The 105993-nt window shown below is 51.6% G+C and overlaps 1 protein-coding gene across 1 annotated transcript; it reads right to left on the reverse strand.

Annotated features, from left to right (window-relative positions):
* Positions 1-7231: 7231 nt before the first annotated feature.
* On the reverse strand, positions 7232-83664 carry LRRC75A (leucine rich repeat containing 75A). Its single transcript, XM_054167002.1, has 4 exons — positions 83401-83664; positions 51401-51529; positions 26489-26601; positions 7232-8177 (listed from the first exon to the last, which is right to left on the reverse strand). The coding sequence occupies exons 1-4, from the start codon at positions 83662-83664 to the stop codon at positions 7592-7594; spliced, it is 1092 nt and encodes a 363-aa protein (XP_054022977.1). The 3' UTR covers positions 7232-7591.
* Between the last annotated feature and the right edge of the window lie 22329 nt (positions 83665-105993).

The following is a 105993-nucleotide window of genomic DNA, read 5'->3' on the forward strand; positions in this document are numbered from 1 at the left end:
ACCAAGCTGTTTTCTCTCTGTGTTTGCAGAAGAGAAGATCACAGCATCACCAAGGTTGGAACAGACCTCAAAGACCGAGTCCAACCTGTCACCACAGACCTCATGACTAGGCCATGGCACCAAGTGCCACATTCAGTCCCCTCTTGAACACCTCCAGGGATGGGGACTCCACCACCTCCCTGGGCAGCACATTCCAATGACAAATGACTCTCTCAGTGAAGATAGAAAATGCAAGCCCAATACTACCAGAAGGGACTGTAAAGAAAGCATCTCACATTCCATGTCACTCAGGAGTAATTGAGCCATGGGTTTGTGCACTTTCCTGCAAGAAGCTGGCACTCTATTCCTAAATACCTATCCTGTGGTGCCAAGCCTAGGATCCAGGGCTCCTCCTGTCCTTTCCAGTGAGCAAAGCCCTTGCAGTTCCATCCTTGTGAACAAATTCTTAATGTTTAAGGGTAAAGCACAGGCAAAGTGCATTGAGTAATTTCTTGCCCTAACAGCTTAGTCGTGGTGGCTGTCAAAGAAATAAGCTCAAAATCCCCATTTGATTCCCAGCAAGCACTTGGCTCAATATAAATCACACATTTGGGATGCATACCTCTCTTCTTTTTGCCCTTCCTTTACCAGGTAGCTCAGAGACATTGGTTATTGCAATGCCTGCAAAAGAAGGTAAGTTCCTTTATGAGCTCCACCATCTCAGCAGGTAGCAGAAGAGCAGTAGCTGCTATCTCCTGGGGGCCAGCTGCTCCTGCCTTTCTCTGTGATAAAGCTTCCTCCCAGAGACCTGTTGTCAATTAACTGGTGGTCCATCACGCAGCAGCTTTCCACTGAGTGGGCAATTAGTGGTGCAGTCAATGAAATCTACTCCCTTTAGCTGTGACCTCTGAAGGCTGAGCTGCCAAGCTGCTAAGTGAGCCTTGAAGGGGTTTTCCCCTCAGTGGTCTTACTAGTGCAGAGCACATAGTTTGCAGACCAAAATCTGTGGGATGTTCCCATCTGGTCTTCATGTTCTGTGGAGAAGTCACCCAGGACTCACTTTTGCTGGTCGTTAACTTTGAGTGCTTGGAGGAAGGTTGCTGCCCTGCCTGGGGCCAGTCCTACGGCAGCAGCTCCTGCAAGAGAGCTCTGATCCCGGCCAAGACCTGTAGCATTGCCATCAGCATCAAAACAAGATCCGTGTAATAACTATTATTATTAATTATGGTTGTAGTAAAAAGGACTTTATGATCTTTGAGGTCTCTCCCAACCTTGGTGAGTCTGTGTGAAATGGCACAGTTGGGTGCAATATTTGCTCATTGAAATGTGGGAGAGAATTGATGGGCTGGAAGGAAAAGGTGGCCTGATCCATCCATCCCTGCTCATGGGAGGCTGGTCCTCCCCCGTGCTCATCACTTGGCATCTTGCACTTTTTTCCTGTGCCTTGAAGCGTTTTGGCATTGGCTTTATCACTCCAGCAAGGAAAAACCATTCCAACCAGAACTGCACACGTCTGAGCTGCAATGTAATTTTGGTTCAGATCTCCTTGATCAGCAAGAGCTAAAGCCCCTCTGCTTCCTACCTGTGCTTGCTCAGTGTTTTGTATGCAAAACAGGTAGTCCTTGAGGGCTAATACTTAATTACTTTTCCAGATGCCACTATATGCTTTTCCCTCTATCAGCTGAGCTTGAACAGACTATTTCCTATCTCCAGGGCCAGTGTCAAACACACCAGCATGAACTGCCAATAAATAATGCAAGAGATTCCCCCAGCCAGGTCTTTTTCTTCTTCTAGTAAGAGGGAGAAAATGCCAGGCTGCAGGTAGCGTGGGAGCAGCTGGAAGTTTCAGCCTCCTGTGTTTTTGTGCAGATGTTTCTGCATCAGGAATAGTGTGGCCAGCAGGAGCAGGGAGGTCATTGTGCCCCTGTACTCGGCACTGGTTAGACCACACCTTGAGTCATGAGCCCCTCAAATTAAGAAGGATATTGAGAGACTTGAATGTGTCCAGAGAAGGGCAACGAGGGTGGTAAGAGGTCTTGAGCACAAGCCCTGTGAGGAGAGGCTGAGGGAGCTGGGGTTGCTTAGCCTGGAGAAGAGGAGGCTCAGGGGAGACCTTGTTGCTCTCTACAACTAGCTGAAGGGAGGTTGTAGCCAGGAGGGGGTTGGTCTCTTCTCCCAGGCAACCAGCACCAGAACAAGAGGACACAGTCTCAACCTATGCCAGGGGAAGTTCAGGCTTGAAGTGGGGAGAAAGTTCTTCCCAGACAGAGCAATTTGCCACTGGAATGAGCTGCCCAGGGAGGTGGTGGAGTCCCCATCCCTGGAGGTGTTCAAAAAAGGATTGGATGTGACACTTGAAGCCATAGTTTAGTTAGTCATGAGGTGTTTGGGATAGGTTGGACTTGATGATCTCTGAGGTCTTTTCCAACCTTACTGAGTCTGATTCTATGTTTTCTTTTAATCCCAGATCTTGTGGGTGAGCTTTGCCTGTGTCTCACCTTACTCCCTTTTGGTGTCTTTCACTGCAACCCCATCAGAATTACCTTCTCCCTGAAAAAAAACACATCCTCCAAACATCTTCCTTAGCTCCTGCTGGTTTCTTCTCTATTTAGCCAGCTGCAGCTGAAGCACTCACACAAAAGATGATTCTCCTCACAATAAGCAGGGTATTCAGTAGGTTTTGTTATGGTCTGGCTCACAGCCTTCACAATAACCCCACAGCTGTGGAGGGATGTTTTAGGTGGAAAAGGCCTGATTTTGTGTGTGGCCTGTCTCATGATTCTGGAAGGAGAGGCCCTGGAGTGTATGCAGGGTTGGTGTCTCTCTCTTCTGGACCTCATGAGGAAAAACTTTGTTTACTGGGATTTCCACTGAGATTCTGACATAGCTCTTCTCTGGGCAGCTTGGTGTGTTCCTGTTTTTGAGGGTTTGGTTGCATCTGCTCACTAAACATCTGCCATGACAAATGGAGAGATCCTGTCTTGGGCTCTGGGATACACTCTTTGGCTCCCCAAGCACTGCATTTTCCAGTTAATATGCTGGTGGAATACAGCCCCCATGCAGATAAAAATGCAACTGCCCCTGGAGCAAAGGAAGAGGGAGATCACTCTGGGATGCTTCCATTTGTGTACTGAAGAAGTTGAGAAGAGATTAAATCTGTTGCTCACCTAGGAACATTGCACTGGAGAGGTTAGGTTAGTTGTTTTTTCCCTTCCTCGTGACCATTAATGCACAAATGCTGCCAATAAGGTCAATTGGTTTCCTTGGCGGTAGCAGCTACTGCCTGCTCCCACTTAATGGAACATGGAGGTCTTTGTCTTTCTGAGGACATGAAGTGGTCCCTGCAGGGGTCAGGAGCCTCCTCTTCTCTTGCTCCTGAAAGGAGTTGTGCTGCACTGTAGGAAAGGGCTGAAAGAGCTGTGCCCCAATGCACAGCCAGTGGCAGTGCAAGAGCCCAGTGTTTTTATTGCCTGGGGCTGCCTCCTCCCCAGCTGTCCCCTTAGTCCCTTAGGTCACTTTTTGGCCTTTCCTCTGTGGTAGTTTTGGGTAGGTCAGAGCAGCAAGTAAAACTTTTGGCCAAAGTATTTTTGAGATTCTTGATGGCCTTAGCAGTGCCTTCTGATGCTTCTTCACTTTCTAGTGCAGGCTGAGCTTGAGGGTGGCTATCACTAGCCCAATCACTTCCCCACCGTGCCTCTGAACTACAGCCTCCTTATAAATGAATAATCCTCTTCAAAACCCAAACAAGGCTGGTGCAAACTCTACCAAGATAACCCAGCTGGGACAGGCCCTCTGGAGCGATGAGGCATCAGCCCTCTCTCCTGCCTCTCGTTGCTCGCCTCCTGGTTTGATTCCCCTTGGTGTGGGCTCTTCAATCTGTGCAGAATGATTTCCAATTACATTTTTGTTGCTGAAGGCATAAATCTTCTGCCACAGACTGGTTTCTTTCCTGCCCAGGCAGGGCTGTCTGATGCTGCTGGAGATAACTAACCAAACCAGGCGTGGATGTTTTATGGACTTCTTGGCTTTTTATGGTGGCCATTTCCTTTCTGCTTTGACAAGAAATGACCTGAGTCAACTTTAATATTCTCACAGCAGTGATTTATCAGTACTTGAATCCTCCTTCCAGGGCCATTTAAAAGCTTCTGACCTGAAGCAGCCTGGAGTAGCGTGGGGAACATTGATTATGTACAAAGTGAGCTCCAAGCTTGTTTTGATGCTGATGAGCTGGGAAGGGATGAAATCTCACACTGCTTACTCTGTACTGAGCCCACAGAACCCTCATCAGCCTGAAGTGCAATAAATGGCTAATTGACCTGATCCACACTGAGAGGAAGAGACTGATTAGCTACAGGCCTCTTAGGTTTATGATCCAGGGTCTGTCTCTACTACAGCTGTGGGTTGGGGTTTTGTTGGGGCTTTTTTTGCCTTTTTTCTATCAAAGTCAGTAAATTGGTGCATGCTTCATGAATGTATCATTAAAAAGCCCTTTCCAGTGATTTCACCTTCTCAGAAGGGCTAAGTCTTAGCTGGGCATAGAGATACTGGCACAGCCTGTTCTGCTCTGGTGAGGCAGAGCTAGCTCAAGTGGTGCAATGTCTGCATAGGGCTGAGGGTTAGGAGACTCTTTTGTCCTTTGCAATGTGGCCCTGGGTAATCACACAAGCATTTCACAGCAGAGGGGGACGACTGGGACAAGGTGCTTCTGATCCACAGCATATCTTGCAGCAACACAGGGGACAGAGCCTTGCATTTAGTCCTCTGCAGCCAAAAGTTGAGCTAATGGGCTGCTGGGAGCCCCTTGGAGAAAGAGGATGATAAATGCAAACTATCCCCTGGTTGATTGATGTGTTTCATAGCAGGTAGAAGCTCAGCTGGAGAGGAAATGTGGCAGGAGCAACCTCCTGGGTGGTTTGTGTCAGTGAGGGAATTGAGCATGCAAAGCATCAATAAGTGATGGAGCACTCTAAATGCAAAGTGCCAGACCGGGGGTTCAGACAGATGCTGCAGCCCAGGCTGGCTGCTTCCTGTGCAAATACTTCCCAGAAAATAAAATCCTTGCAAGAAGGAGCTTGTGATTTAAAGAATTTAAACAGACAGAGGGGCCTGAGCTGTGCACATGAAGGAGAGGAGCCCAGTGCTGAGTACTGCGCTACTGAGCAAACCATCTTCTGCCCTCTTACAGAAGGGGCAGCGTGTGCCTGTGGTGGGTGAAATAGTGGTGGTGGATTTGCTGCCTGTGTCTCATTGCCTGTCTTGGATGCATGCTGCCTGTCAGCCTTTCCATACAAACAAAACATGTGCCTCAGGCTCCATTCCACAGCCTGCCCCAGGCAAGGTGACTCCAAGTGTGGCATTCCTGGGGCAAAGTGCAAATTCTGTCAAGGATGGGCTGATGGCAAGGGATGCAGCTGAGGCCAAACTGCTGTATCACATCTTGCTGAACTTCTACCTCTGTTAATTGTACCTTCTTTGTGTTGTGGTACTGGTGGAAATAGCACCCAGGTGAGCTCCCAGGTTGTCCTAACTTGCAGGACTTAGGACAACCCTGCTCTCATGTCCTCTCCTCTGCCATGGTTTAGGTACCAGAACAAAGATCACATAGAGAGTCCTTGCTGCAAACAAAAAGCCATTTCCTTCAGTGCACTGAGACTGTTACACTGGAGATCAAAACCCTGAGGGGCAGCAAATTCTCAGCATTTCTTTTTCCCATGTTACTTTTGCACACATTTACAATTGAACAGATGCTTTGATGCTGCTTCTGTGTTCATTTTGTGCCCATCCTGCAGAATCCAGCCCCTGCACTGGGCTATTTCTTTCTCCAGCCAGCTACAGTGACCCTTTCTATAAAGCACTCTGGAGATCCCAGACCTCCTTTCTTCTCCAGTTGCAGGTTTGGGGGTTTCTTTGCTGGGGTGCTCTCTGCATTTCAACCTGTACAGAGGGAAAAAGATTCAGTGCTGGGTCTTTATTAAACATTGCCATTTTATTTGATTAAGGATAGCTCCTTCATTTCAAACAGGACAGCTGCTTCACTGCAAAGGTGTTGGGTGTTGGTTTTTTTTTCCTCATGCCTGTTGGAAAGAGTTAACATTAAAAAAAAGAAAGGAAAAAGACTTGGATACATGCAAATCATACTGAACTTTGCCAAGGGTATTAAAATGAGTAGCAGAGTTTCTTCTAGGTTACCTACTTGCGTACAGAGGAGAAATGACAACCAGCAGCGTGAAGCCTCTCTGGAAAAAGCTTCCTGGTGCTGTGATGTTAAATGAGCAGAGCCAAAGAGATAACCAAAACCTCTGCCTCTGCTTGCACCCAGAAGCAGCACAGCAGAGGGTCACCTCTGCCAGAGGGTCCCACAGGAAAGCAATGCTGTAGAGCTGCTCAGGGACGGGCTTTGAACAGCTAGGAAAGGGCTCCCTTAGCAAAGGGAGTCACCGCTGGTCCTTCGAATGTAAGGGAGAAGAGGTTTTCCCTTCAGGTTTGGGATCAAATCAAAGTCTGGTTCAAAAGCCAAAGTGCTCATTCCAGAGCTGCTGCTCTGGGATGCTCGAATTTGCCATCAAAAAGTCAAATCAAATCCAGGTCTCTTAGGAAAACACAAAGCAGTATTTCAGAAACAAAGCACTTCTGGTCCGGGAGGGATGGACACAGCCAAGTGACCCAGCAGCCTTCTGAGGCTTTCTATCCCCAGCTGGCTGTGTCCACCCAGCTCAGTGGCAGTGGTACAGGGATGAATCCCAGGATTATGTTTTCTTTTGTAAGCCTTCATCACTGTGATCTCTTTTGTCAGCAACAGCAATGAGCCTGAGCTGAGTCCTGCCTCCAGATTTCGCAGGTGGCTCTCCAAACTGGCCGGAATACCCTCAGCTTTGCTGGTGCAAGCTCCAGTTGCCACATGAAAAGCTCTGGAGTTACTACAGCAGCATGGCTGGTGGGAAACTGGAGTTTACATCTGAATAAATACTGGGCAGGCACACGTGTCAGCCAGATTTTGATAAGGCTGGAGAGTGAGAGCAACATCCAGGCACGCTGCAGGCTGGGATTTAGCTTCGCACTAGGAAAGCAAAGCTCTCCCTCCGGGCTGGCTCATGGTAGCAAGAGAGGCATCCCTGGCTGGTGTCTGATCAGACTGCTGTTGTGGCTCAGCTGATCAGCTACCCATCAGCAACTCCTGAAGTCAGCACTGGAAAGGATTGAAGGTGTACAGTCCTCCTTATGGTGACCACTGTCTGTCCACCCCACGTGTGGCAGCAGCTGGGGGCTGACTAGATCCAGAGCTAAGGAAATGGAGCTCTTCTCTGCAGAGCCTGAGCACCTTTCTTCTCTTGTGTGCTTTTCTGAGGGCCTCCATTACACCACCTTGGAGATACATTTCTGAGAGGTTATAAAGCACAGCACACCTGGCCAGCTTTTATAACACACAAGCATTGGATGTGATCACCTTGAGATGTTCTTTGACAAGAAGAAAGCTGACATTCACTGTAAGGGAGGAAGGCAGCAGTCTGGGCTCCCAAAGCATCCCATGCCGTGAATCGACCCTCTGCCAGGACCTCCAAGCGATGAGGTCTCCATTTGAAGTCAACCCGCCCAACAGCCACGGAGCCAGGCATCATGTCTGTGGTGTCACAGCACCCGGCTCTGAGCTGGGGACCTCCCCAGCCTTGTCTGTTCTGTCTGTCTGCTGCAAGTCTGTGTCGTCAGTCTCACCTGCTCCAGCTCGCAGGTCCTCCTGGCTCTCAGCCAGGCCGTCTTGGCTCTCCAAATCGCTTACCTGACCCTCACCAAACTCCAGAATGGTCGGCAGATTGCCTTGCTTGGGGCACCGCCTCTTTAGGCTGACCAAGAAGGGCTGTGGCAAGGAGAAGATGTCCACATTGTTGCCGAGGTCGATCCAGGTGACACTGGGGAACTTCTTGGGGTCCTTCAGGGTTTCGGTGAGGTCCCGTAGGATGGCTTTGGTGAGCCTGTTGCCGTTGAGGGAGAGGGTGGTGAGGTGTGGCAGCACGCAGAGGGCCGGCAGCAGCTGCAGCAGCATGTCGTCGGTCAGCTCCGTGAAGCACAGCTCCACCGTGTCGATGTGCTCCGAGCTGTGCTGCAGGTAGGAGGTGACTCGCTCCAAGTCCTTCAGCGTCAGCGGGATGCCTGACAAGTCCACCGTGTTGTCCTGAGGCTTCCCCATGAGCACAGCCTTCAAGCTGCAGGGGGAGAAAAGGAGAAAGGGGCATTAATGTCTGGGGGGGGAAATGTCTCTGCTTGGTGGCATCGCTTTGGGCTCCCTGGGCGCTCTCGGAGGGGGCAAGAATGTGAGTTGTTTAGGTAGGATGTTCAGCTGGAGCTAACCATCTCTCCTGTGGAGGCCAGGAGTGTGTCTGTGCAGTTAGGGGCAGAGAGACAGTTGGAAGCTGTCTGTCAGTGGCCAGAAACAAACAGTTTGAGGCAGGCTGTTGGTGGCCAGAAACAAGCAGTTTGAGAAGTCGAGTTGAGAGGCATCCCTGCCCCTGGTGAGATGGTTGGAGATGAGCTCTAAGGTCCCTTCCTATCTAAGCCATGCTGTGAAACAAACCGGTCAGAAAGTGCAGAGGTCTTTTCTATAACCTCTGCAAAACCCTGGAGTAGAGAAGTGATCTGGCTGCTTAGGAAGGTGCAAAAAATGATTAGATGGACAAGAATTGCTGGTGCTGGTGTAACCTTTCTCACACTGGTGATTGTGAGGCTGTCTGAGCAGGCGGACCCTTGTTTGTCCTCTCAGCGCTGCAAGCGAGAAACAGATCCCAAGACAGAACCAAGCCAGAATGACTTTAACCCAAGACAGCCAATGGAGGGTCAACACCTCCAGGGTTGAGTGATTTGATCCTGTACTTCCAGCATGGCAGACCTTTAATATGTCTTCAGTCTTGCTGCTGAGGAGATGAACACTGTGGAGAAAACCCTTAGATAAATAAATAAATTCTGACGATGGCCCTACAGAGGCTCATTAGCATGAGCTAGGCTGGAGCTTCACAGGTCACTTTCTCTTCTAAAGCAAATCAAAGAACACATCTACAATAGGACCTGTCAGCAGACTAGCACTGCTGAGGACTTTTGGCTAATGAATTATTCTGAGTGAATTAGGAGGTGGAAAGAGCCTCATGCATGCTAATTGCTCCTGTCAGCTCGGGGGAGCTCACTCACGGCTCATCTGCCGGGCTGGCACATGTGGGAGCCTCACGCCAGAGCAGCCAGCTGTGGAAACGCTTGTGCCTGAGCTGGGGGAGAGGCTCTGCTCAGCACTTGTGTAGTTTTTCTAGCTGAAGATGCAGGGCAGCACCAACGCTGCCTTGCTGAGCTGCTGAGCAAGCCCACCACCTCTGCTGTGCAGATGCTCAAGTGTGTCTCCTCCGGTGCCCACGCACTGTGGCTGCGATCGGTCTTGCACGGCACGGGGAGATGTTGTACAGCTGGTCCCGCAACACACTTCCCATGCTGTGAGCTGTTTTTCACTGCTGTGGTGGCACTTCTGTTAGTGGCAGGTTGTGGTTAGCTGGAGCCTCAAACACCACCTCCCCACCCCCCCTCCTCTCCTCCCCCCCAGTAATTTACCAAGATCTATTCTTATCCCTTTACATTTAACCTGGATGTGGGCAGAAAGACAGCTGTTAATGGGAAGTGCTTCTCTCTCCTGGGAATTTTGTTGGCAGCACTGGGAAAGAAACCAATCAAATAGTATCTTTATCATTTAAAATTGATATTCATATGTTGGCAGCTGCTTCTCTCCCATATGTACCACTGCCTCATTTTTCTTTCGAAGCAGCCCCAGTGAGTGAGGTGCAGTGAGGCTGAGGCCAGGGTTATGCCTCAGGAACAAGCTCTTTCCACCTGAAAAAAAAATAACCCTTAAATTACTTGTGTGTTGCAGTCTTTGAGCACCAAAGCTGGTGATGAAGGGCTCTGTGCTGTCAAACAAAGCAAACTGTATCCTTGTGAGTAAGTGACAGCCATTTAATAGCATGGGTAAAAGAAACATCCAGGGGTTGATCCTTGTTTTTTCCCCTGCATGGAGTGATGCTGCCTGCATCCCTTCATTTACCTTCTTGTGGGACTTCTGTTGTGGCTCTAATTCAGCAAAACCCTAAGAAGCTAACAAAGGGGACATGGGGATAACTTCAGGGCAGCTCTTTCACTATTGCTTCACATTTGTGTTTCCCCTTGGAGCATGCACACAATCCCTGCCAGCAAGTCGAAGAGAATTGCTCACTGAGGCTCTATCCTTTTCCCCTTAAGAGGGATTTAGCTGATACCTACTGAAACGGATTGATTATCTTGCACAAACATCCTTTTCACCCTGGTGCTGTGCAAAGACAGAGGAGATGTCCCAACCCCCTGGGGCAGTTCTGCCCTGTGCTTGTGCTGGGGGATGGCCCTTCCTACACTCCAGCTGTCCCTTGGGAAACAAACCAACCCCAACCATGATTTAATCAAAACAGTCCTGTGGCTATTTTGAGCCATCTCATGGAAATGAGGAGGATATTATGCTAACAAACAGCTGTAAAAACTTCTACCCCTGCCATAAAGTTGGCCACAGAATGGCCCCAAATCCCTGGAGGAAGATCTTAGCATTAAACAAATCCCTACAAGCTCTAGAGGAGGATCAGTGACACCCACTTGGTTTCACCCTCACATTCTCTGAGGATGTTCCATAGGGGGAGGCACAGATACTTCTCCCAGCTGGATTTGACCATGTGTAGCTACCAGGCACTAAACTCCTGCCAACACTTGGACACGATGCTGGTTTGTACACACTCATGCTAAACCAAAAGCTATTTTGCATGCTGTGAATCAGGCCAGAAAATGTTCCTATGGACACAAGCATTAATGTTGAGATCAAAGAGAATTAAAAGAAAGGGATTTCCTCTTGGTTTCCACTCCTGACTCTGAAGCACTGCACGAATCAGGACAAGAGCCACTGATGTCTCATGTAATAACAAGGGTAATTGGGCTGTTGAGCTTCTTCCTTGGAGGGCAAAGGAACAGCTCAAGAAAAATGAAGAGGAGGCAGCCCCACAGAGTGAAGAATTACAGTGAGAAATTCATATGATATCTCTGGTGAGAAAATCCTGTCAGCAACAGGAGCAATGAGTCATCATGGGGGGGAAAAAAAGTCTTGAGATAAAAGACTCGCCCTGAAATTCTGGTGGTATCACAGATAAGTATGAAATAGGTTCTTCAAAGTGCCCACTCCTGCTGCAAATGATGACAAAGAGTGGAACAGATAATTTGCCTGTGTGATGCTTGCAGCAATACCTCCTCTGTTCTTTGTTTACATGGCTTTCCTTCCCAAACCCCACTGAATTTGCTTTGGCTCCACACCAAGCTCCACAGGCCTGTTCCTCCTCTATTCCAGGCACAGAGCTTGGTAAGTGCAGGGGGGATTTGCTGATCTGATGGGAAGAGCAATCTCTCTGCACCCAAGAGCATCCTCTGCACCAGGAGAACTGACACAGGGCTTATGGCTTTGGCCATGCTGTGGTAGTGGAAGGACCACTGGCATCAGAATGCTCTTGGAGATCAATATCTCCTCCCCATCATGGTGAGAGAAAGCCAAGCATCTTTTATTTACATTTCTTTACTACATTACTCCATGCCTGTGTAATGTTTGCATGGATATGTTTTAAACTCTAGAAACCTGTGACACAAAGAAGTCATTTCTATTCCTGGATTGGTGCTGACCCTTTCCACCAGCAGCCTCCTTCATCTCAACCCCTTTGATGAAGAGCCCTCCACTAGAGAGCAGTGTCACCCAGCCCTTGGTGCCCAAAACAGATCAGGAGGGACACAGCCCACAAACTGCACCTTGCAGATGATTAGTTCCCACCTTGCAGGGGACAGGAAGCTGTCTAATCCCTGCTGTGGTGAAGGAGTGAGATGTCACTGTGCCTAGGATATCATACTTGTGGCACAGCCCTTGGCCCTTCTGCTGGGTATGTCACACAGGTGGAGCTATCTGAGAGCCTTGGACAGTTGTGTTCAGACTCTAAAGACCGAGAGAGGGCTCTAAACGCACCTAAACATCCTCATCTTCAAACTAATGTGCATGTGGAGGAAGGAATTGGATATTTTTGGGTGCAGCACCTCTCTGGGGAGAACAAGAGCATAGAGGAGAGGAGAAGGAGAGGAGAAGGAGAGGAGAAGGAGAGGAGAAGGAAAGGAAAGAATCTCTGTTTGGGGCTGGGTAGATTGATTTACTTTAATATCTCCCAGAATGTCTCCAATTTTACCCTAGAGAATCTTTCTGAGGAAAGGAAATAAAGGACAGAAATTGTGTTGAGCAATTTGGCAAGGTGGTGTTTAGTCCCTCTCTAAGGCTGATGTGCTTCCATCTTGTGCTAGCACAGAGGAGATGGGAAACCCAAGGCAATGAAGGTCTGGCAGCTTGGGCCGAAACTGCAGGTAGGGGCTGGGGCTTCTCACCATCTCTCATGGGCATATGAGGTGTGGAAAATGCAAAGGCTGCACTAATTTTGGAGGCTGAGGAGAAAAACATCAGTCAAGGAACTGAACACATCAAAGTTGTTCTTAAAATGAATGTAAATGGTGGGGAAAGGTGTGTGGAAACGTGCCATGGTTTTCTTTTCAGCCCAAACCACACAAACTCAAGACATTAACATTGGCCAAGTGGAAATCACAGATCCATTACACAGGAACTCAAGGAAAGTTCATGTGGATCCAAGTTCTGGGACTCTGGACTGCAAGAGCCAAGCTCCTATAGAAGCAGCTGCCCTTGGTGGATATCTGATGAAGTCCTACAATGGTAACCCCCTAAAGAATCTCCAGGGGTAAGGTTCAGACAAACAAAACCTCTGGGATGGGCCAAACCAGCTCCTTCTCATGGCCAGGCTCCAGCAGCAAAGTGTCCATCCCTGCAGCTTTCACCAGGCTTGCACCCACAAGATTCCTGCTGTGTCATAATTCCACGCCGTCTCTGTGGTGTTGACTAAAAGGCCCCAATTAAAGCTTTAAAAGCAACGAGCTTCTTGGAAATGGAAGTATTGTTATCCAAAGAAGCAACTTGATAAATGTCTCCAGCAGGGATAATTAAAGCAGGAGACCTGCTCTTGTTTGCATGCTGCACAGCCAGCTCCTCGTCACGGTGCTGGGCTTGAGGAGGCTGAAATCAAGTCCTCAGTGAAGTGATGGTCTCTTTGCTCTGCATGAAAACCACCACTTATGTGTTACATGCACAGGGAAATTTTTTCCCTCTCCAGCTTGTTTTTAATTTCCTGCTAAACAAAACACTAAAAATAAAGCAGTTGGGCCCCACCAGGATGCTTTGCTCTAATTCCAACTGCAGTTAACTCACTGGCTATGTAAATACCCTGCTGATGGAGTGCACCATCTCTCTGCCTCCCCCAAATGAAACGTGTTTATATCCTCCTTCTCATGACAAATTTCACTCTTAAGAAACCTGCATTTTCTCATCCAGAGAAGGGCAAGGAGGCTGGGGAGAGGCCTCAAGCATCAGCCCTACAAGGAGAGGCTGAGGGAGCTGGGGTTGTTTAGCCTGCAGAAGAGGAGGCTCAGGGGAGACCTTATTGCTCTCTACAACTACCTGAAGGGAGGTTGTAGCCAGGTGGGGGTTGGTCTCTTCTCCCAGGCAACCAGCACCAGAACAAGAGGACACAGTCTCAAGCTGCACCAGGGGAGGTTTAGACTGGAGGTGAGGAGAAAATTCTTCACAGAGAGAGTTGTTAGCAGTTGGAATGTGTTGCCCAGGGAGGTGGTGGAGTCCCCATGCCTGGAGGTGCTCGAGAGGGGATTGGATGTGGCACTTGGTGCTATGGTTTGGTAGTCATGAGGTCTTGGGTGACAGGTTGGACTCGATGATCTTTGAAGTCTCTTCCAACCTTATTGAGTCTATGATTCCTACAGAGAAACCATGCTGGAAGCTTTCCAATGAACCCTGCTCCAGCCTAATGAGGAACCACAGCTAACTCCCCACTAATAACAAGCATTTGCAGAAAAGGCAATTTGCACAAGTGCCAGCAGAAGGGGGGTGTGGGGGGACACACAAAAAGGCAACAAAACTACCAACAGCTTAAAAGAAAACAACATGTTGGGATTGTTGCTTCTGTAAATGACCTTCTGGAAGAGAGTCAGAGCAGAATAAGGAACTGTTCAAATTTGCCTTAAAGCAAACAATAGTTTGCAATCAAATAAACAATGGGTTTGTTACATTCTAACACAGGAGAAAAATAGCAGGGGGCAAAGAAAAGGTTTAAAAGACTCTTGGAAAAGGATTTTTGTCGTAGAATCATAGAATGGTTTGAGCTGAAACATCATCCAGTTGCAAACCCCCTGCCATGGGCAGGGACACCTCCCACTGGGCCAGGCTGCTCAAATCCAACCTGGTTTGAAACACTTCCAGGGATGAGGTGTCCACAGCTTCTCTGGGCAACCAGAGTCTTATTACCCTCATGGTGAAGAATTTCCTCCTGATGGCTAATCTAAATCTGCACTGCTGCTGTTTAAAACCATTGCCTCTTGTCCTACCCCCATGTACCCTTAAAAAAATTAAGGCTCTCCTGTAGCCCCCTTCAGGTGCTGGAAGGCCACTGGAAGGTCTCCCTGGAGCCTTCTCTTCTACAACTCCCTCAGCTTGCCCCTGTGTGAGAGATGTTCCAGCCCTCTGATCATCTTTGTGGCCCTCCTCTAGATTGAGTATATTAAAAATACTCAAGTAACCATTGGAAGAGCTGCTGACCCCCTGCCAGCTACCTGAAGGGAGGTTGTAGCCAGGAGGGGGTTGGCCTCTTGCCCCGGACAACCAACACCAGAACAAGAGGACACAGTCTCAAGCCACACCAGGAAAAGTTTAGGCTGGAGGTGAGGAGAAAGTTCTTCACAGAGAGAGTTGTTGGCCACTGGAATGTGCTGCCCAGGGAGGTGGTGGAGTCCCCATCCTTGGAGGTGTTCAGGAGGGGATTGGACATGGCACACCTTACTGATTCTATGACTAGAGAGAGAAGAAGCTGATGTGCTCTGGTTTGACTACAAAAAAAAGCCCTTTGATTTGGGCTGTAGTTCTCAGTGTCCAAAGGAAAGAGGCCACAGGAAGGGAAATCCCTAATAAAGTGCTCATGAAAACATACACCTTGCTGCCAATAAGTTAAAACCAGTTCCAAAGTGGTGAACTGAAAGGAAGAGAAGGAAAAAGGAAAGTGGTGTGGAGAGGAGGAAAGGCAGATGGTGAGGGATAGGAGACCCATGGGGGTGGGAAGAGCACAGCAAGGCAGGGCTGGCTGGGGCTCCAGCCCCTTCTGCAAAACTGGGAGGGCTGGGTGTGTGAAATCCTTCACTTCAGCCTCTCCCTTTGCTTTTTGTCACTGCTTTGTCTTACTGTTGCACGGAGGGATCCTGCCGGCAGGCTGGATGTGACCCCCATGTGGGGGGGTAGGGCATGGCTGCATCCTTGCTGTCCCCCTTGCCACGAATTTTAGAGGAAAACAAATGAGTTTTGACACATCTTGTCTATTTACAGATGAAAGGGGCTGTTGTTAATTATCTTCATCCCTTTCAGGCTCAGGGAGCTTTGGGGTGAGGGAAAGAGGCAGAGTCAAGCAAGGCAGCTAGAGGGGCATCAGCTCCAGTTTACTTCCGCACACCAAAAGCCTTTCCCAGCCCTTGAACCTGCCCCTGGTGCTGCAGACAACAACAAAAAGCCCAAGAGAAGGTTACAGAGAACTGCAGGTATCAAACCAAACCAGCTTTGGCTGAAGGCTTGAGGTCCATGCTTTGCAGAGGCCGTTTGGTGTTTCCTGTTCCTTGAAATAAGTTGAATTTCATTAATACAAAGGGGAAGAAGTCAGGATTTTTGCTGAGGGACTGGGGGAGGGGAGAGAAGCTTCAGAGCTGATTCTCCAGCCCAGTTTTCTCATCAGAAACCAGCCCAAAGAAGAAGAAAAAAAATCCCCCAACCCTTTCCCCACTGCTTTTCCTGCAATTAGGGAGTGATCAGCTGCCAAAGTGTGTGCCTGGGGCTTTGCTTTCCCTAAACTGTTTATTTTCTTGGAGCACAGATCACATTTGGAAGAGTTTAGGCAGGCAGAGGTCCTCTCTTGCCTGGGTTGCTCTGATGAGAGCCAGAGCACAAGAGGCAGCTGCCAGCCCAGCTCTTGGGGTCCCTGCATGTCCCTCACACTCTCTGGGGAGATGTTTTCTTCAGGGCTGAAAGCTGCTATCACCTCTTTGTTTCGCCCTTGCCCCCCAGTCCTTGGCACATCCTCCATTTCAAAGCAAGCTCCTGCCTTTCCTGCTGCCATCCTGACACTTCTGGTATGCAGTGATGAACCTCAAACCAGTCCTGGTGCTCCCATAGGTGGATCAAAGGGAAATGACTGACTTCTGTGACAGCCTGACTGCAGATACACTTCAAACAGCTGGATTTTGGGGGGGCACACATCACTTCCCCCACCCAGTGTGGGGGATGGACAAGCCTGCAATGGGATTGGTGTCCCCCAACCATGTGGAGGGACTCAGGAGCTTCCTCCAGCTCTCACTGGGGGCACAGCACAAAGGACACTCAAGCACTTATGTCAGGAGGAGCTGCACAGCGAGAAGGTCTCAGCTGCAAGAGGAACCCAAGGCCAGATGAAGGGGAGCTGGGCAAACTGAGACAGCCATGGTGAACTCCTTTCACTTGGCTTTTAATTGCAATGTGCACAACCATCAAGCCAGACAAAGCTCTGCTCTGTGTGATTTTCTATAACTAAGCATCCTGCTGGTCAAGAAACCCTTGCACTGTCCCCATCCTGCCTCCCTGCAAGGGCACATGGCGCCCAGGGAGGGATGAGAGAGATCCCAGGGGGCTAAGCACTGTCAAGCTAATGAGACTTGAGCGGTGTGTGACGGCTTCCCGGGGCCCTCCCAGCGCCGGGAGGTGCAATCTGCTTCCCATTAAGGCACGCAGGGCAGAATGGGTCCCGCTCAGCACAGCGGAACAGAGCAAGCATTGTAACCTCAGCTTTCATCGGATGAGGAATAACAGGATACAACCTGATCCGCTACTAATTCCCCGCTCGTGTCTTCAAAAGGGATGGGGTTTTGGGGGGGCTTTTTCATATTCTGTTCCAATGAGGAGATTTAATACCAGCCCTGCCTGCCTTGCTTTCTAAGCAGAGCAGAAAGTTGCTCCTCGGAGCAGGGGGATTGACCGTGCTTTATTTGCTTCCCATAGGATGCTTCCCATAGGATGCAAATAAAGGTTTCTCGTGGAGCTTTGCTACCCATTCACAATCCTATTTCATTTTAATAGATCCTTTCCACGAGCCCAGGGTCTGCAGAAAGCAGCTGCTGCCGCTTCTGGGGCTGCCAAAAGAGAAGAGCCAATGCCTAGTGTCATTTCTCACCCCGAGAAAACCTCCTCCCCCCAGCACTTTGACTGCTTCTGGCCGATTCTCCCCCCTGCTGATGCTGGGGATTTCAGCCTTCATTTCCTCCAGAGAGAGGAAAAATCAAGCTACTCCTGGGGGTGAAGCTGGCTGCCAAGACTGCCTTCCCAGCTGGGCAGAAGAGAGGAGTCATTTGATAGCTGCTCTGCACGGCACAAGAGCAGCACTGCCCGGTGCCCCCCCAGTCCCTGCGGCACTGCTCATTCTGCTGGACAAGCAGGAAAACCACAGAGAGCCTTCCCTGAAGTTTCCCTGGCTGGCTGTGCAACCTCCTTGCCTTTCTGCTCAAAGTCAGGCAGTTAGCAGTTGTATCAGTAAAACCACAAGCCAAGCACCCTCTCCCTGTCAGCTTTCCAGTGAAACCCTTTTATCCTTGTCTCTGTTTTCTGTACCCATCAGTGGTGAGGCTCCAAGCTGGCTGTCAGAGGGGAAGGAGCGATGCTGGCGAAGTCAGCCCAGCAACAAAGCTTCCCAAGGTCAGAATTTGCCTATAGTCAGGGAACACACATTTTATTTGCTTTCCCCCCAGGTCTCCAGCTCTCCATCTTCAGAAGAATGAGCCACATTTTAGTCCTCAGTGGCCAGCATGACTCAATAGCTGACTAACCCAGATGGGCTTCCCTCTTAGCCAAGATGCTGCTGAGGAGTAATCCTCAGGTGAGACTGAGCACACAGGGAGGCCAGCACACGAGGATGGCTTCCTTCCAAACCCCCCCTCCACAGCCTGGTGCTACCCATGGACAAGGGGAGGGTGAAACACCTGGAAGAGCATATTGCCACCCTGGGCTACACGTTGCTAGACAAAAGCAAGCAGTCCTGGGGCTGAATGTCCCATTTCTCAGGGACTGAGATGTGTCAAAACACAGGCTGCTGGGTGTCAGTGAGACAGGCAAACCCAAAGCTGAGAACTGAACACGGGCAGGGACTGCACTCTGTGGTTTGGTCTCTCTTTTCCTGAAGGTGCCAACCAGCCCCTTTTGAGATGCAAAAGATCCTTCTGTGCTTTCCTGAGCGCTGGCAGGATGCTTGGCCAGTGGCCAAAGGGGTTTTTTTTTCTCTACTCCATCAACTAAGGGACTACACCATGCCCAATGATGAAGTGTCAGACTGGAAGGGATGAGTCAAGCCTGTGTCTGGGTCACTCATGGGGTGAGCAGGGACCTCAGGGCTGGGCTCATGGGGGACAGATGGAAATGTCTGGTTATGAGCAACCAGAGCTGCATTAACTAGGCCTGAGCTGCAAGAGTCTGTCCAGGAAAGTTCCAGCCATGCAGGCTGCTGGCACACTTCAGCACAGCTCTGCTGGGTCCTGCACTTTGCTGCTCACATCTTCTCATGCAGGGCTCACAGCTTTCTGCAGCCCAACCCTCTCCACTCCTGGCAGCCCCACAGCAGCACACAAGAGAAAAGAAACAACCCAGCCCCAGCCCAAGTACCTCAGTGCCCCTTCAAAATGCTCGATGCCAGCACCCTTTGTGCTGATCACCTTGGTCCAGCCCTTCTCCTCCCCGTGGCAGCAAGGAGCAGTGGTGCCTCCAGTGCTTCTATCGCCGTCCTCCTTTGCACCACTATTTTAGATCGTTGCTTTCATTCAAAGAGAGCAGCAGCAAGCGTGGGAGGTGGAAACTCGACCTCAACAGCGAGTCAGAGCCCCGAGCCCAAGTGATGGATGAGCTCACTAAACACCTTCCTTTACCCCTGCTAACGATGCACCACGTGAAAGGGCTTGGGGAAAAAGAAATTTAAAAGGTTCTATCAAAGCTTCCCATGAAGCTTGAGCCTCCTAATTGGGAAATATAGCCAGAGGTGACAGCCACATTGAGGCTGGTTGGTAATGAGCTGGGCACTGCTGTGTGGAGGAGAGATGCTTTTCTTGCTTGGTGGCAGGAGAGAAGCCTGGGCCTGGGCAAGGAACCAAACTGCCCCTCACCAGCTGAAAAAAACCCCCCCACATAAAATAAGCAAGGCAGTAGCTGGTTTAGACAAGAGAAATAATCACAGGGTGATTGGAGGGCTTCCAAAGCCAGGAGGAAGCACAAGTGTGTGTGGCTTCATTATTTCACCAGCTGATTTAATAACAATTTCTGCTGGTTGACTCCCTGCTCCACCATCCAAGCTGGGAGGATGGATTTAAAGAATCTCTGCCATGTGTCAAAGGCAAATCTAATTTCCACTCCCCCCAGGAGCAGGGGAAGTGGAGGAGCAGTTGCTTAAAAAGAGAAATTAAGAAGATCACACTTTTCACAGTCAAAAGGCCTCTTCTAATCAAGCATGAGGCTAGAAAACATGTTCATGGGACTGCAAGCACCTAAAAATCAAAGAGGCAGGATGGATGCACAGCTTCATTTGCTTCTAACTGAGTTGGGCTGGCAAAGTTAATGTTGGGGGAGAGGGGGGAACTTCAACCCACCACTCCTCCACGGGGAGGAAAACCACTGGATTATCCCTTAGAGCAGTTGCAGGGAGGGAAGGAGGAGGTGGAGAGTGGCTGGAAATGGAGGCTTTAAATCCCAGGTAGTGTCTTTGACTACCTGAAGCTTTCAAACCCACGGCACAGCTTGAAGGGTGTGAGCAAGCTCAGAAAAGCCAGGCCACAGGAAGGGAGGTTTGCTGCTGCTGCTGCTATCACCTCATCCCAGCCCTGGGGGTTTTTTATCTGCTGCAGGATATTTTCTGGTGCTTCTGGCTGTCACTTCGTTTGCTCAATGAGGAAGCAACAAAAGCAATTCAAGCCTCTGCCAGGGTCAATATTCATCAGTGGGGGAAAGCAGTGGTACTCCCTCGTTTGGGTTAATTGTTTTAAGCAACCCAGACAGCTTGCAGAGGGCAACAAGCAGGTTGAGAGCTCACTTTACAGAGTGAGTCAATGGAAAAGCTTAAGCCCCTTCCAAGGTGACAGCTTGCCCCATGCCACGCACCCGGCTGCCGTTTCAGTGGCCATGCATTATTCACAGTTTAGCTCAAACAGCTTCAAAAGTAGGTCCTTGCTAACACCAGCTCCCCCTGAGCCAGCAAGGTGTGGCAGGGCTGGCCCAGCAGCTCTGCTGGCACACAGGAAGGAGCCACAGCCCGGCCTCGATGCCGTAGCTGTGAGGGATAACCTCTCCAAACAGCAAAACGAGAGCCGTGCAGAGGGGTCTGGAAACCACCTGCTCCCCCTGCACAGGTGAAGGGATTTGCAGCATCCCCCCAAAATCACAGCACCAGGCAGTACCTCAGGCTGGGTTTTGCTCCATGTGCTGGAAAGCACTTTGCTGCTCGTGGACAGCCACCTAACACAGGGCAGAATAAAGTCTCATTGACACAGGGGAGATCACCCACTCGTGGATCCCAAAGGGCTCCAGCTCACAAATTCTCTGCTCCTCTCCAGCTGCCAGCATGCCTGCTGTGCACACACACATGCACACAGATGAGATTCCAGTGAAGGGCCTGCAGAATTCTTGCTCCAGCCTCCTCCCACCACCAGCAGATTTGTGTTGGATGCTCTGAAGAGATTGTTTGTTGCAGGAGCTACAACTTCTCCTACTGCTCGCCCACGAGCTGTCGGCGGCAGAGGAGGATTTTCATCGACATTCATTCTCTTTCTGTTGTCAAAAGGAAGGGCACATTATTCATGCACTGGGCTTCCCCCTACCCTGGGGTTTGTTTTGGGGGTTTTTGTTGGCTTTTTTTTTTGCTTTACAAGGGCTCTGTAAAGAAATGCAAGCAGGCACTGCAAGCAAGTAGGCAAAAATCAGCATTCCTCCAGGACAGAAATGTTTTGTGCCCCTGATGAAATGAGCAGTGGGATGTGAAAAGATCATTCCTGCCAGCAAAATAAGGCTGCTTAACCTCATCACTAAATCCAAACACCCTTCTGTTTTAACAGGTCTCTGTACCTGGCTGTTGAGTGTGACAGAGAACATCCAGCCTGCAGCTAGGCATTGGTCAAGTGTTGGAACTGGCTGCCCAGGGAGGTGGTGGAGTCACTGTGTTCAAAAATCCTGTAGATGGGGCACTTTGGGACATGGTTTAGTGGGCATGGTCATGTGGGGTTGATGGTTGGACCTGAGAGGTCTTTTCCAACCAAAACAATTCTATGCTTTTACAAACATGGTGACTCCAGCACCTCCCTGGGCAGCCCCCTCCAACGCCTGACCACTCCTGCAGGAAAGAAGTTTCCCCTAACATCCAATCCAGACCTTTCTGGCACAAATTCAGGTCATTTCCTCTTGTCCTATTGCTTGTTCACTGGGAGAAGAGACTGACCCTCACCTCACTACAACCTGATGTAGAGAGGGAGAAGTTTTCCCCTCAGCATCTTCTTCTCCAGGGTACACAACTTCAGTTCCCTCGGCCACTCCTCATAAGACTTCTTCTCCAGACCCTTCATTGCCCTTTGCTGTCTTGGGCAAGTCTGCCAAACTTCCCCTATCTGAAAAAGAGGTTTTACCTGATGGAAAATGTGGAGTTACAACAGGAATAATCGATGCTCCTGCAGACACTGCCCACTGCTCAGCCCAGTGTGGGCCAGGCACCGCCTCTCCATCCCCTCCCTGCTGCATCCCTGACTCTTCACTATCGCTCCTGGGCACAGCAGCCACACAGGCAGCAAACAAAGGCAATGTCCTGGCCATGACTCTTCAGGGATGGCACAGACCCTGCAAGCCCACCTCCTCCCTCCCCACAGAGTGCACAAGCCCATGCTCCAAAGCAGTTCTGGACGCGGGGAGCTCTGATTGCCTGTTCTGCTTTCGTGATGCTGAAGGCCAGCACTTGGCAGCAGGAGGAGCAGGGAGATTCCAGGATCTAAGTCAACTCTTGCTAGCTAAACACTGGACTGCAATCACGTCCCTAGGCAGAGCCAGAGACCTACAAATTACTTTAGCAGGCTGGTTTCACCCTCCTGCTATTGGCTACCCTTCCAGGCAAAACATTGGGTTTTATCCTGGAAGTTTAATATAGCTATATGGGATTCAGAGGGAGGCACAGAGAGGGAGAGAGCAAGTGAGAGACAGACAGATTTCCACTATGCAAAAAAAAAATTAAATAATTTAAAATTAATAAGGTCATTTGGCAGAGGTTTGGGTGCTCCAGTGCCAGGCAGCAGGGGACAGCCAACGCTGAGAGTTTCTCCCTCAATTTGGCTCTTTCCAGGCACACTCTGACTGTGATGCCTGGGGTGAGATGGAAACAGAAAGCTCCCAGCCTCCCTCCCTGCCTGCACAGCAGGTTGCCTGCAGGTTGCCTGGCTGAAGCACAACCAACTGGAAAAATCACTTCCAGCTCAGCCAGGCACCTGTCCCCATCCTCCTGCTCTGGCTGCTCTGCTTCTGACCATCACCTGGCGCGAGCACAGCACTTGGGGAATGAAGAAAAGCCATTTCCCCTTGCAGCTATTTGCCACATTGCTGGTGAGGCTGATTGGCTTTGCTCAGTGCTTGGTCAAGCTGTGTCCATCTGTGGGGTCTCACACCTCATGCCAGTGAGAGCTCAGCAGAGGTACCAGGTGGGCCTGGATGGGCTGGTGCAGGAGGAACTGATCCACCCTACTGCTTGTGGCTGCCCCCACTGCCCAGTGGAAATGCCAACAGGCATTTAGAGAAGGGGGGGAAGCTATCTCACTAAAATTGGGACTGTGGGCATCTGAGGAGGCAATGCAATGACATCCAGGGGCCACCACCCCTGAGCAAGAAGAGAAGAGCATCCCACTAGTCTGAGACCCACTTGATCCCACAACTCTGGAAATGTTTTCATCAGAGAGAGGGATCAGCACTGCACTGACACATCCACCTCCTACAAATGCACTCCCCACCACTCCTGACTGGAGGGCTAACTGAGCTCCAGGTCCTTCCCAAACCCTTCCAGCATGTCTAACCCAGCTGCAAGGGACTGCACCAGGAGCATTGGGAGATGGTAGCAAGAGTGAGCCTGGAGGAATGATGCCTCCTAATGAAGCCCTGGCACGGAGGGCAGTGTGTGTGTATCTGCTCATTAAGAGTCAGTGTGCTAACGAGTGTGTCTCTGGCAAACAGGGCCCAGGAGCACAAAGCATCCCAAAGACAAAGAGTTCTAATTAGCAAAGTATTTTCCAGTAATTCTGCATCTCTGGACTGGGAGCTCCTCGTGATGGCTTCCACCAGCCCTGCCTTGTGCTGTAATCCCTAATTATCAATAGGGAACCAGGGACAAAGCTGAAATATCCACTGCAAGGTCTAGAATCACCATGCAGGAGACAAGGGGGCAGGTTTGCACATCCAAAGCACGGGGTCACATGCTTCCCAGGGCAGGATCCTCCAGGCAGCTTGCAACACAATCATAGAGCTGGAAGGGAACTTAAAGATCACCTAGTTCCAATCCCCCTGCCTATGGAGGGACACCTTCCACTAGATCAGGTTCCTCAAGGCCCCATCCAACCTGGTCATGAACTCTTCCAGGGAGGGGACACCCACAGCCTCCCTAGGCAACCTGTTCCACTGTCTCACCACCCTCACTGTAATTTTTTCCCCCCTAATTTCCAGTCTAAATCTCCCCTCTTCCAGCTCAAAGCCACTGCCCCTCATCTTATCACTACAAGCCCGTGTAAAAATTCCCTCCACAGCTTTCCTGCAGGTCCCATTTCAGGTACTGGAAGGCCACTATTAGGTCTCCCTGGAGCTAATCTAGGGGCTGACTCCGAATTGTCCTTTTCTAACCCCAAAGTTGCCTTGGAGGAAAGTCAGAAGACTTCTTCTCCAACGGGAAAGAAACAAAATGAAAACAAACAAAGAGATCAAAGAGGATGAAACGGCTTAAGGAAGCATTATTTGCCTGGTGGACATTACAAGGTTGGCACTGCAGGGAGAAGGAGATGAGGGAAAGGGAAATCCATCACCTCCCCCTCTGCAGCAGCCCTGGCAAATCCCATCCTACAAACCCTCGACGGGGCAGGGCCAGCAGCCTGCCTGTTCCCATCCCCTGGGGTCGCTGCTGTGTGGTCAGGGCTCGTTTATGGCCAAACCCTCACCCCTGCTACTCACACTGTGAAAAACCTCAGCTATGTCCCAGCTCTCCCAAGGAAAGGCAAACGCTGCAGCAGGCTGCGAGATGGAGCCTTGCAGATCTCTGGCACATGGCTGTGCTTGCACAGCCACTCCCAGTGGATAATTAAGGACAGGGGGCGGTAATTAAAGGCAGAACGGCACGAAGAGCTGCTTGAAGTTTGGGTTTTTTGCTGTTGTTTTGTTCACTTTCAAGAACTTCTTGTCTTTGGGGGCTGCAAAGAGCTCCCCACTGCAACATCGGAGCAGCTTCAATAATGCCCTGATGGGCTGGCAAGGGGTGTGCATTTCCTACTCTAATTAAGAAACACCCCCGAGGGTATTGGAGCTCAATGCTCCTTAAAAACCCTCCACACACAGAAGTGGAGTTACCACTGCCGTGGCACCGAGGTGCTCCTCCACTTTGGGGTCTCTGTGGATGACATGGTGCAAGGATCCTGAGCCAGATCTCCAGGAGACGTGGTCCTGATCCTGTTGGGCCATGCCACCCTCCATTCCCTTGTGTCTTGCAAGCTAAAGAGTAGATTTAGACTGGCTGCTAGGAACAAGCTCTTTACCATGAGGGTGGTGCAACACTGGAACAGGTTGCCGGAGGAGGTAGTTGAGGCACCACCCCTGGGAGAGGTTCAAGGTTAGGCTCAACAATGCTCTGGGCAGCCTGATCTAGTTGAGGATGCCCCTGCTGACTGCAGAGGGGGTTGGACTGGATGACTTTGGGAGGTCCCTTCCAACCCAGACCATCCTATGATTGTGTGACTGTGTCTGTTTTCCTCCTGGGTGTATTTTACTTCCCTCTTCCTCGCGTTTCAGGTCAAGGTTTTGGTTTTTCTCACTAGATTAATCTCCCCTATGGCTACAAACAACATCTACTACAACATCAACCAAAACTCTCTTGGGACCACGAGCCAGCACTTGGATCCTGATCCTGACTCTGCCAGATGGCAGCTTCTTTTGTATTTCTCACTTCCTTAAACACAATGAATAAAATATATATATATATAAAGCACAACCCCATGGACACCAAGGGCTCCTTTTCATTCCCATCAGCCTCACCTGTGGGTTCCTCAGCTCCTCAGATCCAAGGTGTTGGCAGCCAGGATGCTTTGCTGAGGACCCAGGCAAAGAGGGGACCAGGGTCATTCACTCCCATATTTCTACTCCAAATTTACTGTTTACTCCAGATCTTTATCCAAACAGTTCCCTTCATGCAAATGTGCTGCCAGCCGTGGTGTGCATGGTGCCACGTGCCTGTATGTTAATTGCCAGCTAATTAGGATGCCTCAGAGCAGTTTGTCTCCTGGTCTCCAAAGGCCAGCATGGGGGAGCTTGGAGGATGGATAGTTCAGGTTTTTCCAGCCTGGTCCCCCTGCCTGGGCACTACTGTGCTGCTCTGCAACTGGGATACACATTGGGAAAGGAAAATGGGAAAGGATGAAAACACCTCTGGGTGAGCAGGAAGCAAGCTGGGAACACAGCCACACATGGGGGGAAACACTGGAGAGAGAGGAGACAGCTAAGGATGCTGGAGGTTGGAGAGGGTCTTGTCCTCCCAGCTCCCCTGCAGCCCTGGCTAATGGTTTTACGCACTTTCCTTCACTGTGGTTGCTGCAGATGGGCAAGAGGCAGCTCCCACCAGCGCCCACGCTTGCACAGCATGGCCAAAAGCAGCATGCAAAGAGGCCCTTCCTGCCCCCCTGAGCCTGTGACTGGCACCAAGGATGCATGGACCAGGGAGGGGAGGGTAACCCAGCAGGGTGACAGTGGCTTCTGAAAGCTGACTCAGAATACAGAATTAACCAGGTTGGAAAAGCCCTTTGAGATCATCAAGTCCAACCTATCACCCAACAGTATCTAACCAAACCATGGCACTGGGTGCCTCATCCAGGCTCTTTTTAAACACTCCAGTGATGGTGACTCCACCACCACCCAGGGCAGCACATTCCAATGGCCAATCTCTCTTTCTGGGAAGAATTTCCTCCTAACATCCAGCCCAAACCTCCCCTGGAGCAGCCTGTGTCCTCTTCTTCCATCACAGGTTGCCTGGGAGAAGAGACCAGGACTCACCAGGACTGAGGCTTCCTCTTCATGATGCCCTGGCGTCTCCACTGCGAGTGGGGGCTGAGGTGGTAGGTGAGCTGCCGGCAGAGCTTCTCCATGGCCCCGAGGGAGTCTCCTTCCTGCAAAGACAAAAGAGGGACACCAGGTCAGGTGTGTCCAGTTCAGGGCCCCTCAGTTTAAGAAGGACATTGAGACACTTGAACGTGTCCAGAGAAGGGCAACGAGGCTGGGGAGAGGCCTCGAGCACAGCCCTGTGAGGAGAGGCTGAGGGAGCTGGGGTTGTTTAGCTTGGAGAAGAGGAGGCTCAGGGGAGACCTCATTGCTCTCTACAGCTACCTGAAGGGAAGCTGTAGCCAGGAGGGGGTTGGTCTCTTCTCCCAGGCAACCAGCACCAGAACAAGAGGACACAGTCTCAAGCTGTGCCAGGGGAGGTTTAGGCTCAAGGTGAGAAGAAAGTTCTTCCCAGAGAGAGTTGTTAGTCATTGGAATGTGCTGCCCAGGGAGGTGGTGGAGTCACTGTCCCTGGAGGTATTCAAAAGGGGATTGGATGCGGCACTTGGTGCCATGGTTTAGTAGTCATGAGGTCTGTGGTGACAGGTTGGACTTGATGATCTTTGAGGTCTTTTCCAACCTTATTGACTCTGTGATTGCCATCAGACCCACAGGATGCTCAGACCCCAGAGCAGCTCCCTGCTTGGCAAGTCATAAGGCACTATGCTAAAGCTGTGTAGGAAGGAGGAAAAAGAAACTCCACTGATGGTCAAGGTGCTTCCAGGATGGAGCATTTCACCAAAGGCCATCCTGTGCTGCACACCCATGGACATTGCTGCTGGAGCACGAAGGCAGGGGTGCACAAGTCCTGCCTGGATAAGGATGATGAGGTCCCTTCTTGGCTGCTGTGCTGGGTTTCAGGGGACACACGTGGCAGGGCCATCTCTTTGCAATTCAGGCAGCAGCAACCATGACCACTTGACACCAGACAGAAGCTCTCAGCCCTGAAGTTGATTAAAGAAACCAAGCTGCCCATCTGTGACCATCAGAACTGCCTTACAGAAGAGCAAACACACTCAGAGGCTCTGTGAGCTGATGGAGATCTTGGGACCAGCTCTTATCACAAACTCTCCAAAAAAATATTATTGCTAGGGGGGGAAAAAAAAACCCACCAAATCCACTTCCAAGAAGAAGAAGGATTTTGGTGGAGCCTGCTCAACTCTGATGAAAATTTCCACCCAAATGAAAAAGGGGCTGGGGGAAACTTCAGCTCTGAAAGGGTTTGAGTGTAGAGATTTTTGCTTCCTAAAAAGCACCACAGAAATATCAGCGTCTGGGCTCTTCGCTCCTGTTTCACTGCAAGAGCTTTAGACACTAAGGCATCCAATCATGTGCCCTGCCTGGCTTGCTCTCTGAAAGGTCACAAGCAGAGACCAACCTGACCTGAAGGATAATACTGATTAAAAAAGATCAATAAAACAAATCAAGATGTGGCAGTTTGTGGCCTGGTTTTATGAACCTGCTGCATCGTGCCACATCCCAGAGAAGACACAGAGACCAAAGAAGCCCTAGAAGAGGCAATCAGCCTGGGCTCAGCTCACCACTGCTCTTCACTCAGGCTGATTGCTCAGGGTTTTGCTGTGTGCTGGGATGAGCTGGGCAATGACCTGAGGAGGATGCTGCACCTTCTCTGCCTGGCCACCCAATTACTGCTGCCTTCACATCCTCCCTTCGTGCCCTGGCGGAGCTGTGAGCCGAGTGCTCTGGGCAGCCTAATTTATGCAACGCATTCTCCCACCTCAACTCCAAGGCAGCAGAGCAGGACTGGCCTTATAAAGATGTTATAAATATTGATTTAACCAAGGAGCAGAAGGGATGTTGACAAATCACCTCTGGGTGTGCAGGGAAATGATTACAGCATGTTTTCCCAGGGTGGAAACAAAATACAAAGCCACAAGCCCAGGACAGAAAGGGCATTTTTTTGCAGGTGGCAGGAGCAGAATTCACAGAGCAGAATCACAGAATCATTCAGGTTGGAAAAGACCTCTGAGGACAGCTGTCAATGCATCACCACCATGCTCACTAAACCATGCTCACTAAACCATGCCCTGAACTGCCATGTCTCCATGGGTCTTTTTTAACACCCCCAAGGAGGCTGACTCCACCACCTCCCTGCAGAGCCCATTCCAGGGTTTGAGAAACCTTTCAGTGAAGAAGTTTCTTCTAATACCCAATCCATTTCAGAGCCTTCATAAGACTCTGGTTTGGGTTTGGGCTCCTTGCTCCTGCACATTGCATTCCCATCACTATGCTTCACCAGCCCATGGGTGGTCCCTGCTTCAAGAACCCCCTGGTTTTAGGTCCCTCCTTAAACCTCTGTAATTCCTCCTGAGAGCCTTGCAGGAGGCTCCAGAGGAGCCCCAGGCTAGAAGAGCTGCCCTGGGTTGCACAGGACATGTGTGATGAGAAGGGATTTAGCTGATGTGGTGCCAAAGGCAGACTTCATCCCAGGAGCTAAACAAAGGCTTTGTCACTGTTTATGATCCAAGTCTATCAGGAAGCAATTGAGGCTGACACACACCCTGGTGGGACCCAGCCCAAGAGCTTGTTTGCAAACTGAGTCAGCTTAAAACTCAGCCCAGCTCACTCATCTCCCCCAAGCTCTAACCTCACTGCCCAGGAAGAGGCGAGAGCAGTGCCTGCAGGGCAGCCAGGAGTGCTGGGGTCAGTGTGTTACCCTGGCAGGATGCCAAGCACTATTCCCATGGGCTTCCCAGTGCCCTGCCAGCATCACACCCTGCTGCCAACCCTCCCTCTGATGCAGGGTAGCACTCCTGCTCTCCATCTAGCATAGAATCATTTAGCTTGGAAAAGACCTTTAAGATCATCAAGTCCAACCCTCAACCTAACACCACCATGGCCACTGAGCCACATGAACACCTCCAGGGATGGTGACTCCACCACCTCCCTGGGCAGCCTGTGCCTGACCATTCTTTCAGGAAATACAAGTTTCCTAATATCCAACCTAAGCCTCCCCTGGTACAACTTGAGGCCACTTCCTCTTGTTCTGTCACCTGATATTGGGGAGAAGAGACCAACCCCCACTTCACTCCAACCTCATTTCAGGGAGTTGTAGAGAGACAAGGTCTCCCTTCAGCCTCCTGTTCTCCAGATTAAACAATCCCACTTCCTTTAGCCACTCCTCATAAGACCTGCACTCTAGACTCTTCAGTAGCTTTGTTGTCCTTCTCTGGACGTCCTCCAGCACCTCAATGTCCTTCTTACCAGTGAGGCCCCAAAACTGAACCCAGTATTTGAGGTGTGATCTCACCAGTGCTGAGCACAGGGGCACAAATACTTCCCTGATTCCTGATGCAGGCCAGGATGCCATTGGCCTTCTTGGCCACCTGGGCACACTGCTGGCTCACATTCAGCCAGCTGTCAACCAGCACCTGCAGGTCTTTTTCTGATGGGCAGCTTCCAGCCACTCTGCCCCAAGCCTGTGGGGTTGGTGTGACCCAATGCAGGACCTGGCACTCAGCTTTGTAAAGCCTCATACAATTGACCTTGGCCCATTGATCCAGCCTGACCAGACCTCTCTGCAGAGCTTTCCTACCTTTTGAGCAAATCAACACTCCCACCCAATCTGCTGTCATCTCCACTTTCCTTTCTGCTCTGTACCATCAGCATCCACGGGCACGATGTAGGAGAAGACACAAATCCCCTGGCACAGGCAGATGCTGCTGCTGTCCTCCCTTGCTGCTTCCAGACATTCATCAAAAGCAAAGGTCCTTGTGCCCCACCTACATCAGTCTCTATCACATCAGTTATGGATGGCCAATACAAGGCTGGGGTTTTACTGTGGTCAGAGGGCACACGAGTGGCACAGCAGGCTCGCCTCAACACGCAGAGACCGAAACCCACAGCACTGGGTTTGGCAAACACAATGTGCCCTTTCCACAGAAGGGCCAATAATCAAGAGCAGGGCAAGGAGAGCTGACATTTTCACTGAGCTCACAGTCTTACCACCAGCACCAAACCACAGCAGCAATCATTCCTGAAGCATCTCACAGGGGTGAAGCTCCAGCAAAGGCATCACCAGCGACAGCGTGGAAGATCTGGTCCCTTCCAGCATCAGTCATGGTGCACATGCATGGAGAAGTGCATTTGTTACTCTGGTTTCCAAGCTCGGAGAGGAGAGCTTGGAGCATCTGAAGAGCATCTCAGGGTTGGGGAGATGAGACAGACCACACAGGGAGTTCAGGATGCTGCCAGGAAACAGCCTGTGCTGGAGAGCTGGGCTGTGCCCTTTCTCTTAGCACTACACTCAGAGGCCAGCTGATAAACGTTGGTAAGATGATGGTGATGAGCCCACAGCTGAGCTCCCTACACATCCATCAGCTACACATCTGGAAACATCTGTGAGTCTGTCAAACCTCTTGGTGTCATGGTCTTGCACAAACCTGTACAGATCCTGCAGCAAACAGGGAGAGAAAGCTGGGCAAAGCATGCTGCAAAACTGCCCCACTTGGGTACTGCTCAAAGCAAAGCCACTCTGCAAGGAGAGGGAAAGCTGCACAGCACACTCCCCTCTTCTCCTCCTTCTTGGTTGTTCAGCTGGAAAGCTGTGAGGAGAAGCACAAAGGTCAGCAAGGCTGACAGAGCTCACAAAGAGCAAGCCCAGGTGGAGCAAGCATGAGCTCAGAGAAGCAGTGTTTGGGCCAATATCTTGCCTTCCACTTGACTGTGTCCTCTTGAAGCTGGCAGAGACCCAGCAGAGTTCCTGGCCATCAGACATGATGCTGAGCACAGGATGGAGGGGGGGATGAGGGGAAAGTTGAGAGTCGAGATTCTTCCCTGCAAAGGGCCCCTTCCCCTGCTGTTCCTCCTCTGGCTTTGCCTGCCTCCAGCCTCAGGAGAAGGACAGGGCTGCTCGCTGCTGGGAGGAGCCTGGAGATGGATGAGATTTTAATCCCTTAACAGATTTCAGCTGGAACAAGGATTCGTGGCACATGCCCCAGCTGCAATCCACAACCAGCCCCTCGCCAGCAGGCTCTTGTTCAACTGCAACACGAGAGGGAACGGCACGAGCCAAGCCCTCTCTGTCCCCATGGCACAGGCTGGAGACCACCAGGCTCCTGACCCTGGCTCCAGCCCCAAAAGCAGAGCTCTGCATGAAGGGATGGAGCAATAGCACTTGAAACAGCAATCAGTTAAACTCCAGCCATAAAAGAGAGCTGTCAAAGGCTAGAAGCCAGGCTCACCCCCTCTGTGTCCTGCTAAACCCACCCTGGTTTCTGCAGGGGAACTTCCAGAAGGTCTCACCTGCAGCTTAGGAGAGAAACCACTCAGCCTCTGTCAGCCCCAGTTGTTGAGGCATCACCCAGCATCCGAGCACCACCTCTAACCACAGCTGAGCAATCCCTTGGACACGTTCCTGGGGGTAATTGGAAGCAGGGAGGTGACACCATGGGAAAGCAAACGTGGGATGAGCAGGACCATGGGTTGGGTTTTGTTTTCCTCTGGGGGATAAATAACCACAGCATCGCTGCCTGCCCTCCCTGCATCACCCCTGTGGCAACAACTCCCGGGCCGTGCAAATTCGCGCTCACAAAGGCAGTTTCAGGGCTGCTCCAGAAGCAGCAGCCAGAGAGCTCAGAGGAGGACGCAGGCAGCTGAAAGCCTTTGTGATAAAGACGTTGTTGCAAATTAATTTGTTTTCATTGAGAAATGAATCACCCACTCCTCCTCCCGCCGAATCCCCGGGGGTGTGCAGAGCCCCGGGGGCTTGCACCGGGGCCAAGCACGGAGTAAAATAGGCCAACGGAGATGATTAAAGAGCCCGGGGAGAGAGTTTCCTGCCGCAGCACAGCAGGGAATTGACCCAAATTAGAACAATTAGCCATTGTCCCCCGGCGGAGGAAGCAACAGGTTTTGTCTCCTGCTATTACACAGCCCCACATTCTGTCACTTGCAATCAAGCTCTGGGCAAACCAAACCCGAACCAAACACAGACCCGAAGGTGCTGTCCTGCAAGCTTACCGTGCCCAGAGTCCCACTCTGGCTGTCCTGATTCGGGGTTTTTACTTCATTTAAAATCAATATTGCCCTTCCCCCCCTTTTCTGTTCGCTTTAAACAACTTTCCAGCCTTGCAGCACCTCTTTCCAGCTGCTGCAGGATTTGCAGCTGCTGCTCTAACGCACAAAAGGCTCTGCCCGTGCACAAACTGGGGCAGGGGAACTGTGCTCACCCTGGGGCCACCGTTCCCTGCCTAGGCAGTGGGTGGTGTGGAGAGCCCTCAGCCAAGATGCTTGCTTCCCATGCAGTTCAGTGAATGGTGACCCTTAAAAAACATGACCTATTTCACACCCAGAAAATACAGAGAATGGTTGAGTCCCTTCCAAACCCTCCTCCTTGACTTGTCAGGAGTGATTAGCTGGGACCATGGGATGATAGTCAGGAATATTAAGGAAGAAAAACAAGTTGAGAGAAAGAACCCTGTGTTCACAATGGTAAACAGTCATTACACACTGCAAGATAAAATAGTGAGAGATGTTCCAGGAAGCCCTAGGAAAGGTCATCCTCAATGGCTTTGATGTGTCAGATCACTTATTGCAAATCAGCAGCAAGCAAGGGAGAGCAAATCCCCAGCAACCCATGGTGAGGTAAGGATGGGCTTTGGGGGTTGGAAAGGATGACAACAGAATGAAGAGGAAATGTTATGTCAGCACCATGAAATGGCCTCATGTGCAGAGCTTTCACATGCCAGGACATCCCTAACATGGGCCAAAGCTGCTGGGCCACAGGAGAACAAGCCACATGAGGAGATTGTTCAGCCTGGAGAAGAGGAGGCTCAGGGGAGACCTTGTTGCTGTCTACAACTACCTGAAGGGAGGCTATAGCCAGGAAGGGATTGGTCTCTTCTCCCAGGCAACCAGCACCAGAACAAGAGGACACAGTCTCAAGCTGCACCAGGGGAAGTTTAGGCTGGAGGTGAGGAGAAAGTTCTTCCCAGAAAGAGTTGTTAGCCATTGGAATGTGCTGCCCAGGAAGGTGGTGGAGTCCCCATCCCTGGAGGTGTTCAAGAGAGGATTGGACGTGGCACTTGGTGCCATGGTTTAGTAGTCATGAGGTCTGTGGTGACAGGTTGGACTTGATGATCTTTGAGGTTTCTTCCAACCTTACTGATTCTATGATTCTATGTTTAGTTTGGAGAAGAGGAGGATGAGGAGAGACCTTCTCACTCCCTACAATTCCCTGAAAGGAGGCTGCAGTGAAGTGAGCATTGGTTTCTTCTCCATAGTATCAAGTGACAGACCAAGAGGAAGTGGCCTCAAGTTGGACCAGGGAAGCTTTAGGTTGGATAGTAGGAAAAGTTTCTTTCCTGAAAGGGTGTACAGGCATTGGAACAGGCTGCCCAGGGAGGTGGTGGAGTCACCATCCCTGGAGGTGTCCAAAAACATCTAGACATGGCACTCTGGGACGTGGTTTAATGGCCTTGGGGGTGTTAGGAGGATGGTTGCACTTGACAACCTTGAAGATCTTTTCCAACTAAACCAACTCCATGGCCTCCAACTCCCTGCTAGGAAGGCAGCACCAGAAGGCAGAGGGACACACCTCAGGCAGTTAGTCAGTGAAAGCCACGTCCCCCACTCACCAGCCGTGAACCACCCCCCACCCCAGTCAATGCAGCAGCCAGGAGAAAGCTCTGGCTGCCCCAAACCCCACACCCAGCCACAGCAGAGGCCCCAGAAGGGCTTTCCCGAGCCACTGGCATCCTGCTCCCTGGCGCCAGGGCCCCGGGCTTTAATAGGAACCGAATTTACGATTCCTTCCCTTTTGATGTAGTCACGAGGAGCTGAAGTCATCTAATGGCTTTCTGCTTTTCTCCCCCCCCCCCCCCCCCCCCTTCTTTCTTCTCCTTTCCCCCCCCCATCCCCCCTTGCTTTCAAAGCATGGGGCTAAATTGCAGCCTATTGTTGCATGCTGACATCTGCGCTGCAGCCAGCCCCAGCAAGCCACTGCCAGACTTTCTCTTTTGAAGCCCTAATGGAGTTTTCTCCAGCCATTTGTCCTCCCTCTGTGAGACCAGGAGCTGAGGAGGTAGGAAAGGTTTTAAATCCACCATTGCCCTCTCACCCAAGGCCAAAGCAATCCCACACCCAGCTGGCAGCGAGTGGTCAGGGTGCTGTGAGATGGTTCCATCACAGGAGGCCTGGTAGTTGCTCCTAGCTTCAGGGTTGCTCCTGCAGGGCTCACTGCAACTGAGCTAATCCACTTGATCATTCCCCAGGTATGCAGCCATGGGGTCAGACACCAACCAAGCCTCCCCCTGCTCAAGGTTAAGGGCTGAGCAGAGACACTCTGATGGCTTTGGTAAGGGAAGGACATGCCCAAGAACTAATTCACATCACAAAGCAGCCAAGAAAAGACCAGCTGGTCCTGGAAGAGAAGGGAGGTCTCCTACATGAGAAGAGGCATTTGGTTTCTTAAAGGAAAAATGCCTCTTCTTTTTTGCCATGGGAAATTCAGATTTGGGGTTGGTGACCCCTCTGTCAGCACAGCTCCAGCAGTGAGTCCTTCCCAAGCTCTGCTTACGTCCAGCTATCCATGTAGCAGCGGGGGGGGGTTGAAAAGACAACAAAAACAAACCAGCTCCTGAATTCTCACTGTGGGAAGGGCCCATAGTGGTGGAGCTTGGTCTGTGGGGTGCAGGATTTGGGTCATGGACCTGGGAACAGCCAGTGAGACCCTTGCAGAGCTGTCAAATTACTATGTGTGGCCAACTCCTTTCCTTGGAGGCTCTCTGCTTGGGAGAGGAACATCTCCACCTTGGACAAATCTCTCACTTCTGTTCTGCAAGCTTCTGTTTTTACAATGCCCACTGTGGGTCCAGGGGAACTCACCAGGACAGTCAAAGCCCAGCATCAAATAAGGTCCTATGTCTTATTTCAAGTCTCTCAACACAGGGGTGTTTCCACAGCAAACTATCTCAAATATTAGGAAGTGGTTTGTGGGAAATTCTACTGAGAGGATGTTAAAAGATACACAGAAATAGAAATGCACAGGCACAGAAGCTGCACAAAACCAATGCAAGCCCTCCAAACAGCTCCAGATGCTCTTTGGATAAGGAACGTTGTCCATACTGGAAACCCTGCTCCCTTCCTTCTGGTTTGCTAGGGTAGAGGCTTTCCCAGCAAAAGTTGCCTCTTAAAGAAGGGCAGAGTTAAAAGCAACTGTCTGAAGAAGGTGTCCAGAGAAGGGCAACACAGCTGGGGAGGGGTTTGGAGCACAGCCCTGTGAAGAGAGGCTGAGGGAGCTGGGGTTGCTTAGCCTGGAGAAGAGGAGGCTCAGGGGAGACCTTCTTGCTCTCTACAACTACCTGAAGGGAGGTTGGAGCCAGGTGGGGGTTGGTCTCTTCTCCCAGGCAAGCAGCACCAGAACAAGAGGACACAGTCTCAAGCTGCGCCAGGGGAGGTTTAGGCTGGAGGTTAGGAAGAAGTTCTTCCCAGAAAGAGAGATTGGCCATTGGAATGTGCTGCCCAGGGAGGTGGTGGAGTCACCATCACTGGAGGTGTTTCAGAAGAGACTGGATGGGGCACTTGGTGCCATGGTTTAGTTGATTAGATGGTGTTGGGTGAGAAGTTGGACTTGATGATCTCCAAGGTCTTTTCCAACCTGGTTAATTCCACTCCACTGCATTCCACTCCACTCCACTCCATCATTAAGAAGCAAAGATAAAGATGCCTTTTTGTTGTTGTTTTGAGGAGGGGAAAGCCCAGTCTTCTATCCATTAATAAACTGCACTCTGATAGAAGATAGAACTTGCCATCCACCAGCAAACCCTTGGGACAGAAAAGAGCATTTTGGAGATCTTGCAAGCACTGAGAAGAGGAACCACTTTTTATCCACATTCCTGATCAGAAAACTCATCCCATGAGCTGGCAAAACCCAAACCATCCAGTACAGCTTCAAACCCCGTGCCCAGGCCTGCAGCAAACCAGGAATGCCAACCCCAGCTACGCCACAACATGCCCCCAGACTGGAGATGCTTTTGCATAAGACTTAATGAGGCTTGTGGTCATGATTAGCTGCAAGCCTTGCCCTCAGAGCACGTAGCCTAAGCAGCACTTCTGGTCTTCAGCACTTCATTGGAGAAGCTTGAGACACTGGCAGGAGCAGTGGCTGATGGTGTCCCTTAGCAGATGGCAGGTACTCCATGCCAGGGCAGACAGCATCAAGTCTGGCAGCAAGCATGGCAGAATTAACATTTTGTGGAGTTCTCACTGACAGGAGCATAAAACTCAATGAGGCAGAAAGTTGGCAACCAGTGCAAGCCATAAGTGGTCTCAATCTGGGGATTTCTGGGCAGGAGGTGCCCACAGGGATAACCAAGCTCTCAGGCTGAGGGTAACTGCCTGACTCACTGCCCCTTGCCATGCTCGTTGCAGCTGCTCTCCAGAAGGTCTCATTAACTCCTTGGTCCAAAAGGGGCAAGTGGCTTTGATCAGATTAACCAAATAGCCACTGAGTCTGACATGTGCATTGAATTCATGGTTCAAAAATACCCCAAGTCCTCTGCTTCCAGGCAGAGCTATCAACAGTGCAAACCCTCTCCCCAAGGCAGTCCAAACCACCAAGGGACAGGATCTTGCCATCAAATGCTGGTTCAGAGATGGGAGGGGATGCTGACCTCTCCAAAATGACCAGCAAGGGACTGGGCACCAGCAGAGTTAATTCTTCTACTCTCAGAGAGGGATTTGCTTGGTGCCATGGGTTAGTTGTTTGGGTGGTGTTGGATTGGTTGATGGGTTGGACGCGATGATCTTGAAGGTCTCTTCCAACCTGGTTTATTCTATGTATTCTATGCTCCTGTTCAACCCTTAACCAAAACCAGCCAGAGCAGTGCAGCTCTCCACTGGCCTGACACACCACAAAGCCACTCCCAAACCTGGGGAACCCATGGCTGAGCACATCTGCAACGTGAGGATGCTCCAGGCATCCTGGGACAGTCTGCTGAGTGGCCACTTAGGACAATCACAGTGTGCCAAGGACCTCAGCAATCAAACCCTGTGCTGTGAAGGAGCACAAGGGAGGAGCTGGCAAAGCTGCAGCAGTAGCAGAACACTGACAGAGGAAATGTGTAGAAACAAAGGAAAGGAATGTAAACCATTGTTTTGCAGCTCAGATACCTCTGTAGGCAGTGCTCAGCATCTGAAAGGCCAAAGGAAGATGCACTTGCTTCAGTGTTGACACACCAAAATGAAAGGCAGGGTTTATCAAGAGAGCCAGAAGGACAAGATGAATGGCAGCCCAGCAAGTCATTCAAAGGGATCCTGGAGTAATATTGCACTTGGACTTCAGAGAAGCAATTAAAGAAGGCAATAAAATCTGAGGTGGTAGATAGCCCCAAGGGGAAGGTGGTAAGATAAAGGGAAATTGCAAAAAAGAATATAAAAATCTTTTGTGAGAGCCACTGGAGGGTACCCAGCTCAGCTTCCCCTGCAGAGGAGAAAGGAGCAGCAGGCAAAAGGAGGCAGGGAATGGCAGAGAACCTGCAGGCTGCTTTGCAGCCTTGAGCTGCATTGCCCCACACTGCAATGCCCAATGCCACCACCTCCATCCTCAGGTGAGATGTGCACTGCAAAACTGTGACTGTGGAGCAGGCTTTTGTGCATCAGCCCCTCCAGCATGTGCTCCTGACATGCAGAGGAAGATCCTCAGCCAAAGCTACTGGACCCATTTCAGTGTCATAAATGCAGTGACTAATGGGAAGGCCATTTAGATGCCAGTGTTCCTTCCTGGAAGGGTCAGCTGGATCATCCTCTTAATGCCAAATGCATCTGTATCCTTCTGACAGACACAGGGACTTGTAATAACACAAAGCAAGTAGCTAAAAAACCCCAGCAGAGCCATTCATTACCCTGGAAACAGCTCAGCAAACAACCGAGCGGCGCGTTAATCGTTACAGCTGCTGCAGAGACACAGAAGCAGCCAAGGTGCTGCTCTGCCTGGGCTGCAAATGGGCAAGAGGGCTCAGAGGTCTGCTGGAGTCAGTGTGGTCACTGGGAGGTGGCACTGCCCTTCCTCCTGCACACACAGGATTGAAGGATGGCTTTCAGAGGCACACGGAGCCCCGGGGCAGCGGATCACCAGTGGGGTTCAGCCACTCCACATCACTCATTGTCATTGCCCAAGGGCAGTCTGCAGGCAAAGTTCCACAGGGTTTTGGCAGCAGTGCTGGCCCTCACCTACAGACCCCATGTGTCTGCTTGCCCAAGCCATGTCCTAAAGTGCCATGTCTAGGAGTATTTTGAACGCCTCCAGGGATGGTGACTCCACCACTGCCCTGGGCAGCCTGTTCCAATCCCTGACCACCCTCACAGGGAAGGATTTTTTCCTACTATCCAATCTAAACTCCCCTTGGTATAACTTGAGGCCGTTCCTCTTGTCCTACCACGCGTCACTTGGGAGAAGAGACCAACTCTCACCTCACTCCAGCCTCCTCCAGGGAGTTGTGGAGAGCAAAGAAGGTCTCCCCTCAGCCTCAAACGCAGAGCTGCTGGCTGTTGTTTGTACCCCTCAGCCCAGGGTTAAAGCAGAAGTAGATTATCTGATTATTTATGTCCCAGATGCAGGACAGCACGCAGAGATTTTCCCAGCCCAGCAAGTCTCCTCCAGAGCCTGTGCCTCAGCTGCACCACGCCAGGTCCCACGGGAAGCAAACCCCAGCCCAGGCTGTTATTGCCGCTGGAGGAGAGCAGGACTGTCCCTGGAATACCACTGCAAACATTTATGTCATTCCAGGGGGGCTCTCAGCCCCTTGCCACAACCCCTGGGAGCCTCATGACGTGCACAAGAGCCTGAGAAGGGGCAGCAGCGACCCCCTCACTTCAGCCCCTCAGTGGGCACAGGAAGGTGGATCCCAGGACAACCCTCAGAGCAACATCCACCTCCAGCTCATTAACCACCGTGAGGCCCTCATGGACACAAGAGACCTGGGGGGGGTTCTTTCACTTTTTTTTATCCCTTTTAACTTAAAGCAAAAGGTAGGAACCCAGTAAGGAAGCAGCAGCTTGGAGCAGCAGCTGTGCTCCAGCCAGGCTCTCCCAGCAACAGCTCCGGGACACAACGAGGCTGAAGGAGGCTGGGGGTCACTTCATCAGCTTTGGCTCCAACCAGATGCCAAACTATGACCACAGACACAAGAGCTGTTGTGGGGATTTCCTGGAAAGCTGGATGGAAAGCAGAAAAGCAAAAGTGACAGCAGAGTCAGGAGGATTAGCAAATCACCTAATGATTGCAGAACTCTTTGAAGATGGGAAGGGGGGCATAAAGCTCTTACCCAAATCCCCAGATATCCCAAACTGGGAGCTAATCACTTGCTGGGCTTTGGATAGAAATCACAGTCCCTGCCATCTGTGAAGAAAACTCCAGCTGATAACCTCCCTTTCTGCAGGGCTTCAGCTCTTTGCTTTTCTTTATCACTTTTTGCCTAACAGAGGCAGTGCAGCTCCATCCCCTCTGGAAGGGGCAATCACCTGGTGATTCCCAGGGGAAGGAGGACACATCCTCCACGTGGAGTGAACAGAGAGAGGGACTCCTACCTGAAGGGAGGTTGTAGCCAGGTGGGCGTTGGTCTCTTCTCCCAGGCAACCAGCACCAGAACAAGAGGACACAGTCTCAAGCTGCTCCAGGGGAAGTTTAGGCTGGATGTCAGGAAGAAGTTCTTCCCAGAAAGAGAGATTGGCCATTGGGATGTGCTGCCCAGGGAGGTGGTGGAGTCACCATCACTGGAGGTGTTTAGGAAGAGACTGGATGGGGTGCTTGGTGCCATGGTTTAGTTGATTAGATGGTGTTGGATGATAGGTTGGACTTGATGATCTCAAAGGTCTCTTCCAACCTGGTTAATTCTATTCTATTCTATTCTATCCTATTCTATTCTATCCTATTCTATCCTATCCTATTCTATCCTATTCTATTCTATCCTATTCTATTCTATCCTATTCTATTCTATTCTATTCTATTCTATTCTATTCTATTCTATTCTCTTTTCTCTCACCTCATCAGCACCCCACAGGATCCTGTCCCAATGCTGCTCACTGAGACATCTCTGTTAGGCTGAGTGAAAGCATCTCCCAGCCCTGGCACAGCCAAAGCCCCAAGGGGCTGCAGAGCTGCCCTGGCAGGGTGACTGTGCTGAGGGCTGCAAATCTCTATTGCCAGCAGACCTTTTGCTTGCTCAGTATGCACACCTGTGAATCAGGCTGGAAATCCTGGGTTGTTCAGTCTGGAGAAGAGTAGGCTCAGGGGAGACCTCGCTCTCTGCAACTACCTGAAAAGGAGTTTGGAGAAGTTTGGAGCAACTAACAAGTGATAGGGTGAGAGGAGAAGTCCTCAAATTGTGCCAAGAGAAGTTTAGGTTGGATACTAGGAAACATTTCTTCCCCCAAAGGGTTGTTAAGCCCTGGAGCAGGCTGCCTTGGGCAGGGGTGGAGTTCCCATCCCTGGAGAGATTTAAAACCCCTGTAGAGGTGGTGCTGGGGGATATGGCTTAGTGGGGACCTGGCAGTGCTGGGTTAATGGGTGGACTGAATCATCTTTTCCAACCTAAAAGATTCTAAAGCACCATGCAAGTGCCCAAGCCACTCAGCTCCCCCCCTCCAGCTGCACTGCAGGAGAGGTCCCCATCAAGCACTCCAGTGCTGGAGGTGAATAAGCAATGCTCCTCCTGTGCTTCCTTCCTTCGGGGTAAATTGGGTTCTGATTAAAAGCTAAATGAGCTGAGCTCAAACGTCAATTACCACCAGAAAACATCAATAAAAGATGCTGTTCCTGTTTAATGAAGTACCTGTTTCTTCCTCCCTCATTTCCCTTGGGGACACTTACTTGGCATTGTTTGGAGAGGCTGCAGAAAGCATGTGGCAGGGTGGAGACAGTCCCAGTTGCTCTGCTCAGGGTGGGAACCTGCCCTGGCACTGGCACTTAAGGAATATGCTCTTCACTTCTGAGGGTGCCAGAGCACTGGAGCAGGCTGCCCAGAGAGGTGGTGGAGTCTCCTCTGGAGAGATTCTAAACCCCACTGGATGCATTTCTGCACAACCTGATCTAGGCAAACCTGTGTTAGTGAGGGGGTTGGCCCAGATGATCTCCAGAGGTCCCTTCCTACCCCTACCATGCTGGGATTTTGTGATCCCTGTGCAATGACTCACAGAAGGGTCCATAGAAGAGAGTCCAAGTTAATCAGGATGACTACAGCCAAAACCACAGGAAGCAGCTTTTACCCCATGAGAAGCTCAGCAAAGTTGTCTGCATCCATGTGGCACCAGAGGCATCCAGGCACAAGCAAACTCTGCTGCCAGGAGCAAGACCAATGTGACACTAAACCTTGGGAGTGGTAACAAGCTGTGCAGACCAGGAGGGCTCCTCAGGACCTCAAGCACTTGTCTGCATTATCCAGCAGCATATTGTGCTGCTCACAAACCAGTCCACAAGCTTGGCACCTCCAGAGGAAGCAACTCAGCAACTGATTGCTTCAGTTTGTTCTTCCTTCTTCATCACAGTGTGCTTGGCAGCTGCTGAGCAGGGAGGGGATTGTCCTCTTGTACTCAGCTCTGGTGGTGCCACACCTCCAGTACTGTGCCCACTTTTGGGCACCTCAATACAAGAGAGATGTGGAGGTGCTGGAGCCAGTGCAGAGGAGGGTAAGGAAGCTGGGAAGGACCTGGAGAATAAATCTTGTGAGGAGCTACTGAACTGGGGTTGGTTAGTTTGGAGGGGAGGAGGCTGAGGGGAGACCTCATTGCGCTCTACAGCTACCTGAAAGGAGGTTGTGGAGAGGCTGGTGCTGGTCTCTTCTCACAGGTAATCAGTGGTAGAACAAGAGGGAATGGCCTCAAGCTGTGACTGGGTAGGTTTAGACTGGACATCAGGAAAAGTTTTTCACAGCAAGAGTGGTCAGGCATTGGAATAAGCTGCCCAGGGAGGTGGTTGAGTCACCAACCCTGGGTGTGTTTAAAGGTGGTTTGGATGTGGAGCTTGGGGACATGGTTTAGAGGTGACCCTTGTGGAGTAGGGTTCTGGGTTGGACTTGGTGACCCCGAGGGTCTTTTCTGTGATTCTGTGTTTCTGTGATTCTGTGAAGAGAGAAGGCCACCATGAAATATCTTTTCCTACTGCTGGTCCTTCCTCTCATCTTCTGGTCCAGTTCTGCCCCGTGCAGGATGCCCATCACCGACAACTGGCATCCCCCAAGATGCTCTCAACAGCTTGGCAGAAGGGAGGGAGGGAAGCTGTGCACATCAGCTGCTGGCTCGTGTGGCACCTGACATTTTGGAGGCATTGCAAAATCCATCTCCAAGCCAACAAAATCCACCCTGCAGCACTGAGGAGGGCTTGCAGATGGTGACGCAGCGGTTAGGAAAGGTCATCTGATTGTTATGGGAACTGAGCGAGGGGGCCTGGCAGTTCTGCCAGCTGCTGTTCAGGGTTTGGGGTTAAGCAACCCAAAAGAGAGAAAAAGATAAAAGTTTGACAAAAGTCATCCTGGTCACATTGGACTTCTCCTTTTTCTGCCTTTTTCTTTCCCTTTCTTTCCCCCTTGCTTTGCTCCCTTTTTCTTTCCCTTTCTTTCCCCCTTACTTTGCTCCCTTTTTCTTTCCCTTTCTTTCCCCCTTGCTTTGCTCCCCTTTGCTTTGCCTTTCTTTCCCCCTTGCTTTGCTCCCTTTTTCCTTCCCTTTCTTTCCCCCTTGCTTTGCTCCCTTTTTCTTTCCCTTTCTTTCCCCCTTGCTTTGCTCCCCTTTGCTTTGCCTTTCTTTCCCCCTTGCTTTGCTCCCTTTTTCTTTGCCTTTCTTTCCCCCTTGCTTTGCTCCCCTTTGCTTTGCCTTTCTTTCCCCCTTGCTTTGCTCCCTTTTTCTTTCCTTTTCTTTCCCTTTTCCTGAAAGGTCTCTTCCAACCTGGTCTGGTCTATTCTATTCTATTCTATTCTATTCTATTCTATTCTATTCTATTCTATTCTATTCTATTCTATTCTATTCTATTCTATTCTATTCTATTCTATTCTATTCTATTCTATTCTATTCTCTCTTCCTGCAAAGAAAAGATGAGCAGAGAGCAGGACAGACTGAGCCAGGAAAGAACCAGAGCTGTCATTAGTGAGGCCTGAGCTCTGCAGCCTGTTTCATACTGCAGGATATTTTAATGTATTGCAGATGCCTCCAACAGCCATACAGAGAGATCTTCACACTTGGAGCAAGACCAGCAGAAAAAATAACTAAAGGAGCTGTTAATAGAGAATACAAGAGACTTGAGCTGAATCCTCAGCATTCCCTTTGCTCTTACATCAGGTATTTGGGGAGCTAGAGGGCTTCCATTTATAAATCAGCTGCTTTTTATGATGCTTCTTCCAGCAAAGGACAAATAATGCTCTCACAGAGCTTTGCATTTGGACTCCAAGAGCTTTGCAAGGAGATGTGTGGGATGCATCCCAGAGCAGAAGGGAGACTGAGGGAAGCTGAGGGAGCTGGGATTGCTTAGCCTAGAGAAGAGGAGGCTTAGGGGAGACCTTACTGCTCTCTACAACTACCTGAAGGGAGGTTGTAGCCAGGTGGGGGTTGGTCTCTTCTCCCAGGCAACCAGCACCAGAACAAGAGGACACAGTCTCAAGCTGCACCAGGGGAAGTTTAAGCTGGAGGTGAGGAGAAAGTTCTTCACAGAGAGAGTTGTTAGCCGTTGGAATGTGCTGCCCAGGGAGGTGGTGGAGTCCCCATCCCTGGAGGTGTTCAAGAGGGGATTGGACATGGCACTTGGTGCCATGGTTTAGCCATGAGGTCTGTGGACAGGTTGGACTTGAGGTCTCTTCCAACCTTGGTGATTCTGTGATTCTGTAAGAAGCTACTCGAGGCTGACACCCAACAGCCAGTGCCTCAGCGTCCCTCAGTGTGTCATCACTTCATACCTATGATTTCAGCTGTAAAAATGAGCCTGATGTCAGAAACTTGGAATGATAATTTGAATTCAAGATCAAACAATAACCTTGGTGCTGGAGGAGCTGGATTATGTGCTTGGCTTGGGGATAAAGGCGCCGAGCTGCTGGTCACAGTATCCCAATTCAGCTCCTCCTGCATCAACTGAGTTCAGTAACAGAGTTTTAGCCACATCTCACAGCACACAAGATAGTGAAAAAGAGGGGGGGAAAAATGTTCATTTAAGCTTCCATCAGGAACAACACATTTTGAACATGCAGGGCATAACCCCCCAGCATCACTGGTAATTAACTCCTTATTCCCATGGGGATGAAGAAGGGTTAGGAATAGATTCTTTCATCCAGGCCACAGGAACCACTTTTGCTCTGGGTATTGCCTTGGTTGTGTGAGGGACAATTCACATACCCAACCCCATACTGCAAACCTGACAGATTTACAGCTCATGCAGGGTCAGGCACCCAAGCCAGGGATGCAGCTAAGCCTATATTTCTCAAGTGACACAGGAGGGAACAAGAAAATAGATCTTCATCTATCCAGAGCTACATGGGCAGAATCCATTTTGCTTCCCGTGCCAGCAGGTCACCTCTCCAGCTACACCAACTGCTTAGAATGCTCTCCCTGACTGACTGCTGTCAGCATGTACCTTGAAACACTGACTTTTGGTGAGGAAGCCAAGGACCATGCTATCTGTTGGACACAGCTTCCATGCTGAGATGTCTGCCCATATCTAGCACCCTACATGCAGACAGGGTTGCATTGCTCTCCTGTCCTAGTGGAGCTGCAGCCCAAGAGGTGCAGGCACCATCAAAAGGACGGACAGACTTTGGGACTGGGTTTTGCTAAGCTGCTCTGCCAGCCCTTCCACAACCACCAGCTGGCAGGAAAGCCTTCCTCCACAGAAAGCAGCAGGATGGGGATCTGCAAAGCCAAAATCTCACTTTGGATTTACTCCAGCCTTCAGGGACTGGGGGAGCTTCCATGGTGTATCTCCAGCATGGTAAGAGCTGGTGCAATCAAACCCCTCAAGGTCACAAGGGATGAAAGCAGCTTGAGCCCAAGGCTTCACTTTCTCCTGTCCCCCAGCTCCCCCTCAGCTTTTATCCCATGTTCAACAAGTTCTCAAAGCAGAGGAAAGCCTGACTCACTGCCTATCACAGTCATCAGTCATCCATACATGTGGCTTTGGTCTGTGGAAAAAGGAACCAGTTGAATTTTCCAAGAGTTTATGGCCAGCCCTTGCTGCTGGCAGAAAGAGCTGTGAATTTCTGACGGGGGCCCTTTGCTCCTCATGCCTTTGTGTTTGCAGCTCCTTTGCCTGGAACAGCTCCTGCTGGCAATCTGAGCAGCTGCAGGAACCATACAGGGCATCAGAGCAGCTCTGACCCACGCCTCACAGCTTTGCTAAAGCATTTTGTCCCCTTTCCCTGCTCGTGGGACAGCCCTGGACGTGCAGACATCACCTATAGGGCTGAGAGCATCACCAGCACCAACTATCTCCTTCCCCTGGCACTGTGGTTTGGAAAAAGGTGGTTGCAGGCTGTCCCTGGAGCTGAGCCACTTTCCAAGGAGCTTGCCTGGCACCTTTCCACAGGGCTGGGGTTGGAGAGAGGCAGGAAGATAAAAGACTATCCCAAGGTCATGGCCATGGGGAAGAAAACACTTGTTCAAATCTCTTTGATCCTGTGCAAACACCTCTTGAACTGACACTGGAAAACTTGCTGTACAACAACAGAGTTTCTTGAAGAGCAAAACTGCCTCTTGTAAGGCCATAACAAACCCCAAAGGCTTCCAAGAGCTGCCCAAGCTGATAAACACCAAGTGTAACATCTACAGCCACCACTCCACACAACCTTCACGTGCAACAGCAGCGCTGGTTTGCTCTGAAAGCTTCCCCCACCACAAAGCAGCCCAGCAAGGCACAGCCAGAGCTGGGTGGTTGCTCTTGCACAGCTCCATCAGGGTTTCTTGTACACCCCAGCCCCTCAAGGAAGGGCTACTCATGACACCCAGATTCAGCTGGACTATATGCATAGAATGGCCTAGGCTGGGAGGGAGCTCAGAGATCATCTACTCCACCCCCCTCTGCCATGGGCAGGGACACCTCTCAGCTAGACCTGGTTGCCCAAGCCCCATCCAATCTGGCCTTAAATACCTCCAGAGAGGAGGCATCCACAACCACTCTGTGCAACCTGTTCCAGAGTCTCACCACCCTTGTACTGAAGAACTGAAGTCTAAACCTGCTCTCCCTCAGCTTCAAACCATTCCCCCTTGCCCTATTGCTAGACACTCTTATGAAAAGTGCTTCTCCAGCCTTCCTGTAGGCTCCTTTCAGGTATTAGAAGGCAGCTCTAAGGTCCCCCTGGAGTCTTCTCTCCAGGCTGAACAAGCCCAGCTCCCTCAGCCTGTCCTCAGCCCTTGGATCATCCTTGTGGTCATGCTCTGGACTCACTCCAACAGCTCTGTGTCCTTCTTGTGATGGACATACATTATGTTTGTCAGTAGGGATGGGACCAACCCCAAAGCCTGACATCCACATGATCTGGAAAAGAGCTTTCATTTGTCCCCTTCAGCAAAAGTCACCTGAACACAAGGGCCCTGGGGAAGGTGTTTAAGCCCAGGCTGGATGAGGCTCTGGCCAGCCTGATCTAATGTGGGGTGTCCATGGCAGGGGGGTTGGAAGGAGATGATCCTTGTGGTCCCTTCCAACCCTGACTGATTCTATGATGCTATGAAGTTGGGATCTCAGTGGTGTCTGGAGGGACACAAACCAGCCTGTGCATGACATACCCTGACATCCAGACAGAAACTCTCCCAGGCAGCTTCCACACTTGGGCTCATTCAAAGCACTTCAGGCACCTCCAGCACAAGCTCAGCTTTTTGCCTTGCTGCTGGTTTGCATCTCCTCACTGGAATAAGCTCCCTCTCAACAGAGCTGAGCCACAGCCACCTTGGAGAAGTCCACACCAACTTTTTTTCCCCCCTGACCACACAGATCAGGATGTGTTTACCCAGAGCTTGGAAAAACGAATCAACTTTTATTTTAGCTCACAGGAGAGACCAAGGGGTCACTTTTAAGCTGGGGGTGATATAAATAGAGACTGAATGAAAGGGAAAAAAAAGCCACTTACAGAAAGCCAAGGAAGTGCTTTCTCCAGGAGGGAGGAGGAGAGTGAGACTCCACAGCCCCTGAGACACATATTTCATAGAGCAGGTTAGCAGGGACCAGAGTCCAAGTCAGTCCCATTCTGCAGCCCCATCTGTCCCACCTTCATCTGGACACAGGCAGGTTCACAGCTCCCTCAGCCTGCCTAGCCATGTGTACTCCTGCCATGGAATGCAAGGGCAGAGCTTCAGCAGGCAGAGCAAAAGCCAGAAGTTCTGCAGTGCTCCTGACCCTGAGCTCTCTCCTGCTCCAGGACATCACTGCCAAGTCTCTGTCAAAGAACCAGCAGGGAGGGAGAGAGGTCTGAAGGGAAAGAGGAATGGATGCTGGAAAATAATCCAGGTGTCTAAGACATGCAGGTTGTTAGGGACATAAAGAAAATCAGTGTCTCAGAAAACCACCACCAGACACTGGGCTGAAGTTACTTCTCATTCAGCATCCTGAACTGTCAAAGAACCCAAGAGAGTTTAGAGCACAGCTGGTGGCACCAAACCCTAAGCAAGGCTAAGTTGTGGGCCAGGAGCTGCAGCACAGACCTGCTGCTGTTGGACTTGTCACCTGTGCAGTCCCTGCTTTCCTCTCCCAGGCAGCACCTAGCAATCTCCCAGGGGTGCTCCAGGGCTTAGCAAGTGCCTGCAAGCCCCCAAGGTTCCCTGATGGAGCGTGGCAGGGCATGGTGGCATTTTCTTTGCTGTAGCAACACAGCTGTCACCACCCTCAGGGGAGCACTTGCCACCTGCCAGCATCCACCAGCACAGGCTTGGGTGGGATCACTGGCCCAGAGATGCCTTCCCTCGCTCCAGCACCAAAGCAACTGCATGGTGTGGCACAAACCTCAAGCTGTGCAAAGGAAAGGGAGAGGGCCAAATGTACCCAGTGAGCAGCATCTCATCCAGAAGAGCCTCAGTGCTGCAGTTCAATATCTGAAGGTTGAGGAGGGACTGTTCAGAAGGGCCTGGGGTGATAGGACGAGGGGCAATGGTTTGGAACTGGAGCAGCGCCCACAAGAAGCAGCAGTGAATGAATCTATCCCTTCAGACGCTCTAAGAGGAAATTAAAGACCAATCATTAGCAGCAAATACAGGAGAGGGATACCTCTGGGTTCCAGCCTGAAGCCCTGCCCCACCACACCTGGCACATTACACCTGTGGATGGTTCCTTTCCAGTAAGTGCTTAAAAATGCCACGTGCAGACCGAAAGGAGCTGTGATGAGGGAAGACCTCAGCAGCAGAAAGGAGGACAGATGAGCTTGCTCTGATGCTGCTGTCTTCAGGAGGGATAAAAACACCCCAACCATAGAATCACAGAATCAATAAGGTTGGAAAAGACCTCAAAGGTCATCAAGGCCAACCTTTCACCCAACACCTCATGACTACTGAACCATGGCACCAAGTGCCATGTCCAGTCCTCTCTTGAACACCTCCAGTGATGGCAACTCTACCACCTCCCTGGGCAGCACATTCCAATGGCTAACATCTCTCTCTGTGAAGAACTTTCTCCTCACCTCAAGTCTAAACTTCCCCTGGTGCACCTTGAGACTGTGTCCTCTTGTTCTGGTGCTGGTTGCCTGGGGGGAAGAGACCAACCCCCTCCTGGCTACAACCTCCCTTCAGGTAGTTGTAGAGAGCAATAAGGTCTCAACCAACCAATCCTCCTCCCAACAAAATGCAAGGACATATGCCTGGGGCATTTGCCCCCCTCTCCCTCACTCCAGGCTACATCAGTGTCCCAAGTGTTACATGCTGCAGCAAACCTGGCCAGCTGATGCCATGGCACTGCTCCAGGCAGCTCTTTCCCAAGGACAAAAAAAGCTTGGGAAAGGTTTGGAGGACAAGGAAGGAGAGTGCTGGGAGGTGGTGGTTCCTGGTGGTCCTCAAACAGAGCCCTATCACATCTGCAAGCATGACCAGAGCCAAACACAGGTTATGGGGGTGGAAGGGCTGCCTTTGAGCTCAAAGGTAGATTATTGGTTCCAGACAGCAAGTTCAGGGAAGCCACACAGCTCCCACACTCCCAGGGAAGCTGTTACAATGAAGACATCCCACCAGGAAGCTTTTCCACACCCTCCTTTGGGCTTGCTGGAAAACATCACTCAGCCTCTTAGTACAACTCACACCATTTATTTTGAGTAACTGTAGCTCCTGACAAGCAGTGTGCAGGGGAGAAGGAAAACACAGCCATGACAGATGAGCCTCCAGCTCCCCAGCCACACACCAGACAAGATGAAACATAGACAGAAATGTCTCTTCAGGAGGAAGCCCAATCCTAGGACTGTCAAGGGGAGTTGAAGGAGCACCTACAGCTCCTGCTCAGCCTGCAGCTTGCACAGTGCTTTGCAGAAGAAAGCTTAGCACCTCTGAGAGGTGCAGATCTGAAATGTTTGCAACCAATTCATCTTCAGTGCATGACATCCATGACTGCAGTGCCAGGGCACATCATGCCAATTGGGCAGAGCTCTGCAGTCCTCCCAGCACAAGCAGGGAACAGGTAGTCCTCCTGCAGCACAGGAAGACTAAGAGATCAAAACTCCCCAGAGCTCTGATGCCTCCTACATCTCCTACAAAGGCTGTCTGGTAGCTTTTGCTCTTCCCTCTTATCCCTCTTCCTCCTTATCCGGGGTGGTTTTGAGAGCTCAGACATTTCACACCTTCCTAAGCCTGTGCTGCTCTGTGGATCTGATCCCAACAACATTCCTTACTTAAAAGCAAGCCTAGGAAAAGAAACCTTAATTAACCAAACTGCCAGGGGCCATCAAGCAGACACATTTCCCATGGAAGGCAGGAAGCCAGGCTGGGATTTTAAAAGCCCTTATGCTGCTACAGCCACCATGGGGCTGTGCTCACAGAGAAACCTGCTCCTGCCAGAGCCCAAACAGCAGCCCACGGAGGAAACCCAGCCTTGAAGGCACAGCCAAGGACTCTCTTGTCATCTGGGGTCATGACAAACATCACACAGGGGTGAGAAATGGTTTGTCATCCTTGTGAGGCAGAAAGGGTTCGTGGTGGGGGGAGGCCTTCAACACAGAAAGCAGAAACAATTCTAAACCAAAGTGCTAACAGCCAAAGTTCTACCATGAGAATCATAGAATCAATAAGGTTGGAAAAGACCTCAGAGATCATCAAGTCCAACCTGTCACCCAACACCTCATGACTAACTAAACCATGGCACCAAGTGTGACATCCAATCCCTATTTGAACGCCTCCAGAGACAGGGACTCCACCACCTCCCTGGGCAGCACATCCCAATGGCCAATTACTCTTTCTGGGAAGAACTTTCTCCTCACCTCCAGCCTAAACCTCCCCTGGCACAGCTTGAGACTGTGTCCTCTTGTTCTGGTGCTGGTTGTCTGGGAGAAGAGACCAACCCCTTCCTGGCTACAACCTCCCTTCAGGTAGTTGCAGAGAGCAAGAAGGTCTCCCCTGAGCCTCCTCTTCTCCAGGCTAAGCAACCCCAGCTCCCTCAGCCTCTCCTCCAAGGGCTGTGCTCCAGGCCTCTCCCCAGCCACGCTGCCCTTCTCTGGACACATCCAACCTCAAATATTCAGGTCATTGTAGAGAGCAATAAGGTGAAGGTCACTTGACCAGCTGGAAAACCCAACACTGTGCAATCAACTCATCGTCTCCAGGCAGGTCGGCGTGGTCCAAAGACACGCAAGCACGGCAGTAATCAGGAGGCTTTTTCCCTGGCGCTCAAGAAGAGACCCCACTGTCCCAAGAAAGCAGTGCCCCAGGCCAGCAGAGGTGTGGAGATGAGTGCTGGGAGCAGAGCAGGGTACGTACCGGTTTGGGGCAGTGGATGTACCTAGCAAGGCTGATGATCAAGTCGTGAGTGATTGGGTCCACCAGGTTGCGAAAGCTGGCGTAGCGGTAGAGGACATCATCCAGAGAGGTCGACTCCATCCCTAAGTCCTGCAGAAAACAGGAGGGGAAAAGCAGCATTAGATGTGCTACAGGAGCCAGTGGCAGCATGGCTCTTGCAATTAGAACCATAGAATTGTCAGGGTTGGAAGGGACCTCAAGGATCATCCAGTTCCAAGCCCCCCCTGCCGTGGGCAGGGACACCTCACACTACAGCAGGTTGCTCACAGCCACATCCAGTATGGCCTTAAAAGCCTCCAGGGATGAGGCTTCCACCACCTCCTTGTGCCAGTGTCTCACCACCCTCATGGGGAAGAAGTCCTTCCCAACATCCAATCTGAATCTACCCACTTCTAGTTTTGCTCCATCCCCCTCAAGTCCTATCACTCCCTGACACCCTCAAAAGTCCCTCCCCAGCTTTCTTGTAGCCCCCTTGAGATACTGGAAAGCTACAACAAGGTCTCCTCAGAGCCTTCTCTTCTCCAGACTCAATTACCTCATGTTGGTGGCTCTCATGAGGAAGCCAAGAAGAGAGTGATCCCCCCCCCCCACTCAACAGAAGCAAGGGACACAGGACCCTGGGGAAAGCTGCACTCCTGTGCTGTGTCTGCTCTGCAAAGGGCTGTTTGGGCTGCAGGATGAATGCCCTCCTGTCACACACAAGCCATAAATCTACTGAGCAAACAGAGATGATTCCAGAGAACAGGACAGCCTGAACAGCATGAAACTGGAACTGGAGACTAAATATAGCATAGATGTGCTTGGGGTCTGCTGTGCGCAGGGAGGAAAGAATGAGCCTAAAATTGCAGGAATGGAAGCAGGAGGATAAGCTGGGGGGGAGCTGGGAAGAGCAAAGCACTGGGCTAGACAGCCTGGGGAAGGGGTGGAGGCTCTGCCATTGGAGACTGGACAGAGATGTGTCAGCAACAGGTCAGATCGAGCTGATCCTGCCCTAGGGATGGCTCAGACCTCCCCAGGTCCCCTCCAAGAGTCTTTTCTATGGTTTGCAGTCCTTAGACATAATAATGAGAGGAATTTTGGCAGGGAACTGCTCACTCTATGAAATGCATTCACACACAGGGACGAGGAGGGGGAGGGCTGGATGGAGTGCTCTCCTGCTGCTGCAGATATTTCATCCTCACCATGTTTTGTTCCTCAGCAGCAGCCGACCAGGGGACAGGCCAGCAGTGCTCTCAGATGAATGCATGCTGCAGCAAGGTCCATCAGCCACTCCAGAGCCAGCCCATCAAGGGGGTGTGCCTCACCAGAGCTCCAAGGAAAGCTGGCTCATTTTCCAGCTCTGCTTTCCTGGGTGAGTTTGAGCAAGCCACTTCCCTTTTACCTTTTTACTTTGGACAGGAATAAGATGCTTGCATTTCTCTTCAAAGCTCTGCTTTCACTTGGGAAGAGCGGAGGCCAGAAGCAGCCTCCTCTGCACTGGGCATAGGTGGGATTTAGCAAAAGGAAGGGAAGATTAGGATAGGATAGGATAGGGAAGGATAGGATAGGGAAGGATAGGATAGGGAAGGATAGGATAGGGAAGGATAGGATAGGGAAGGATAGGATAGGGAAGGATAGGATAGGGAAGGATAGGATAGGGAAGGATAGGATAGGATTAACCAGGTTGGAAAAGACCTTAGAGATCATCGAGTCCAACCCATCACCCAACACCATCTAATCAACTCACCCATGGCACCAAGCACCCCATCCAGTCTCTTCCTAAACACCTCCAGTGATGGTGACTCCACCACCTCCCTGGGCAGCACATCCCACTGTCCAATCTCTCTTTCTATGAAGAACTTCTTCCTAACATCCATCCTAAACCTCCCCTGGCACAGCTTGAGACTGTGTCCTCTTAAGAGGGGATTGGATGTGGCACTTGGTGCCATGGTTTAGTCATCATGAGGTGTTGGGTGAGAGGTTGGACTTGATGATCTCTGAGGTCTTTTCCAACCTTATTGATTCTATGACCTTCAGGTCTTCTCCAACCAGGTGAGTCTATGACTCCTGTGTTAAAAAGCTCTTTGAAGGAAGAGGAGAAGGAGAGGGATGGACAGTGTGGCTGTTTCAGATTGGATGGTAGGAAGCAGTTCCTCACCATGAGGGTGGTGAGACACTGGCACAGGTTGCCCAGGGAGGTGGTAGAAGCCTCATCCCTGAAGGTTTTTGCAGCCAGGCTGGATGTGGCTCTGGGCAACCTGCTGTAGTGTGAGGTGTCCCTGCCCATTCTACAGCTCACACCACAAAGAGGTGGCAAGGCAGCGCTCTGCTTGCCTTGTTCTTTTCAGGGCCATCACCACAGCACTGCCTGAGCTACCTCCAGCTTTGCAAGGAAGCTGTTTGGTAAAAAGACAAACTAAAGGAGCTGAGGCAGTTAAAACCCTCAGATGTGTGAGGCTGCTCTCCCTTGCTGGGAGCACTGAGAAAAAGCCCCAAAACAACAAATCCAAGCAGCCACAAAGCCCAGCTGGGCAATGCACCCACTGATTGCAAGCATGCCTGGGTAGAAAAATAAAGAGGCTGAACCAATTTATGATCTATCCCACGGCTGCTGCCAAGTCAGCCCTTAAGAAAAACAGAGCCCAGGAATTAATCTCAGCATTGAGATCCAGAGTGAAGATGAGGGTGTGCCCTGTGCTCCCCAGGAACAGCACTGTGATGGCCAAACCAGCCCACCAAAGCTGCTCCAGCATGGAGGCTGGAAAAATTCATTCCTCTCATAGAATCACAGAATCAACCAGGCTGGAAGAGACCTCAGAGATCATCTAACCTGCCACCCAACACCTCATGACTACTAAACCATGGCTCCAAGTGCCACATCCAATCCCCTCTTGAACACCTCCAGGGATGGGGACTCCACCACCTCCCTGGGCAGCACATTCCAATGGCAAATTACTCTTGGGAAGAACTTTCTCCTCACCTCCAGCCTAAACTTCCCCTGGCACATCTTGAAACTGTGTCCTCTTGTTCTGGTGCTGGTTGCCTGGGAGAAGAGACCAACCCCCTCCTGGCTACAACCTCCCTTCAGGTAGTTGTAGAGAGCAAGAAGGTCTCCCCTGAGCCTCCTCCTCTCCAGGCTAAGCAACCCCAGCTCCCTCAGCCTCTCCTCACAGGGCTGTGCTCCAGACCTTTCCCCAGCCTTGTTGCCCTTCTCTGGACACCTTCAAGTGTCTCAATGTCCTTCTTAAACTGAGGAGCCCAGAACTGGACACAGTTCTTCGTTCAAGGCTCTCCTCCTCCTCGTGTATTTTGGCACCACGTGGATCCATGGTGACTGTGCAGAAATGGGGAGGTTCAGCAGCTCCTCTGCAAGGGAAACACTAAAAGGAGAAATAGAAGTTGTGTAGATTGTGTAGAGCAGGGAGAACCCTGAAGGAAACTCAGGGAGAGAATCATAGAATGGAAGGGGTTGGAAGGGACCTCTGGAGGTCATCTAATCACAGGATGGTAGGGTTTGGAATGGACCTCTGGAGATCACCTAGTCCAACCCCCCTGCCAAAGCAGGATCACCTGGGGCAGGCCACACAGGAAGATGCCCAGGTGAAAGTCTCTAGAGAAGGAGAAACACTCCTCCTAGAAGTGGGTTGGATGTTACCTCCCCAGTCTGGTGGAGCTCTATATTAGGATTAAGCAAACATCAGGTGAGAACTGGATGTGGCCCATGGTCAGATGGCATCGCTGGCAAGCACCACACCACCACAAGAGCTGATTTTGAGGCTTGGTAGAAGTTATCCCAACACAGAGCTCCTGCCACACTGAGATCTTGTAGAATAGACCAGAATAGACCAGAATAGACCAGAATAGACCAGAATAGACCAGAATAGAGTAGAATAGAGTAGAATAGAGTAGAATAGAGTAGAATAGACCAGAATAGAGTAGAATAGACCAGAATAGAGTAGAATAGACCAGAATAGAGTAGAATAGACCAGACCAGGTTGGAAGAGACCTTAAAGATCTTTGAGGCTCAAACCAGGCTTAGCATCTTGCCACTTTCCTTCAAGCCATCTCAACACTCTGACAATTTTCTCCTGAGCTAAAATGAAAATACAGAACCACTAAAGCAGAGACTTTTTCTCCCCCTCTCTCCTGGGAGAGCTTACATTTTTCTCCCAGAGTCTTCCCCCTCCTCCCTCCTGGTACACATTCTTTTGCATGCACAGATGTCTTTCTCAGCTGCTCCCTAAATCTCTCTGCCACACCAGCATTGTCTCTTCTCCACCACATGTAATATTTTAAAGCCACTCAAGGCTGAAACTTGTTCAAGGCCAAGTGATGAGCTCATCTGCAGTTTAATAACTTAACACCAGGCCATGCTGTCAGCAGCAAATCACCAATCAAGAGCCCTGGAGGCAACGCCCAGCATCTGGCTCCAGTCACTTGGGGGATTTTCCAGCATGTGCCCTTTTTCCCAAGGGATCTTTACCTGCAGAGCAAGTGCAGCTCTCACCAAAGGTTGGGGAATATGGGTTCTAAATGACAGTGTTTTAGTGTGAAGAGAAGACAACCTTATTGCTTTCTACAGGCACCTGAAAGGAGGTTGGAGTGAGGTGGGTGTTGGTCTCTTCTCTCAAGCAACCAGCGATAGGATGAGAGGAGATGGCCTCAGGTTGCACCAGGGGAGGTTTAGGTTGGATATTAGAATCATAGAATCAATAAGGTTGGAAGAGACCTCAGAGATCATCAAGTCCAACCTGTCACCCAAGACCTCATGACTACTAGACCATGACACCAAGTGCCACGTCCAATCCCCTCTTGAACACCTCCAGGGATGGGGACTCCACCACCTCCCTGGGCAGCACATTCCAATGATGAACAGCTCTCTTGGTGAAGAACTTTCTCCTCACCTTCAGCCTAGACTTCCCTTGACACAGCTTGAGACTGTGTCCTCTTGTTCTGGTGCTGCTTGCCTGGGAGAAGAGACCAACCCCCTCCTGGCTACAACCTCCCTTCAGGGAGTTGCAGAGAGCAAGAAGGTCTCCCCTGAGCCTCCTCTTCTCCAGGCTAAGCAACCCCAGCTCCCTCAGCCTCTCCTAACGGGGCTGTGCTAGAGAATTCTCCCCAGCCTCCTTGCCCTTCTCTGGACACCTTCAAGAGTGTCAATGTCCTTCTTAAATTGAGGGGCCCAGGAAAGAAATGCTTTCCTTCAAGAGTGGTCAGGCATTTGACAGGCTGCCCAGGGAGGTGGTGGAGTCACCACCCCTGGAAGTGTTCAAAATATATGTGGACATGAGGCTTGGGGACATGGTTTAGAGAGCAAGGTGGTGGCGGCTTGGTGGCTGGACTTAGAGGGCTTTTCCTCTAAGAGGCTTTTCATAGCCCTGATGAGTCTATGATAATATTTCTGAGCCAGGCAGGACGATGGCTTTCTTGGTACAGGCTGCAGTTGTGCTCTTCTAGTGAGCAGCCTAAACCCTGCACCATGCTAAGATGGTCAGGGAAGGTTTGTGTGGTCCATGTCCTACCTGTGTGGTAGAAGGGGAACATCTCTGCATCCCTGTGGCCCTGGGGAAGAAGCTGCTGACCCTGACATTGGGCAGCTCCCTGGCACCTGAGCTGCTGCCCCTGAGTCTGTTCCAGCAATGTGTGCCCCTCACTGAGCACATCTCTGCCAGGCAGGACTAAGGAGTAGGGAGAGAGGATCACTTTGGGGCCGAGCAGAAAAGCAAGAGTCTTGCTCAATTCATTTTGCTGTCTCTCATGACCTTCCTGCAATTCATCTGATTTGTTTCCAGCTTTAGGAGGCCAAGGGAAAGCCAAACCACTCATTAATCCTCAGGGATGGCTCACCCACTGGAAGGAAAGCTTCCTGCCACCAACTAGGCTGTGTTCAGCCTCTGTATGAGGAGGCTTCTGCAAGCGTGGCAAGGAAAAAAGAAAGAACAAGGAGGGGAGGGGAGGGGGAAGAAAGAAAATAAAACAAACCCACACAAAACCCCAAACAAACCCAGAAACAAACCCAGAAACCAACCCCACCAAGCCCAAACAAACACCACAACACACACAGCCCCTAAACGACAACAACAACAACAAACCTTCAAAGGAACGAGAAATTTACTTCCAAGAAGGCCAGCAGAAGATCATGATGTCTTCCTCCCATGGCAGCAGCAATGGAAAAATTCCCAGCCACAGCCAAGAAAGGCATAAGAGAACTCAACTATTTTGGAGAAACACCAAGCCAGGTGACAGCCAAGGCACAGTCAGCCCTGCTGCCCAGCAGGGCAGATGCTGTGCTCGATGCTTTCCTCCACCTGGGTCCCTTCTGCAAGCAGCAACCACACAAATGTCCCTTCCACCTCAAAACCAACCCAAACTAAAGCACAGAATCATAGAATTGTTAGGGCTGGAAGGGACCTCAAGGATCATGCAGTTCCAACCCCCCTGCCATGGGCAGGGACATGTTATCAGGTTGCTCACAGCCACATCCAGCCTGGCCTTAAAAACCTCCAGGGGTGAGGCTTCCACCACCTCCCTGGGCAACCTGTGTCACCACCCTCATGGGGAAGAAGTCCTTCCTAACATCCAATCTGAATCTACCCATTTCTAGTTTTGCTCCATCCCCCCCAGTCCTATCACTCCCTGTCACCCTAAAAACTCCTTCCCCAGCTTTCTTGTAGACCCTTTCAGATACTGGAAGGCCACAATTAGGTCTCCTCAGAGCCTTCTCTTCTCCAGACTGCACAACCCCAACTCCCTCAGTCTATCTTCATAGCAGAGCAGCTCCAGCCCTCTGCTCATCCTCATGGCCCTTCTCTGGGCACCTTCCAGCACCTCCAGACCCTTCCTGTAATAGAAGCTCCAGAACTGGATGCAGTAGCCCAGGTGGGGTCTCACCAGGGCGGTGTAGAGGGGGAGAATCACCTCCCTGGATCTCAAGTAAGAGCTTCCCCAGGCCAACACTACCCAAGCAATGTCATTTTCCCAGTGAAAAATAAATGTGAGGCACCTGGGAGCTGCACCCCCAGCACACCTTTCCCTAGTACCAGGTAAATCAACTCGTTATTCCCCTTCTCTCAGAAAGAAAATGCTGCAGCACAGCAGCAGCTCACAGTTGAGCAAGCAGCTTTTGAAGCTCCAAGTTGTGTTTCCATGAGATGCAGCATCATGTAATAGTCCCCTCTGCTGCAAGGAGCCATAAACAACAGCAGCCAGGCCCATTTGCCCTTATTAAGCTATTTATCACTGCAAATTGAACTGCAATTAGAAGGAAATTCAGCAGGTCCACACGAGAAGTCTCATGATAAAGCAGGTTATGCTGGTTGCTGCTTTCATTAACACAGAGCAAATACAGTTACTGGCTGCCCAAATGAGGTTACTCTGCAAAACATCCCCCCCCCTCCCCCCAAGCTCCTGCAACCACAGCTGCTCATAGCTGCTGGTTTAGCCAGCATCTCTTCCAAAACTCTTCCTTATCTCCACTAATAGCCAGGGCAGGGCAATGAATTTCCAAGCAGAGATGCTGGCATTATCAGCACGGGTTCGGGCACGAAGGAAGGGAAGGATTAATATTGTGTGCAATCAATCATCTGCAGCCACTTAGCTGGGTAAATAAATAAATAAAGGCAGGAGGTGAGCATTAGCCGTGTGGTAAGGTCAGCTCAGAGAGACAGGCATGTGAGATGTGACTCACCAGTGAGCACAGTGTGGGCTGCTCAAAGGCTAGGGGTCCTTTTGGCTGATGGGGGAAGGTGTTTAGCTGCTCAGACTCCGTGCTTTGTGAAGTCCCTCCTTCCTCCCCCCGCCCCCTTGAAAACAAGCAAACAAAATATCCCTTTTGCCTTTGATCCTTAGGCTGCTCGACTCCATCCCAAATCCCCCAGTGTCTGGTTGGCTGCTGAGGTTAGGCAGCCACTGTAAAGCCTGGGTATTGATGGATCTGCCAGCTGTAATTGGCCACGGCTGGCCACAGCATCCAGAGTCAGCCTCCACCTGCTTTGCACATGATGAGCCCTCCAGCCTTTGCTTCACAGCTCATAACTTTGGTTCTGCTTTACTTTCCTATGAGATAAGCCCAAGCAGTGTGGGAGTGCACTGCTGGGAAGATTATCTGCCTGGTGCATTTATTACAGCCCAGCAGCTCTGGTCATCCACACACAACCCTCATAAACCATGTGTTTATACTTTGTGAGAGACATGCTATAAACAGCTTTGTTCTTAACTGGCTGTCCTAAGAAAAGAAAGCTGAAATAGAATCATACCATCAGAATTGTCAGGGTTGGAAGGGACCTCAAGGATCATCCAGTTCCAACCCCGCTGCCATGGGCAGGGACACCTCACACTACAGCAGGTTGCCCAGAGCCACATCCAGCCTGGCTGCAAAAACCTTCAGGGATGAGGCTTCTACCACCTCCCTGGGCAACCTGTGCCAGTGTCTCACCACCCTCATGGTGAGGAACTGCTTCCTACCATCCAATCTGAAATAGCCACACTGTCCATCCCTCTCCTTCTCCTCTTCCTTCAAAGAGCTTTTTAACACAGGAGTCATAGACTCACCTGGTTGGAGAAGACCTGAAGGTCATAGAATCAATAAGGTTGGAAAAGACCTCAGAGATCATCAAATCCAACCTCTCACCCAACACCTCACGATGACTAAACCATGGCTTCAAGTATCACATCCAGTCCCCTTTTGAACACCTCCAGGGACAGTAACTCCACCACCTCCCTAGGCAGCACATTCCAATGGCCAACAACTCTTTCTGTGAAGAACCTTCTCCTCACCTCCAGCCTAAACCTCCCCTGGCACAGCTTGAGACTGTGTCGTCTGAAGATCATCAAGTCCAACTATAACCCAACATCCCTCTGTACACAACCAATTTCAAGGGTTGAGAGAGGAGCAAAGCACCTGAAAGGTAATGATTGAAACAGATTTGGGGGGGGGAAAGCAGACCTCAGCAACGCAAAGGTGCCCAAGGTTGCACCTTTGAAGAGGGCAGGCAGCATTCGGCAGCCGCCTGTGCCTGGGCTGTAACCAGCCAGCCAGCGGTGGGACCACCACATCTGGATGGGGCATGGGAGAATGCAGCCTGGGAACCTCCAAACAAACCAGCAACTGCTACTGCAGATTCCTGGGTCTAATCCACAAGAATGATGCAAACCCAGAGTTTAACTATGTGGGGTGCTTTCTGTTCAACAGCGTTAATATTGGCTTGGGACCAACAACTGCTCATTGAACCCTCCAGCGAGGGTACGGTTAGAGAGTCGATGGGCAGAAGTAAACATTTCCCTGGCAGGCTGACTCAAATAACAAATGGTGGCAGTTTGAACCCCTTCCAGGAGGCTGGAATTATAGAAACTCAGAGAGATGGATTAATGGGCAGGGATATGATGCCTCCATCCAGATCACAAACAACTGCACAGAAGAGCTCTGCAGAAGAGCACGTTGTGGCTATTTTAACCTGTGAGGCAAATGCAAACTCCCCAGCTGGAGTCTGACCAGACCACAGCTAACAGGAAAGTGCCTGTGGACATTTAATGAGAACAGACAGCCTCAGCTACCCATCCCACCTTGATTAACAGAGCCAGTGGGATCCCAGTATAAAAAATACCTTGGAAACTCTAGCTGGGGAAGGTGACTTCAGGACTTGCTTTGAACAATTCAAACAATTTAGATCCATTCCCTGCCTTTAACACAAATGTTTGTCTTAAGCTCACAAAACATTATTCAGGCATCTCCTCTAAACCAGTGGGAGCTGCCTGCATCCCAGTTTCCCATCTAACACAGAGCATCAGTCTGGGGCCATCACTCCAGCTGGGGCTCCAGCCCCAAGCCAGGACCCTGCTGGCCACACAGAGCCTGCACCAGATGGCTTCTGGTAGGACTTGTCATTTCTTCCTCCTGCTCCCTAGATGGATGGGTGACAGCAACCACCTCCCAGCAGACTCAGCCCTCAGGTACAAGAGCCTCTTATGCTCTGCACCAAAACCCTCCCTAGGAGAGTGATCCCCCAAGGTCTTCTTCCTGCAAAGGAAAGATGGGGGCACAAAAAGCTGCAGGTCTAAGGGCAAGATGTGGAGGAGGCTGCAAGCAAACACACAGGTCTCTCCAGTTTGCCAGCAGCTGAGTGCAAACCCTGAAGGGCCACTCTGACAGCCCCCTCACCTCCTGCTAGCCAACTCCACCCAGAGCCCACCACATTACATGGCTAAAATCCAGAGAAAAAGGTTAATGCATCAGCCCTGCACACCAGCTACCCTATTAACTCTGCTCTTGCTGCTGGGACTCCTATTAACAACTCTGCAGTGAAGCATTAAAAGGAAATATGACAAACTTAATCAAGCATCTGCCATTTCTATCCTCTTGTGGCTGCTAAAAGAGCTTGCTGGAGCAACCCAGCTGCCAACTGGTGTGTCCAAACCACAGGTCAGAAGCAGAAGTTTAATTTGTCATTCCTTTTGCTCTGTGACTGGTACCTTTCACTACTAAAGGCAGCAGGGAGTCTGACCCCAGCATGGGTCAGTGGCTGATCCCCCAGGGTGAAGGCTGCACACCAGCCCCCAGCCTTGACCTAGAGGACACAGTCTCAAGCTGCACCAGGGGAAGTTTAGGCTTGAGGTGAGGAGAAAGTTCTTCACTGAGAGAGTTGTTAGGCACTGGAATGTGCTGCCCAGGGAGGTGGTGGAGTCCCCATCCCTGGAGGTGTTCAAGAGGGGATTGGATGTGGTACTTGGTGCCGTGGTTTAGCCATGAGGTCTGTGGTGACAGGTTGGACTTGGTGATCTTTGAGGTCTCTTCCAGCCTTGGTGATTCTGTGACCACACTGTGCTGCTGGCTGCCAGCTCCTAACTGCACCTCTGCTCCTGCCACATCACATATGAAAAACCTCTGGGGTTTTTTTTGCCTTGCAAAAGCTTCCAAAATCTCTGTCAGAAAATGGACTTTCAGGACAGGGAGCATCTCGTCTCCCATCAGGTAAGGATGCAGACTTGTCACCTAAGCTCAGTCTCCTGTCAATTCCTATGAAGATGGTGATTCATCCCACTCTAAGACAGCTGGGCTGAGTCAGTCTCTGAATGTGGCTGTCACTACCAGTTACCTGCCAAGAAAAGCCCCTCTAATTAGCTTATCCTAGACAATGTTTAGGCAACTGGAGCAGGAAAATCCCCCTTGTGCTGTTCTCACCTTTGTTTTCCAGCACAGCGAGCGCAGAGCTCTGCATGGCTTTCCTACCAGCTCCTCCAGCCAAAGAACAGCCCCATCTGTTCTGCAGCTGATCATCAATCAATACTAGTTATATCTGTACATTTTGCTTTAGGCCCCCACTGGGTTTTTGGAGGTAGCTGGGACCTCAAACAACTTTTGTCCTTGGGATGTGCCAGTAGAAGCCTTATGTGGGATGAAAGCTTTTCTTTATGCCTCCCTCTTTGCTCACCTGCACTAAAGACACACACACACAGGTCTTTCTCACAGGTAGCTACAGGAATTAAAAGGGGAAGGGCTTTCCAAAGAGAAGATGACTGTCAGATGAGGAGGAATCACTCATCTTCATCATTTCCACTGCCTGCGAGAGACCGCCCCGGGGGCTGGGCGTACAGCAGGTGACTGATTCCTGCTGCAGGAGCAGCAAGCACAGCCCCACACCTCTGCCTGTTTGCAACTGCAGATGCTACACACACACACACACACACACACACACTGCAGCTGATCAGAGTTTTGGAGCACCACCGAGTCTGCAAGCCCTTGGTGCAGCCTGCTCCTTATCCCCACCTGCTCATGCTGCTTTTCATTGCCAGCAACAAGCCAGCCCCCCTGCAAATCTCTCTGCTAAGGAGGGAGTCAAAGAATCTTAACTCAGGTGGCTCCACCTTAGTAGTAAATCCAGCAGGCAGCAGTGCTGGCTGGCATCCAGCCTTGCACCTCTCCATCCTTCCCCAGGTAGCTCTGTGGGCCAGCCACCCTCATTAAACGATGGCAAAGGGGCAAAAGTCTCAAAGGTAATTAAGGTCCATTAAGTTTGGGGGAATCAGTGTCAAGGGAAGGAAGGGATCCCAGTAAGAAAAGGACCAGAACTTGGCTGTGGGAGACCCTTTATGGCAGCAAGTGGCTGGACAGGAGGACAGATGAGCTGCAGCTGGGCCAGAGGGTTCACAGCTGCCATGAGGGTTGCACAGCTGGGATCTCAAGGAGGACACAGGGAGATGCTGCATTTTCCTAGAACTGAGGACTGTCAGATATGATGGACAACCAAGAGGAGCCTTAAGGAAAGCCAGTCTCACCCTGTCCTGCACTGGGGACCATCCTCTTTTCTCACAGAAAAGGCAAGAGAAGGGGAGTCCTCACCTCCAACTCCTCCCTGCTCTGACCCAGGCACTCTCTCCAAGTTGCCCTCACTTCACAGTTTCCCACAACAGGGCACGAGCTGCCTGGCTCTGGCATTCATTCTGTCAGAGCAGCCTCTGGCTAGCAGGCAAGCAGGATTTATGCTCTTGGCTCATTTGAGTCCCATCTCCTATTTCCAGCAGCTGCCACCGCTCAAGATTTCAGGAGGGGGTCAGTGCAGTGCTTCTGATGTCCAATGGCCTAACCCTGCCCGTGGGGTCAAAAGTCCCCACTGAGCACAGAGCAATCAGCTGTCCCAGGAGCAGCTGATCCCAAACCAGCCAAGGGCAGGAGGAACTGCAAGTCATGGCTGAAAAAAAAAATCCCATTTGCTTTCCTGCCCATTCCAAATGCTGCTTTCTGAGGGTGTCTCTTCCTTTCCTCAGCCAGGGAGAGCTGTTACAATCACAGGATGGAAGAAGCAGCTCCATCATTTCGAGGGATGATTCAGGTCTGTGCTAGCAGTGCTGCCAAAAATGCTGGGCTGGGGATTACCCACACTGTCTGATACAGGGGGGAGGTTGTTTTGCTGCACAGCTCTGCCAGGCAGTGAGCACACAGACAGCACTCCCACATCATCCCCAAGCACTTGACACTCCCAGGCACACCACGTTGAGCCTGCAGCGTTGACAATGATGTCACTGCATCGCCAGGAAGCCTCCTGGACCCCCCTCTACCACCCAAAAGAAATCAATCCCTTCCTGCACACAGAATAAGAGCTTGCAATCCAATAACTGCCACCTAAAACCTGGTTTCACTCTCCAAGCCCTGGGTTGATTATTATTGCATTAGCTATGGAGGGCTGTATTGTCACTGCTCAATGAATGCTAAGATCTGCTTCAAAGGGACTCAGTTTTGGTGGTGGAAGCCTATGCAAATGGTTTGAGAGTTGCTTTGGGATCCTTCAAAGCAGACAGATGCTAGAGTAAAACCTAAGACCTTATTGATACAGGCATTAGTAGAAAAAAACAAGTGGGGATGGTTCCTCGATACAGCTCCCTTCTAGGGGAGGTGATCCAAGAGAAGTAATTTAAGACACCTTTGAAAAAGAGAGACAGGCAACTGACTCTTGAAACTGGCTGCCAAGGAATGATGGGAATAGAATCATAGAATGTTGCAAAAAGGTCATTTACATTAACAAATTGAAGCTGATCCCAATAAGAACGCCTTGAGCCTTTCACTGGGGGCTGGGGGTGTGTGCCATTTATACCACTGCAGGAGCCTGTGTGAGAGGAACAATCCTGATCCACAACTGCTCTTCTAGAGTTTGCTGAGTCTTCTTCTCTGGAGACTTTGAAAACTTGCCTGGGCATGTTCCTGTGCAACCTGCTCCAGGAGAACCTGGTTTAGCAGGGAGGTTCAACCAGATGATCCCCAGGGATTCCTTCCAACCCCTACCATTCCGTGAGTCTCCCCTCTGCCTTGGTTTGCAGGCACATGGGGGTTTGAAATTCAGGTGGAGCTTTGGGTTTATACCAGCAAGTAGAGTGGTGTTGCTCTTTGAAGCTACCTTGCTGCACCTACTACAAGAATATCACTGCTAGAAGACATGGGTTAGAGATCTTGCACCATAAAACCTTAGAGGGAGCAAGATACAGGCAGAATTGAGCTCAGAGTAAGCAATGGGAGTATAGAGGTGAACAGGAAGGACCACGAGGGTGAGCAGAGGGCTGGAGCACTTCTATGGAGACAGACTGAGAGAGTTGGGGCTGTTCAATCTGGAGAGGAGAAGGCTCTGAGGAGACCTTCTTGTGGCCTTCCAGTATCTGAAGGGGGCTACAAGAAAGCTGGGGAGGGACTTTTGAGGGTGTCAGGGAGTGATAGGACTGGGAGGAATGGAGCAAAACTAGAAATGAGTAGATTCAGATTGGATGTTAGGAAGAAGTTCTTCACCATGAGGGTGGTGCCACACTGGCAGAGGTTGCCCAGGGAGGTGGTAGAAGCCTCATCCCTGGAGGTTTTTAAGGCCAGGCTGGATGTGGCTGTGAGCAACCTGCTGTAGTGCGAGGTGTCCCTGCTCACGGCACGGGGCTTGGAACTGGATGATCCTTGAGGTCCCTTCCAATTCTATTATTCTATGACACAGGAAACAAACCTCCCTACCCCTTTTTTTTGCATGAAGACTCACTCTGAGTTATCAACAGCCTGTTACAGACCAAGCAGAAAGCCTCTTTCTACGCTTTGTACCTCCTCGAGAGTTAAAAGAGGCTTCCAGCAAAGGAGCAAAACAAACCAATCCCACAGCACCAAACTCATTTTCTTACTTAAGACAGAGCAATGGGAACAGAATTCAAATAAAGGTGTCCACAGCTTCTAACAGCTTGCCCAGCCAGCCAGCACCACACAAGTAATTAACGTGGACAAGATGAATTTCAATTCCTTCATTTGCAAATCCAGCATGACAGTTAATCTCCAGCACGGCCAAAGTCCATCAATAACAGCAGATGCATGTAAGGGGATTCAAAGCAATGGTAAATCAATACAGAACACACACTTGGAGGCTGGAATAATCTATGCTTTGCATAATAATCACATCAACTGTAATGCTGTGGGTTTATGTGGAGCCATATTCAAGAGCAGCCCAGGCCACCCTAATGAGCTCGCTGGGGTTTGTTCCCTCGCGGCGGGATGCAGCCAGCAGCAGGAATACCTGGCAAGAAACCCAGAAGGACGTGTGCACAGAGTGGCTGCAGCAAGGAGAAGAAATCATGGGAGGGTGCTGTTGAACTCCAGAGAGCTGGCACTCTCCCAGCTTCACCCAAAGAAAAGAGGAAAAGGAGGACGGGGGAGAGAGGGGCAAAGGAGGACGGGGGAGAGAGGGGCAAAGGAGGAGAAAAAGGATCTATTATGTGCCATCAGTGTCCCTGTGATTGTGATGCAAAAGGCTGAATGGAGATGCACAGGCAGGGTTGGCTACCTTCCAACCTGTTCCCAAAAGGGGCAGGGGTTGCCTGAGCAGCACACAGGGAGGAGACAAACTCCCCAGCAAGCCCATTTTGTGAATTTTGGAGTCTGCAGCCCCTTCCTCTCCAGGCACCACCAGCAGCAGTTCCATTGAACACCTACCACCTGTGATACACACAGATACCCACAGCACCAAGCCAGCAACCATCCCATTGCAGTGGTGCCCTGTGTTGGGACAGGAAGCGTAAGATAGAACTCACCAAGTCCAACCTAAACAAAAGGAAGAACTTTCTTACTCTGAGGGTGCTGCAGCACTGGAGGGTGGTGGAGGCTCCTGCTCTGGACATCCATCTGAACACACTCCTGTGCAAGCTGAACTAGGCAAACCTGGTTTAGCAGGGGGATTGCAGGAGGCATCTTCAAAGGTCCCTTCCAAGCCCTACCCTTCTGTGACTCTGTGATTTGCAAACATCTTCAGTCGGGAGGCCACAGCTCTGCTCTCCTCCCTCCTCCTTCGGGATATCTTTGCTCATGCTTGCCAAGGCAGAAAACCACTTAAATACCTGATTAACTATAAGCACATGTTTAAGTCCCACTGAAGCCAAAGGGTTTTGATTAGCAGAGCACTTAATACAGGTTTATGCTAGGCACAGCTCCATTCCTCCGCTGCGCTCTCCACCCCAGTCCCTCCACAGCAGCACAGGGTACACAAACCGAGAAGTGCTGGCCAGGACACACCACAAATATCAGCTCTCCAGAGGCAAATGCAGCTCAAGTGATCAGTGGAAGAGCATTCTGCCCAAAATCAGGCAATGAGATCCCAGGAGATGCAGGCAATTTGCTGGCAGGGCTGGTCTGAGGAGCTCTCTGCCCTTCGAGAGCCAAGCCGCCAGCAAACATTTCCAGTAAGTGTCGTTAAGATCCCCCTCTTCATTTCACCACACAGCTCTGCAGAAAGCCTTGAGGGTAGTGGCTGCTGGCCTCTCTCCTCTGAGCCCCAGAGGCTGGCTGGGATGCGATAGATTAACCCACACGTGGCCAGAGAGCCCCCGCTCTGGGCCAAGAGGAGAAATTCAGCCCAGGTGTCTTTGGGGTGCTGAATGGACTCAGAAAACAAGCTTTCTGCTGAGCTCCATGCCTCTTGCCCTGTTTGTAGGCTCTGGGTCCTCTCCAAAGGGGGAGGAGTCCTCTCTGGACCCCCAAACCCACGGCAGCACACAAAGCCAGGTGGGCTGGGAGGGTAGGGGGGAGAAGCAAGCACATCCCTCACTCCTGCCTGCCCAGGAGCTGCCCACTGTTGGGACAGGCAGCAGCACGTCTTGTTCAGCGCTAAGAGGTGTCAAAGTCCCAACTAAGAGGTCTCAAAGTCCCCACCTCACCCTGTTTCTGCTTTGTTTGACAAGGCAGGGCCATTAAGCTGCTCTTGCTGATGTTCCACTTCCCAGGGAAGATGCCAGCAGTGTGCACCAAACGAACCCTGGGCAGCCAAGACCTTTGTCCAGGCAGCTTCTGCGAAGGGAATTCAGCACATGCTGGACCTGTGCTGGTGCAATGCCCAGCAGGTGATAGCAGCCCACGAGCTGACACTTGTGTGTGGCAATAACCACACCTTGAAGCCACCTCACAGGAGATGGCTTCAGCAGAAACCTGCTGCTTCCACTGCTGAGTCACACCTCAGCTCCTTCACTTCTACTCACAGTGATGCAGAGTGCACTGCAGGCTTTTGCTTCTCCTCTTCCCAACCTGACTAGGGGTTTCCTTCCCCCCAGAGGCTTCTACCCAACCTCCACTGTTTGAGTCCAAGATGAGGACCACCAGGACCAGCAGTTAGACCCAGTAACGAGGCAGGAGACAGCTCTGGAAGAGGTTTAGAGACTCTAAACCCTGTGTCAGCTGCTGTTCCATGGTTGCACACCCATGGGAGCACCTCTGAGCTCCGTGCCCTGGCACTGAGGATAGAAACCTGGACTTGCACAGTTGGTCCTGACAAGTTCAATGTGGCACAGAGGCCCCAATGGCTCTAGGCTGCTATCAGTACATGCTGCTGGCTTTTCCCTCATTCATCCTACTGTAGATCCTTCCCCCTCCAGCAATTCCTTGCATCCTTTTGAATTTCACCCACTACACCTGGCTGTTGACCTCCAAGCACTGCCACCAGCTCCTGCAGAGTCCAACAGACCCTCTGGGGCAGGTGACCCCATGGCTCAGGCTGGGCTTTGCTTGTTCACTACAAGCAGCCAACTTCTGGAGCGGTTTTTGTGCCCGGGAAACTCGCCGATGGGTTCTGCCCGAGCCAGCTGCAGGCACAGCCAACGCCTCCCCTTACACAAACTTTGGAGGAACAGCAGCAAAGCACCCAGCAAGGAAAGCCTCTGTCTCCATGCCCTGGGTTAATGCCTTATTTCCTTATAATGCGATGCCAGGAAGCATCCCCAGCCAGGAGCAGAGGCCTGAAATGCCAGCGGTAACAGAGTCCCCTGCTAATCCTTCGTCCTCCTCCGCGGGTGGTTGGGCATTCCTGGGAAACCTAAACCAGACCCCACGAAATGCTGTGGCCAGAGAGTGTTTCCACAGGTGCTAGAACAAAGACTTTGGCTTGAAACTCCCACCACAGCTCTGGCATTACGAGCCAGGAACATTTATTTTCCTACTTCAAAATAGCCAACGTTAATGTTTTTGACCACTGCTTTCCCCTGGAGTTCAGAGCAGAGCGAGAAGCGGCCTTCAGGACACGGCACCAGCTTCTTCATCTCACTCTCCACATACAACCACAGGGCTGAATAATCACTGAAACCTGATGCAAGACAACGAGCTGAGCAAGAGCAAAGCCAGGATGAGCTCATTGCGCAGCCCCATTCACCAGCGAGCTGAGCTTTCCCTTCCCTGCTACAGTCCCACGGAGACATCCACAACCCTGGGCTGAAATTCCTCAGTTGGCCATGAAACAGCTGATTTCAATAGCAAGGCAGCACTGAGACATGACTAATGCAGTCACTGGTTTTCAAGTGTGGAAGCAACTGGTGAACCAGACACCTACAGCCTTACACCCAAAAAAGATGCAGGGAAACCACAGCGCTCGCAGTGGGTTGGGTTGGCATTTAACACATGGTAACCCCAAAAGGGCCTTGGGACTTTCTTTCCTCCCAGAAACACCAGCAATTGGTTGCTTGAAGGAGAGACTCCTTTTGCAAGGCATTAAACAAGAAGGGGGGAAAAAAACCCCAACCCTTGTTTCTCTCAGAAAATGCCACAAGCTGGTCTGAAATCACCACTGCCAAGTAAACAGGTTGGAAAACCTACTTCTGAGGGCTGGCAGGATGTTGGGCAGACTCAGGAGGGGTTGTCACACTCTTATGTCTTTACTGATTCTGTGATATGCCTCAGGGATGGGTCAGGCAGAGATGAAGCAACCAGCGACGGAGCTTGGGCAGCATTTGGGTCCCACCAGGACGCCGCACGGTGACGCTCGGCAGCAAGACCTCAGTGGAGGCAGCGGAGAGAACTGAGCTAAAGCTGCAGGACTGGCACTTTATTCCCACCTTCTGGACTATTTCAGACTTCCACATTTTTGCTCCTGCAGTGTCTCCTCTGAAGGAAGAGCACAGCAGCAAGCACCAGTGCTTCTAGAGAGCACAGCTGATGTACACAGCATGGCAGCACTAGAAGAGAATGTTTTTAATGGCTTGCAGGAGAGGTCTTGAGCTTATTCAGTTTCTTTCTTCAGAGCAGCTGATGGGCAAGAGATGAAAGCATCCAAAGCAAAGGTTTCTTAGCCCATTTCAGGGAGTTAAGCTCATTGGAGAACTGCTGCACATCTGCTGGAACAGGGATGGAGGAGTTCACCAGAGCCAGACCTTGCGCTGATGCAGACAGACTGACCCTGTCACCCGCACCGTGCCAAATTCTCCACCCTCCTTCTCTGGAGGGCAAGAGGGTGGGAAGGAAAACAGAGGGAAGACCACCCAGCCCCAAGCCATGCATGCACCCTGGATGGACTGGAGTTTTGTACTCAGAAAGCAGATGTTGTGCACATAGAGTCCAAAGACACCTTTTCCCCCTGCTAAAGCCAAATCAGTGAAATAACTCAGCTGAGCACTCGAAGCATGCCTCACACAGGAAGCCTGGGGGTGATGGAAAGTGCTTGAAGACTTAAACCACAGAATGCATTGGGTTGGAAGGGACCTTTAAAGGTCATCTAGTCCAACCCCCCTGCAGTAGGCAGTGACATCCCCAACCAGATCAGGCTGCTCAGAGCCTCATCAAGCCTGACCTTGATGGGGCCTCCACCACCTCCCTGGGCAACCTGTTCTAGTGTCTCACAGCAACTTCCCTGTCTGGCACCAGGCTCCTCTGAGGATCCAGCTTGGCAGGAGCCTCCAAAGTGGGGGTGAGTTCTGGCAGGTACAAGGATGGGATCCTCCCAGATCACTCAGTCTCTTCCAAGAATCCCAACGGCAAAGGCGTTTGGCTCAGCAAAGAGACTACCGAGAGCCCAACCTTGCTGAGGAAGAATGAAGGGAAGGGCTGCACAAGGATACCATCCAATGACATGAAAACTCAATTAATGCTGCTTTAAACATTAAATACTTCGACTTTCCAACATTCATTTCAAACAAGCAATTTCAGGCGACGCCAACCCCAGGTCATGCTTCAATATTGAATAGCTTCTGTTAGCCCAGGTGAGGAGGACACACCGGCTGCCGAAGCTCTGAGGAAAGTCACTGGTGAAAACACAACCAGAAGAGACTGGAGAGCAAACAAAGCTTTTAGGGGGGAGTCTGGCTCACAAGGACAAAGAAAACATCTTGAGTTCAGTTAATTCACAGGATCACAGGATGTTAGGGGTTGGAAGGGTTTGGAAGGATACTCATTCTGAGTACCAAGATCATTGAGTCCAATCCCTCTGCCAGAGCAGGACCATAGAATCCAGTACAGGTGGCACAGGAAGGCATCCAGATGGGTCTTGAAAGTCTCCAGAGAATGAGACTCCACAATCCCTCTGGAAAGCCTGTTCCAGTGCTCTGTGACCCTCATAGTGAAGAAGTTCCTCCTCATGTTGAGGTGGAACCTCCTGTGCTGGAGTTTCTAACCATGACCCCTTGTCCTATCCCAGGGTGCAACTGAGCAGAGCCTGTCCCCTGCCTCTGTCCCCTGCCTCTTGGCCCCCAGCCCTCAGATATTGATATACATTTATCAAATCCCCTCTCAGTCTTCTCTTCTCCAGACTAAGCTCACCTGGTCCAGCTTAACATCTCAAGTCAATGACCAAATCAAGGCTATGATGGAGAAATTCATGTTCTCCACTCTGCAGGTGAAACTGCAACCCAGGAGGCCAAGATCACTAAGGGTGGTGACCAGAGGTGTAATTCATTATGTGCAATTAATACTCTAGCTAATGAATCACCTACCTCTGAATGTAAAATGTCTTTTGATATATTAGGTATGTCTGCCCTACCTAACCAGAGCATCTGGGGTTATTAACTGAGCAAACAACTTGCCAATAGCTGTTTGCTGCACTGCAAGCTTTCCATTTCATCTGTAGCTTGAGTCAGAAATACCCCCAAAAAGGAAAAGAAATCAATCATGTAACCCCCAAATTCACCATTTCCCACCAGAATAAAACCATGCACAATTCACCACCCAGCCAACCAGCTGCCCAAATAAACACACACACCCCCCAGATCCACCAAGGCTCCTTGCTCAGAAGGGGAAGTATCTGATTACACCAAAGCAGAAGCAGCTTTTCACAACCAAACAGGAAAGCAGCCTCTTTCTTACAGAATGACCTCCAAAGAAACAAACCCAAAGCTGCTTAAAGCAAGGTTCCCTCCTTGCTGACTTAGGCTGTGGTCACCACCATGGATTTAGGTCATCCAAACTCACATCTTAAATTGCTTCACACTGTCTGCCTTCACCTAGGAAGCCCACAGCAGCCATCAGAAGTGAGATTTCCCTCCCCCCCCCCCCCCCAAATCTCATCTTCTGCCACTCCTGGAGCAGACACAGCTGTCACCAAATAGATGGTAGATATGGAAATGTATAAAGGGATGCCAGGATGAACCAAGGCTTTGCTAGCTCTGGTTATGTGCCACCATGGGTCAACAGAGAGCTTCAGAGAAGGGACCACTAAGGATGTTTGCACAGGTTTGAGTCCTGCTTCTGCAGATAGCTGGTGAAGGGTTTGGAGCACAGCCCTGTCAGGAGAGGCTGAGGGAGCTGGGGTTGCTTAGCCTGGAGAGGAGGAGGCTCAGGGCAGACCTTACTGCTCTCTACAAGTAGCTGAAGGGAGGTTGTAGCCAGGTGGGGGTTGGTCTCTTCTCCCAGGCAGCCAGCACCAGAACAAGAGGACACAGTCTCAAGCTGCACCAGGGGAGGTTTAGGCTGGATGTTAGGAAGAAGTGCTTCACAGAAAGAGAAACTGGCCATTGGAATGATTGGAATGTGCTGCCCAGGGAGGTGGTGGAGTCACCATCACTGGAGTGCTTAGGAAGAGACTGGATGGGGTGCTTGGTGCCATGGTTTAGCTGATTAGATGGTGTTGGGTGATAGGTTGGACTTGATGATCTCAGAGGTCTCTTCCAACCTGGTTAATTCTATTCTATTCTATTCACTACACTAATGTCAGTGTGCTCAGGCTGGACCAGGGCCTAGGGCCTATTCAACATGAGCAGAACATCTGGCAGATGCTGTGGTGGGTACAATGCAGCACTCATGCATGGGAGTTGGGTCTCTGCCCCAATGTGCTCTTTGAGGTTTGAAGCTCTCAAGTCCAACATCAGGCTCTCACTCTGACATCTGCTATCTCAAGGGACTCCTCCAACCTCCTACTTTTCATTTACCACTTGAAGTCGGGGTTCCATGGTCAGAGAGATGGTACTGCTCCCCAGCATGGAGCTTTGTGGGACCAACTCTGCAGGCAGGGTAAGAATGAGGAGAGAAGTGTCCCAGTAAAATTCCTCAGCACATCTCCAGCTACAACAACCATTTCCCACCGTAGGCTGCAAAACGCCGAGGGCACGTCTGCTCTCCTTCCTCAGCAGATTTTGCTTGCCCCTGCTGGGATTTAATTGTTGTGCCAAAAAGATCTGCCTGGCCTTGGGGAGGACGGGGGCGAAGGAACAGCTCTGCAGAACAAGTCAGTAATTAATTGCTCACCAGCTCCCAGCCATCCCCCGAGGGGGCTCAGCTTAAGCATCCCCCAGAGAGAGAGGAGAAGCAGCTCTGCGAGCACTTCCCAGCCGCCGGACCAGGGGTTCCCAGGCACAGATTTGCTGAGAGCCCTCTGTCCTTTGCTCCCACAAACACAAGGAGTCTCTGCCTTTGCTGCCTGCGAGAGATGGAGATATGAGAACTGTTAAAGGTGTTTTGGCCTCCTGTTTTCTGAGCTCGTCATGCTGAGGAGGAGGAAAGGAGAGAGAGCACTCGCTTGCCTTGGTGTCCTTCACAGGACAGCACTTCACCTCCTGTGTAACTGAAGGTCCTGTCCTTGGGGGGTGCCACAGCTATCTCCTGGCTGGGTGAAGGCAAGGTCTGCACCCTGTGGTGGCTCACTTTTTCTAACCAGGCATAATTTTCCTTTCCCAGCTAGCATTCACCTTCTCATTTTTCTGTAGCTAAAGGCAAAGCAAGCAGCTGAGAAACCCAGACCACACTTCCTCACCCCCCAGAGAAACTCACACACCCAATCCCCTGCACTTGAGGCTTCTGCTCAGAGTGCAGCCTGGTTGGTTCAGCTCTCCTTTAATTAGTTATCACCCATTTCAACTCCATTACTGTTAGAAGCTTAAGGCCAGCACCTCAGAAGGAATCTCTTGTGCAACACGAGAATGCAATCCCCTGCCCCTTGTGAGCACACCCACAAACGTTGCAAAACCTCGAGGGGACAGGCAGGCACAGCAGGGCCAGTGGGTAGCAGGAGCAAGTCTGCAGTGAAGTAGCCCTGGAAATGCTGCTGCTCTTTCCTAGGAGCCAACCTCAAATACAAAGAGGACATTAAAGGACTGAAAGCAGCAGCCCAGTCCTGTGGGCAGCAGACGCCAAGGAAACCCTCCATGGCCCAACAAGGATGCTGAAGGAAGGCTGATGGAAGTCATGCATGGAGAAGAGGAGATGCAGAGGAGACTAAGGGGAGGCCTCATTGTCCTCTACAGCTACCTGAAAGAAGAGGGCAGAGGGGGGGAGGGCAGTGGGGGGGGGGGAGGGCAGTGAGGTGGACTCATCTCCCAAGTAACCAGTGATAGAAGGAGAGAAAATATCTCAAGTTGTGCCAAGGGAGGTTGAGGTTGGATATTGGGAAAAAAACCCTGTCTTTACTGGAAGTGGTCAAGCTTTGGAACAGGCTGTCCAGGGAGGTGGAGTCACCACCCCTGGAGATGTTCATAAATGTGTAGAGATGATGCTTTGGAACATGTTTTAGCAGGCATGGTGGTGTTGGCTTGGCAGTTGGACTTGATGACCTTAGAGGTCTTTTGCAGCCTAAACCTCTATTCTAATGACTCTAAAACCTCACAGCATCTCACAAAGAAGTTCCTTCACTGCTATCAAACCTGCTCTGTTGTGGCAGGAAATCCAGGCCTTCAGGAAGATATAACAGAAAGAACCTCTAAGGAATGAGATCTCCATCGAGACACCCAGAGGCACAAGGAAGGAGGCAGCCCCCTCCTGTCAGCCCTGGTGCATGTCCAGGGCTCTCCCTCAAGCCAGCAATGCCAAGCATTCAAACCCTCACACAAAGAAATTGTCACTGCCTCGAAAAGACAGAAATTCCAAGAGGGAAAAGAGTCTTGAGAAGACCAAACAGCTCCAAGCAGTTCCTGCTCTCCAAGCAGCGAGGCCAGAGCCAGCAGGAACTGGAGCTAGATCTTTCTGCTCAGAGAGGAATGGAAAGGACAATTTGCTTTTGCATTTAGAGGCAAGATTCAATTTACCATTCACTGGTCTTCTCTCCAAAACTTGGAGCAGAAGGAGGCTGAGCTACTCAAAAGGGAATTAGGCATTAAATCACATTAGGCTTTTGGCTGGGACCTGCAAAAGAAGTTAACTGCTTTAAAAAACAAAACCAACCACGACCCAAGTTCAATGCTAAAAACATCCTGCAGCTCTTCCTACAAGAAAGGCACTGCTATTAGGATGAATACATCTCCCTCCCCTAAGAGGAGGCCATGGTCACCAACCCTCCCAACACAAGGAATATTCTTGTTGAGCTACAGCTATCAAGAAGCTACAATATGTTGATTTTTCAAGTGCATCTCCCCATATCCACACCCCCCCAAGATGCCCTGCAGGCCCCAGCACAGCGCAGGTCCCAGCACTGGGACCTTCAAGGAGGTGTCTCCCAGCAGAGCCTTCACAGCCATGTGCTGGCAAGAGAGAGAAGACATCCTCAGACACAGGGTTTTAGGGGTTTTTTACAGTTTGAAGTAAGATAAAAAGGAAATAAACAAGGTGCATGCCAGCCTGTCTGAGGGCTGGAGCCCCAAACTGCCAGCTTTTCACATCAGATGTGAAAGCAGCAGCAGCCTGAGGGGTGGGGGAAGGCTCTTTCCTGCTATTATATAAACAGATGAAGTGCTGAACAGGGGCTGGTTTGCCAGCTGCAACCATTAACCTCTTCCAGCTTGGAGATGCTCCAGGGAGGGCACAGGCAGGACCTCTTCCCCCATTCAGAAGCAGCCAGCTGCCTGCTGCCCCAGCCTAGCCTAACCCAGCCCAGCCCTGCAGGTCAAGAGGAAGGAAACCAAGGCCTGACCCAGCAATTCCATCTCTGACCCTTTGAGAAGAGGCAGTCCCATGCTGCATCCCCTCCCAGATCCCAAGCTATGACACATAGGGGAGCCACCACCTCCCCAGGCGTGCAGCCCTCAGAGCCAGCAGCACTTCCAGAGAGGCTGAGCTGGGGATCCTTGGAAAACAGGACACAGCAGGAGCTCACTCAGGATGTGCTCCTCAGGTGCAAGTGGATATAGGAGTGTGGAATCTCCCCCCCTGTTCAGGCTCCCTCACCACCATCTCTGCAGCAAGCAGAGCCTGCCTGGGTGTGCTGCGTGTGCTGCATTAATGCATCCACTAGCAGCACTGATTTCTTATGCATGTGATTCCCCAACCCCAGCAGGGACATCCCTGCTAGAAGGGAAAATCCTCTCTGCTCCATGCCAGCAGCACAGTCAGCATCACTGCTGCAGGGGAAGGCTCCAGGGAGTGAGCCCACGCTGCTGAGCACAAACCACCTCTGCCCCCCTGCTGCTGCCTGACCTCCCCCCTCCCCTCCCCTCCCTTTCTGCATCTCAGCACCCCCCAAAGAGACATTTTCCTTCAGAAGAGCAGCAGCAGCAGCCACCACTTTCCAGGGGGTTAATTAAAACCAGTCTGCTCAGATGCCAAGCAGAGACCAGGGTGTATCCACCTGCAAATACCACAGGAGAAGGAAAAATAAGAGTGGAAGGAGCTGGGATGGGAAGCAACTGGAGGAATGATTCTGCAAGAGAACAGCTTCCAGCAGGGCAGAGTTAGGAAGCATGGCAAAGAGATCAGAGACCCCACTTGGGGTAGAACACCCCTACTGCCAGGCTCAGCCATTTGCTGCCAGTGCCTCCAGCAGTCTAAGGGTTAAAAAGAATTGTGGGGAGCACTGGTGGTTTCATCAGCAACCCAGAGCAGAGGAAATGAACACAAATCCCAAAGCCACCCCACTGAGCTGGCAGGCTGGGTTACCCAACTTCCACTGTGTGCTGCAGCCCTGCTCCCCATCCCTGGGCACTCCTGCTCACCAGAGCATTGGTGCTGCAAACCTCCCCACCCCTGTCCTCCTGCTCACAGGCTGGCAGGAGCTGAGAAACCCCAGCCTTGCTCATCAAGCTGGTCCTAGCTCTCAGGAGGAAGGACTAGACATGCACTGGCATGACTGAAATGATGCTGAAGGTCCTCCAGGGACCACAGGATGGTCTCCATGGGGATGATGCCCCACAGCTGGTGTGCATGGAGCCAAGAGCAAGCTCAGAGCGGCACAGTCCAGCTACAAGGCACCCTGCAGGCTGTGGCTGAGCTGCCTCATGTTGACCAGACCACAGCACACCCCAAGGTCTGCTCTAGATGTCCACAAGCACGTCAAACCACATGGCTGAGGAGAGACATTGGAGCAGCTTTGACATCAGCAGGGGCTGAAGCATAAGCTTCGAGGCTGGTGCAAAGCCAGAGGCCAGCATCCTTCAGGGAGGCAGCTTGAATCTGAGGCAAAACAGCTCCAAAACCCATCCCCTTCACCCCGAGGAGCTGCAATCATCACCAGCTTGCCTGCCAGCACGTCCATCCTGATGGAGAACCACCACACAACAGCATCTCTGTCTCTTAAGTGTAGTCTGGGGAAATAACTAACCCTAAAAGCACTCCTGACCCTTGGGTGTGCGTGGTGAAGGTGCACATCGTGCAACACACAGAGTGTCACACACAGCCCAGGCTGGTTGTGGGCCATGAAGTGCTTCAGGAGCTTTTTCTGAGCACACAAAGTTACACTGAGGGGCTGCTCAGAAGTAGCAGGGATTTCATCCCCAGCCCAGCAGAGGGGATGTCAGGACATGCTGTGCCTTGCTCCCCACAACCACTGGCTGCAAAACTCCAGGGTGAGCTTCAGATGGGGCTGAGGAACACCTGCAGCCATGGCAGGGATAGCTCTGGGGGACAGACCATGAGGATCACAGGCAAAGGGACGCTGCAGGTGCAAGGTCTGCACAGCTTGGTGGCCCCCAGAGCGCATCTGCCCCCCTGCTCCTGCTTGTAAATCAGAGTTACCACGGTGTCTTTGCCTGTTTGAGGCCCTGACCCTTCCCTCCCCATCAGCACCCAGACCAGGCATGAGCAGAGAAGCCACTTGACGAGTCGTGCAGCTTGGCCGCACCTTGGACCTTGCCACCTGGCTTCTGGCCACCTCCAGCTCCTGCAGGTTTTATTACAATTGCCCTCTTAGTCCTTTCATTTCTTCTTTTAATTCCTGGAACTGCTGCCCAGGTGATACCCAGAGCTGTCAGATGCCTACTTCTCTTCCTCCTCCTGCTCCCCCCACCTCCCCCCAGCCCAGCTCCTCCAGAGCAGCAGCTACAGCCCAGCAAAGCCTCCACGTCAGGCCATAACCAATGGCAAATTCTTCCAGTGAAACGTAATGTGCTGGGAAGTGCTTCACCATTTCACTTGGGAAAACGATCTGTTTGGCAGCAGAGAGGAGAAAAACATGCTTTGTTTTACAAATCCTCTCCCCAGCAGGAGAGGCACTCCCAGAATTTAATATACTGACAGTGCTTGGCTGCTTTAACCACTGAAACTCAAGAGTGCACACACACACACACACAGAGTAAAAATCAAAGTGGTGTGCTCCAGAACATCAAAATCTGCCCTGTTCTTCTTCTCACTTCTCCCAAGGAACTACTGATGGAGCAAGAGGCTGTCCAGGTAGGTGGTGAACTCACCATCCCTGGAGGTGTTTAAAAGATGTGGTACTTAGGGATATGGCTTAGTAGTGGAGTTGGTAGAATAGGGGTAATGGTTGGGGCCTGATGATGTTGAAGGTCCTTTCCAACCACAATGATTCTGTGATTCAGCAGCTGGTGGTATCAGACACAGCAGTTCCTCAGCACAGAGGAGCTGCAGCCCTCCCACTCGTGATAGCTGGCACGGATGGAGTGCAGGGTCTGAGAGCGAACTCCCAGGTTTCTCCAAGTGCTGGACACCCTTAATTCATTCACTTTCACCCTCTCTTAGGGTGAGACTCTGCAGCAGCTCCTTGCAGGAAAGCAGGGATGCTGCCCATGAGTAACTCTAGGAAGCCACTTCACAGCAGAGAAACTGGATTCAAAGTCATCCAGTGCAAGAATTGGACCCAGGAAGGGCAGCTGGCTCCATCCAGGTGACAAGGGCTTTGTCCATCATTAAAGCCCCACCAGGGCTTTGAGCTGGGAGAGAATACTAGGAAAAAGTTCTTTGTAGTAAGGGTGGTGAGGCACTGCACAGGTTGCCCAGGGAGGCTGTGGATGCCCTCTCCCTGGAGGTGTTCAAGGCCAGGATGGGTGAAGCCTTCAGCAACCTGATCTGGGGGAAAGTGTCCCTGCCCATGGCAGAGGGGCCAGACCTAACTGATCTTTAAGGTCCCTTCCAACCCAAACCATTCTATGATTGTATGACAAGCAGCTCCTCACGAGCCCAAACCCCAGCCTCAATCACACATGAAGTATTTCAGTGCATTTCCACTTATCCTCCAAGGCATTTCCCTGCCAGAAGCATCCCGTGTGGAGCACTGCTGAGGACGGCTCGCAAGAAAACAGACCTCATGCAAAGGGAGCAGCGGATGGCACCTCCTGGAGAGGGGATCTGAATTCTGCAGTGGGAGGTTTGGGCTCCAGGCTGTTGACAGAGCACAAAGAAAAAGCTAAAGAACCTGCTGTGAACTTGGGCTGGCTGTGCCAGAGGAGCACATACCCTTCCAAACAGTCGCTGCCAGCCCCAGCGCACAGTAATAACTTAAGTGTTACTTTGAGGCCAGGCAGTGGGATCAAATTGCCTCTGCACCGGAGACCACTTCTGACCTCTCTGGGGAGCAGTCTCAAAGCAAAGAAGTCTGTCTGCTGCTCACCTTTTATATCTTTTTAAAAGCACTCTCTGTCTTAGCACTTTCGGAGTTGTTTGCAGCCTCCAAGCGTCCTTGGACGCACTAATTAATCCTCCTGAGAGCTGGTAAAGAAAACAGCATTGCTCCCCACTTCCCCACTCCCATTTCAGAGCTGGGGGGGCAGCAGGATGGATAAATTTGGTGACATACAGAAAGCCACTCTGGACCCTGGTGCCAGTGGTGGGGCTGGAAGGGTAAAACCTGCCCTAGCATGATCTTTCAAATCTGGTTTTGCTGGCCCCTCCTTTGGCTCAAACACAGCTTTGTGGAAGAGGGGAAGCCCCCTAAACCTCATCATGCAGTGGGTAGGTCAGGCAGGATTTTATGTCAAGGAAAGCTCTGAAGCTGGCCGGTCTCAGGTCTGGACCCAAGCTTATCTTGCTCAGACAAAAACAATGGAGCACGTCCAAAGGCTGTCACCTACCCCATCACTAGCACGCTGGGCTGGCTTCAAAGCTTGGTGAAGTCAGTGGAAAGGTTCCCAGTGACCTAAATGTCTGGGATTTGCAAAAAAACACAAAGTCTAAATGCAACTGAGAGCTGGGCACTAGGTCAGCAGGTTTGCTCAAACACCTGGTGTTGCAGCAACACCACGCGTTGCACGAGCGACTACAGGGAGCAGCCCACACCACAGCCCCTCTGCGGTGGTCACGGTGTAAACAACTCATGGGAAAAGGCTCTGCCCCACCAGGCTCATCCATCCCTCTCTGCTGGAGGAAGCTCATCCTTTCTCCTGTATCTTCACTTTCAGGCTCTGATGCATCAGGAGCTCAGCTCTCAAAGACTTCCATCACCTCACAGCCACAGCTCCTTGGGAGCAAACCGAGCATCCCTCGCAGCCACCGATGCAGCCCTAAACCACCACCTTCCCAAAGCCAGCCCGTGGAGAACCACAGCAAGTGGGATTTGTTCAGGGGGGCATCCCACATTCACTACTCAGAGGCAAGGAATAATAGAGCCTCATTAAAAATGTGCTTGGAGTCTATTATAGTATCTAGGACAAAGTGTTCCCTATTTTGACACTCTAAGATATATTTTATCAGCGCAAGCTCTTCAGAAACGGTCCCTCCACAAAGACTTATCTGACTGGAACAGGTTCCTTGCTTCCCCCAGCATTTCAAAGTTGATTTCTAGCTTTCCCCTCCTCCCCCCCCATTTCAGATGCTGGGATGTTCTCACAGCCAGATCTGTCATTAGGGCAGCCACTGTGACACAGCCCAGCTCCCTGACACCAGAGTGCGTGGCCAGCCCACAGGGAAGGAGAGGATGGTCCAGAGCACTGCTGCTAAAAGGCACTATCTGAAACCAGAGAGAACTTGGAGCAACTCACAGCACTTCAGTGGGACCAAGATGTATTTGGGGGTGGGGAGCATTTGAGATAAACACCTTCTAAAATTAGCACCTGCCTTCCTTGCCAGCTCCAGCGGGCTGTGGGAGCAGCGATAAAGCTTTGGCATGGCTGAGAGGGTGCAAAATTCAGGCACAGATCTGCTGCCCAACACACAGCCACTTCTGCTCTGCAGGGGGTTTCCTGGCCATGTGTTTGACCCACATGGTAGCACAGATCCCACATGGAGAGGTCATTGTCCCAAGGAGTTGGACTCCCAGGGAGGGGGCACACACATCAGAAAACCAAACAAACCAACACCTTATCTCAGTGTTGGATGAAAGTGGCAAGGGCTTTCTGGCAAGGAACACAAACACAGATGGAACTGTTCAGATTTCTCACCTGGACTGCTCCAAACCCACTCCTGAGTCACACAAACTGGGTGGGCAGAAGGGCCCTGGCTCATGGGGTAAATGGCAGAGTGCCTCTGGGTGGGCTGAAGGGGTCACAGGGACATGCCCCTAACAACACATTCACTTTGCTAAGTGTTCACAGGACCAGGAATTCGGGGGGGGGGGGGGGGGAGGGGAAGAAAAAAGCAAGAAGAAAACCATCAGACTCTGGAGCAGCTGTGATTTCACGTGGACAGACTGACACCAAGCACATCTACAGAGCAAGAAAGCAGCTCCCGATGCCCAGGGAAGATCTGAGCAACTTTTCCCCAGGTGGTAGAACTGGTTACGGCGGAGAACAGGCAAGCTCGAAGATGGGGCTGTCTGCATGGAAAACCTGCTGGTTTTCAAAGCCCTGTGTGCCCCAGAGCCCTGAAAGTGCCCAGCACCTCACTCTTCTGTCACACAAAATCACAGAACTACCTAGACTGGAAAAGATCATCAAGTCCAATCATTAGCCTAATAGTGACAACTCCTCAGCTGGAGCATATCCCTCAGCACTACATCTACAACCACTCTTAAATACCTTCAGGGGTGGGGGTTTGGCCGCTTCCCTGGGCAAGCCCTTCACCATCTGCCAGCAGAAAAGGTTAAATGGTAATTTTCTGGGTGCAGAGCAGTGCTCCTCAGCTCATGCCCAGCTCAAACAGCCCTTAGAGGGAAAAGGTCTCATGCTGCAGGCGACTAACTCTGCGCTCCCTCGCAGCGTCTCGCAGGCTCCTTCCTAGGAGCTCCAGTCAAGACCAGCAGAACTCCACCAAGTGATTTGTGTGCCAAGAAGAGCAAGATAAAAAAGCAGCGCTGCCAACTCTTGGTATTTCTGAGCCGGGAAGAAAAGAGCTGATCCTCCAAAGCTGCCAGCTCCAATTGCCTCAGCGCTTTTACAGAGCTGCTTTAAAAGCCCAAACTTTTGGAAAGTTGAGTGGGAACCTCCTTGAGTGGGCTGTGCGAGCTGCAAACCCCGGAGCTATCAGCACAAGCCATGAAGGGAAGGAGAAAAATGCACCCGGCAGGGTTCCTCGCTGCAGACAATGCAAAGCATCTCCCCGGGGTTATTTTCCCATCTCCAGCACCATGACCACCCTGCAGCTCCTCAGCCGCTGCCCCAAAATTACGCCACGCCAAGCCAGAGCCACACAACCGAAGCATGCCTCCCATTCACTCATTTCCCAGCAGGCTTTCAAAACTCGGACGCGTTGGGCTCCTAGATTGTCTTTCCCTCACCCAAAGAAGGCAGCCCCCCACCCCCCCCAGGAGAAAGCCGCCCATCCTCACCTGCCGCAGGTGCTTCAGCAGCTCGGTGGCCTCCTCCTGCTTCCCCTGCTTCACCAGCACCAACATGTCCTGGATCATGCAGATCCGCCGGTGGTAAGGGGGCAAGCTGCTGCCACCACCCTTCCCAAACTTCTCGCCGGACTTCACCACGAGGGAGGCGAGGAAGTCTCCCCTTTCCCTGGGGGGGACTTTCTTGCGGTGGTGAGCCTGAGGGCTCTCGCCAGCGCTGCCCGGCTGGCAGCCCTTGGTCTGCTTGGTACCCATGGCGTGTGGACTCGGCTCCTGCAGCCCTGGGGCTGCATGCAAGGGGAGAGTGGCTTGGGGCTGGAAGGCACGGAAAGAGGGGCACAAGGGGGCTGGGGTTGAACAAGGGGATGCACAAGGGGATGGAGGGGATGCACGAGGGATTTGGGAGTGCACAGGGGGATGCACAAAAGGGTGGAGGGGGGATGCGCAGAGGGACGCACAAGGGGTTGGGGGAAGATGCAAGAAGGGTTCAGAGGATGGACAAGGAATTCAAGGGATCCGGGATGGGGTTCGGTGGTCCCGGGATCCTAGCAGGGGTGCCGGTGCTCGGCGGCGGGTCCGCTCCGCTCCTGCAGGCGGAGGAGAGAAGGGCAGCGCCCGGCCAGAAGAAGCCGCGCCGGGCCCCCTCCGCCCTGCTCCATCTCTGTGGGGAGGCAAGAAGCCGGGATCTGAGAAGCTCCTTCTCCCGGTTCCCTTCCCGGGCGGCGGTGGCGGCAGCGGCGGAGCGATGAAAGAGGCAGTGCTCAGCGCTGCAAAGCGGCGGCGGCTCCGAGCAGCCTTCGCCTCCTCCTCCTCCTCCTCCCGGCGCCGAAGGGGATCCCCTGGGGATGGGATGACGGCCGGGTGGGAGGGCAAGGGGGTGGCCACAATTTGGGGCAACTGTTGCACGGCAAGGGCGGTGGCGGGGACTCCCCGAGGAGGCGGCGCGGCGCGGCTCGGCTCGGCTCAGCACGGGTGTGGGGTGCATACAACGGGGAGAGACGGGGGAGGGCCGGGGGCGGGCACCGTGCACCGAGGCAGGGCTTGCGAAGGAAGCTGGAGCCGGCTGGGGCTCTTCCTTCCTCCGCCGCCTTGTCTAGTCCTGCAGGGCTGGGGATTGCACCGGGGGGAGGAGGTTGCATCGGCGGGGGACGGGGGGGGGGCTGGTAGTGGAAGGGTTGCAACGAAGCTGGTAGGGGAAGGATTGCACCGGGGCGGGGGAAAGCAGCGGCTCTCGGTGCAGGCTGCGTGGGGCATCCCCGCTGGTGGTTCCCGGGGAGGAGCACCAAGGGGTTTTCCCCTCTCTGTTTTCACCCCAAGGGACCTCCAGGTTCTTGGCCGTGCGTGTCCCTTACAGGGCTATGTTCTGACCCGGGAGACACACCCCTGCAGCCCTGCCCGCCCTTTCAGGTCCTCCCCTGAAGCCATCCTCGGGCAGGGACCGATGCGGGACTCCCAGCTCCGTGTCCGGGGTCACACCAAACGGTGGCTGCTCTTGCACCTTCTGGCCTCCTCCCTCGCCTTCAATCCCTTCAGCAACTGCTCCAGTGCTCAGTTGGAAGTCACCGTTTGTGCCTTGCCATCCCCTGCTCCAGCCAAAGCCACCCCTACTCCATCCTCATCCAGCGCTTGCCACTACCCCTTGCTCACACGGCTCCCTCCAGCAGCTCCCCATCCTGTATTCACAGAATCCTTTTGGCTGGAAACAGCCTTGAAGACCACCAAGTCCAACCAGCTTTCAACTTGACCAAGTCTGGTGCTAAACCATGTCCCTCAGCACCATGAATCATTCCTTATCTTCCAGGCATTCTGCTGGCAGGACTTGGAGCACTGGCTCACCGCAGGTCAGCTAAGAGAACGCACTAGGCAGTGTGCTCCTGAGCTCACCCCAGCCCCCATGGCTGCAGGAGCAACACAAGGCCAGTTTGCTCACACCAAGAAGCACCAGTGGGATGTGGGATGTGCACCAATGGGATGTGCAGCCTGGTCTGGAGAGAGAAACCACTCGAGAAAGCATACTGTTTTCACTAGGACAGGACTGATCTCCTAAGATGATAACAAGTTAAACATCTTGTTTCTACAGGCACATGCAGCTCCAAATGAAGCCCATCACTGATTTTTCTCTGCTTTACAAGAGGCTCTTTGTGCCAAGCCCCAGAAGATGGAGCAGCCTTGTCAGCACAGGTTGCAGGACTGACCATGCCAGGAAGATGTGGACATCTCTCCACCCTTCCAGCTCCATTCATGGGAGACCACCATATGGAGAGAATGGGCCACACATTCCCACTTGGACTGAAGTTACAAACCCCCTTCCTTCTCCACTTGCCACAGAGGAGCACAGGAGAGCTCAGCCTCAGGGAGCCCATCTGGGCAGAGCAGCATCCTGGCTAAGGAGGTGGCTTTGCTCAGCAACCATAGCCCTGAGTAAACAAATAAACCTCAACCTTTACACTTGTGACACTCCTGTCAGCAGGGCAGAGAGTTCATGGACTGCTCCTGAGCTGCTATTTATAGCACATGGGACAAAGCCAGCAGAAAAAAAAGCAGACAAGAGTGGGGGGTGTGCTCCTGTTACACCAGCACAAAGCAAACACCCAGCAATGCCAGGTTGGAGGCACCAGGTTCATGGTCCCCATGAGCAGGTGCCAAAGGCACTGTGACCACTCTGGGCACCACCTCCAACCTCAGCACTGGTGGCTCAGTGGTGCAAGACATGCAGATCATAGAATCATAGACTCAGAAAATGGTTAGGGTTGGAAAGCACCTCTGGAGAACATCTAGTACAGCCTCACTGATAATGTGGGGTCATCCACAGCAGCTTGCCCAGGGTCACATCCAGACTGGCTTTGAAAGTCTCCAGAGTAGGAGACTCCACAACCTCTTTGGGCAGCCTGGTCCAGTGCTCTGTCAGCCTCAAAGAAAAGAAGTCTGCCCTCAAGTTCAAGTGAAACATCCTGTGTTCCAGTTTGTACCCATTGCCCCTTGTCCTGCCCACCACTGAGAAGAGCCCAGCCCCATCCTCTTGACCTCCATCCTTTAGCTATTTCTATACATCCCTCAGTGCTACTCCACATCCTGGAGCATCATTCATTTCTACACCCTCATCAGGCTCTCAGCCAGCTGCAGAACCCAGCCTCACTGCATCTCTCACACACAATTTTCCATTCTCTCTCAAAACACCAAAAAAACTCGACCCAAGTACTTGAGCGCTGGGAACCAGGTCGACCTCTCAGCTTTCCATGGGCTGGAGCTTGCTCTGCAGCTTTCCAACTGGTGAAATATTCTGCTAAAGTCATTAGTGGATCCACAGCCAATGGTGCAGATGTGTGCAAACTGAAAATTAGTAGCTGTTTGTCTGAGGGAGTTTGCTCTGCTTTGTGTGTGTGTGTTTTAACTCTGGTTTTGCTCTTTGTGATGTCAGATACTAAGGGTGTGCCTGAAAAGTCCACTGCTTGTAAAAGGAAGTAACTTCAGACTGTGAGAGCACGAAGGAAAAAGGTTTCTCCTCTTCCACAGAGATGGGGAAAGAAAAATGTTTCTTCTCTCCCACAAACCTCAGGTTTTAGGAATGTTCTCACTTCCACATCAAAAAGAAACTAAAGCTTCTTGATCCGTTCTGCAGAAGCTGAGGAACATCCAGACCACACCAGCCAACAAGCTGAGGAAATAAGCTGGCATGCAGGGGATCACAGAATCAATAAGGTTGGAAGAGACCTCAGAGATCATCAGGTCCAACCTGTCACCCAACACCTCATGACTACTAAACCATGGCTCCAAGTGCCACATCCAATCCCTTTTTGAACACCTCCAGGGATGGGGACTCCACCACCTCCCTGGGCAGCACATCCCAATGGCCAATCTCTCTCTCTGTGAAGAACTTTCTCCTCGCCTCCAGCCTAAACTTCCCCTGACACAGCTTGAGACTGTGTCCTCTTGTTCTGGTGCTGCTTGCCTGGGAGAAGAGACCAACCCCCACCTGGCTACAACCTCTCTTCAGGTAGCTGTAGAGAGCAAGAAGGTCTCCCCTGAGCCTCCTTTTCTCCAGGCTAAGCAATCCCAGCTCCCTCCTCAGCCTCTCCTCACAGGGCTGTGCTCCAGACCTCTCTCCAGCCTTGTTGCCCTTCTCTGGACACATCCAATATCAAATACCTGAAAACAGAGACCTTCACCCTCAGTTCCCTGACATCCCAGCTGTGGGTGCCCACCACCTCTTTGCACACATGTACACCACATACATTTGGGTTCAGATCAGTCATGGACACAACAACTTCCCAGTTCCCTGAAGGACTGAGTGGTTCCACTGGAGCACTGCAATCTCTTTGCACTTCTCTCTTGCCAGCCCATTTGTGCTGTCCTTTGCCACATGCTTCTTACAGTGCTGCAGCTAACTCCTTTGTCCATGTACTGCCAGGTTTAAATGGGGGAGATTCATTTCACAGCCTGCCTAAGGTAGAAAATCCCTTTCTGATCCCAGGTTCTGCTCAAGACTTCCATCCACAGGAAAATTCACTCTGGGCAAGTACAGACCAACATGGGCTATTTCCAAGAGGGTTATTGCCCCAAACACTTCTAGAGCTCCATAAATGGCTGTTTTGCAAGGCATCCCCAGCATCACTTCTGTGTTTGAGAGCCCCCATGCTCCATCTGAAACACCCAGCCACAGGAGTTTGATTTCTCCCTCACCTGACAGGTCTTAGAACCACAGGATCTATTCAGGTGGAAAAAGCCTTTAAGATCATTGAGCCCAACCAGCTCTACCAAGTCAGGTGTTAAGCCATGGCCATCAGCACCACATCTCTGCACCTTTTAAACACCACCACCTTCCTGGGGAGCCTGTTCCAGTATTTGAGAACCTTTTCAGTGAAGAAGTTTCTTCTAATACCCAACCTAAACCTCCCCTGGTGCAACTTGAGGCCATTTCCTCTTGTCCTATCACTTGTTACTAGGGAGAAGAGACCAACAAACACTCTGATGTCCAGTGATAGGACAAGGGGCAGTGGGTGCAAGCTGGAGCAGAGGAGGTGCCACATAGACATCACTGTGAGGATGACAAAGCCCTGGAGCAGGATGCCCAGAGAGGTTGTGGAGTCTCCTTCTCTGGGGACATCCAAAATCCACCTGGATGTGTTCCTGTGTGACCTGCTCTAGGTGATCCTGCACTAGCAGGGGGGTGGGGCTGAGTGACCTTCTGAGGTCTCTTCCATCCCCTAGCATTCTGTGATTCCTGGCTCCCACCTCCTTTCAAGTAGCTGTAGAGAGCAAGAAGGTCTCCCCTGAACCTCCTGGCTAAACAAGCCCAGTTCCCCCAGCTGTTCTACCACCCAGATCCTGGCAGGACTGAACAGCACCACAGCAACTGCAAGCCCTTGGAGCATCCCCCAGCTCCTCTGCATCTGTCCCTTCCCCAAACACTCAGGGAGCTCAAACCAGAGCCTGAGTTGGGACCTGCTGCTTCTCACCCAGCTCTTGTTTGGAAGGCAGTGCAGGGCTTGCTGATTCTTCTGGAGAGGGCTGGAATGATCAGGATTAATTTTAAATGTCAGCATCAGGCTCAGGTTAGTGCTGCTCACTATGTGGAAAGGACTAAGCTGCCTACAAGAAATATCACTTTCAAGATGGCATTTAAAGGAGGCTCAGAGTTAATGTGATTTGTTGGTTGTTTTTTTTTTCCCCTCCCTGCCTTAAAAAAGACCCCCCCAAAAAATAAAAGACAACAGAACAAAACAAGACAGCCTTGCTGTGAGAAAACAGCACCAAAGCCAGCCAGGAGAGCAGCCAGGCTCTGCAGACAGTCTCTGGGGAAGAAGGGCAAATTGAAAAATAGGATTTTCAAAGAACAAAAGGCTATCCCACATCCTAAGCTTGATTCAATTCAGCTTTGACAAGGCACAGCAGTGAGGCAGGGTTGAAGGGCCTGGTGAAAGGCAGCAAGATGCAACTGCAGATGAGCTGAAGCCCAGGATAAACAGGGCAACAGAATGATGAGGAGTGTTGCATGTACTGAGAGTACTGTGTCCAGTTCTGGGCCCCTCACTTTAAGAAGGACATTGAGACTCTTGAAGGTGTCCAGAGAAGGGCAAGGAGGCTGGGGAGAGGCCTTGAGCACAGCCCTGTGGGGAGAGGCTGAGGGAGCTGGGGTTGCTTAGCCTGGAGAAGAGGAGGCTCAGGGGAGACCTTCTTGCTCTCTACAACTACCTGAAGGGAGGTTGTAGCCAGGTGGGGGTTAGTCTCTTCTCCCAGGCAAGCAGCACCAGAACAAGAGGACACAGTCTCAAGCTGTGCCAGGGGAAGTTTAGGCTGGAGGTGAGGAGAAATTTCTTCCCAGAGAGGGTTGTTAGCCATTGGAATGTGCTGCCCAGGGAGGTGGTGGAGTCCCCATCCCTGGAGGTGTTCAAGAGGGGATTGGATGTGGCACTTGGTTTAGTCATGAGGGCTGAGGTGACAGGTTGGACTTTATGATCTTTGAGGTCTCCTCCAACCTTGGTGATTCTGTGAGATGTTTTTAAGGAGAAAGGAAAGAATCTCCTGTAGAAGCATTTATATTCCCCCCAGGCAATGGATGAAGTCTTTCTGTATTCACCTTTGAATTGATTCTCTGCAAAGGCAAAGTGCAAAGGGTAGAAAAAACCCCCAACAACATAAAATCCCTGTCTTCACCTCCCAAAGCCAGGGAGAACACAACCTGAGGAGCCAGACAAATATCACTGCAATAGAGAAGGAAGAATCTTCCTCCTGCTCTTCCTGGCTGCTTGAAGTCTGTCCTGAGCTCTGGTGCCTGTTTTCAGCATAGTCCAGGGGGGATGGTTTGAGAAGGGCCAGGGAAAGGAGAGATCTGTTCTTTGAGCCTGGGCACCAAGGTGAGAAAAGTTACTACAGGCAGGAGCCCAGAGCTGCCCAAAGCCCCAAAGCACAGTGTAGAAAGCTTCTCAATTATTCATTTGCTACATCTCCTCCTTGCACTAAAGCAGCTGCACCTACACATGTCTTTAGAAGAAAGAATCAGCACTCAAACCAAACCTTAGACTCCCTCCAAGGAATCCTGCTGTGACAGAAGGAAAGTGCTTTGTATATGCAACACCCTTGGCCAAACCATTTCACCTCCAGATGCCCTATTCCCCCCCTCATGAAACCAGGCTTGCTGAGGGGCCACCAAAACCTGCCATCACCCTGTCATGCCTCCAACAGCTCCTGCCTCTCCTCCACCACCCTGGGAAGGCTCAAGAGGTGCCCCTCCAGTGCTCACTTGTGGGGTCTTTCACACCAGGAAAGGCAATGTTCATCTCTCAGAGACTGCAGGAGAGGGTTGGAGGCTTCACAGAATCATTTTGGTGGGAAAAGGCTTTTAAGATCATCGAGTCCAAGCCTTATCTAACTCTATCAAGTCTGGCACTAAGGCACATCAGTGGGATTTGTGGTAATTCCCACTGGAGTCTCTAATGACATCAAGAGGAGACCCCCCAAAGCATCTCCTTGCAGCAGGCTGAGTGGCCCAGCTCCTTGGAAGTGTTCACTCTGGATGTTAATGATGGCTCATCACTGGGGTTGGGCAAGCTGCTCACCCCAGGGGCTTGCAGGAGAGTGAGGGCTGCTCCATCAGCCTCTCCACTTGCTCCCCCTGGGGCTGCTCTCCTGGCCACTGTGTTTAATTGGTTGGGTTTTTTTTTTGGGGGTGGCAGAGAGAGGGGTTGTGTAGTTCAGTTGGGTTTGCCACTGGCAAATACTCAATTGTTTATCACAGTGAGAAGAGAAGGGCAACAAAGCTGGGGAGGGGTTTGGAGCACAGCCCTGTGAGGAGAGGCTGAGGGAGCTGGGGTTGCTTAGCCTGGAGAAGAGGAGGCTCAGGGGAGACCTTATTGCTGTCTACAGCTACCTGAAGGGAGGGTGTAGCCAGGAAGGGGTTGGTCTCTTCTCCCAGGCAAGCAGCACAAGAGGACACCAAGCTGCACCAGGGGAAGTTTAGGCTGCTTGTTAGGAAGAAGTTTTTCCCAGAAAGAGAGACTGGCCATTGGAATGTGCTGCCCAGGGAGGTGGTGGAGTCACCATCCCTGGAGGTGTTTAAGAAGAGACTGGATGGGGCACTTGGTGCCATGGTTTAGTTGATTAGATGGTGTTGGGTGAGAGGTTGGACTTGATGATCTCCAAGGTCTTTTCCAACCTGGTTAATTCTAAGAGTAGAAAAATACCTGTTAGAAGCCAGAAGCATTTCCTCAACAAAAAGGGATGGTCTGGGAGGATGATGGAGCCTTCTGCACCAAAACTGATCCCTCTGGAGCAGAGGGGAGCCGGGACAACCCACCTGCCCACCACCACGCTTAGTTATCAAACACGCTCAGGGATTGCTGTCAACAGACACTTCCACACTATCTGGATTGAGGTGCTTTCCCCCAACCACCACCTCCAGTGCCACCTCTCTCTCCTCTCAGATTTCCCATGCACAATATGTCCAGGCTCAAACCCTTAACCCCTGAGCAAACACAGAAATACTTCAGCTGCCGGAAGCAATTCATCTTCCCTTCACGCGATGGCTCCTGCTGCTGCTTCTTTATTTCCCCCCCTCCTCAACAACAAGCTGGATGCTGTGTTTATAAAACCAAAAGGCTGTTTACACACTGTCCAAAAGTTGTTTAGCAAAGAGGTTAAAGCTGCCAAATATTTTCCTGGAGTCATCTTGAAAACAACCCTTTGCTGTCCCTCTAAGGAGGATTATAAAGGCTCAGACAATTTTCTGCGTGTTGGTCTGCAGGGAATATGATTGAGAGGCTTCAGCAGAGGGGAAAACAAACCCAAGTCAGTGAGCACTTTTAGAGGGGATGATCCTTTTGTGCTCTGAGGAAAAAGGCTAATTCAAATGTGGATTTGGGAGCCAAACCTCTGGGAGCATTCTCCTGAATTTTTCCAGCCCCTTGCTGCAGTCACCTCCCCTCCTGTGCCCTGGTAGAGCCATAGAATTGTTAGGGTTGGAAGGGACCTCAAGGCTCAGCCAGTTCCAACCCCCCTGCCATGGGCAGGGACACCTCACACTACATCAGGCTGCTCAGAGCCACATCCAGCCTGGCCTTAAAAACCTCCAGGAATGAGGCTTCCACCACCTCCCTGAGCCACCTGTTCCAGTGTCTCACCACCCTCATGGGGAATAATTTCTTCCTGACATCCAATCTGGTAGCTGGTGCCAAACAAGATATGAACACTCAGCAGTGCTGGAGGGGTTAATCCGCCACCAGCCCAGCTCGGAGCAGTAGCAGGGATGGAGAGGGCAAAGAGCTGTAGCAGGTGAATCACTGGGAAGAGGGAAAGTCCACCTAGACCAGCCCGATCTGAGGGTCCCAGCCCGATCTGAGGGTCCCAGCCCTCCTGCAGGAGCTGGCCGCTCCTCACTGTTTCTGCAGCGAGGGAGAAGTGAGCACAGCAGCAAGCTGGAGCCAACAGCCACGAGTCAGCCTGACTCACGCTCCTGAGAGCTTCCAAACACTTCCCAGCATCCAGCCCTAACTTGAAAATGAATGTTTTGGAGGGCCTGAGCCCGTCCATCCCCGCAAGAGCCCAGCTCTGAGCGTGTTTGGCCCTGGGAAGAGAGGTCATCAGTAATCACAGGAGCTTATGGAGCCCGGGCTGCACATGCCGGCAGCGCTGGATGAAGCCCTCAGGATCTCTGCTAATTTCTGCTTGGGATTAACACCCTGAGGGTGGAGCTGGCCTGGGGTGATGGATGTGTGCTGCTGTGAGCACCATGCCGAGGTGGCTTCTGGGGACAAGTGGGGCCACAAGAACACAAGCTGAGCTCCCTGGCCCATTTCACACGGCAGGCGTTGCCTTTCCAGCCAGTGCTGCCCATTGCCTTTGGCTTCAAAAGGTGAAGCTCTACAAGCACCAACACCTGCACCCTCGGGTGCCTCCAGGTTCCTCCATCCCCCTTTTCCTGCTCCCTGACCTCATCATCTCCTGCCCCAGGACCCTGAGTTCAGCACCGAAGACCAAGTTGCTGCTGCTTGGCAGCCTCACACCTGTAACACTGCAGCACCAGGTGCGGGGCAATCAGAATAGAGACCACCAAGATCAAATCCAGCCTCTGACTTACCACCACTGTGGCCACGAAATGATGGCAGCCTGGCTACCTTCACCAGCATGCACAATACATTTCCAGCTGAGCATTTTCCTTAGGGTAGGAACAAAATAACCTCTGTCCACAGGAGCTATTGGGGGCCGAGCTGGGGGTGTGGAGCTGGAGCCAGGGAGTTGTTTATCAGAAACAAACTGGTGCAAATCCTATTTGTGCAAAGCAGCTTAAACCCTCTTGTCCTGAGTCTTTTCACTTTGCCTGCTGCAGGGGTTGGGCAATTTGCTGAGGAGGGTCAAGGAGAAGCAAACGTGCAGCCTCAGCACCCAAGCGTTGCCTCTCAAGCAGGTGAGCAAATGTGCAGGATTCAAGCCATACAGAAATTATAATTTCTAGGCTCTGCTACCTGCTGCTAAATGGAGCCTGGAAGGGAAATAAATGCAGATGGGAGGGGGAGGGTGACAAGTAAATCCTCATCGTTTCATCTCTCTTCTGGATCGTGTTCATTCATTGACTGGATGTGTCCTCAGCAGGCTGTGCTGTCCCCGTGGGCTTTAGCTGGGGGGTAGGAACTCTTTTCAGGGCATTCAAAAGGGCAGAAAACTTAGGCTTAAACTCAGTTGTGAGGAGCAAGCTCCACCATACACACAGCACAACAGCCTAGTGCTAGCTTAATTGCAAAATCAAGTTTTACCCTCCTCATTTTAACTTTGTTATGAGGAAAAGAATTATGTTCTCTGTAGAGGAGTGGCCTGGAATGGTTGTCCAAGCAGGAGTAAAACCTCCCCAGCACGGTCTGCACCAAGATCTGAACGTTCCCAAAGTCTAAGGTGATGCTGTGACCCAGCTTGGGCACCTTTGCCAGCCACAAAACTGAAAAGCCCCTTCTTTGGAGAAGGAATAAGTGAAGCCTTTTGTGTTTTCACTTCAAATCTCTCCAAACTGACCTAAATCCAAGACTTCCTGGTCACAGGGAGACTTAAATCACAAGTTCCTGTCCAGCCTGGAGTAAAAAGTTGGTTATTTGAAAAAATAATGGTAATCAAATCAGGTTTTGTTGGCTCATGCAAGGAAAACATTCTGGCAAGGACTAATTTTCCTGTCTGTTCACTGTGACCAAGTGAGTAGAAGGCAGGCAGCTGGCATCACCCTCACACCCTCTTTCTCTTTAATAAAGCCTCCTGCCTTCATCCTCTCCCAAAGGGAGGGTCCCTGGCTTGGCTGGGCTCCAGGGGTGACCTCAGGACAATGCTTCCTTCCCAGCTGACCTGAGAAGCTACCTGCCTGGCAGTGCAGGGATAGACCTTGCTGGGAAGCCTCATCCATGAGATAAAAAAAGCAACAAAGAATAGCTTGCATCAGGCAGCACAGCAGCAGCAAGATTCAATTTAGCTCCACTGAAATAATCAAAGGGTTTGGGGTCTTTTCAGCACAGCACAGTAATAATGTGAGTCAGGCTGACCTGATCCAGCATGATCAGTGCCCCCCTGGCAAAAAAAAACATGAGCATGTTTAACAGGGAATTGGCAGAGCAGCCCTGAGTGCTCCTGGGGTCATGGTCCCCCATCCCCTCCCCAGCACAGCAGGGGTGCAGAGCAGCCAAGGGCTTTGCAAAGCCAAGCCTGGGTTTAGATTATATCAAAAGGATTTATTCAGGCATTAAAATCCCCAGTGCTCCCCAGGTCTAGTTCCCAAGCACATCCCCAGGTACCAGCCCTAATTCCCAGCCAAGCTGCAGCTGCCCAGGATCCCCCTCCCCCAGCAGCGCAGCAGTGGGTACAGCTCAGATTTTAACCATGGTGGTCAGCATTCCCTTTCTTCCTCTGGTCACCCCAAAAGGGTCAGAAGAATTGATGGAATCAAGGAGCTTTCTCTCTTAAAAACTGGCAGGGAGGCCCAGACCCAGGTGCTCAGCCACTGGAGCTTGCTCAGCTCCAGCTCCTGAGTTGTCCATGTCCCACAGCCCCACTCACTGCCAGGCAATTAATTACCAGCACCATATTGAGAGGCCAGCCAAACCCTTTGTATGAAATACTTGTTTCCTGGGAAGAGGGGGAGGGAAGATGCAGCTTAAAACATTCATGGGGATGCCTAAATAATCCAAACCAGATGGAAAATGTGTTCATAAAAGGAAGCTGTTAAATAGCAAACAACTGTGGGGGAATGCAGAGGGGCAGCACAGCCTCACACTGCAGGTGATACCCAGTCCCATGAAAGGCAAAATCTGCTCCTCCCAGCTTTTGTTTTTAACAGCACAAAACAGGATCATCTTCTTCATCATGGCAAGTGGAGGGGGAACAAGAAAAGAACAGCACAAAGCATCTGATGAAGGAAAGAGAAGGAAAGAAGCTGCAGCTTTCCTAAGGAAAAAAAGAGAAACTGGGGAGAGAAGCAGAGGATGCAGGTGGACAGCTCTCTGCCCTCACAGATTGGAGCATCAAAGGTTCTGGGCCCTTTATAAAGGAAAGGAGAGCTGTGCAGAGGAGCCACAGCCCAAAATTCGGACCTGAGATCCGTGTGGAATTTAGAAGCAGTGCTGGGAAGCGTGGATCTCCTTTCCCTTACTGTAGGGCTCCTGCCATGGCATTGCCCAGCATCCCAGCGACACCATGTGCCAGGGGAAGGCAGCCAGGAGAGAACCCTGGGATTAGAGCATTGCTAAATGCAGCCACTGGGCCTAATCTCGGAGCAGCTGGAAGCAACAGGCACCATCACTTAGCAAAATCAGCAGGAAAACCTCTCGCAGGGATCAGCCACCAACAGGTCTGACCTTCAGCCTGCCTCTGCAGAGCCTCAACACCGAGGCTCCAAACCCCTGTCCAGCACGGGAGCTCTCACCACACTGCCCCACAGTGGCCTTCTTAGGGCTCTCTATCATCAACCCAACAATAACAGCATCACTTCACAGCTCCTCAGCAACCCGGAGCCTCTGCTGTTAGCAGAGAGGTGAGAGCAGCCAGGATGCTGCAAAGCTCTTGCCTTGGGACCATCAGTTCAGACACTCCACGATTCTTTTGTGTTCTTTGAGCACAAATTAACCCAAAAGCCATTGGAAAAAAAATACTAAAGATTCAGCAAAGAGCAGACAAAGCTCATGCAAGTGCCAGATGGTAGCAGGCCTCTTCCCTGCTTAGTCTTCTCAGCCCTAATCTAGATAAAAGCCTTCACTTCTTGAGCAAAGAGCTTATTTTCCACAGTAAGAAGATGAGGGTGTTAGAGCTTGAAGAGCCAGGGGAGTGCTGCTATTTAGAGGAGGTGAGGAAGCATCTCCAGACCCAACAGTTTCCAGCCTTGCACTAAGTGTTCCCAACCTCCCCCTTCTTTGGAAGTGAGAGGGAATCAGTAGATGAGGTGGGACAGCCTACATCCCCATCAGGAAAGAAGAGCCAAAGCTCTTCAGAGTCACTTCAGCTGGCTGTGCCCATGGCTCAGGGCCCTGAAATAACAATTTTGCCCATGTGTGTTCCCATTCCCAGCTGTTTTAGGCCCAGCTTTGTAAGGCTGTTCAGGCTCCCAAATGCCAGAGTAAGCAAATCTCTGGGGGAGCACCAAGTATGTGTCTCTCTGAATCACTCTGAACACCATTTGCAGAGGATAGAGCCTGGATTTCCACATGACACCTTCAGAAAGGAACCTGTGCTTGGACATACTGCCCTAGGGACACTTCTGGCCTTGGGAGGTCACCCCATGGATGGGCAACAGACACAGAATCACAGAAGGCTAGGGGCTGGAAGGGACCTCAAAAGATCATCCAGTCCAACCCCCCTGCCAGAGCAGGGTCACCCAGAGCAGGTCAGACTGGAAGGCACCCAGACACCAGGTTTCTCCATGCTGTTGTGTGGGAATGCCCTGGCCATGAACAGGAGGAAAATCTCAGGAAAGCACAGGGAGACCTCCACTCTCAGGCACCTTCTAGCCCTTGCTATCAAGAGAGCTGTCACACACAAGCAGGCACATTCCTGCTGCTGGGGACAGGCATGAAGCCGAGGGTCTGGCAGCTGCAAGTAAGGGATGAGCAGATGGACACGGTGAGCTGGATCCTGGTGGGGATAAGGGAAAGTTGTGGGCCTGAAAGTCTTAAAAGGCACGAGAAGAAAGAGAAATCAACTCAAAATGCTGCAGCTCTCCCTCTCACTACAACATTCAGCAGGAGTGCTTTGAATTCCTGCAGAGAGGGCTCTGAACATCTGCTTCGGGATTCAAGCCGCAGCACAGGGAGCACCAGCAGCGTTAACCTGGGGCGCAGCAGGAAGCACCAAGCTCTGCCCTTCTTCCTGGCCGCGCCGGCGAGGCTGGCAGACCTTGCCACCCCCCTGCAATCCTCCCAAAACGCCACCTCTCGTCTAACGAACACCGGCAGGAGATGCGAGACTGCCACCTACGCCTCCAGCAGCCTCACGCCCACGCTCCTCCCTGCTGCCAGCATCGATCTCGTCCCAGTCCAGGGCTCTTTCAATCTTCTCAAGCATCAGGACAGAGAGGATTTGTCCTTGTTTTATCCCTGTTTTGCAGAGGAGGACACTAAGCAAGAGGCAGATTGGAGCAGAAGCAGGAGGAGGTGGTCTCCAGAAATCAAAGCCGGGGTGTCCCTCCGATTCACCCGCGGTCGTATCTCAGCCAGGACAGCAGAGCTGATTCTTTATTTGCTGTTCAAACCCCTAACCTGCAGAGGTCCAGCCACGCTCCTTGCTCAAGCCTGCTTTCTCTTAACACCCCCCTCGCTCTGTAAAGCATTTCCTGACCAGAAACAGCAGTCTCCCATTCTTCGTGAGCAGCGGTTTGTCTCGCCACAATTTTTATTGTGCATCATGAATTTTAATGGAAACCCACACAAAGCCCAGTCCTGAGGCAGAGAGGCAGCGAGACAGGAGAGCTCTGTGTGAGGACAGAAGTGCTACAGTTGTAGTGAATGGTTGTGGTGGGTGAGGGAGAGCCCAATGGAGCCACTTCCACCCGTGGAGAGCGTGGAGCTGCCTACAACTTAGGAATCGTCCCCGCCGGCTCCTGCCTCACAGCAGTGTCCTGGCTTTGGGGCTGTGTCAGCATTTTTTCCCAGCTGTGACAGCTTTCCAAAACACCCCAACCCCCCCCAAAAAGGAACCACTGAACTTGGCTGTTCCCATCTGACCTGCAGTACTTCCCTCTCCATCTCTCCATCCATCCGCAAGCAGGAGACAACCGCCTGCCCCAGCAGCTCTCCCTGCTGTTAACAGCACCCCTAGGTAGAGGTCAAAAAAGCCCCAAACACAGACCCCCTCCCCCCCAAACCAACCCAGAGACAGCAAAGAGAGGTGTTTTTTTTTTGGCTGAAATGATCTTTCTGGCTCTGCTGAGGAGCTTCTTCTCCATTGTCACTTTGGTAGCAAATCAATCACTCAGTCACTCACTTGATTTTACACCAGCCTCAAAAATGCTCCCTGCCCCCCTACAGCTGCTTGCAGACAACTCAGATCCCTTCCTTCCCACATGGGGTGGGTCAGTGATTCACCCTCTGGTTTCAGCACCTCTGGAAGCTCAAGGAATTCAATTAAACTCCTCTAGCAGATCTCTGGCATCATCTCCTGGCAGGTTAAACCAACCAACCAAAGCAACCGACCCAAACACTTTCATCTGCCAGAAGGAAAAGCAGCTCCTACTAAAGCTCGGCAAGGAGAAGCTTGGGTGAGGAGATGGATGGGCAGTTGGTTCCATGGAGGGTTTCCCACTTCCAGAAATGAGCTCACTCACAGGCATGCCAAAGGTTGCAGGCTTATTGGCAGCTTTCTCCAAGAGCAAAACCTCAGAGACTTGTGGCTGGCAGTGACCTATCCAGGGGAAGTGAGCAGAAGAATACACAGGGCACCCTCTCTGCATGGAGAGGGCAAGGGGGAGGGATGTTTCCCCAAATCTCTTGGCAGCAGGGTACCATCTGGTTTTGCAATCAATGGCACACTTATGGACAAAGCCATGTGTCATGTGAAGCAAGGCTGGGAGGAGGAGGAGGAGGAGGAGGCAGCAACATTACTAAGAAACCCCAGAAGAGACAAACCCCACCAGAGACCTCTCCAACAGGCAGCTGCTGCCTCCCCGGGGCTGTCCCACACAGCTACAGCAGCTCCTGGAGACACCACGCTCCCAATGACATCAACATCTGCAGGCTGCTCTCAGGAACTTCTAGCCACAAATAGCATACACACTGTGCTGTCCTCAAGAGCCACAAGCTTTTGGCCCTCCTGAGGTCACACCACAGGATTCACGTGGAGACCACTCCTAGCAGCTCCTGCTGAATTTGCCTCCTTCACACCACAGCAGAGCCATCCCAGCGCTGAAAGCTCCTACAGGCCATGCCTGGAGACAAAGGGAGATCCTCTTTGCTTTTGAGGATCCTCTGAGAGAGGCTCTCAGTGGAAACTACGCTGCCATCCTGCCCTGAGTGTGGCAGCAAACAGAAATCTGGAGGCACAAGGGTGTCTGGCTGGGTCTCACCAGCACGTGAGCCAAGCAGCAGCTCTCAAGACTCCGAGGTTTCTGACCTGCAGGTCGATGCACATCATGCCCCTACCAGTCAAATGAGTTATAAGCCATGTGTGGAAGGATTCAGCTTCACCCTAACTGTTGGTCTCAGCAAGATTCTGTTGCCCATGGTCTTAAACACCAGCCCTCTTCATAGGCAGCAGCTTCTGAACTTAAGCAAACTTGTTCCCACCCCAGCCTTGCTCCCATCCCAATGGCTAATGCCTGGTTAAAGACCACTCAGCTCTGATCTGATGGTTGAGATATTCATGGCAACTAGATCAGAACAGCACCAGAAGGCCTCGAGGGACTCAAGGCTTGCCAGACTGCAGCAGAGGTGCCAGCAGCAGACTACAGGTAACAGGAGAAGCCTCTCACCCTCAGCACAGGGCTATGAGCACCCTCCCTGCACAATGTCCTCCCCTTCTCCCAAGAAGCATCACCAGCTCCTCTCCATCCTCTCCTGGTGTGGTAGCCTGGACCTCATTACTGACCAGCTGTCAGTTTTAGCTGAAGTTTAGCTCTGCCTGCTGCTGGGAGGCCACAAACAAGTCGAGAGGCGAGCTGGATGCTGCTGTAGCTGGCACATCAACCCGAGCTGTATTGTTCAGTGCATGCTCACACTGAGCCCTTCATCCTTCAGGAGATCTGCTCAGATCCCAGTTCTCAGCAGTGGGGAAATGCTTCTCTCAGTTCTGACTTTGTCAGGGTGACCATTCCAGGGGGCCATTATCTTCTCCAGTGCATTCAGCTACCCCAGCTCAGCAAAAGCCAGCAACTCCTGGCAGTGCTGGGCTCCAGCAAGCCCTGGACACCAGGGAACAACTTCCTGCAGGCAGTCAGCTCAAACACAGCAGCTTTCAGGCTGCTCTAATTGACACCAGGATCCATGCTGGCCTCCAGCTGTGCCTGGGCTTTGAGAAGATGATGGCCACCTTGTGTGCCTGGGACAGCTTCCTTCCCTGCCACAGTCCCTTGTTTGTTTTATGCATGTACAGTCTTGCCTGGGCAACAGCTTGGTGGAAAGAGCTTTTCTGCTGAAACCCTGCTTTGTGCTGCTCTGTGTCCCTTCTGCACACAGACTGCTAGGAAGACAGTAACCCCCCTAGAAATGCTGCAGTGACACCAGGCAAACCATGGTGCTCTGGTGATGGCAGAGCATCCTCATGGGAGTGACATGCACAGGGCAGGCAACCTGCTCTATGTGAACCTGCTCTGAGAGTAGGGGTTTGAACTAGATGATCTCCAGAGGTTCCTTCCAACCTCAGGGAAGCAGCCTACCTTGGCACTGCTGCTCTTCATGCTCAGGCAGGAGACAGATGCAGTCCCCAGCTCTCCACAGAAGGAGACTCCACTGCCTCTCTGGGCAGCCTGCTCCAGGGTTCCAGCAGCCTCACACCAAAGTAGTTTTCCCTTAAGTTCAGGTGAAACCTCCAGGGTTCCAGTGTCTGTACCCACTATCCCTTATCCAGTCACTGAGCAACACTAAGAAGAGCCCAGCCTCATGGAGGCTCATGGCCTCCACATTTTAGCTATTGATCAGCACTGAAAAGATTCCCTCTCAGCCTGCTCTTCTCCAGGCTAAAGAGCCCCAGGTCCCTGAGCCCAGCTCTCCGGGTGTCTCACACCCCAGGTTCTCCCGGGACAACCACTCCCAGCCCCACACAGCCGCCGGCTCTGCCCAGCTCTTCAAACAAGTCCCATTCCCGGCCCAGCAAAGCGGGATCAAGGCTGAGCTCCTGCCACCATCTAGTGGCGTTCCACCGGGAGAGCCAAGCCTCCCAACGGCAGCATCGCCTCGGCTCCGCCCGGGAACCCCCAGCCCATCGCCCTCAGCCTCCAGCAAAGCCCCCGCTGGGCTGCAGCCCTCTTCCCCAGCTCACGGTTGTCACTTCGCCTTGGCACGGTAAATCCGGAGCGTCAGACTTCTTGTCGTGAGGCAGAGCAGCTCTCGGGTTCTCGTTGCTTCCAGGCTCACTCGGCTCACCTGCAATAACTTTAAGCTGCTGATTGCAAAAGCAATTAAGGACTCCGAGGCGCTGGGGTGATTGGCTGAAGGACCCCAGGTGGTGTCTTCTGCAATCCCTTCAGAGGCAGGGAAGCCTTGCACCGAGAGGAGCAAACACAGCTGATGATCGTTTGGCTCAGGGGCTGGGGCCACAGGTGGAGTTTTGGTTTCTCTGATGATGGCAACATGGTGCTGGGCACAAAGAGAGCTCAGCTATCTCAAAAGGGGAGAAGGATCCAGTGCGTGAGCTGGTGAGGGTCATGGATAGGGCTTTTAAACTGGTTTTGGGCTCCCCAGCTCAGGAGGGACAGGGATCTACTGGAGACAGTCCAAAGGAGAGCTACCAGGATGATGAAGGCACTGGAGCACTGCCCTGTGGGGAGAGGCTGAGAGCCCTGGGGCTGGTTAAGCCTGGAGAAGGCTGAGAGGGGATTTACTAAATGTTTATCAATATCTGAGGGCTGGGGGCCAAGAGGCAGGGGACAGGCTCTGCTCAGTTGCACCCTGGGATAGGACAAGGGATGATGGATATAAACTACAGCACGGAAGGTTCCACCTCAACATGAGGAGGAACTTCTTCACTGTGAGGGTCACAGAGCGCTGGAACAGGCTGCCCAGAGAGGTTGTGGAGTCTCCTTGCCTGGAGCCTTTCAAAACCCACCTGGATGCTTTCCTGTGCCACCTGTGCTGGATTCTTATGGCCCTGCTCTGGCAGGGGGCTGGACTTGATGATCTTCAGAGGTCCCTCCCAACCCCTAACAGCCACAGAGGAACTTTTGTGTGTACCACTTCCCAGGGGTCTCCTAGGACAGCTGTGGGGCTCAAAAAGCAGGAGCTTGCAGGCACTGGGCTAGCTGGGTACAGCAGACAAAGAAGTCACAAACAGGAGTTTCCACCTTCAGCTACACATTTATTTCCTCCCTCTGCCAGGCAATTCAGCACTGGCAAAGTTTTGATTAGGGCGGGAGGGGAGAGCAAAGGAAGATTTACAACCCCCCCAGCGGAGCAGCTGCCAGCACCCTCATTCCTGTGACCTTTTGAGGGCAACATTTCTTTGGAAGCCTCTGCTTTGAAAAGGGGGTGGCTGAAGCAGAAGGAAAGGAGCTGCTGGGAGAGGACAGCTGCTGCTGCTCCTCATTTTCAGCGATACTTCCATGTAATACCAAAATATTTGGCACAAAGAGGCCGATTAGAGACATGCCATCACTGCTGGCAGATGGTGAGGCTCAGCCCAAGCTGCAGCAGCCTCCTAACGTTGGCTGTAATCTGATTGCAAACACAGCCCCTGCACTTTTTTTTCCAGCTGAGCAAGCTTTACATAATAATAATTACTATTATTTTTTTTTTCATTGCCCTTCTTTTAGTTTGTTAACAAACATCATCACACTGAGCAAACATCCTGATGACAGCCTCAGCAAACCAATCCCTCCCGCTCCCTGTGCCCTCCCAACCTTCCTTCCAGCACCTGGCAATAGCAGCACGATTTATTACACCACCACCACTGGTGGCACCTGCTCAGAACACCTCAGCTGAAGCTGCTCATATCATCAAGAGTAAGGAGAGAGCTTTGAAAGAACCCCTGGTGAGGCCCCATCTGGAGTCCCAGGTCTAGTTCTGGGCTCTCCAAGAGACAGGGAACTAATAGAGTCCAGCAGAGGCTTGAGAAGATGCTGAGGAGCCTTGGAGCATCTCGGTGAGGAGGAAAGGCTTAGAGCCCTGGGGCTGTTTAGCCTGGAGAAGAGCAGCCTGGGGGGGGGGGGGGGGATCTGCTCTGTGCTCATCAATATTTAAAGGGCAGATGCCAAGAGGATGGGGCCAGACTCTTCTCAGTGTGGTCTCTTCTTCCAGGCAACCAGCACCAGAACAAGAGGACAGAGTCTCAAGCTGCACCAGGGGAAGTTTAGACTCGAGGTGAGGAGAAAGTTCTTCACAGAGAGTTGCTGGCCATGTGCTGCCCAGGGAGGTGGTGGAGTCCCCATCCCTGGAGGTGTTCAAGAGAGGATTGGACGTGGCACTTCTCGAGGCCTCTCCCCAGCCTCGTTGCCCTGCTCTGGACACATTCAAGAGTCTGAGCTGCAGTGAGCTGCACATTGTGCCTCTCACCCTACTCACACAAAGGCCCTGAGCAGAGCTCATAGGTCAGTCCCATCCCATCTTGTTTAGTGCCCTAGGGAGCAAGGAGCCTGAGGATTTGAGTGCAAGAGGGGATTGGACGTGGCACTTGGTACCATGGTCCAGTGGTCATGAGGTGTTGGGTGACAGGTTGGACTTGATGATCTCTGAGGTCTTTCCCAACCTTATTGATTCCATGATTCTATGATTCAGTGGTGCCCCATGACAGGACAAGGGGCAACAAGCACAGACTGAAACCCAGGAAGTTCCATCACAACCCAAGGATGAACTTTGCTGTGAGGGTGACAAGAGCACTGGAGCAGGCCACCTGGAGAGGTTGTGGAGTCTTTCTCTGGAGAGATTCAAAACCCACCTGGATGTTAATCCTGAGCAACCTGCTGTGGGGGACCCTGCTTCAGCAGGTGGTTGGACTGGATGATCTGCAGAGGTGCCTTCCAACCCCTGCTATGAAACATGGCACAAAACTACAGCCAAACCTTCCCTACATGAGAGGAAATACTGCAGGCAGCAGGCTGCTCACTTCTGCTTTAGAGCAAACTGAACCTGCTCAGATGTTGAGCTGCCAAAGTACTTTCTCCTCGGTGAGAACTCACCAGAGATCCTCCTGCAAGTTTACCCCAGTGCAAAAGCTGTGGCACCAGGAGTTCTTCAAGGAAGTTGCATGTCTATAAACCTCATTGAACAAAGCTGTGCACTTGCCAAACAGTGGCTGCTGGAGCTATGAAAGGGAGTTTGTTTAACAGAAAACAAGTGGCTACGTGTCCCAGCTGCCTTTCCCTTCCTCTTTGCTGGCCAAGGGACAGAACTCAGGGGAAGCCAAAGGTGTGACAGCTTTGCTCTAACTAAGGTAGTGCCAGACTTGACTCAAAGCTGAGCCCACTCAACCCAGGGCATCAGTGCTCATCCAGGGCAGACAATTCAGGTTTCCTACAGCCACACCCAAGGGGCTGTGTAAAAATATTCTGTCAATACAACTCCTCCAGCCTGAGTCCCCAGGAAAATTCTGTCACAGATCTGCTTTTGAACAATGCTCCCATTTGCCAGCAGATTTGAACAGGCACCATTTGGATGCTTTGAAGTGCTCCCCAGAGAAGCAAGGCAGGCTGACCTCCTTGCACTTGTCAAACACACTCTGCCTGCCCTTTTAACAGCAAAACAAAAAGTCTTTCCCCTGCTCTCTGGAGCACCCAGAAGGTGCAGGTGCAACTTGTTCCAGCTGAACAGTAACTGGAGCTGGAATTTAACAGGTTACATTATCTTCATTTCAAGAGCCACGCAGATCTGGCCCCCAACCATCTCCAGGCACCTTGCAAGCATTCTGAAACACTCAGCAGCTGGCCTGGGTTCAGCTGAGTTACACGGCACTTGGAGTAGTGGGGAGGCAGCAGAAGGTATCAGCACAGCAACCCCAGGCAGTGCTACAGGCTGGGGTCAGAGTAGCTGGAGAGCAGCAGGCAGAAAGGGACCTGGGGGTACTGGTTGATAGTAGGCTGAACATGAGCCTGCAGGGTGCCCAGGTGGCCAAGAAGGCCAATGGCATCCTGGCCTCTATCAGGAACAGTGTGGCCAGCAGGAGCAGGGAGGTCATTCTGCCCCTGTACTCAGCACTGGTTAGGCCACACCTTGAGTCCTGAGTCCAGTTCTGGGCCCCTCAGTTTAGGAAAGATGTTGAGTTGCTGGAATGTGTCCAGAGAAGGGCAACAAACCTGGAGAGGGGTTTGGAGCACAGCCCTGTGAGGAGAGGCTGAGGGAGCTGGGGTTGCTTAGCCTGGAGAAGAGGAGGCTCAGAGGAGACCTTCTTGCTGTCTACAACTACCTGAAGGGAGGTTGTAGCCAGGTGGGGGTTGGTCTCTTCTCCCAGGCAACCAGCACAAGAGGATACAGTCTCAAGCTGCTCCAG

Source organism: Dryobates pubescens, chromosome 13 (assembly GCF_014839835.1).
Source record: "Dryobates pubescens isolate bDryPub1 chromosome 13, bDryPub1.pri, whole genome shotgun sequence".
NCBI lineage: Eukaryota > Metazoa > Chordata > Aves > Piciformes > Picidae > Dryobates > Dryobates pubescens.

Bases quoted from the DNA above. Each gene is read 5' to 3' on its own strand.
- LRRC75A (XM_054167002.1), bottom strand. From the start codon at position 83,664: ATGGGTACCAAGCAGACCAAGGGCTGCCAGCCGGGCAGCGCTGGCGAG. The intron at 51,530-83,400 runs GTGAGGATGGGC...TGTTTTCTGCAG, and splicing joins TGCTGAAGCACCTGCGGCAG to GACTTAGGGATGGAGTCGAC. The intron at 8,178-26,488 runs GTGAGTCCTGGT...CTCCCCCTGCAG, and splicing joins AAGAGGAAGCCTCAGTCCTG to CTTGAAGGCTGTGCTCATGG.